We start from the raw sequence: 144,179 nt of genomic DNA, 5'->3' as shown, positions 1-144,179 counted from the left end.
ACTTTGGACTCTTCCTCTCGGGCTAAGCAACGCCATTTTCGGAACCTCATGGATACAGTTTTTTGCCTCTATGATTTTATTCCCATAAAAGAAATCCGTGTGGGTCTTTATAAGGTTGAACAGTGCAGAGACTCTACACTCTCCTTTGGATTCATATCAAAAAGTATGCATGTGAAGAAGCCTCTAATACAGAGGGTCCTAATTCCAAATAATATATTTGGTTAACGTATAATGACATCATGTTCCTCTGGGGGAAAAAAACAACTTGAGATGCACATATCTCGACATGTCCAGTCGTGTTTGTACAAATATATATGGAATATATTGAGTTATCTCCCAAACAAGGTCAGAGTGTGGAGAAAGTCCTTCTATAACATAGTGAAGGAGAATGACAGCACTGGACTGAACACAACAAGTTATATATATATATACAGAGTTATGCTGTTCTTCTTCCTCAATTGAACCTGCCAATGTTGTATATTGGTACCCTGTGCAACACAAGGCTGACAATGGTAAAAAAAAGTGAGGACTCTACTTTGGTAAACATCAAATAGTCCAGTACCTACATTGACAGAATTATCTGATGTATTACCAAAAAATAAACAATAGGGCAATCTACATCCACATCAACAATTAAACTGCCCTACAATGGCAAAATCAGCACTAAAACGGGGATATGCACAAATACACAGTAATTTATTCATTATTATTCCATTGTATCTTTTTTGACTATAACAATAAGATAAAAGCACAGGAAATCAGAACACATATTGCTTGATGACATACAATTTAGCTAACTGAAGGATGAAACAGAGAAGCTAGTAAATTCGTTTACAGCCTATACTTCTTATGTGTACAGAGTAGCTGCCAACAGTTAACTCTTAACTCTGTGATTTGTAATGAATTGCTATAAATGGTCCAATGAAGTTGAAGTTTAGGATTACAGCATGTAATTGTTAAGAGACCCTCAATGGTATTAGTGGGGATAGAGTTAATAAATACAGATTGCAGGATTTCTATAGATCTTTAATCCCAAGAATAAATTATCTTATACTCTAGTAACTAAAAATATGGCCGTATTTGTTCTTGATATAGTAATTGCAATAGCAGTAATGTTCCTGTTATGGGTAATAGTGAATGTTTAGGATACACTCACCCACCCTCGTCTTGTTGGATGGTAAGTTTACTGACCACACAGGGCGAAGATGCATCTTAACTTTATTGGGCCATCTATAAGAGAAGTTCAATAATAATAATCCACAATATTGTTTAAGTTGGGAGTTAATCTTCAAACTGGCGCTCTATACAGGGTAGCAAATAGTTAATTTTCAGATAAAAAAACAATTCCAATGTGAGGATCATCAATTGTATCAAGTATCAAGATAGAAACTAAGTCATCATTCAGACATCAATGCAATACAATAGACCTCTCATTCCTTCACACTTTATTAGATTGTCGGTGTGTTCATTACTAGAAGAGATAATACAAGCACAATGTGTAGCCTGTAACAAAAAATCATCTTCATTGTAGTTTTCTTACAATTTCCATAGTTAAAATTTGCATATAACAAAATCCTTTAAGCAGCATGCTAACCACACATCTGACCCTGGGATTTGCTCACGTAGCTTCTTTCGGGGATTCTTGGACACCGCTTTTCTGACATTTTAATCTATAATCCTTGATTTTTTTTTGTGGTTATAAAAATAGGGAAACATCAATATTAAAAGTAAAAGTAGGTACCCCTTCCTTCAAATTACTTGTCCCTAAAACCAGGTGAGGATGTTTAGGCCATAAAACCAGTATCCAAAGGAACCAGATCCTATCATAAAACTTAATGGCCTGATATGGGGGATGCTAGGAAATTATATTTTTGAGCTCAGTGAAAGGCTATGCCCTGGGTAATGGAGGCCAACTGTAGACCCCCCCCCCCCATCTTGCTATACACATCAAAGAAATACATGGAATAATTCATATTTCAGCCATATGTTTTCCCTAATTACTCCCTCCCAGTCTATGCTGTTACTGTGTCAAAGCCCACTGAATGGAACCCAAGCAACAGTGAGACATTTAATAATTACCAAAATAATCATGATTAGTATGTATGTGTGTGGGACATTATCAGGTAAAAGATGTAAGTAAGTTTCTAGAATCCCCAGATGGCAACATATCATCAAATAAGGATTTTGAGGCATAAAAAAAACACTGCTTCATAAAATTCCATTAGCATACTCAAAGGGTTCCTCATGTCATCACAGGTAGAACTTTTGTCACATATGCCTCATATGCCACATTTGGAATGCTTTTTTACTGTACAGTATGTTTTGGAAAATACCCTTAATACATGAGCAGACACATTATAACTACAAATGAGTGGGTTGGTCGATATTTGAGTTCAACAGGTTTGTTCAAATTTCAGGACAAAATTGGGTTCAGGACCTGGACTTTGGGCTGATCTTTGATTTAATCATGAAACCCCATTGAAGTCAATTAAACACCCAAAAATGGCTGTAAAATGAGGTTAGTACCTGCTAAAGAGCTGCAAAATGGTGGGAATAAAAGGGCTATTGCCCTGCCTACAATGGGATCTGGAAAGTACTTAAAATAGTAACATAAAATATAAATAAACAAATAGAAAATTATAAAAAAAAATGATGTCACATTGCTTAAAGATAGTCTCTTAGCAGTAAAAGAACCAAATGGTAAATCCACAAACCCTTTCTCTCAGTGCAGACAAAAGCGGTCTGTGTATTTAGACCCAGTTATTTATATAAAAGATTACAATTTTAGAGATGTGACACTGGTTTTATACTGCAGACTACAGAGGACATGCCTTTTGTTGCTAAGGGGCTGTAAACTGCTTGATTGGCTGCATCAGCAGTCAGTCAAGCAGTTTGGTGCTTTTTCCCAAACAAGGACCCAGATGGCAAACAATCCCACTTGTTCGGTGTCTGGCAGCACCCATGAACCAAATTTCAGCACTGGATTCAAGTAGCTTCTCTGTAAATTGTCCCCACTGAGCAATATGTAATTTATGTTAAAAAGTTTTAATAAGCCATTTTGTAATTTGAGTCATCCTTACAAATGAAATATATTCCACCAGGGCTCAGAAATAGACATAAAGCATTCAGTACTACACTCTTTCATGGTAATTGCTTTCAAAAACTTTTTTTGGGACAAGATAAAAGAAAGATTATAAAGAAATGAAAAAACATAATGGGCTTTACAGTTTTAATATTTTAACATTAATAGACTTTAAATATCTTTATGTAGATGGCATTTGTAACACTTTTCATAGGTTAATTATTTTCCTAATCCAATTGCCTAATATATGACACGTTATCATAAAATAGTTTCCAGGCATTTCACTAAATTACTTCTTTTATAGGTTTCATAATGTAATTGGTCTTTTATATCACTCTATATCTATGTAGCTGCACAGATATACAAATACCTAACCCTTCATAATTGCCATTTCCTTTGTATGAAGCATTCGGTGAATCGTCTTTATTACATTTTATCTACTTCATGGCATTTTCAAAGTTACAGGTCTAATTCAATGGAAATTGCTGATGTTTTTCCTCCTGTGATATTCACTAATATAGTTAATTTGAAACATTTATAAAAATGTATATTAGCAAAGCAATTAACTTAATGTCACTACGATTTATTAGAATTAAAGGACACCTGTCATCAGGTCTGTGTCACTATTTCTGTCACCTCTATCTGTTGGAGCGGCTCACAAAGATTCCATCACAACCTTTATCTAGTCAATTCATACATTAATCATTGCAAAATCATCATTTCTTTATTATGCAAATGAGGTGGATTACATGGTCAGAGGCAGTGATGTCACACCTGTTACCCCTCTCCTCCCCTGTTCGTGTCTGTGTGTAATGTATAGTAAAGCATTGCTAGTGTGTGTGCTGCATCTGCTGACTTGCTGCATCCTCCTAATACACAGAGACATCTTCTGCTTTAACATGGCTGCCTGGAGCTGCAGGGGGTGTGGCCGGCAGCACCAGGAAGCACATCATTATACAGCCACACATCGTTATACAGGCTGTAAGTCAAGCACTGGGGGTGTGGCTGTGCCTCCCACTCATGAATAAACTGGACAGCTTGAATATGCTAATGACTCATTGGACATTTCACAAGTCATTTGCATACAGCTTTACGACCTCATCGTTCAGGTTTACAGGCATGTAGAGGAACAATGAAGGAATAGAGGCAATGCTTTCTAATGACAGTTTATGAAAATATATTTAGTTTTGGGGGGCTATTTTGCCTGACGGGTTCTCTTTAAGCAACAAACAGTTACCTTCTTGTTTATACACAGTATATATGTTTGTATAATATTGTTAATGTGGAATAGTAAAAGGGCCTTAAAAACCCATTCATTTAGACAAGCCTATCACACCCGCTATCTGCATGCAACTTTAAATCTTTATTAACCAATTCCCGGTTACGTTAGAGAGACCATAAAGTTTTTTGAATTATAAAATCAAACTATTTAAGCTCCATTTTGTGACTAATGACATTAAGTTGTGTTATATTCATTTCTTTATTGCATTATGTGTTTTTGTATCAGACAGTTATATTCCTGGAATACCCCTTTAATGTTTTTGCTCCCACATTCACAAAGCGGCTTTCAGCTGTTTATTATCTTTCCTCTTTTGCCTGTTTATCAGACATTCAGAATCGTCTCTGCTTTTCCTGACCTATTACCTGGATTTTAATGACCACAAACTCTACTATAGAGTTTCCACTTACCATGCTCTTGCCTTATCCTCAGTTTCACCATTGCAATGACTAAGAGACCACATGCAAAATTTTACACAATCAACAATTAACATCCCTTTAATATCATAGGTGCAAGGGAAATTAAGAGACATGAGATTAAGCAGTTTAAAAGGCAAGATACCAAGCATAACCAGGAGATGGTTGATAAAATCTTCTTTTATAAGTGCAAGTCATCCCGGCTGTATTCCTATCTGCTTACCTTTTTAATATTCATATAATGCAGGCTTTGGGAACAAACAGGTGACAGTGGGCCCTGAAAACTGATCTACCTTCCCAGTTTTCCTTACCTGATTGCCTCCACTTACCCTAGATGGTAAGGTTCAACTGGTTGATATTTCCTTCCTGTGCCAAAGTGCCAAACACAGATGAAGATAAGACAATATAAACATGAAACAGTAGTCTCCATAGCCTGTTTCAAACAAATGCAGAAATAGTCAAAAGTCAAAATACAGGAAGAAAGTCTAGTCAATATTTATATGCAGTACTGAACTAATTGTGAGAAGATGATTTATGTGAAGCCAGATACCCATCCCCAGGAATGATTGGAGCAGAGCTTTGGAGCAGTCACAGTGGGTTGACTTTTGATAAACCAAAGCAGAGCTGCAGGTGGATATCATTACACTGATATATACATTTTTCAGTTAACTATTTATTTTCTGTTCTGTCATAGATATGTACAGTACAGGCGGTCCCCTACTTAAGGACAACCGACTTAAGGACGACCCATAGTTACAGACGGACCCCTCTGCCCACTGTATCCTCTGGTGAAGCTCTCTGCATGCGTTACTATTGTCCCAGACTGCAATAATTAGCTTAAAAGTGTCTGTAATGAAGCCTTGGTCCCATTACAGCAAAAAAATTTTAAACTTCAATTGTCACTTGGTCAAAAGAAAATGTTGTCTGGAACTACATTTTTAAAATATACAGTTTCGACTTGCATACAAATTCAACTTAAGAACAAACCTATGGACCCCATCTTGTACCTGGGTACTGCCTGTATATTAATATGTATTGAATGTAAAATTACGTTCAATTACCTTTACTACAGCAGATCATACCCATTTTACATTATTGATCCCAATCACAAACAATAAAAAAGTATAAATAATATCATCAATATTTAGACAAAAATATAGGAACTAAAAAAAACTTGTTTGGTTGCTTCAATGAAATCATGTATTGAAATGAGCTGTGCAATGCCCTATATGTAACGTATAATTTTCAAATGTGTCGACTACACACAGAGCATCAGACTAAAGAATTTTCTTTAGGTGTTAAGAATCATGGGAAGTGACAGTAATGGTGCTGCACTGTGATAATTAAAAAAGATTGGTCTCTGAAATTCTTGTTATAAAGATAATTTTCACATTAAGTATGTAAATATGAACATATTGTAGGTGGCAGTTTCATTCTGCTATTACAAGATCCCTTTACTTTTTATGACATACAAAGAAAGTTTAGACTGTTATATCACTTATTCTCTTACTGATCCATATTATGTGATCATATGCCTTCCATATAGCACCACACAGCTCTGGAGGAAATATTTGTTATAGAACATTAATAGAATATGCATAAAAGGTATAGTTCATATTAGATTGTTGGCATTCCCTGAAATGGACGAACATAGGAAGTCACGATTCATTCATCCGTTTCAGAGATTGCAAACAATCTGTTGCGAATAGAGATGAGCGAGTATACTCGTCCGAGCTTGATGCTCGCTTAAGTAGTAGAGTACTCGAAACGGCTCGTTGCCCGGACGAGAAAAGACAGTGAAGAACAGTAAAGAATACAATTAAAACAGTGAACACAGTAACACAGGATCATTTAAGTGAAGAACACAGTGAAGAACAGATTGCAGATGTTCCGAACATCTGCTAACTTAGCTGAAGACACGAGCGCCGATGCTGGATCAGGCATTCAGGAGGGAGGCTGAAGTGGAGCGGGGCTGGAGCGGGCATGGAGGAGCGGAGCAGGGCTAGAGCGGGCATGGAGGAGGGGAGCGGGCATCACGGAGCGGACATGGAGGATCAGATCGGGCATCACAGAGCGGGTATGGAGGAGCGTAGCGGGGGCTGGAGCGGGCATAGAGGATCGGAGCAGGGTTGAGCGGGCATGGAGGATCGGAGCAGGCACAGAGGAGTGGGCACCACAGAGCGGAGCGGAGACTGGAGCGGGCATGGAGGAGCGGAGCGGGGCTGGAGCGGGCATGGAGGAACGGAGCGGGCATGGAGGAGTGGGGTATCACGGAGGGAACGGGGCTGGAGAGGGCATGGAAGATCAGAGCGGGCATGGAGGAGCGGGCATGGAGGATCGGAGCGGGGCTGGAGCCGGCATGGAGGATTGGAGCGGCACTAGAGCGAGCATGGAGGATCGGAGCGGGGCTTGAGCGGGCATGGAGGAGCAGAGCGAGGCTGGAGCGGGCATGGAGGAGTGGGCATCACGGAGTGGAGCGGCGGCTGGAGTGGGCATGGAGGAGTGGAGCGGAGCTGGAGCAGGCATGGAGGATCGGAGCGGGGGCTGAAGTGAAGGCTGGAGCGGAGCGGGCTGGAGCAGGACCAACAGCACAGAAAGAACAAAGTGAAGATCACATTGCAGATGTTACGAACATCTGCTAACTTATCGGAATACACGTGCGCCGAACGGTGTTCTTCACAATAGTATGTGAAGAACATTATGTTCTGCATATTGTTCTTCATATACTATTGTGAAGAACATCGTTCTGCACTCGTGTCTTCCGATAAGTTAGCAGATGTACGGAACATCTGCAATGTGATCTTCACTGTGTTCTTTCAGTGAAAACATCTGCAAACATCTGCAATGTGTTCTTCTTCACTGTTCTTTTAATGTGTTCTTTCAATGAAAAATGCTCGAGTCTCCCATGGACTTCATTGGGGCTCATTATTCGAGACGAGCACTCAAGCATCGGGAAAAGTTTGTCTCAAATAACGAGCACTCGAGCATTTTAGTGCTCGCTCATCTCTAGTTGTGAAAGGTCCGTCAGATGATCCACATGAGCTATGACAAGGCGACCAGACAGTGATCTTAAAATGCTTGGAGAGTTGCGCCTCTACATTGCACAACTCCATAAGCTTTGATTTTTTATGAACCCTCAGTGAGTGAAAGATAATACACAAAGGTACGCTCTTTGTTTTTTTTCTTTACTTCCAATAGACTTCATATTGTAGCACTACAACCTGTTTAGTACTGGTAATTTAGGAATTTTGCCAAATGAAAGAAAAGAAGAAATGGTAGAAAATGGTCTCAAAGACAATATATTGCTATGTTAATCTTAAAAAGAGCATACACAGCCTACAGCTTTATGGGATAACAGTATGTGTTTTTGTTAATTATATATATATATATATATATACACAAATATATATACCCATATATACTTAATTATAAGCCACCAAAAATTGGGAAAACTTATTGACTCGATTATAAGTCAAGGGTTGGAAATGCATTGGTCACAGCCTCCCAGTATATAGCCAGCAAGCCCCCAGTAGTATACAGCAAGTCTGTCCCCTTTAGTATACAGCTATCCGCCTGTAGTATAGACCCAGACAGCCCCTTTTACTAGCCAGAGACCCCTTTAGTAACAAGCCAGTCAGAACTCTTTAGTATACAACCAGCCCCCTGTTTCCCAGCACGGCTCCTCAATTCTCCTCTTCTGTACTATTCTGCTGTAACAGCCAGCAGGCATGCGGCCATGCGCTCTGCTGTCAGAGGCAGCAGCTCTTCCGGCTGTTACAGCAGACAGAAGAGGAGCTGCGAGGACCAGAGCATCGTGGAGAAGACAGAAGAGGAGCGTGCAAGCATTGGGGCACCGGACGGTGAGTATGTGATTTTTTTTTTAAATTGACTTGTGTAAAAGCTGAGGTGCTGATAAACTCTGGTTATACATAAGTATATATTATATATTTATACATGAGTATATACAGTTGTAAAAAATGTTCACACTTAGTAAGTCATAAGTGTCTTTTTTCTTGTCCTGTGACAATTCATTTGATCTTTAATGCAGGATATGTTCTATAGCTAAAATGTGTCAGAAGCTTCCTTTTAATGGGCAGGTTATTTTTTGTGCAAATATCATCCCATCTGCAATTACTTGTAATTGGAAGGAAGAGCTAGCAGAGCAGAGAGAAGATAATGATGATGATGACACCAGGTATGTCTCTGTGACTCAATGCAGTTTGCTGAGAGGGATTTCAATATTTTTATCAACTTTTAAAAGTGAGTGGAACTTAATTATAAAAGCAGAATGGGAACATTAGGTGAAAATGAATGATGCTGAGGACAGGTTCTCTTAAACTTTTAAATTTCTAAGTAAATATTTTGTTCATAAGAAAATCCCTTATACTTTCTCACTTTTCTGTTCAGCCTCTGTAAGTATATAAGATTACCATTATCATTTAAAATCATTATTATCTTTTGGTCTTATCAGTTTGTACTCTTTTGGACAGAATTTTCTAAATTAAAATAAAGCTGAGAAAGTGAGAAACCTATTACAAGAACACAAACTACATAATCATGCAAAGCAAATTAAATGGATGATTACCCATTTACTTGTAACTCTCAGTGGACCTCTAACGCTAAAGATGTTCTGGTGTGTGAGTATGTTCTGAACATTGTCATCAAACATGAGAAAAATGTTAAATTAAGGAAGTAACCCAAACATGAAGCACAACGCATATTTATAAAGCGACACAACGATATTTGGAAATGAAGATGCAAGAAGGTACTACAACAACAAGGAAAACACAACAGCTGCAGATGATGTAATTATGTTTCTGTATGCAAATGTGCAGGCATCTCAAAAATGTTGTAGCATCATTTCCATTGCTAATTAACTGCCTTTTATTACCTCTGCATAATTTGTACATGTGGTTTTGTGCCAGATGTCATTGTAACTTGTACTACCTTTATTGTTAGGTTAGTTGAGGTAAAATACATTAAGACCTCTAATAAAAACTTTATCTCTAATTAAATTTCCTTCAGCACTTTTATAGTTTCTAACTGTCCTCCTGTCCGCAGTAATTAAAAACGGATATCAGCAATTATTATTATTACGATTAAAGTTAAAGGAGGACAAAATGCCATAATCTCTGTATTAAATTAGGCATACCAGGTACATATAAACTCAACCAATGTTTTCTTCATTTCTTTTCTTCTCTTATGCACCTAAACAAAAAGGGAAGTCATTTTTTGACTAGACTCACTGATGATGTATTGTAGGATTCTTTTTCTTCTGCTATTAAAGACTTTCTTGTATATACTTTTTTCCCTCCCTACTTCTTATATTTGGCAAATTATCAACAAATTGAGTACAGATATGTGGATCTGCAAAGAGATTGTAGACAGAAAATGATAGATTCCTGCTAATGTAGGCTATTTGTAAAGTTGTTTTATATTTTACTTCAGTTGCATCGAAACTTTAAAAGAGGGCAAAAAAACTTTTAAAAAGTTGTACAAATAAGTTAAACATCAAATAAGCCCTTTATAATACATAATTGATAACCACAGAAGCCTTTCACTGACTGATGTCAATTCTCCTGCTCTGAAAGCCACCATCAGTTATAATGCTGAATGTAGAGGTTATCTAAGGAGTTTATAAAGGATGGAGCTTTTTTTGCTTCCTCGTGGATACCTGGCACTGTGTTTAAGTAGCACAGCATCTCAAATCACTCAATTTATCAAAATGTAAAAATGATTATTCCAGGGGGTGAACCCCATAAGGAGGAGGGGGACGGGGAATATCCAAATTGCCTGTTTTTAACTTGTTGCTAAATATAAACATGTTTATTAAAAAAAATGATCAAAAGTTCATAAAGTCCTTAAAATTTCTTGGGGGCACACATTTTACTTCCATTCTACCCTTTCCCTCTTTGTCTTGAAATGTCCCATTAAAATAGTAATCCGCAAATCTTCCATAGTGTGGTCCTCCTTGGAGAAATGTGCAGCTACTGGGAGATCTTTACTTTCATTTTTAATATAAGATTGGTGCGAGTTCATGTGCTGATGGAGTTTCTGGCTTGTTTCCCCTGTGGTTGGACATTGTTCACACATAATAAGGTAGACCACATTAGAAGACCTACAGGAAACATCCCCTTGATCTTATTATGTACCTGCTGTGTTTGAGGTACATGCAAATGTGCATGCAAATGTGCTGACATGTTTTACACCTGGTTTGCAGGCCAGGTGAAGTACCATTTTCCGATAGAGGTCTCAGGGCACTCCGGACAACAAGTTGTTTCAGGTTTTGTGATTGCCGGAAGAACAGGAGAGGAGGGACTGGGAATATTTTTTAGTCTTGTATCTTTTTGCTGAATCGGTTGGAGTCCTTTGGCAATGCAACTTAGGATCTCCAGTAATGGGCTGCAAGTGACTACTAGGGATACTCTGGCCTCCTGTAGGGTCTCCTTATAAGTGAGTAAATGGTCTTTTGATGGCTGCTGCTTTACTTATTTGGTTGTCAGTCACTTTTGGTCAATCGTCCAACTGTAGATATTCAGACCTTAGCTCCAGGAGGTGTTTTTCCAGGTCTGTCTTGTCTTAACAGATAAAGTCGTAGCATATAGCCTGGCAAAGTAAGAAAAAACTAATGCAGTGGATTTAACAAATGTGGGCCATTGTGGAAAAATCTGCAGTGTAAATGCCATTTTATGGGTTTTGCAAGCATTCAAAAGAAGAGTTATAGAGACCTGGTCAGGTGACCTCTCTTTAAGGCTTTGTATATTGAATCATACTGCATGCTGCGGAAGTTTGCAGCACATTTATCCTGTGCACATTATATAATTACACTAATAAAACTTAAAACACATAGCGATTGTGGATCAGAGCATTTGTTTTCTCTTTCAGTATGATACACAGAACAAACTAGTTGTAGTATTAATGTTATATATCAAAAATGACAATTTGATTATCATTCCAATATATTTCATTAACTAATTTTATTTTGTTAACTAATTTTAGGATTGCACCAGAAGAAATATGAGTTGCAATCTTCAAGAAAATTACATGTCTAGGCCTATTGCAAATAATAATCTTGCCTTCAGAGACATAATGTACTATAAAAATACAATATCTAAAAGCTAATTTACCCTTAATGGATTTAGTAATATGCACTCTCAAATAGAAAACCTTCCAACAGTCTTTTTAAACCCTGGTGTTATTTACTAGACATATTTGAACAATTTATTTAATGATTATTTAATGATTACCGGCGATCGGAAGTAAATCTAATGTAATGGGATGTAAATTATATAAACTCACCAAGGAAAAAAAGAATACAACACTTCAGGAAAAATATTTTAATATATTTGACCTTACACCGTGGGTGCTAAATATTTGTCTTGTCGAGGGCTCTGAGGTGAGTCAAAAATGCAAATTTGAACATAAAACATGATATAGAGCTATAAATATCAGCATTGCAGAGAGGGCTCCTTCATAGCGATGTAATATTTAAAATGTAAAAAAGTAAAATATTAATGCAAAAATTATATTACAAAATGGAATACCCGTCGATGTTAATAAAGAGACTAAATTACCTACGTCTCAAACTATAACCATATAATATATACTGTATATTACACAGAGATAAGTGTCAGTGCACTGGTGTTTTTTATCCTTCCTGTAAAAATTGTGTGTTTATGCATAAAGCTCTTTTATTCTTTGCAACTACTGATGTGCAGTATCTGAGCTGTAGTGTTTATAATGCAGTACTTGTCCCATTTCCATCAAAACATCATAATATATACCTCAACTGCAGCAGAACAGCGTTCAATCTACCAATCAATGTTCTCAGGTGTCATCATAGGGAGAGTGGACAAAGGGCAACAAGCCAAAGGAGAAGAGGACATTACCAAAAGATGTGTAAGAGGTCAAAATCAGAGAATCAAAGTAAAGTCTTAATCTAAAGGAAAAGTCTAGATGAGAATCGGGGTCAAAACAGAGGTTAACTGGCTAAGATAAAATGTTCCTTGATTCAGAGGCAAAAAAAAGCACAGCCAAATCACATTTTAAAACTTCTGCCTTGCCTGACCTCATGAGAATGGTCATTGGAGGCCTGAAGAAGGCAACAATGACAAACAAAGTTACCAAAGGAAACAAAAGCATTGCTTAAGAATGCAACCGTTAAATTAGACTTATACTAGGATATATTCATTAATATTTTCTAGATTAGCCAAAACATAACCTTTTATTACCTTCATCAACTCAAATTATTTCCATCCTTAAGTAAGGTCTGCTCCTGAACACAAGCTTCATTAAAGGAAACCTACCACTTGTAGTGGCAGGTTTCCGATGGAAATACCGGGCACCAGCTCAGGGTGAGCTGGTGTCGGAAACCTGCCACTACAAGTGGTAGGTTTCCTTTAAAGTCAATAGGGACCAGAATTTTAACACTCCAAAATGGCTGTAAAATAGGGCTAGTAAGGAAAAAATTGTGGAAATAAATGGAAGTTACCCTCCCACAATGGGCCAGAGAAACTACGATATTTTCTGGACTATAAGACACACTTTTTAGCAAGAAAAAATCTTCCTAAAAAGTCCCTGCGTCTTATAGAATGGAGGTCAGGAGGATCCAGCACTGCCAGACCCTCCTGAATGCTGTAATGGAGATCGGGTGATGCCCTGTCACAGAGCTGCACCCAATCTCCCAGAGAGGAGCCTCCGTACTGCTCTCCCCGATGTCCTACAGGACCTGCGGTGATGTCAGAATCATGTGACCGATCACATGCTTCTTCCATCACCACAGGTCTGATACTGCCATGCTGCCCTGGGACAGGGTAAGAAGAAGGGGAATAGGGGAAGTGTGTGTGTGTGTGTGTGTGGTTCTGTGTGTGTGTATAGGTGAGCTGAGTATGTATAGCTAAGATGAGTGTGTACAGCTGAGCTAAGTGTGTATAGCTGAGCTGAGTGTGTATGTGGATGGATGATGCTGAGTGTGTAAATGTATGTGTATGTGTGCTGTGCTTTAGTGCGACCAACAGGGATATTTTAATTGGTGTAAATTATATATTTTTCCTTTTTTTGGAAGCCTAAATCTGGGGTGCGTCCTATAGTAAGAAGCGTCTTATAGTCCGAAAAATACGGTACTTAAAATAATAACAAAATATAAAATGAAGGAAAAATCATTTAAAAAATTATAGGATTAACCTCCTAACAATGGCTCACAGGCCTTTTGAAGATTACATAAAATGCATTCATTTTTGTCAATTTTAAACCTATACATTTTGGCGTATGTCAGACGGATGCAAAAAAATGTGCTTTGAACCAAGACATCTGCTCAGAAGCAGAATCCTGTCATGGCTACCTTCCTCAAAGAATTTTTGGCAATCAATGCTCTTTACATAAGGCTAATGCCAGAAGCCGCTCAACTCTAGCTTAATCCATGAACAGTGAATCAGGGTATAAATAGTATTCCACTATGACATAAATAAAGTTATATAAGAATGTATTCTATTGCAATTATTTGATTATTTTCAGTTCATTATCAGTCATATGTTCCCCTGTATGTATGTCTTTGTTTCTTCTAGCCTTCCCAGGGCTACTCTTGGAGCAGATAGTAATGGCCACACTCCCAAGTTTTATTTGGTGTTTTTGGCTATATAAATTGACAATGACTTGGGATAGACAGTAAGCAGTTCACTTCTGTCCCTGAGCATTTTTCTTATTTTTATTATTTGCCTCATAGCCAACCAGCTGAGATAAGTAAATGAGATGTACATACAATTTCCAGGCACACTTTTATTCTTTGAAATGACATCTGGATTCTTTGCTCCTCTGTTTCTGAAACATTAAATTAAGTTTAACATTCAAGCAGCTTACTAATAAAATACTATATTTATTTAGAATGGTAGAAATGTTGGGCATAGTAGCGATGTAGCATTTTTTCTATTAGCAAACGATATCCAGTTTTACTGAAACTATAACAATTGCCATGCAAAAAAACAGAAGTCATAAATGAAAATATATCGGAAATCCACCTAAACTTTTGTTACATTTTGTTCCTAGATTATTTCTGACAAATCGTGTCTGCAAAATTTTACTTTGCCCCATTCTTTTAGAATCTTTCATTAGATTCACTGTATCTGAGTTTCTGTCAAACTTCTGACACTAACTGCGAATGCTATAAAATGACTTTTCGCATGGACTTGAAATGTAATTTTAATTCTGTGGCAAAGATGGGGAGAGAATACAGAGGTTTGTGCTTTTAACATTTTTCAGGACAATTCTAACGACAGTCAATTTCTAGACTTTAATTCAATTCTAAAACACAATTATTTCCCAAGGCTCCCCATGAATCAGAGGAATGATGAGAAATGTTAAAGTAGCACATTGTTTAACGTAATGATACACAAGTGAGTGTCAGCAGTGAAGAAATATATAAGCAAAGCAAAATACACAGTAAAAGATTATTATAAATCTCCTACAACTTCAATAGAGTCTGTTGAGACTCCACAGAGCTATAAAAATAATGCTGCAGTTTCTGTTCCCTCTGAAGGATAAATTCCCTTTAGTACCTTGGTGTTTTAGAGCTTCTATAACAATTCTACAAATAGACAGAACAAAATACTTTATTATTGGCTATTTGTCACACAAGTCTCAGTGGGAGAGTGACTCAAATTTGAATTCAGTTATACAGAGTTTTCAGTCGTGGCCAAACTTTTGCAGCAGTGATGAATGATTTCTCTTTCAGTATGTTATACTACTTTACAGTTTCACAATGTAAAAGGGTATAACAGTATTTAATAAAATGGGAAGACACATTATAATATAGATTCTGTGGTTCTCAGCCGATATATAATACCGTATATACTCGAGTATAAGCTGACCCGAGTATAAGCCGAGACCCCTAATTTTACCATCAAAAACTGGGAAAACCTATTGACTCGAGTATAAGCCGAGGTAGAGAAATGCATTGGTCACAGACCCCCCCAGTATGTAGCCAGCCTGCCCCCAGTAGTACACAGCACTGCCTCCAGTAGTATACAGCACAGCCCCCAGTAGTATACAGCACAGCCCCCAGTAGTATACAGCACTGCCCCCAGTAGTATACAGCACAGCCCCCAGTAGTATACAGCACAGCCCCCAGTAGTATACAGCACTGCCCCCAGTAGTATACAGCACAGCCCCCAGTAGTATACAGCACAGCCCCCAGTAGTATACAGCACTGCCCCAGTAGTATACAGCACAGCCCCCAGTAGTATACAGCACAGCCCAGCCTGCCCCCAGTAGTATACAGCTTGCCTACACTAGTATACAGCCTGCCAAGCGTTAAAAAAAAAAAAATAAACGTATATACTCACCCTCCGGTGGCCCCGACGTGCAGCGCTGCTCCCCCGATGTCCGCGCGGGTCCTCTTCTTGCTTTCGCGCCCATCTTCTAGTAGTTTGTTCAGCATCTTCTTGCTTCTCTAACTTCGTGCTGGGCGCCGCGATTGTTCTCCCCCGGACGCCGCCTAGTATGACGCGCCGCTGCTGACGTCATACTAGGCGCCGGCTTGAAAGAAAAACATGGCGGCCCTGGCACAAAGTTAGAGAAGCAAGAAGACAGGCGCGGAAGCCAGAAGAGGACCCGCGCGGACATCCGGGGAGCAGCGCTGCACGTCGGGGCCACCGGAGGGTGAGTATATAAGTTTATTATTTTTTAAATATTTTTTAGGTATATATATTAAGTATTGACTTGTGTATAAGCCGAGGGGACGTTTCTCAGCACATTTTTTGTGCTGAAAAACTCGGCTTATACACAAGTATATACAGTAACTTAATAAATATAATTTACTTGCACTCAATCTTGCATCTATTTGCTGACATGTCTTTTTCAGGGGATAAAAAAGCATGTGACCTGATTAGAGGTGAGTAACACATTATTTTAGTTTACTTTTATTATACAGGTCCAAGTTTACTGTTCCAACACAATATCTGCTTATTGCTCAGAAAACATAAATGGATTTTTAACCTTCCATCAAATTTTTTATACATTTCAGTTTAGTGTTTTAGTATTAGTACATGAAAAAAATACTAGCATATCACTTTTGTTTGGCATTATTTAGCAGATTTTTAGCTCCTTCATGTATACCTCCCTCAGGAATTCTCTTCAACGAGACACATACAGCCAGCATCTCTCCTAGACAGGAGTTTAACATCTGTAATTATGAGTGAAATTGGTTTTCTTGAATCTACCTTCAATGGATTTTTGAAGATTAGGATGACTGTATCTTCCAACATTGATTTTGGTAACCTACCTAATATACCCTATCTACTACTTCCAACAACTTAAGTAATGGAGAACTTGAAGCTTTTCAATATAATTCAAAAGTAACCAAAAAAACTTGAAAAATACATTTTTGGCTCTAAAAACTGGCAGATGGACGGATCTTAGACAAATGTTTTGACAGTCCTGAATATTTTCTTTCAACTTTTCTTCCTTATTCCTAAAATCCTTCTTGGCTCTATCAATTTTTTGAAAGATGATTCCACAAATAAAAGCCTTAAGCATATCCCAAACATATTCTAATTGTATCATGTGAATGTTTAACTCCCAAAAAGTATAAATCTTGTCAGGATCAGGGGTAGTGGATCCTCTGGACCACAGTGGACGATGACGTAAGATGTTAACTGGGACCGGAGTCTAAGTGCCACCAGGTTTTTACTAGAGCCTGATGCAAAGCAGGTTGGACTTGCTGTGGCGTGGTAGCACCAGGTTGTTCCACAGGTGCAATTTTGGCCACGGTGCTGCCCAAGGCAGAGTACAGAATTGTTAGGCAGAAGCATGATTGGGCACAGGCAGGAAGTCGAGACAGGCAGCACAGGATCAGAGTTGGGGACGTAGAGGAAGGTCAGGACAGGAAGCACAGGAGCGAGGTCAGGAATGGAATCGAGGTCACAACGGGAATTCAGAATAATCGCACAGGGCATCAGGAACAAATCTTTCTCTAAGGCTGTGAGGCACAAAGATCCGGCAGGGAACATAGGAAGTGGCTGACTATTTAACAGAATTGGCAGCTCGCCAGTGCTAATTATCAGCACGCTGAACCTTTAAATTTTACAGACCCGGCACGCGCATGCCCTTGGAGATGGGGACTGTGGAGCGCGGGCATCGCGAGGACCACAGCTGGAACCGGAAAGGTAAGTTCCGCACTGAAACACACGGAGGTACACGGGTGCGTCTGCAACCCGTGACAATTCTAAGCTCTGGTCAAAACTAGCATCCAGTGTGGGTTCAAGCGAAACAGAGGTCTTGCTACTATTTCATTACCACCAATCTCCATTTCATAGATTTAATCTTACCCAAAATGAGATCATTCTCCAAAGTCAGATCGATTCTAGAGATACATTTATATGAACTATAACAAGAAAAGACTATCTTCTGCTGATATTTAACTCTCCAAATATTGATTAAATGTCCCTTTTGGCAAAATTTCAGAAGGGGAGATGTACCAGAGGGTTTTTTTTGGAGTAGATCTAACCATGTCATGGTTAGCTTCATTAGACAGTTTAAGTGCCCCGCTACTAGGATAGGACATTTAAGCAGGCCCTCCAAAAAAAGTAACAGCGGGCTTAATATAGGTACTGAAAGGAAGAGGAATATACATTGCAGCCCAAAATACATTTATGGCCCTCATCAATTTGAAATCATTCCTGGAAGAGGCATATAAAAAAGCATGACATTTATCCATCATCCATCCGGCTTTCTGTCAAGCCAGTCGTTTCCATCATGAGATGTGTCTTGATTAACTCAAAAATAGCAGGGAAATAAAAAGAAATTACACAAATGTGACCTCAAGGCTTCAGCTCTGTTGAGTGGGTAACATCACCAGCAGGAGGGGCAAAAGTCGACAACGCTCCTCACACGTGGCATCTCCACCCCTCTGTCGCTGTGGCCTATCTTTACTTATACCATTGTATTTTAAACTTGTTTGTTCTATGTTTTATTGAAAAAATATTTAAAAAAGCCTTTGACTGATTAACACAAATTGTTAATGCTTATGCTTAATGCTTGCAATTTTACTCTGTTTCAGCTCCTAGCTCTCCCTCGGCTGCTCAATACAAAAAGTTTTGTGGGGTGGCGATGGGGTTAGATTATCAGGGTACAAGGTGTATATGCACTTTCATCTGACATTTTACTAACACACTGACACATAGAAAGAGAGATGAGATAGATCAGAGATGCATGAGATGATTACACAGAGGCTGTTAGACTATTACACTGTTACACTGTGAGCTCAGCTACATCTCACAGACATGCACCTGCCTCGCCTTCTTCCGGATCACTTATCTCCTTGTAGCTTCTAGTTTGCAGCTTCTCTCTCTGCTCACCATGTGCTGACAGGATGTAATCAGTGAGTGTCTGTGAGCTCCATGCAGGGGGCGTGGCTACAGCCACACAGCTGAGACAGACAAAAATCTCATCTGCACAATCTCTTCCAAGATGGTTCTCAACCCTAAGTCAGAAGTAACAGGGTCATGTCTAGGGGCAACTGAAATTGTGTACACCAGGACTGATAGAGACAGGTTGGAATTCTATCTGTGAAATGCTGCATTTTTGTTAATAACGGTGAATTAGTTATTTTGTTATGTGGGAATTCCCCTATAATATTTTAAAACTGCTACTAAACGTTGCACTCTTCTAACTAGAAGATGTTATTTGCAGTATAACCCTTCTCCTCCATTTCTATTCATTAAAACAACAAAGCAGGCTTCATCCTAACAGTGTTCTGCCACAATAAATGTTTCCACTTTCTTAAATTACTGTTGTGTCATGTTAAATCTGGCATGTCGATAGATCTGAAATCTTGGTTGAAGGTTACTCTGAATTAATTCACATAGCTTTTATCTTCTGTCCCCAAGGAACAGACACACATGACGCCATCTGCCTTCAATCCAAGAGTTTGCAAAAGGGAATAGGTTTGATCTATTTATGACTTTTAGACTTAAACCTGCTGGAAGCCCATATTGCATCTGATCTATTTAGGTCAATCACCAGAGATTTCAATGTTAAACTGCTCTGGGGTTTGGATGTAAAATTCTACTGGCACAGTGCCAATAGGAACACGTTCCGTTGCGTCCTTTGACCATTCTGTCACAGAGAGAGTTGGAGTTTATCATTATTTAAATTTTACGAATTATTTGATCTAATTATTTTATTGAAAAATTTAAAACATAATGACACAAATTGTGATTAGTTGAAGTTTGTAAGCCTCTTGTCACCACCAATTCCCCTTTTCAGTATTTGTCTGTTCCTAAATACATTATAGATTAAAGAGGATACTACTGTATATACTTGAGTATAAGCCTGGGCACCTAATTTTACAATTAAAAACTGGGAAAACCTATTGACTTGAGTACAAAATGCATTGGTTACAGCCTTCCAGTATATAGCCAGCAAGCCTCCAGTAGTATATAGCCAGTAAACACCCATTTGTATAAAGCCAGCAAGCGCCAGTGCTATATAGCCAGCCAGCACCCAGTAGTATATAGCCAACCAGCCCCCAGTAGTAAATAGCCAGCCAGCCCCTTAGTGGTATATAGCCATCCCCTAGTAGTATATAGCTAGCCCCTTAGTAGTAGGTAGCCAGCCAGCCCCTAGTAGTAAATAGCCAGCCAGCGAGCCCCCAGTAGTATATAGCCAGCCAGAGAGCTCCCATTAGTATATAGCCAGCCAGCCCCTAGTACTAAATAGCTAGCCCACTGCAGTATATAGACAGCCCCATGTAGTATTTAGCCAACCTCCTGTACTATATAGCGAGCTCCCTGTAATATAGCTATCCAGGCAGTCCCCTTTAGTATATAGCCAACCCCCTTTATATATAGCCAGCCCCTTGTAGTATATAGCCAGTCCCTTGTAGTATACAGCCAGCCCCCCGCAGAATAAAGCCAGCCAGCCCCCAGTATACCCAGCAGATTAAAAGAAAATAAGTACTGAGTACTCACCATTCCGACACCCTGCACAGGTCCTCTTCTTTCTTCATGTGCCCCATGGCAGCGGCTGACATCACAGTTTGTGCACTGACCAGGCCGTGCACGCGGACCTGTCACTGACCTGGAGCTGGCACCAGCACACATTACGTAAGAAGAGGACCTGTCTGGGGCATAGGATAGGTAAGTACTCAGTTTATTTTCTTTTATATACCGAGTATAAGTATAAGCCATGTGGGGAAACTCGGCTTATACTCAAGTAAATACACTATATACATTTTTGCTTGCAATTTAGGTTATAGTGTGAACTTACAAGAAATTTTGGGATACAAGGAATGTTATAATAGATTTCAAAGGCTTCCACAAGCTACCAGACAGCATTCTGCTAACATGTTGCAGATGTAGAAGTGTAGAAGTAACATATATATATATAAAGAGGAAATTAAAGTAAAATAGAATTGAAACAGTCTATTAATTGAGGTAAACTGTGAGAGTTTTATGTACTCAATAGTGAAGAGTTCATAACCAAATCTAATAAGCTACAATGAAGAGAGGAACTTTATTAAACACTAATATGTCTCCAGGTTATAGAAGGGCACACAGTTTACTTCAAGAAACAAATGTAAATTGTAATAGTCGTTTACCAGAAAGCAGAAATTCTGCATATACCTCACCAGTAACATACTGAAAACATAAAATATAGAAACACGTTTTCTCAAAAATGTACTACTGTGAGTAGTTGATGTGCTGTAAATGCCCATTTAAAAATATCCCTTAAATTTAGAAGGAATACAAATTGTGTTTCTTATACTATGTAACATATCAGACACTACTATTTTCCATGGTGAAAATCTTATAGTATGGTCCCTAGTTAACTATAAACTACATGTCTCGGCCTACACAACCATATGTGTTCTACATGTTTTTATAATGTTTTTCAAGTAAAGAATAAGTGAACTTTATCTTGGAGGTGCCACAGCAACATTTTCTTTCTAATATGGATTTATCTGAACAGATGCCAGTGTGCACTCCATCATTATGGACTACGCTGGTTTCCATTGCTGGTATGGTAAAATTTTTTGGGGTACATTTACTTAGAAAGTCAGAAACACTAAAACACTAAAAGTGCTATTTCCGTGTATAATGATGGATGCAGCGATTCACTAAGATCCTGCGCCAGAAATCATGAATCTGTAGCTTCCCCGCACTGGCCTGGCAGAGTTCACCATCCTGTGGTGTGCTTTTAACATAAAGCGTACAACACAATTTGCAAGTTAAATATGGTGCTTGGTCCAAATCAGCCGGACCGACTGATGGCACGTCCCCTAATCTTTAGACCAGTGATTTTCAACCTTTTTTGAACCGCGGCACACTTTTTATACTTAGAAAATCCTGGGGCACACCACCAACCAAAATAGCACAAAATGACACTAAAACAGTCATATTATACATATAGTTAATAATATAGATTCTAAATTAATTTTACTCACTCAGTGAGTGAGTGTGAAACCTCTTCCTCAACAGTTCTCAGTTTCTCCCTGTTTTTAGTATATGGTGCTGATTATTATTATTACTATGAGAAGTACTATGGCCATGAGGCCAGAGTACAAGTGCCAGCTCATATACTCAGCATATGAGCTGGTACTTGTAGTACTTCAGCCTCATGACTATAGTATTTCATTTTACATCGCTGCGCATTGCCGGGAAACAAAACACAGGGGGCACCATAGTTTGGGGAACTTTCCCCGCGGCACACCCGACCATGTGTCGCGGCACACTGATTGAAAATCACTGCTTTAGACGTTGATGCAGTTTTCTATTACTCCCCTTGATAAAGCGCTCATAGCGAAACACGTGTCGGGGTATCTCTCCATGTGTGATTTGTTTTGGTATGGTATTTACTTCTTATTTTCTCTCAGTCATTTCTCTTACAGGATTAGGCTCTGTATTTATTTAACCCTACTGTTCTATGCATGTATACTTAGGGCTATGCTATATGACTGTTTTTACCAACCTAATTGCTTAGATAAAACCATTCATTGTACCACACATGGTTTTTAACCCATTGTAGTTCATCTATTGTTTGTCTTGATTATATATATGTTATCAATAAAGATCGTAATTTTTTACATTTACTTATTGTGGGTGTTATATCACTTTTGATCAAATTGTTGGTTTTAGTTTTCTATTAGTCTTGCGCTAGCCGCGGGAGCAGGACCGGGTCTCTGGGTGTCAGAGACACCTGCAGACCCTAAGGAGAAGGGAGATGTGGTTTGTTACCCTTTCTCCCTTCTCCACTCCTCACAGCATTGCGCTGAAGGAGTGCAATGCACGGAGAGGCGGAGCCGGTTCTTTAGACTCGGCGGTCAGATAACCCCCTGATCTAAAGGGGTTAACCAGAGCTACTAGTTCTAATTAGACCAGAATCCCCAGTGGCAGGTGTTACTTTTCTTCTGTAACTGACGCTTCTAGATGCCCCAGTTATGGGGGAAAAATTGTAAAAGAAAAAAATTAAGTAAAATTAAAAAGTGAAAATGTGCTCCATGGGTCTTTTATGACCTCATGGGGGATATAAAAAGTAAAAACACATGCACAAAATATAACCAAATATTCATAAAAATACATTTGCATTTCCTCATATTATAAAAAAATCCCACGCTATGCTACAAAAAACCCGACCATAGTTGCCCCGTTTGCCAGAGACTATGTATATTATATGTCAAACGACCGAAACAAAATAGAGAGTTAATTAATAATGTTCATTTGATTAGAAAACTATGAAAAAGAATGTTTAAACTTTTATTCATTTTTAACTAGCTGTATGTGTCTCAAAAAAACACTGGCAAAAAAAGGTTGCATGCTAAAAAAAAAGTTATGTCACTTAAACTGGAAATAAAAATGCCTGGTCACTAGAGCCAATCTAGGACTAGGTATGGCGGGCACTAGGTCCTGCCTCAAACCAGAGACCAAGATCTACGATAAAGGACTCAATCAACAAGTGAGATAATCCAAGTCGGAGAGACAAGTTATGAAAGATCTAATATTATGACCTTCAGTTGGCTATTCAATTTACAGTGGTTACAGTGGCTGCACCTATAGTTCCCAATCGGGGCTCATCCTTGAAGCCAGGTGCCGCCAATGGGTAAAAATCTACTGTGGCCCAACTTTATCCCTATGGTCCCTGATTGTAGTGCTCCTCCTAAAAGCGACTAAGGGCGTACTAGATGCAACAAGTGCTAGGTCCTGGTCCTGTCCTTTTTCTTTGGATGGCTGAGCGTATCACGCTCTCACAAGGCTGAACTCAAAGAAGAAGGCGAACCTGATATTCTTGATCTCAACACTATCACCCTCAATCTTTTTATTTCTTTTCTTTAGTAATTCCTTACATGATATATTCATAGCCTTCCTCCCCCCTTCCTCCCCCCTTCCTGTGCATTATCAAGTAACCCAGGTGGATAGCACCGATCTAGCAGTCTACTCCTTAGCTCATCAGCCTGTATCAAGAACTGCTCCTCATTATTGTTAATCCTCCTCAACCATAAAAATTGGCTTTAAGGAACTCTGCTTTTGGTGTTTTCTGGGTGTAAGCTACTATAATTCAGGATTTTGTTGGTAGCTGTGGGTTTGTGAAAGGTTGTGGTAGATAGATTGCCCCCTGACTCTATCACCCACACATACTGGAATTGTAGGATGCAGGATGGAGTTGGTAGCTGTGGGTTTGCAGGATGGAGTTGGTAGCTGTGGGTTTCTGAAAGGTTGTGGTAGATAGATTGCCCCCTAACTTACCTGTTTGCATGTATCGATTGGCCGCTACATCATTGTACATGGTTAAGCCTGTATTCTGAAGTTTTGAAGTTCCGCAGGCTAAATGATACATTGTGAGAAGTCCAGGTGGCGCTGCCCACTGCTCGTCACGTGTACATATACGTGGTGTCATCAGTAAGCGGCGTCATTGGCTTGACAAAACGCTACTAAGCCCGAAACGGCCCCGTTGCCAAGGTCTGCTCCCCCTCCATGTTTTCTGTTTGAAATATAGGACGCTTCAGTTTTTCTGATTACATGGTTGAGTGCCGTCGCTTTCTTCTACACTTCTGACCTGGTCACTAGAGCCTTTTCAGGCCGCATCACTAAGGGGTTAAAGATTGATATATCAACCCCTTCTAAAGTTTTTCCTATGCCTGATTGGGACTGGAGTTGATTTGCAATTTTTTAACCACAATATGCAGCAAAATTGCAACTTTTTTCACATCTGGATTTTTAAAATATATCAGGCAAAACGCTGAAAAAATCTTGTGTGGCTAACTTTGCTAAAGTTGTTAATTTAGGCACATATGTACAAATGTCACAAATATGATAGAGAAAATTAGAAAATCCTAACATAAATGACCACTATTTTTTTTTTTTTGCTTTATGTTCTATACTAAATTACCCAGACTCAGATTGATTATCAGTGTTGAACAGAATGGGGCTCATTTACTAAGGGTCCGAACGCCACGCCTTCGTCGGGTTTCCCGAATATTTACGTTTTGCGCAGAATCGCCCCGGGATTTCGGCACGCGACAGAAATCGGGGGGCATGGCCGTCGGACAACCCGACGGATTCGGACAAACTACAGAATTTAAAAAAGGATTTGTGTCGCAAGATCAAGCACTTACATGCACCGGGAAGAAGCAGGTGAACTCCGGCGGACCTCGGTGTAGCAGCGACACATGCAGGAAATCGGACGCACAATGTTAGTGAATCGCGCCGGACCCGAATCCTCGCCGGACAATGCACCGCAGGATTGTGACGGGACCGGGTAAGTAAATCTGCTCCAATATTTCCCTTATTTGCCTGTTTTTATCTGGCTCCGAGGCCAATAGGCCCTCAGAGTCTAAATAAGGCGCCAACACTAATCAAAGAAGTGTTCTTTGAACACTGCAAACTTATTGCTTTAGGAAGCAGTGTAGTAGAATACATCAGTCTTATATATTAAGCTCATTTATAATGTGTGTTTACAAATATTGCGAAACTCTGCTCTACATTAAAATCTGTGAGGATACCTAAAAAATGATTCCATAAACTTCATTTTCTTCCCCTGCATTCCTTTAGGGACTACTTAAATAGATGTGGTTAATTATATAATGCTTTAGGAAGCAGCTTGCATTTAAATGGCAAACTAATCACAGTTATGTGATTAGATGAAAAGTGCTTAATTTAACCAAAAAATATGCCTGAATATATAACTTCAACTTGTACTAGAGAATGACAAAAATGCAGAACTATTTAAGCTATTGGTACCAAAAAATATTATAACATTTTACATGAATGTTCATTCTAGAAATCCTTAACAAATACTTTCAAGTAATAGAAATGTTGAATTACTTAAAGGGAACCTGTCACCAGGGACCTCATTTTCACTAAAGACAGGTTGCAAAAGCTTATTACACTTGCAGTGCAAAAATGCCTCTCTACCTTTTCTAAGCATTTGCATTACAGTATAATTGTGTGTTATAACTTACCTTGCACCCTGACAAAATCCTGGGGTAGTCACACGGGCTGGACTTTGGTTTGGATGCATTCCAAATAACAACATGTGACTTGTCTGTGTTACTCACTGCTCAGCCACACACATATTCATGGTGTTGTAATGGCTGTAAGCAAAGGGCTTGCCAGCTGTGCTCTCTCCCTTTCAGAGTAGGTGTCAGCAGTATAGCGAAATTATATTGCCATTAACTGATCTAAACACCTATCACATTAGTTAACCTAGACAGTGTTGGTGTGTAATATCATTGGAGGGCTTTGATCAGTTGTCATCACAGTCAGGGGGTTTCTTAGGGACTCAAAAGCCTAGCATTCATCCTGATTTGGGGTCGGGAGTAAGAGATCATCTTATGGAATCTATGCCAATTGTGGCCGCCTTGTAACCATTGATTCTCCACTAGGGTATTCTGAGAAATATGCAAATTAGAGATGAGCGAGCACTAAAATGCTCGGGTGTTTGTTATTCGAGACGAACTTTTCCTGATGCTGGAGTGCTCGTCTCGAATAACGAGCCCCATTGAAGTCAATGGGAGACCCGAGCATTTTTCAAAGGGACCATGGTTCAGGAATAAAATGTGTTATTTAATTGAAAAAGAATCTCTTCTGATAAGTTAGCAGATGTATGCAAACATCTGCAATCTATTCTTCACTGTTCTGCGCTTATATTATCTCCCGACAAGTTAGCAGATGTGAAGAACAGTGAAGAATAGAATAAAAACAGTGAACACAGTGAACACAGGATCATTTAAGTGAAAAACGCAGTGAAAAACACAGTGAAGAATAGATTGCAGATGTTCGGCACATCTGCTTACTTGTCGGGAGATACGCTGTCCCGGGATCCACTCCTCTGCTTCCACTGAAGTCTCCCCGATCTCTCTGCCCTTCCCGATGTCTCTGTGCCCGCCGCTGCCCCGGTGTCTCCGTGCCTGCCGCTCCCCCGCTGTCTCCGTGCCCGCCGCTCCCCCGCTGTCTCCGTGCCTGCCGCTGCCCCGGTGTCTCCGTGCCTGCCGCTGCCCCGGTGTCTCCGTGCCTGCCGCTGCCCCGCTGTCTCCGTGTCTGCCGCTGCCCCTCTGTCTCCGTGCCTGCCGCTGCCTGTGCTGCTCCCCGGTGTCTCTGTGCTGCTCCCTGGTGTCTCTGTCCTGCTCACCGTGTTCTTCAATGTGTTCTTCACATACTATTTTGTTCGCACCGTTCCGCCGTATCTTCTGACAAGTAAGCAGATGTGCCGAACATCTGTAATCTATTCTTCACTGTGTTTTTCACTGTGTTTTTCACTTAAATGATCCTGTGTTCACTGTTTTTATTCTATTCTTCATTGTTCTTCACAGTTTTTTCTTAATTAAATGCTCGATCTCAAGCAGGGGAAATACTCGTCCGAGCAACGGGCCGTTTCGAGTACCTTAATACTCGAACGAGCATCAAGGAAGGACGAGTATACTCACTCATCTCTAATGCAAATACATTTTCCAGATTGGGACAGGGAAAACAATGCCTCATTTTGCTACATTAAAAAGCTGCCCTCCTAACATCAAGCATGATTTTGACATGATGCTGAATTACAGACAAACCATTATATCTATTCCAGAAGGAACAGATTCCCAACTGTAGACATCACTGGTTTAATGTGGTTGTGTCTCTTCAGTGCAGTGTAGGGAACTGGTTTGGCTAAGTGAGAGGCTTTTCACTAGGGTTGGGAAGTAAGACTCACAGTTCTGTCTACACTTGGTAATCTGTTCCTTTTGGAATAGATATACTGGTTTAGCTTTGAACCCACATCATGCCACTAGGCTTCCTGAAAGCCATGCTTAATGTTAAGGGGGCTGCAAAAAGAGGCATTGTTTTCCTTGTTCCAATAATTGGAAATGTCTCATTATGGAGAAATCTTATTTCTCAATTTTAGTCAAAAGCATCTCATTCAGATAAACCAGTTCCCTACACTCTGCTTCTGCGGCAGAGGTGCAAACATGTTGAAACAGGACTGTCTATAGTTTGGAATCTATTCCTTCTGGATTAGATATACTAGCTTGGCTTTAATCACAAATATCATTAGGCTTCCTGAAAGTCTTGCTTGATGGTAAGGGGGCTGCCTTAAATGGTAGCAAAAAGAGACATTGTTTTCTTTTTTCCCCATCCTGGAAAACGTGTTTGCATATTTCTCAGCCTGATCTGTAACAGTCTGCTGGAGGCAGACTGATACAGATCAGCAATATATATGAAATATACTGCTATACAACAGTTACAAAAAGTTTTTTTTATACACTCTGCATTTTGACAGAAAAAACAGGAAAGTAGATATATTCTGCCACCACCATGTGTCACTGTTGGGAATGTATCTGGCAGGTGATGAGCAGTGCCTGGTTTTCTCCAAACATACTGCTTAGAATTAACACCAAAAAGTTCAATCTTTATTTTATCAGACCAGATAATCTTATTTCTCATAGTCTGTGAGTCCTTTGTGTGTTTTTTTGCAAACTGTATGCAGGCTTTCATATGTCTTGCACTGAGGAGAGGCTTCCATTAGCATATGCAGCCATAAAGCCCTGACTGGTGGAGGCTGCAGTGATATTTGACTTTGTGGAACTTTCTCCCATCTCCCTACTGCATCTCTGGACCTTAACCACAGTGATTTTTGTGTTCTTCTTTGCCTCTCTTACAAAGGCTCTTCTGCCACAATTGCTTAGTTTGGATGCATGGCCAGTCGAGGAAGTTGTTGTCATCCCAAACTTCAGATTTTTAAGGATTATGGAGGACACTGTGCTCTTAGGAACCTTAAGTGCTGCAGAAGTTTGTAACCTTGCCATTATTCTACCACAATTCTGTGTGTGCCATTCCTAATAAAGTCCAATCCATTTAATTAAATACAACTGGACTCCAATGAAGGAGTAAAACCTTCTCAGGGAGGATCAGAAGGAAATAGAAAGCATGTGAGTTAAATATGAATGTCACAGCAAAGGGTATGAATACTTTTGATTATGTAACATTTCAGTTTTTCTTGTTTAACCCCTGTTTAACTCCTGTACCCTGATGTAACTCTACGTCATAAGGTAGGGGTAGTTAGCACACCATGATGTACAGTGACGTCATGGTGATCGCCTGGGCAGATCCCGGCAGTAGCAGAAAGGATCAGGATAATGGGGAAGATTTACTTACCTGGTCCGTTCGCAATCCAGCCGGGTGTTCTCTGCGGTGGATTCGGGTCCGGCCGGGATTCGTTTAAGTAGTTCCTCCGACATCCACTAGGTGGCGCTGCTGTGCTGAAGAGCATCGGAACGCACTCAAATACACCGGCCTATCCTGGATGAAGGTAAGTGCAAGCTCTGCGACACTTTCGGTTTTTTAAATGCGGCGGTTTTTCCCGAATCCGTCGGGTTTTCATTCGGCCACTCCCCCCGATTTCCGTTGCGTGCATGCCAGCGCCGATGCGCCAAAATCCGATCGCGTGCGCCAAAAACCCGGGCAAAACAGGGAAAATCAGCGCAAATCGGAAATATCCGGGTAACACGTCGGGAAAACGCAAATCGGGCCCTTAGTAAATGACCTCCTGTGTGTTTAACCATATTGATGCTAAGGTAATCATGACAATCACATCTATAGGGCATTATTGGAAGTGCTGATTGTTGCTATGGAAGCCCTAAAGTCCGATGAGGGACCCCAGGGCTGCCATCAGTAGAAACCTGTTAGATTGTGCTTTGAGAATGCATAGACTGACTATGGAATATGCTGCAATACATTAGTATTGCAGTATATTACACTGAACAAGTGATTAAATGATCACTTGTTCCCCCTTGGACAAAATCAAAGTAAAAAAAATGCAAATAAAAAATTATTTTAAAAAAGAATTAAAGTCCCCTGCTGCCCCTTCCCAAATAAAAATCAATTAGAGCATAAAAAAGTAAAAATCACAAAAAAGCACTACATATTAGGTGATGTTAGTGAATTGTAATTGTCACTGAACCTACACTTAACACTGTAAAAAAGTAAAGAAAATTCAAAAAATCATATTCAAAAGTGATCAAAAAGTAACATTTACCCCAACATGATACCAATAAAAATGCCATGTATGGTTTGCATAATCAAATGAATTTCTCACAAAATGAGTTCTATAATCTTCAAAACAAGTCAACCATGAAACCTGTATAAATTGGGTATCACCATAATAGTAGTGACCAAAAGAATAAAGATAACATATTATTTTTATGGTACGGTGAACGGCCTGAAAAAAAAAGCTAAAAACTCTAAACCAGAATGATTTTTTTTTTAACTACCACCAAGAATGAGTTAATAAAATCTCACTACAGGTAGTCCCCGGGTTACATACAAGATTCTCTAGGTTTGCTCTTAAGTTGAGTTTATATGTAAGTCGGAACCTTATACTTTATTATTGTAACCCAAGTCAAAATTTTGGTCAATTGGATTTTAAAAATGTTGGATTGTCATAAGAACCAGGATAAACAATAAATCTTAATTACAGGCACCATTGATAACTGTTATAGCTGTTTATTGTAGCCTAGGACTAAAGTACAGTAAATTACCAAAATCCAGAGGTCCGTTCTTAACTAGGGGTCGTATGTAAGTCAGGTGTTCTTAAGTAGGGGACTGCCTGTATTAGTTATTGAATCCCCCTAAAAAATGTACCTGAAAAGTGGATCCCATCCCACAAAAAGTAATCCCCCATTTGTCAAAATTTAAAAAAATAAACATTTTATACCCTGTTAAATGTGACAATGCAAATCTGCACTCAATGGCGCTCCTTCTGTTCTATGCCTGGCCATGTGCCCATACAGCAGTTTACCAACACATATGTGGTATCGGCATTCTCAGGAGATATTTGATATCAAACTTTGCAACTGAGTTTTTTGTCATTTAATACATCGTGACTGCGTATTTTTTGGCCAAAATTAATACAATGTCTAAATAATGTTACACCTTCATTTTGTTTTGGGTTAACAAACTTCTTAAAGTTGATTTTTTCATTTATTGAGGGGTGTAGCTTTACTTACTGTTATTTAGGTCTCTCAAATGAAAATGAAGAATTTTTAGAAACACAAAAGATATCATCCAAATTTTTCTACTAATTTAAAATACAATGTGTGATGAAAGAGCAATCTCAAAATACTTGTATGGTAAAACTTCACAAAGATATAGCCTCTTAAAATGACACAGGGTCAATTTAGTCCTAAAGCCAAAGGGCTTAGTCCTTAAAGGGTTAATAAACTAGCAAACAATATATTCTTTTTTTTCTGTCATGATGGCGTGCAGTGTGTACATTAATGAGAAAAAAATAACTTTTTTGATCTTACAAATGAAACAAAGAGTGAAAAATGTAAAGGGGTCTGGTTACTTCTCGCACCGACTGTATAATATGAATAATCCCTTATACTGAAAAAATAAACAAAAAAATTCAAATATCCACCTTTATCTAGAACTCATATAAATATAAATAAATCATAAACATGCTAGGCATCCTCTAATCGCAAAATTCCATAATAGTCGAAATGTTCTAATTTCCACTTCATTGCCATTGATCAAAAGTCACAAAATTGTATCAACCAAAACGTCAGCTACTCTCTTAAAGGGGCTGTCCACTGTAAGCAAATATTTGTATATATGATTTGTGTAAGGAAAAGTTCTACATTTTTTCAATATATTTCTGTATCAATTCCTCATAGTTTTCTAGATCTCTGCTTTCTGTCCTGCTAAAGAAAGATTCTAGGTTACTTCCAGTGCATAGAGATCTGTCCCTGGTCATGTGTATCACACCATATGGACAGATTTTTATCCACTGGAAGTGAACAGAGAAGCTTTCTATAGAATGACAGCAAACAGAGATCTAGAAAACTGTGAGGAATTGATACCGAAAGTATTTTGGAAGATTGTATAACTTTTCCTTACACAAACCAGATCAAATATCTGCTGAAAGTGGACAACCCCTTTAATAAATTACATTTAAAAAAATGGCAATACAGGGAAAAAAATTTTGCAAAGCTTTTACAAATTTTTTCAAGTGCAATTTGCAATTTTGTTTTAATGTATTTAGTTTTCTAGCTTCCGAGTATATTGCATGGAATATTAAATATAACCTCTAAAATCTAAAATTTATCCAACAGTTTGGTAGTTTAGTGGAGTAAAATCTGGTTACAATGTCTCTTAAAGGTAGCACCGGAGGCTGGATTTCACTGGATTTCCAATTCTTGAAAACATATTTGCATATTCCTTCCCCATTTAAATCACTATATCTGTTTGTTATTGCTGCATTTTACCGACCTATAAAATAAATTTAAATTGTTATTTTTATTGTAGATTAAACATTTGAAAAATGTGTTCAATATAATGGCAAATATAAAATATATAATATTACAACATATAATGGAGATGGTAATGTTTTCATCTTACCACCAAGACATTTATAAAAGCATATAAATAAATTATAGTTGCATTGGAAAATTTACTCATCCTGCAAAACAAATAATGCAGGTATGTTGATGATATAAGATCATTATGTCTGTTGCAATTTAACCCCATTCCCACATTTAGATGTGCATGTAAGCAGGAACAAAGCCTGTGAAATCCATGAAGAATTGCTTAGGGCCATGTCTTAGTATGGCAGTGTATTAGTTTGTATTATCAGTGTATGAAGTTTCCCACAGTGGGACAAAAAAAAACAGTGAAAAAATAAGTGTACAGTAAAAATTAAATCATTAAAATATAATAAAAGTCCAGTAGATGCCCCAGTCTAATTAAAAATACCATCTAACATAAAAGGTGAAAATCATTACATAAACCCCACATACTTGGTATAGCAACATCCATAACAACCCTACAATAAAATTAAATCAGAACTGAGCCAGCATAGTGAAAACTGCAAAAAATGAAAAATAACCGCCAAATATTATGCTTTTTTTAATATCACAAAAAACAGCATTAACAGAGATCAAAATGTCACTAAAACAGCTCTGTAAGCAAAAAAAAAATACTATGCCCTAGGCCTCTTGCGCATGACAGCACACTTAACAAGGCAATAACCCCAGCATAGCACATAACCAAGTGCAGAAAAAGAGGGTTGTGTGATCCTTACCCTCCCCTCTCCATAGAAAGTAAAGCTTTCAGCTGCCCGGCTGAATCACAAATCAAACTGTGGGGCTCATTTACTAAGGGTCCGCGAAGTGCATTTTTGTTGGGTTTCCTGACGATTGCAGATTAGCACTGCATTTAACAAGGGTTCTTGACACACGCGATTTGGCGCATCGGCGCTGGCTTTCATGTAACACAAATCGGAGGGAGGGCTGTCAGACGATCTGATGGATTCGGACAACGCGCAGATTTTAACATCTTAAATTGTGTCGCAAAACATGCACTTACATACACCAGGAAGAAGAAGGTGAACTCTGGCGGACCTCAGCGGGGGAAGCGACAGATGCAGGATCTCGGGCACACGATGTTGGTGAATCACGCCGGACTTCATCTTCGTCGGACTGTCCGGATCGGGGATCACGACAGGATCGGGCAAGTAAATGTGCCCCACAGAGTGCACACCATACCGGGCATTGATCTGGCCACAAATTGGTCATGTGCATGTCCTTGGAAGATGGTGATGTAAAAACAAGTAATTAAACATAAAAAGCTCTGAGAAATCACAATTGTACTGACCACAGAAAAAAGAAAACTATTTTATCTCTGCTATACATTGAAAAGCTAAAAAATAGTTAAAAATCAATTTGAGAAATAATTTTTTGCATCTCAACCAATATGGGGTTAATATGATGTCAGTTTGTTACAATCAATGTTGTATTACTACCCCAAAAAGGTCCAAATCACTGTAATGTTCATCTCATCCCGAAAAAAAAAAAAAAAGCGTATTTATTAATATTTACTATTTTTTAAAAAATATTAATTAAAAAAATAGCTTGTAAAATGCGCCTTTGAAAATCCCCAAATATTGTAACATCCTTTTGGTCAAAACTGTCTGCAGTGGGGAGAGTCATGTATAGATTGTGTGGGAATATATTGCAAGTTTAGCATTTAAGGAAAAAATAAGACAAGATTTGACCTTCCAAGAAAGCACCTCCTGCCAACCTACAGATAAGTAGAGAGAAATCCGGTATTTGGTGCATCCAATGTACTCCACACCGTTTATAGCATCTCTTTTCACCATTTTCATCTGTGGACAATGAATGAATGCAACATTTGCAGACTAATATTCTCCCTATACCTCTTGATAAAATTCTCAAGGGGTTAAATTTACAAATTAGGATCACAAATTGGGGGATTCTACTGTTCCGGTATCTCAGAAGCTCAGAAAATTTGTCCTACAAATATTTTGCGGCAAAGGCAATGTTTTATGGAAAAAATAAAGTTTTTTACATGCAACTTCAAAGTTAATTAAGTTCTGCGAAACACATTTGGTGTTAAAATGGTCTCTGTGCAATCTCCTTGATAGATTCTGTGAGGGGTATAGTTTCAATAATGTGGTCATATATTGGGGTTTTCCACTGTCCTGATATCTCAATAACCTTAGTGTTCAGCTCAAGTCCCCCTCCCCTGCCGGTAATGCCAGGATTGGTCTTGGCATTCATGGGCATTAATACTTTAAAGTCCTCAAGGTGAAACTGAGCTTGATTCTTAAAATCCTTAATAAGTACGTATATAAATGTAGTATAAAGTGTAGATAAGTGCAGCTCTTTTATTTATTTGAGAACAAACTCAACAGTGATTGATTGGGAATGACTATGGCCTTAAAAAACTATTTGACTTTCTGTAGTTAGTGAAGTTTTAGTAATAGAGGTCTTTCAAAAGAAGCCAAATTGTTTTTCATTCCTCTGAGTAAAGAATTTCTTTTTACTGTCAGACTCTATGCTTCCATAGCAGAAACTGAATATTTTAATCTTTGTATGTCATATTAATCTAAAAAGGATAATTTAAATACTTGGTAAAAATCTTGCTTTATCTGTAAAGTCAAGTCAAATTCATAATGCCTTTATTGAATTCAAATTTTAGAATTTTTTTACGTTCTAAAAAATGTTAAAAAATAAAGACTTGTTTTATGCTTTTTGATGTCTTCTATATATCAATAATTGAAAAGTAGATTACAGGCTTTTAAAAAAAATCAATTTAGGAAGCTTTTGTAAGACTCAACTCTTGTATTTTATTCAATAACAAACCAAATTTGCTCTTTTTTTCAACATTTAATAATATTGAAAGTAAACCAAATTTTCTTAAAAGGTGCATAAAATACACTTAGAAATATAAGCAAGCACAACAACAGTTGACATTGTCATTGCTCCATTTATCAAAACAAATTAAGGTTGCATAGAAAGTGTGATGATATATTCCCAAAATATTCACAATGGCATATATTTACCTTGTAGATCTAGATGTCCATGGATTCACTCTTTAATTTAAAATCCTAATCTAGAAGCCTTGAATCACATCATGAGAATGGAGGAGATGAGAGCTGTAGAAGGACTAGCGGAATCACAGATGGACAGGTACACCAAAATTTGGTCCCCGTGGATCGATTTCCGTAGCTCGGCGGAATTTGCTGCCTGGATCAGGTAACGGGGCAATTCGTGGATCCCCTATCATGTATTGATCATTTGCAATAAGTAGTGGATGTCTTGGAACGAGCTTGGGGTTTTTCATACTCTTTCCCCCTCTTTCCTTATGTGCTCCCTCCCGCCCCCTTTTCTTCCTATCCCTCTGTATCCCCGTTTGTGTTTCCCTTCGTCATTCCGTGTTGTATATGTCTAATGGGATTAATATTATTAGTCTTTTCTAATAGTGATATAGACTTCTCAAATCATATCCATGTATTCCACAAGGAGGTAGATTGCACATTGGCATTGATATTGTCTCAAACATAATGTGGATAGCTATGCGTATTCCAAAAGTGATCTTGACACGTTACATTTGCATCCGAATGTTCTAAAGTTTGTATACTTTTTTATATTGACTCACTGACAATGGCTTGAATATTGTTACTTATTGGATTCAATAAAGTTTATTGAACAGAAAATCCTAATCTACTGTACATACAATAAGAAAGAAAAGGAGCTTGAGGTGGTTAGGTTGAGGCCTAACACTATGCCTCCCAAACTCTCCCAGCCTACTTGACAACCATTATAAATGACAATAGGATAGGCAAAAGGTAAGAAAAAAAAACGTCAGCTTAAGTGGTATAACTAGAGTCCTTCTGACTTCTCAGGGCCCCCTTCTCGTTATACCCAAAAAAGCATTGATCCACATTCCCATTCCCCCTTTTCAGTGTTTTGTATTTTAATACTTTATAGGAGCCAGAGGTTGTTCTTTTTTTGCTTTTTTTGCGTAATATGAACACTTACTATAAAATATGGTGACAGCTGACGTCTGAATAAAGAATTTGAAATTTCTTCTTCTACCTGGCCATCATGTCAGCTTCTTCCAGCTATGACTCATCCCCACAGATTTCACAACTTCATAATACAAACTCAAAACTTACTATTCTGCTTACAATAGCCAATATAGTAACATGGACCTCACAGTAGCCAATATAGTTACAGTGCTCCCTCAGTAGACAATATAGTAAATGTGCATCCACATTTGCAATATATTCAAAGTGTACCCACAATAGCCATTGTGCCCCCCACATTAGCAAAACCACAGTGCCCCCCACAGTAGCAAAGCCACAGTAGCAAAGTCACAGTGCAACTCACAGTAGCAAAGCCACAGTTCTCCCCACAGTAGCAAAGCCACAGTGCCACTCACAGTAGCAAAGCCACAGTGCCACTCACAGTAGCAAAGCTACAGTGTCCCTCACAGTCGCAAAGCTACAGTGTCCCTCACAGTAGCAGAGCCACAGTACCACTCACAGTAGCAAAGTCACAGTGCATGGGATGCTTTATAGGAAAATCTGCCCCAGTGAATGGTATAGAGAGAGAACATATAAATAACAGAAGGCCTAAATTTGAGCAGGTCTCCATGTGACCTTTTCAAATATAGCGACGCCCCCTGCTCCTCTACAGCCAATCCCGAGTGTTGGGAATTCATATATTTGAAAAGGTCAGATGTTTCCCAAGGGTGGGGGGAAACTGCTCCTTTCCAGCCCCTCCTAATTGGCAACTGCCTAGTCACACATCAGATGCTAATGAAAGGTACAATATAACATATCTTTTTTTTCTGTAAAACCAATTTTTTATACAAAAACACTTTGGCAGTGTATGTACTATGCTCTGTGGGGACCGGGGGAGTGCTAAAAATGGGTCTCCTGGTGACAGGTTCCCTTTAATTACTATGAAATTTTATGCTATTTTATACCTTAGTTCATGTACTTATTTATTGGAAATAATGAGGAATCCTGATGGTTTCATTATTTATGCTCACTATTTAAGCTCTTTTAATTGACATGTCTTATAAGCATTTATTACCTATAGATTTATTATTTTTATTGTTTGTAAAAACTTTTTTAGAAATTCATCTTTGACCTGATGAAGGGAACAGTTTGTTCCCAAAACGTGTTGTCCAGTCACCTCTTGTATCTTGAATAAAATCGTTGTATCCAAAGAGCAGCGCGACACAGACCTGTTTTTTTCCTCTGCATCTCTTTCTGACACAGTCATCCGCTCTGTACCAGTTCTGGGTATCAGGTCGTCTGCAGAAGCCTATAGTCAACGCATATTCTCTTTAAACCGGATGTACCAAACAGATCAGTTTATTCTTGAAGTTTATTATTGATGTTTATTCACTGCCTGCGCTGTGTTATATCTTTTTTGAATATAGAGTCCAGGGGCGTAACTAGGTGAGGCTGGGCCCCATAGCAGATTTCTGCATGGGGCCCCCCTTCCCCTTAAAATATATATATATGGCAGGCACACGTCGGGTGCGCTGGAGAGGAGGAGAGGTGATCGCAGCTCACCCCTCCCCTCTCCATAGAGAATAGAGCTGCATGGCCGTTCTTACGGCCATAGATAGAGCAGGCTCTATCTCTTTTGCTCAAAACAGTGAGTACTCGTTGTGCTCACCGTACCGAGCCCATGCGTATAAAAGCTTAAAGGGGAAGTATATCCGGCAGCAAATTTGCGGCCAGATATACGTCCCCCATATGTTCTTGGGAAGGTACCCCTATACAGACATGTTTATACAATTACACACATTTATACAATGATATATACACACCTTTATATACACACATAAAGTTCTACACTCGTATACTCACACCCTTATACATACAAGCATACACTTATACACACACATTTATGCACTCATATACTTTTATACACTAATACACAGAGTATATACAAACTCATACAGTATACACATTATATACATATAATACATTTACAATACACACATATATATATATATATATATATATATACACTCACCGGTCACTTTATTAGGTACACCTGTCCAACTGCTCGTTAACACTTAATTTCTAATCAGCCAATCACATGGCGGCAACTCAGTGCATTTAGGCATGTAGACATGGTCAAGACAATCTCCTGCAGTTCAAACCGAGCATCAGTATGGGGAAGAAAGGTGATTTGAGTGCCTTTGAACGGTTGGTTGTTGGTGCCAGAAGGGCTGGTCTGAGTATTTCAGAAACTGCTGATCTACTGGGATTTTCACGCACAACCATCTCTAGGGTTTACAGAGAATGGTCCGAAAAAGAAAAAACATCGAGTGAGCGGCAGTTCTGTGGGCGGAAATGCCTTGTTGATGCCAGAGATCAGAGGAGAATGGGCAGACTGGTTCGAGCTGATAAAAAGGCAACAGTGACTCAAATCGCCACCCGTTACAACCAAGGTAGGCAGAAGAGCATCTCTGAACGCACAGTACGTTGAACTTTGAGGCAGATGGGCTACAGCAGCAGAAGACCACACCGGGTGCCACTCCTTTCAGCTAAGAACAGGAAACTGAGGCTACAATTTGCACAAACTCATCGAAATTGGACAGTAGAAGATTGGAAAAACGTTGCCTGGTCTGATGAGTCTCGATTTCTGCTGTGACATTCGGATGGTAGGGTCAGAATTTGGCGTCAACAACATGAAAGCATGGATCCATCCTGCCTTGTATCAACGGTTCAGGCTGGTGGTGGTGGTGTCATGGTGTGGGGAATATTTTCTTGGCAATCTTTGGGCCCATTGGTACCAATTGAGCATCGTTGCAATGCCACAGCCTACCTGAGTATTGTTGCTGACCATGTCCATCCCTTTATGACCACAATGTACCCAACATCTGATGGCTACTTTCAGCAGGATAATGTGCCATGTCATGAAGCTGGAATCATCTCAGACTGGTTTCTTGAACATGACAATGAGTTCACTGTACTCAAATGGCCTCCACAGTCACCAGATCTCAATCCAATAGAGCATCTTTGGGATGTGGTGGAACGGGAGATTCGCATCATGGATGTGCAGCCGACAAATCTGCGGCAACTGTGTGATGCCATCATGTCAATATGGACCAAAATCTCTGAGGCATGCTTCCAGCATCTTGTTGAATCTATGCCACAAAGAATTGAGGCAGTTCTGAAGGCAAAAGGGGGTCCAACCCGTTACTAGCATGGTGTACCTAATAAAGTGGCCAGTGAGTGTACATATATATATATATATATATATATATATATATATATATATATATATATATACACATACACACATACAGTATACACTGACCATATATACACATACATGCAGGATAAAAACACCATATACAGGCATGCTGCATATACATACAGAATATACACACATACAGCAAATACAGACACATTCAGTATATACAGCATACATACTTACCACATACAAAAACACACATCATATATATATATATATATATATATATATATGCACATATATTTAAATGTGCACATATATATGCTAATATAAATATATGCATGTAAAAATACAGTATTTGCTTTAATGCATTTATACACAGTATGTTCATGTATACATAGTAGATGCATATATACACATATACATAGGATTTACACACACACATATATATATATATATATATATATATATATATATATACAGAATATGCATATATAAACAGTATATATACATATATATACACAGATACACAGTATATATACAATATATACACATATACACAGTATATATACAATATATACATATATACACAGTACATACATCTATACACAGTATATACATATATACACATATACACAGTATATGCACATATACACAGTATATATACAATACATACACATATACACAGTATATATACAATATATACACATATACACAGTATATACATCTATACACAGTATATACATATATACACATATACACAGTATATGCACATATACACATATACACAGCGGGGGGGGGCAGCGGGGGGCGGAGCGAGCGAGGGAGGGGGGGGCGAGCGGGGGAGGGGGGAGGCAGAGTGTCAACTGTGCCGCCCTGCAGGGTGATGAGCGGGCAGGTCAGAGAGGTGGCTGGGGGGCGGGTCAGAGAGGTGGCTTGGGGGCGGGTCAAGGAGATGAGCAGGCAGGCGATCCCGGAAAGAGGTGGATGGGTAGGTGGGCTCAAGAGAGATGTGTAGATGCACAGAGAGGGAGGGGCCCGGGGACACGATCCGGCAGCACTGCAGGGAGCGTGCATCCCCGGGCCCCTGAACCTCACGGGCCCCGTAGCAACCGCTTGTGGTTATTCCAGTTGGGTAAGATTCTTATAGATTATGTATTACCTGCATCAGTTTTTTGCTGCCACAATGCCTCCGCTGTGCCTTGGCACCACTGCAGACCCAGGAGGCTGTGTACTCATACTCTCCTTCCTATTTCTGCGTTTTGATAGACTACATGTGTGTTGGAGCGTGCTGGAGCATACAGCTGAATTCCTCCGGGTCCTAGTGCAGATGTAATTTTTTGTGGGACAAACTGACGTTTTCATTTATATTTTGGGGACGATATGGCTTTTTGATCACTTTTTATTTACAATTTTATGTGTAACAAAATGGCCAAAAAGTGACAATCTAAGCATTTGGGCACCATTTCCCTTAAGGGGTTCATCATCGGGAATAACAGTTATATATTATGATAGATTGGACATTTTGGAATGTGGGGTACCTTACATGTTTATGATTTTACTTATTTATTTATTTTTATATGTGTTCTAGGGAAGGGGGGTGATTTTTATTTTTATATTTTTTAATATTGCTAAATTTAAAAAAAAAATGTTTACATTTTTTTACTATTATTTCAGACCTCCAAGGGTAATTTAATTTACTGTGTCTGATCACTCACACAGTATGCTGCAATACAAATGTGTCTCTAACATACTGTAATACAGATTGATGATTTACAGCTATGTCTACTTTATGTCTCCATGGAACTGTAGGTGCGATTTCTCAAATTTTCATAAAAAACACAAAATCAGGCTTTTGCGGGACCTGCTACAGGTTCAAGTCACTTTGAGAGACCTATATAAAAGTAAAACCCCAAATTACCCCATTATAGAAACTACACCCCTTAATGTATGTAAAACAACTTTCATGAAGTTTGTCAACCCTTTAATTGTTTTACAGGGGATTAAAGGGGTTGTGTCACCATAGCAAATGGCTGTAATTGGGTCCAATGCATTGTGACAAGTACTTTCACCATTTACACTTATTACAAAATATGCAGGCTTACTGAGATAACTCCTTTTGTCCTGGTTGCTGGCGCCCTCTAGTGGTAGCTGTGTCCCGTCCTGAGCAACAGCTGATCTGGCCGAGTCTGCCCACAAACATTCCACCAGCTGCTCTGCACTACAGATCACTCCACACTGAGAGATCACCTGACACACTGCAGCCAAAAGGAAGTGAGACATGGGGGCAGAGAGCTCAGCCGTCTACACCAGTGAATGAGGTGATTTCCACTGCTCCACAGTTGCTTCCAGCTGCAGATACAAGGTAACTGCAGATATACATGACTATCTGCTGCCCAGAGGAGTCCTCCCCTAACATGGATCATAGCAATGCAGCAGCCCTCTCCTCCCTCCACCATTAGTCAGGTCACACAGGAGGCTGCAGCAGCAGATACAAGGTAACTGCAGATATACATGACTATCTGCTGCCCAGAGGAGTCCCCCATAACATGGATCATAGCAATGTAGCAGCCCTCTCCTCCCTCCACCATTAGTCAGGTCACACAGGAGGCTGCAGCAGCAGATACAAGGTAACTGCAGACATACATGACATCTGCTGCACAGAGGAGTCCTCCCCTAACATGTATCATAGCAATGTAGCAGCCCTCTCCTCCCTCCACCATTAGTCAGGTCACACAGGAGCCTACAGCAGCAGATACAAGGTAACTGCAGACATACATGACTATCTGCTGCACAGAGGAGTCCCCCATAACATGGATCATAGCAATGTAGCAGCCCTCTCCTCCCTCCACCATTAGTCAGGTCACACAGGAGCCTACAGCAACAGATACAAGGTAACTGCAGCCAGACATGACTATCTGCTGCACAGAGGAGTCCCCCATAACATGGATCATAGCAATGTAGCAGCCCTCTCCTCCCTCCACCATTAGTCAGGTCACACAGGAGGCTGCAGAGATAACACAAGTAACAGGCTGAGCTCTGATCTCTCCTGATGCATCTCCTGTACTCTCCACCATTCACTGTCCCTCCATGTTACACTGCTCTCTTCCAGTCCTCCTCCTGTACTCTCCTCCATTCACTGTCCCTCCATGTTACACTGCTGTCCTGCAGTCCTCCTACTGTACTTTCCTCCATTCACTGTCCCTCCATGTTACACTGCTCTCCTGTCCCTGACTAGCAGGGAAGTAGCTAAAGATCAGTAACATGTGAGAAGCTGTCACCTATTTATCTATGCATCCATGCATGTCAGCCTGACCGACCCTGATGCTGTGAGAATACATAGTACATGTGTACTATATGCAGTGTCTTGTGTAGTGTGCAGTGGGCGCCAGATTCAGGATTTCTGGCGCATGTTCTTCATGAATCTGGTGCCCCCTGCACTGCTTTGACAGACTGCACCAACTTTTTTTTGGTGCACTTTTAACATGGGGCGTATGACACATTTCAATTGGACTTCTATTGGATCAGTAATGCAGGGACTATTTGAGCACAGCAGGTGGAAGGAGACTCTGAAGGCTGAGCGCTCTGTAGCGCTGAGGTGAGGCCAGTGAGTTGCCTCTGTCAGTGCTGAGCATGTGCCTGGCCCCTCCCACATCTGCTTCTGTGTGGAGCAGAATAGAGGCTGAACAAACATCATAATAACAAATAGAAAGGTACTTTTACTTCCAGGTGACCTTTACAAATAGATTTTTGAAATATTTTAACCTCTTTGACAGCTTTTTGCAGTCAATTGTTTCGTGGCATAACCCCTTTAAATAAAATTGGATGCAATTTTGAAATTTACATTTTTTTTGCCTAAATGAATGTGTTTTTCAAAACAAGTACAAATTTTCAGTGGATAAAATACCAAAACGCTCCACAAAGTTTGATACCCAATTTCACCTGAGTGTAACAATCCCCCATATGTGGTGGTAACCTGCTGATTGGGCACACGCCAGGGCATTGAAGGGAAGCTGCACCATTCAGATCAGATTATGCATTGTCACTTTTTATTGGCTATACAATCTTTATTTTTTTGAGAAATTTGGACATATAAGGGCTTATTTTTTGTGATATTAGATGCACTTTACAAATACTTCATTTCAGTGGGTCATTAGCTCATTGATGAGATGTTATTAACTCTTTAATGTATGTAGGAAAAAAAATCTTAAATTTTGGTCTCCTTTCTTCTTGTATTTTTTTGGGGCTGTACACCGCACCATAAAAATTATTTTTATATATTTTTACAATTTTACTGAAGAAAAACGAATACAGAGAAAATCTCATTTATTTTCATATCGCCATCTTTTCGGAGACATAATTTTAATATATTTTGGTTGACAGAGCTTGTTTCTGGCTTATTTGTAATAAGGTTCTTCTAATCGTATGAAGAAATATGTTATAAGCTCAGTTTATTTCATATCCAGAAAAATATCTTTGGTGCAGATGCTCTTTGAGGGCTTTAGCACCTTTCTCAAAATTTTCAAGGGTTGAATAGTTGTTTTGCAGACTTAAAAATTCCTCTTTGGGGATTCCATTAATGGTTCTGAGTAAATGGGCACTTTTTGCATTTAGCTGTGTTTATTTTTGTGATTGTTTTATTTTTGTTGCTGAAGTCTTGCGTTGCATATCCATATGTATTTCATCATTGTCATGTGTCTCAATTCTAAAGGCAAAACGGGAATCCCCAGGAGTAGGGTATATATTGTTGTCATATCTCCTCCAGGAACAGCTTCAACGCCCTACATTTTAGCAAGGTCAGCCTTGATAGGTCAGGTAAAAGTTGAATGCGAGACCTTTGGAACGTGATGTCCCCTATTGATCTAGGGGACATGATGTCCCCTATTGGACATGATTGCCTCTTTAAGTAGATAACGGTATTCCCTGCAGATAACATGTGGGCGCTATTTTCCATTATAGTGTTATATTTTGATAGAATGACATTTTGGGAAATGGCGATACATGTTCATGACATTTATTGCTTGTTTATTTTAATATGGGTTCTAGAAAAAAGGGTTGATTTAAGCTTTTACTTCTTTATATTTTTACAAATATAAAAAATTAATTCTACTATTATTTCAGCCCCAGGCTATTAGAATCCATGGCATGGCAACTGATCGGCACCTTTCGATGAAGTTACATGGGGCATCAAAGTTTTTTATTGTAAACTATGACAGAATTCTGTCATAGACAGGTTAATAAATCTCCCCCATTGCGTTTATGTCACATTAACACTGCTTTGAATTAAACTGCGTTTATGTAAATGAAACATGAAATCAATGTTTACACCAGATTTACGTAAACTGTCATATCCAGGGACAAGTATTTTGTTTTAACCCCTTCACGGCGGCGCAAAGTGACCGTATTACTAAGGCGCGCGGCAGGTGCCGGCACCGTACAGAACCGGTGTCAGTTGCATATTGCAGCCGACACCCGTCTGTACCCGTCTGTAAGGGGCTTTTGACGTGGATCGAACCCCACGCAGCACTTATCGGGAGGGTCCGATCCTCTGCTGGCTGCCCCGGCGACTGCCAGTGGCCCGGAGCCACGCGATCCATCCCGGGAGTCGGGTCCTGCTTAGCATTCTCAGTGTCTTACATTACACAGTGCAATACATCTGTATTGCATTGTGTAAGCTGTATAAGAGCTTGAAAAAGTGATCAGGAGATCCCTTGTTCAAGTTTACATGTCAGTAAAAGAATAAAAGAGTTGAAACAATATATAAAGTTTTTCTTAATAAAATTAAATAATAAAAGAAAGTGAAAGTCCCCCCAAGCACCACAATTTCCTATACACAAGTAATAAAGTACAAAAAACACTAAATCACAAAAAAACACACTTATTTGGTATCGCTGCATCCGTAACAATCTGTACAATAAATCATACTCATAATTGGACCCGCTTAGTGAATGCTGAAAAAAAAGAAAGCTGAAAAACTTACCAAAAATGTAATTTTTTAAAATCAAATTGCTGTACAAAAATGTTCTAAAACGTGATCCAAAAAAGTTACAAGCACCACTGAAAAGAACAACTTGTTACACAAAAAATAAGCCCACAACTAAAAAAATACTAAGGTTATGAATATGCCACTGTAAAAATGGCAAAACTAAAACAAATGCTATTTTTTCTGTTCTTAGTTTAGTTTTAGTTTTTCTTCAATAAAATTGGACAGATATAAATAAAAGTATATAAATGAGGCATCACCGTAATCGTAGTGATCCATAGAATAAAGATAATATATTATTTTTATGCTACAGTGAATGCCCCCCCCCCATAAAAATGCTAAAAATTAGAAACAAGAATTTGATGATTTTATTTTCCTCCATGTGTAAAGAGTTAATAAAATTGCATCAATAAGCCAAAGACCCACTAAAATGACCTTTTTTTACAGTGCATCTCGTCTTGCAAAAAACATGCCCTTTTTTGTCCAAATTGCCAAAAAATTAAATAAAGATTGTATGGCCTATAAACCCCTTCCTGGCCCGCGCTGTAATATAACGGTGCGGCGGGAAGTTACTCGCCAACACAGTTCAGACACAGTAATCGGGAGAAGATGGCGGCTGTTCCTGTCAGCCATCCATACTGCCCCATGGACCAGAGGGGTTTTGTGGCCCCCCAGTTCATGATCAGACCAGTCAATAGGATCGATTTTACTTACAACATCAGTAATACCGATCACCAGACACGGTGATCGGGCAAGGTGGCGGCTGTTTCTGACAGCCACCAATTTTGCCTTGCGGTCCAGAGGGCTCTCGCTGCCCCCCTCTGTTCATGTTCGCTGCTATTGGCTGGTCGTTCTGGATCAGCCAGTAGCAGCAATATTCGTCACAATGGGCATCGCTGGGGTGAATAAGAGCAACACTCGCAGATAATTGTTTCTGTCTAGGACAGCACCAATCATCAGTGGTAGGGGCAGGGCCGGATCATAGGGGGGGCGCACGGGGCGCGAGCCCCGGGGCACCCACCACTTTGCCCTTAAAGGGGCCTCCACCAAATGTGGGCGATTCGAGCGGTCGCATGACCGCCCGATTCGCCCACTGTGTATTTGGGTCCGGGCTTACTACCGCACTGCCGGGGCATACTAACGCTTAATGCTATGGCAGAGCAGGGAACAATAAGTTCCCTGCTCTGCCATTCGACGATCCGTGTAAAACCAAGATGGTGGCACCCTGTGTTCACGGCGCCGACGCCGTGTGTGACGTCACGGCGCCGGCGCCGAGTGTGACGTCACTGCGCCGGCTGCTAGCAGGGCGCCGCCATCTAGGTACACCTCCGAAGATAACCGCGATGGAAGAAGACGAGGACGGCGCGCATCGGGGGAATGGAGGTGAAGGTGATGTACAATTTTATTTATAAAATAAACTGTATATAACTGTATATAGTTATCATTGGTGGGGTATATAGTTAGTTATTATAAAATGTGTTATGTATATAGTTATTATTGGGGGGTATATAGTTAGTTATTATAGGAGGTGTATATAGTTATTATAGGGTGGTGTATATAGTTATTATAGGGGGTGTATATAGTTATTATAGGAAGTAGATAGTTATTATAGGAGGTGTTGTGTATATAGTTATAATAGGGGAACTGTATATAGTTAGTTATTATAGGGTGGTGTATATAGTTAGTTATTATAGGGGGTGTATATATAGTTATTATAGGAGGTGTTGTGTATATAGTTATAATAGGGGAACTGTATATAGTTAGTTATTATAGGGTGGTGTATATAGTTAGTTATTATAGGGGGTGTATATATAGTTATTATAGGGAGTAGATAGTTATTATAGGAGGTGTTGTGTATATAGTTATTATAGGGGGTATATAGTTAGTTATTATAGAGTGGTGTATATAGTTATTATAGGAGGTGTTGTGTATATAGTTATTATAGGGGGTATATAGTTAGTTATTATAGGGTGTGTATATAGTTATTATAGGGGGTATATAGTTATTATAGGGGGGTGCATATAGTTATTATGGGGTATATTGTTATATGAGGTGTTGTGTATATAGTTATAATAGGGGAACTGTATATAGTTAGTTATTATAGAGTGGTGTATATAGTTATAATAGGGGAACTGTATATAGTTAGTTATTATAGAGTGGTGTATATAGTTATAATAGGGGAACTGTATATAGTTAGTTATTATAGGGGGGTGTATATAGTGATTATGGGGGGTATATAGTTATAATAGGGAATTGTATATAGTTAGTTATTATAGGAGGTGTTTATAGTTATTATGGGGTCTGTATATAGTTGTTATAGGGGTGACTTTATATAGTTAATGCTGGGGGTGCATGTAGTGATTACTAGGGGCTGTGTATAGTTATTGTTAGGGGGTTGTATATAGTGATTGTTAGGGGGTTGTATATAGTGGTTGCTGAGGGAGCTGTATACAGTGATTGCCGGGAGATGTATACAGTGGTTGCTGGGGGAGCTGTATATAGTGATTGCTGGGGGAGCTGTATATAGTGATTGCTGGGGGAGCTGTATACAGTGGTTGCTGGGGGAGCTGTATACAGTGGTTGCTGGGGGAGCAGTATACAGTGGTTGCTGGGGGAGCTGTATACAGTGGTTGCTGGGGGAGCTGTATATAGTGGTTGCTGGGGGAGCTGTATATAGTGGTTGCTGGGGGAGCTGTATATAGTGATTGCTGGGGGAGCTGTATACAGTGATTGCTGGAGGAGCTGTATATAGTGATTGCTGGGGGAGCTGTATATAGTGATTGCTGGGGGAGCTGTATACAGTGATTGCTGGGGGAGCTGTATACAGTGATTGCTGGGGGAGCTGTATACAGTGATTGCTGGGGGAGCTGTATACAGTGATTGCTGGGGGAGCTGTATACAGTGATTGCTGGGGGAGCTGTATACAGTGATTGCTGGGGGAGCTGTATACAGTGATTGCTGGGGGAGCTGTATATAGTGATTGCTGGAGGAGCTGTATATAGTGATTGCTGGGGAGCTGTATATAGTGATTGCTGGGGAGCTGTATATAGTGATTGCTGGGGAGCTGTATACAGTGATTGCTGGGGGAGCTGTGTACAGTGATTGCTGGAGGGGCTGTATGTATTGATGGCTGGGGGAGCTGTATATAGTGATTGCTGGGGGAGCTGTATACAGTGATTGCTGGGGGAGCTGTATACAGTGGTTGCTGGGGGAGCTGTATATAGTGATTGCTGGGGAGCTGTATATAGTGATTGCTGGGGGAGCTATATATAGTGATTGCTGGGGAGCTGTATACAGTGATTGCTGGGGAGCTGTATACAGTGATTGCTGGGGGAGCTGTATACAGTGATTGCTGGAGGGGCTGTATATAATGATTGCTGGGGGAGCTGTATATAGTGATTGCTGGAGGAGCTGTATATAGTGATTGCTGGGGAGCTGTATATAGTGATTGCTGGGGAGCTGTATATAGTGATTGCTGGGGGGCTGTATACAGTGATTGCTGGGGAGCTGTATATAGTGATTGCTGGGGAGCTGTATATAGTGATTGCTGGGGGGCTGTATACAGTGATTACTGGGAGATATATATATATAGTTATAGGGTGCTGTATATAGTTATTGCGGGGGGCCTTTGTATAGCGATTTCTGTTCCCTGTCTGGACTACATTTAATGGGGGGCCCCCACCAGATTTTGCGCCCAGGGGCCCCCACCAACCTTAATCCGGCCCTGGGTAGGGGCCATGTCTTTTGGCATCATGCCATCTCTCAGAGAGCTCCAATTGACCAATCTGTTCACCCACTGCTGGATAAGGGTTGCCATTTGTATGTAGATAACTTTTATCCCAGTGTTCCCGATCCTGACACCGTACAGCACCCTATGGAAAATGAAGATATGGTACAAAAGCGTTGGCCGTGTACATTGTACAGATGATGCTGTACAACTCTTACGATCTGTTCCAATGTGCAGGTCCTGCCGTATCATTTTTCCATTTTCAAGAGGCGGATATTTGGGAACTAATATTTTGACAAGAAGCACCCCAGTGCCTCGGGTTTAGATGTCTCCTTGTTTTGTCAGGACAGCATTTTCCTGGTGAATTCCGCTGCTTCTAAAGGAAGGACTCAGAAAAGAGTCTGTTCCAAAAGAGCAGTTAGGAGGGCACTATATACTACTAAGAGACCTGCGACAACTCCAGAGTGACAAAATTTTAGTTGGTTCCTTGGTATATTCCTCCTCTTTATAATTGCTGTGAATTCATTTCGATAAAAGGAATTATTGTAACAACTGTTGGGTCAAATTTTCAACAATTAGGGTCAGTTTTCGGGTTCCCCTCTGTTTTGGTACCACTAGGGCTCTCCAAATGAATCCTGACACATGTGAAGGATTTCTGTCAAATTTGGCTTCTAAAAGACAAACATCCCTCTTTCCTCCTACTGTGCACCCATACAACATATATTTCGGGAGAAATAGTTTTACACATTTTCCAGGGTAATTTCATATTTTATTCCTTGTGGCTTACAAAAATTAGGGGTAAATGGGACCTCTATAGGACAATTTTCACCTTTTTCATTTTTAGGACCTAATTGGATCATTCACCTGTAGGGTCAAATACACATATTACACATTGCTAAATTCTCTAAGGGGTGTGCATTCAAAAAGTAGGGTGACTTTTTGGGTTGTTCTCTGTTTTATACCACTAGGATTCTCCAAATGCATGTAAAATTTGGCTTCTAAAAGGCAAACATCACTCTTTCCCTCTACTGTGCGCCCATACAACATTTTATGTACACATGTGGGGTACTTCTATACTCAGAAAAAATAAGTTTACACATTTTTGGGGGTTATTACATTTTTTATTCCCTGTAGCTATAAAAATTAGGGGTAAAAATGATCTTTATAGGAACATTTTCAGCTTTTTCCTTTTTAGGGCCTAATTAAATCAAACACCTTTACTGGCAAATACACGTTTTACATCTTTCTAAACTTTCCTAAATGGTGTCACTTGTTGGGGTTCTCCTCTGTTTTGTACCACTAGGGATCTACAAATGCATGTAAAGGATGTGTGTCAAATTTGGCTTCTAAAATGCAAATGTCCCTCTTTCCCTCCTGAGCCCTACTGTGCACCCATACAACATTTTATTTGCACGTGTGGGGTAATTTTATACTCAGGAGAAATAGTAGTAAACACTTTTGGGGGGTGTTTCATCTTTAATCCCCTAAAGCTTAAAAAAATCTTTTTCCTTTTAGGGGCCTAATTGATTCAAACACCTGTAGGGCAAAATACACATATATCACCTAAATTCTCCAAGGGGTGTACTTTCCAAAATGGTGACACTTGTTGGGGTTCCCCTCTGTTTTGGTACCACTAGGTCTCTTTAAATGCATCCTGACAAATGTAAAGGATTTCTGTCAAATTTGGCTACTAAAAGGCCAACACCCCTCTTTCCCTTCTGAGCCGTACTGTGTACCCATGCAAGATTTTATATGCACATGTGGGGTAATTGTACGGTTAAGAGAAATCGTTTTACACATTTCTGGGGGTTGTTTCATCTTTTTTCCCTTGGGGTTTACAAAAATTTGGGGTAAAAGTAACTTTTTTGATTTTTTCCTTTTTGGGGCCTAATTGAATCAAACACCTATTGGGGCAAATACACAAATTACACCTTGCTAAATTCTCCAAAGGCTCCAAATATTTTGAGGGGTGCAGCTACTAAAACAGTGTCATTTGGGGGGTTTTCTGTCATGTAGGCCTTGAAGGTTTTGATGAGTTTCGTGAAAATCGGAAAAAATCACATCTAAAGTTATAAGCCCTCTTACATCCTAAAAAAAGGAAAGGATGTTTGAAAAATGATGCCAAGTTGACATATGGGAAATGTTAGTTATCAAGTTATTTTGGTGATATGACTAACTTTCCAAAAAGTAGAAAATTTAGAATTTGGAAAACATAGTTTTTTTCAAAATTTTCACCAAATTTCAGTTTATTTCATAAATAAATACTAAACATATTGCTTAAATTTCTCAGCCAACATGACGTACAATGTGTCATGAAAAAAAATCTGAAAATCAACTGAATATGTTAAAGCATTTCAAAGTTAAGACCACATGTCAGATTTAAAAAAAAGGGCTGTGTCAGGAAGGTGCAAAAGTCAATAAGGGGTTAAATGTCAAATTTATGGGAAATTATCTTCAAACAGTGACATTGTTTAAAATATTTTCTCACTCAATACGATCCACACCGGCATTATAAAACCTCAATATAGGAATGCAGCAATAGATCTGTATATGATATTATAAGATTTCAGTCAGTTTGTGTTTTCACTTAACTTATCAGAGATGAATTTCCATTAAAATGTTTAATAATTATTGTGTATAGCACAATGTTACTGATGGGTAGTAAAAAATGGTTAAAATATACCGCAAAATTTAATCTAGCCCAGGCCACTTTTTCGGCAGACATAGTCTGGACTGGGGGCATACTCTGGCCTGTTACAGCAGGAAAAGGCCAGTATGCTTTTGTAGAGCTAAAAAATTTAAAGAACCCCGTTGAAATTTTTAACCACCGTTTAAAGCCAAAAAATTAAAAAAAAACAATAAAATCCTATGATAAATGCCCTCTGTTAACTTCTACTCTGCAAGGTTCGGTCCTTGCACCGTGCCTCACCTCGCCATGGACATACAATACACGATACGATAAAACTTCACTGATCCCTGAGGGCAAATAAATTATTTTGTATAGTAATTACACAATTAGAGACTAAGAAAGGCACATTCTTACATACTGCTAGTTTCTTAGTTGTATACACACATAGTTACAGGACATTGCAATAAAGCACAATACAGGTTACATGAGCACATTACATTACATATGGGGAAGCAATTACGGTATGAAATATACCAGTCACAATAACAAATAGACACAGCTTAGAAAGACATGTATAGGGGATAAAACAGTAGGGGTGCTGGTGCCGCACCAAACAGTATGTTGCTGCTGGTTTGTCAGAAGAGACACTGCTTACAGCTCCAGTTTTGCCAAGTACAAGTGCTTAAGATGCCTGGTTCTGGCTGCTACCGGAGCCTTGTTGCAGCGTTCCTCCTGGCTTGCAGTAAGGCTCTGGTTGTGATCACTTACATTTCAGGTGCTCCAATGAAGCCATTACTGGAACTATTGGCTGCCAGGATCTGGTTCTGGTGCTCTGTTGCAACCAGGGGTGACAGGGTGAGCAAGCCTAGTTGGTGCCTCAAGGCGCGGGGGGGCTAGGGGTGTCAAAAGCTGGAGCCAATGCACCTGAAGCCACCTACAGCGGTGCTGTCTTGACAAGCAGGTCATAATTCTGCCCAGATTTGTGGTATAACTGGCCTTTTTCAATTGACATCGACAGTGAGAGTGGGACCAGCTGATGTCCAACAAGCTATAAGCAACAGCACATGACTCGTTGCCTACAGCGAAAAATTGTAAACATTTATGTGCATGAAGCCTAAGTAAGACAATGGTGCAACTTCTTCTAGCGACATGGTACTTTCTCCCCTAAACCATATATTTTTGACTGGAGGGAAGGTGCATGAATATATTCTTTAGAGGTCAAGTTTAGTAGGTTAAAAAACATATAAAATCTTGTGTTTTGGTATGCTAATAGTTAACCTTTGAGTTACCACTAAATCACTACAAATCCAAGATGCTTACTAAGCTTTCCAAACAGAGACTACAAGAAAGAACAGAGAGAATATTTTGATCTTAGGACGTGAACCGATCTATTTTTTTGTGACAGAGGAAGCAATCTCATGTCTATTTTAAACCAAAAAGTCATAAGGTCTCACAGTAAAGAAGCCAAACTTCCTGAAAATGTATTTAAAGTTAAGTGGATAAGAATTACATTCTACCATATAAAAATAACCATGAACACTTTTAATAATGGTGTAGTCCATATCCCTCAATCAATGCCCGGGAAATTATACTTTTCTAGTCAGTAAATTTAACAGCTCAATCTTAGGCTTGCTTCATTTTCTCTCTTCCAAAGTAATTCAGAAACAGAAGTCAGTGTCTAGCTCACCTTTTACCCTATATTCTGTTCAAGATATAGAGAATATATTCCCTGTTAAAGGACACTTTCATCTAAGACTGTGATTTCTACTAGAGACATTTGCTCCAATCGTAGGGTCATTCTTATTTATTTTTATGACTGATTCCTCTTAAACTGGTTTTTATATTTTGGTTAGAATGTCACAATCCAAGATAGTACTGGGACACTAATACACTCGAGAGAACAGACCTAATTTCACAATATTACTTTTTAACAGTTAGTAGTTTATTATTATAGCAGCTCTATCACTGTTGTTCCATTTGTAGCACAGGTGCACCTATAAGGTCCCATTTAAAGTGAACCTGTCATCAGAAATTTGATTTTTAGCTGGTGACAAGTTCCAATAGCCTATGCTATGCTGATTGTAACAATGCCTTTGTCATGCTTTTGAATCATTTCAGTACCTTACAAGAATTTATTTTATATAACTTGGCTCCCTGCCAGCAGCATGTGGTGAGTCTCGGTGGGGGGGCTGAGGGGAGGGCTGGATCGGGATCCTGCAGTCTGTGTGTGCCTGTGTCTCCACTTCCACACCATGTACCTCCCTGCCTGCTAAATGCACATGACAGGAAGTGGGGAAAGGCAGAGATTGCTGGATGTGTGTGGAGCAGAAGAGACTGGAAGAAGCTCACACAGTACTAGCTAGAACTAATTTTTTCTTGCATTTGGTTAGACGATGCAACAGTTTATGGTGTTGCCATTTTCTGTAGAGAGGAGGCCTCTATTTTGATTAGGCATATCAAGTCACCAGAATTGGTTCACATTTATACGAGAATGAAGTAGAAAGTATTTGGTGACTCTCTGTTGACATTATGTAACCCATTTCTTTACTGGTATACAAATGACTATTCAGTTCACTGATCATTAATTTTAATAATATGCTATGAATTACAGTATATGAAATATGTATTTTTTTTTATTAAACATGCCTTTATATTGTAGCCTTGGTTTGCAAACAGTGATTAAGAGTAACAGGAGATGTGATATTTTTATTCTCAATAAATACATGGAGGTGTAGAGGATGCCCCTATCTGTGGTGATGGACAAACCACCTCTTCTCTAGGTGTAGAGGATGCCTCATGTCTATGGTGATGGACAAACAGCCTCTCCCCTAGGTGTGGAGGATGTCCCCTGTCTATGGTGATGGTAGAACCACCCCTCTTCTAGGTGTAGAGGATGCCCCCTTTCTATGGTGATGGTAGAACCACCCCTCTTCTAGGTGTAGAGGATTCCCCCTTTCTATGGTGATGGCAGAACCGCCTCTCTTCTTGGTGTAGAGGATGCCCCCTTTCTATGGTGATGGTAGAACCACCCCTCTTCTAGGTGTAGAGGATTCCCCCTTTCTATGGTGATGGTAGAACCGCCTCTCTTCTTGGTGTAGAGGATGCTCCTGTCTATGGTGATGGACAAACCGCCTCTTCTCTAGGTGTAGAGGATGCCTCATGTCTATGGCGATGGACAAACCGCCTCTCCTCTAGGTGCAGAGGATGCTCCCTTGTCTATGGTGATGGTAGAACCGCCTCTCCTCTAGGCATAGAGGATGCCCCCTGTCTATGGTGATGGAGGAACTGCCTCTCCTCTAGGTGTAGAGGATGCCCTCTGTCTATGGTGATGGAAGAACTGCCTCTCCTTTAGGTGTAGAGGATACCTCCTGTATATGGTGATGGTAGAACCACCTCTCCTCTAGGCTTAGGGGATGCCCTCTGTCTATGGTGATGGTAGAACTGCCTCTCCCCTAGGTGTAGAGGATACCTCCTGTCTAAGGTGATGGTAGAACTGCCTCTCTTCTGGGTCTATAGGATGCCCCTGTCTATGGTGATGGTAGAGCCTCCTCTCCTCTAGGTGTATAGGATGCCCTATGTCTATGGTGATGGTAGAACCATCTCTCCTAAAGGTGTAGAGGATGTCCCCTGTCTATGGTGATGGTAGAACCACCTCTCCTCTAGGTGTAGAGGTTGCCACTTGTATATAGACCTAGGTAAAAAAGATCATTGGACAGATCCTTGTAGATATTTGTGCATTGTAATGAAGTCTCCCACAATTCATCTTTTTTCTAATCTGAATAACCCCAAGTTTAGTAAATTGTCATTGTTTTCTAGTCCCACCATTCCCCTTATGCTTTTCTCTGCATCAGTTTCAGTTCTACTATGTCCTTCTGATACACTTGTGCCTAAAACTGGACACAATATTCCATGTGGGGTCTAATCAGTGATTTGTATAAGGGCAAAACTATGTCCTTATCATGTGAATCTGGTTATTTCTTTGAACTTCCCATAGCAGAAATGTACATATTCCTTTCTGTTATGTCATCTTTTATTTAATTTAAATTGGTTATCTACAGTACAGTATGTTACTTCACTTTAATTAAATAAATTAGAAGATAACATTTATTCTATGCATTAAAAATAAGAGATCAGGGAAATCATTGAAAATAAGAATTTCTCAATTTATTTAGCCACTTTGACAAAAAATGTTAAAATATATCCAAATAGTGCAGTATGAATGAGAGGCATCTGTTTGTTGATACTTTCTACTTCACATTTACTTTGCTGGTCACATCCTTGGGCTTTTTATTTTTTGTTTATCTAACAACTTATTCTTAACCTTTATCTTCTGCTATATTGTTTTTTCTCATGAAGTAAAATAAACAAAACTGACATAGACCACTTTTTGGACAAAATAGTGTCAGAAAAAGAATTGCAAAACAAAAACAGATTTGAAAATAGCAGAAAGCATGCAAAGTGACATTGTTTAATCATATGCATATACCGTATATACTCGTGTATAAGCCGAGATTTTCAGCACAAAAAATGTGCTGAAAAACCTCACCTCGGCTTATACACGAGTCAACTAAAAAAAAAAAACGAGTCAAAAAAAATAATACTCACCCTCCGGTGTCCGGATCCTCGGCGGCAGCTCCCGATTCTCGGCAGCGGCTCCGCTCCTCTCTTCTTTCTTCACTGGCGGCTCCCGGGCTCTTCGCTTACTTCGCTAGCCGGCAGTCGGGCGCACACTAAGATGCGGCGCTGTCGCCACTGATGATGTCATCGGCGGCGACACTGCCGCATCATAGTGTGCGCCCGCCCGCAGATCGCATGGACGCGACTGCCGGCTAGCGAAGTGACCGGGAGCCGCCAGTGAAGAAAGAAGAGAGGAGCTGCCACTGAGGTTCGGAAGCCGTCGCCAGGACCGGGAGCCACCGCCGAGGACCGGGAGCCGTGCCGAGCATCAAAGGTGAGTATCGTCGGAGGGTGAGTATTAAGTTTGTTTTTTTTATTCACTTGGCATACTGGGGGCAGGCTGTATACTACTATTGGGGCAGGCTGTATACTACTATTGGGGCAGGCTGTATACTACTATTGGGGCAGGCTGTATACTACTATTGGGGCAGGCTGTATACTACTATTGGGGCAGGCTGTATACTACTACTGGGGCAGGCTGTATACTACTATTGGGGCAGGCTGTATAATACTATTGGGGCAGGCTGTATACTGCTATTGGGGCAGGCTGTATACTACTATTGGGGCAGGCTGTATACTACTTGGGGGCAGGCTGTATGCTACAGGGGGCAGGCTGTATGCTACAGGGGGCAGGCTGTATGCTACAGGGGGCAGGCTGTATGCTACAGGGGGCAGGCTGGCTGTATACTACAGGGGGCAGGCTGGCTGTATACTACACCCTCGGCTTATACTTGAGTCAATAGGTTTTTCCAGTTTTTGGTGGTAAAATTAGGGGTCTCGGCTTATACTCGGGTCGGCTTATACTCGAGTATATACGGTATATATGAAGTGTGTATTAGGTGTGTGTCAATATGCAGGTAAAATCCTAATAGCATTAATATAATGTTCCAGATTAAATAGTTTTGAGAATAATGCCTATGATTAGGTTCCAAAAAAATCCTGGACACGCCAGTGGAATGCAATGTACCCATTTATAGTAAGATAACTGAAAGAGCTACTTATTGTATGATCTTCATAGGCTGGGTTGGGCAACTTCCACTAAACACTACATAAAAAATGTCAATAGCTGTATTTACCTTACATGATTTGATGGAAATCTAGTGCACACACAAACCAGGTAAAAACTTTCAGAAGACTAATGATGAGCATACCCTTTGAATTTTAAAAAAACTGTTGAACCTGAACCCCCAACAGTGACACCCAAGATCAGTGCTGGCTGTAATATGATGTATTTGGGGAGTGATGATCCTCCCCAAACTGATGGCATCCTAGTGGCATATTAGTGCCACCATTAATTGCCAAATCCTGGCCTGGCTAGTACGTTCGTTTAGAAGACGGTGAGCTGAACTGGGGTCTAGTAGATGACTGGTCTGATATCTCCTACACCATTTACTCTACACTTGTCTTGAAAGAGTGAACTCTGGTTGCCTGTAATCACTTGCTCTTTTTACCTGCGGCCTAGCCTCCCTATAAGTATTCAGCACAGGCTACACCCTTTCTTGGTAAACTTCTGTCAAATCAATTCACATTTCTCTGTCCATGCCTGTCTCTTATCCTTCATCTCGGTCTGTATTTCTCATTCCTTCTTTTGAATGGTGATTCTGTCATAGTTTGCTTTTATAGTTGCTGACCCAGTTTGTCCACTATGCCTTGTTGTGTATTTGTCTTTCTGTTACCCAGTTATTGGCCAAAGTTTAGTGTGGACCCAATAAGCAGGCAGGTGACAGATGGGGGGGATCATTACTAGGGCTCACTATCCTTGTTTATGTCCTGTCATTACAACATCTTAAAAAAGCGTGTCAGACATTGGTTTCTTGGGCCCACCTTATTCCTTGTTTTACCACAAAAAATGTCAGTATCTTACTAGTTTCAGTTTTAACAATGCAGAGTGCTTATATTTCTTACATCATAATATGTTTAAAAGTATTACTATTGATCACCACATTCTAACATACCTAATATTTTTTTAATATTTTGCTTTATGGAGCTGTAAAGTATAGAATTTTTTTGGACTTGCCTTTATTTCCATTTTCCAACTCTTGCTTTTCCATTTTTTACTCCACTCCTTCCATGAGCCACATCATTTTTATTTTTCCCTTTACAGAGACATATGAGAGCTTGTCATCTGCGGGTGAAATGTATTTTCTAGTGGCACCATTTTATGATTTGTTCAGTGTACAGGGAATCTGAAAACAATTCCAAATGTAGTACTATTATCAAAAAAAACATTTGTGCCATTTTCCAACAGATCCCATTTTTTCATTAGGTTAGTATGTTCATAGAGATAATGTTGTTTTTTTCTCATTCAAAGCTTTATTGAATAAATTGAAACTTGTACAGTATAACAGAAGGTTATGCAATAATTGCCTTTGGGGCATGCATAAATAACATATAAACAAACATTTAGATTTGAAAGCAACGGAAATGATAGGAGACATAGGAACCGTCATGGATAGCGCGATGAACATTCAGCACAGGTGTGGTGAGGCATTTGTATTAGACACTAATAAGCGTAAAGCTGTCGTTGAAATATGGAGTATGTAAAATAGAGGTAGTGGTTGGGGGGGGGATGTAGGGGCGAAAAGAATAGAGAGAAGGGAGGATTCTTAGGTAAGCCTGGGTGGGGAAATAGGAAGTGCGGGACTAGGGGTTCAGGTGGAGGTGTGAGGGAGGGGTAGCATTTCCCAGTTGCATCACTTCCACAGAGAGTTTAGTCTTGTAATGTGCGATAGAGCGATGAGCTCACAAACTGCTGCCACTGGTACCAGGTTTTTGAGAATCGTGTGCGGTCCTTTGGTGATTGGGCAATAAGTTCTTCCATTCTGTGCGTCAAGGCTATTTCCCCAAACCACTCACTTATTGTAGGAGGGGATTCAGATTTCCATTTCCTTGGGAGTATTGTTTTGGCTTGGGAGATTTTTTATATGCTGAAATTGGAATGTCAAACATGTATAGCAGGTCTGCTTCTGGGGTGTTGGGGATTTTAATTCCTGTGATCTCCTCAATTACCTGGAGAACACCAGACCAAAAGTTTTGTAAACGAGGGCATTGCCACCATATGTGTGTCATATTGCCTCCCGTAGCTCCACAACCAGCAGTTGTCTGGTATTGATGGGAACCATTTGTGTAGGAGCGAGGGCACTCTGTACCACCTAGTCAGTATCTTATAGCTAGTTTCCTGGTGTTTGGAGGCCATAACTGCTTTGTGCGCTAGGGAGAAACATTGTGACCATTGTCCCTCGGAGAATGTTTTCCCCAGTTCCGTTTCCAATGCTTTGAAGAACGGTGGTGTAGGTATGTGGTCGGGAATTGTTAGCAGTTTGCATACCACTGATAGAGCATGGGGTGTATGTTCGCGTGCTGTACACATTTGTTCAAATTGCGTCAGAGTGCGGGTGTGTTAGTTGGGTGTGTGGTCTGAGGGAGTTGTAAAAGTGTTGGAGTTGTGCATATTGGAGATGTTGGGTGGCTGGTGTGCTGCCTGGGAGAAGAGCAGATAGTGGTTGGAGGGTGTTACCCACTAGCACCTGTGTAAATCGGAGGGGTTTATGATGAGTACCTGAGAGGAAATCCCCTTTAGAGAGACCGTGTGGGAATAGCGGGTTGTCCATGATGGCTGTGAGGGGTCCCTGTTTGTCCAATAGGGAACGTCGTGGGCCCAGATTTTTCAGAATGCATAGTGTGTGTTCCGTGGAAAAGGAGAGGGGGGTATATTCTTTAGGGTTGGGGGACCAGGTCCAAGGGAGAGTGGAAATCTCCCTTGGACAGATATTCTGCGCCAGTGACACCCACGCTTTGGAGCGCATGTGGTGGAAGAAATCCAACAATCTGGCATGTGTTGCTGCCAGGTAGTAGAGGCGACAATCCGGAAGTCCGACGCCTCCCCTATCTTTTGGTAGTATCAGTATGTCTTTTTTGACTCTGGGGCGGCCTGGGGACCAAATGAAATTAGAAAAGCATTGGCTAGTCCTATCCCAGAAGGATCCGGGTATGGCAATAAGGATGGTTTGTAGGAGGTAAAGAAGTTGAGGGAGGAGGGTCATTTTTAGGATTTTTAACCTGCCAAACCAGAAGAAATCTTTTTTCCGCCAGGTGTCCAGGTCCGAGATGAATTTCGCTAGTAGTGGGGAGAAGTTATTACTAAACAATTTGGACAGGTCCTTAGAGATTTTAATACCCAGGTAGGTGATACCTCTCGAAGGCCAAGTAAAGGGGAGGCTGGATTTAAGGGATTCTACTTCTGGGAGCGGTAGGGAAACATTAAGGGCCTCATATTTTGTCATGTTGACTTTAAAATTGGACCACTTCCCGAAGGCCTCCAGGGTAGACATCAGGGCTGGCAGGGAGTGGGCTGGGTTGGTGATATACACTAGGAGGTCAACCGCAAAGGCCGAGCATTTGTATTCAGCTCCCGCTATGGAGATACCTTGGATATTGGGGATAGCGCGAATAGCACCTAGCAAGTGTTCTATGACCAGGACATAGAGGAGCGGGGAGAGGGGGCATCCCTGACGTGTTCCATTGTAGATGGAGAAGGGGGCTGAGAAGGAACCATTTATTTTCAACCTGGCTGAAGGGTTGGTGTATAGGGATAATATTTTGGTGGTAAAAACTGGGCCGAATACTATGTTACGCAGGGTGTCTGCTAATGAAGACCATGAGATTCTATCGAAATCCTTCTCGGCGTCCAGAGATAGTATCATCATACGAGTGTGGTGGGATTGGGCATAGTGTATGATGTCAAGGATTTTAATGGTATTGTCGCGTGCCTCCCTTCCAGGCACGAACCCTACTTGGTCCCTGTGGACGAGGTCTGGCAGAAGGGGATTCAAGTGGTTGGCTATGAGCTTGGCGTAAATTTTTACGTCGATATTAAGGAGAGAAATAGGTCTGGCACAGGATTGGAAACTGGCACAGGATTGGGGGTCCTCGCCTGGCTTCGGGATTACCGCGACATGTGCGATGGTGGCTTGTGGGGGAAAGGGTGTTTCCGGGAATACGGTATTGAATGCTTTCAATAGAATGGGGCTTAGTATTGATAAGAATTGTTTGTAAAATTTCCCTGTGTAACCGTCGGGACCTGAACTTTTCCCGCCAGGTAGGGCTTTGATCACTGTTTCTAACTCTGTGTGTGAGAAAGGTGCTTCTAGCGCGGAGATGGTGTCCGATGCAGGTGAGTTGAATGGAGAGAAGGGGGGGGGGGGTTGAGATCTCGAGTGGCTGGGGGGGCACTTGGTAAGTTATATAAGTCAGCGTAGAATGAGTGGAAGGCTTCGCAGATGTCCGAGGTGGAATGGGCTACTTTGTTCGGGGCAGTTTTGATGCTTGAAATGAAGGATTGGGCTGCCCGATTCATCAGGGCTCTCGCTAGCATATGGCCACATTTGTTGCCATACTCATAGAATCTGCTTCGGCAAATTTGCAACATTCCACCATGGGCAAGGTCGAGTAGGCGTTTGACTTCCAACCTGGCCGCCTGTAGCTCACGTAGTGTGGGGGTTGATAGGGCTTGTTTATGTTGCATTTCAAGGCAGGAGACCTTTTGTAGGGCTGCCTGCAAGTTGTGAGCCTTTTCCCTTTTAAGATGGGCCCCATGTCTAACAAATATGCCCCGAATAAGCCATTTGAGGGTGTCCCATTGGGTCAATAGGGGGGTCGGGTCATTCTGTCGTTCCCGGATGTAATTTTTGACTGTTTGTGTTATTTCGGCTGTGCATAGGGGATCTAGTAGTAATGACTCATTAAGCCTCCACGACCACTCTCATTTGGACAGGGAGGGTAGTTTAAAAGAGGTGTATATTAGGGCATGGTCCGAGAGAAGAATGTTGCCAATTGAGGTGGAGGTCAACCAGGGAAGCGTGTTATGTTGAGTCAGGATGTAAACCAATCTGCTATAGACACTATGTGGAGAAGAATAAAAGCTATAGTCTCCGTATCCTCTGTAGCTATATGCTGCATCACACAGTTGAAATTGCCGGAAGGCACGTTTTACTTTTTTAAGAGCTGAGTATGCGATACCAGATTTACCCGATGAATTGTCAAGGGTAGGGTCCAGAGTCAGATTTAAGTCTCCACATAGTATAGCAGAGCCTCAAATCAAAGGGAGTATGTCATCCAGTAATTTAAGTAGGTAGGCAACCTGAGCGTGGTTAGGAACATAAACGTCTACAGAGCAGTCCAAAACCGTGTGGGGTAGGGATTTGTGTATGGCTATGGCCACACCACAAGATCTTGATTGCGGATTATTGGCAAGGTGCCAGGAGGTGTAGTGTTTGTGTCTCAGTGAGGGGGAGTGACCAGTCTTAAAGTGTGTCTCCTGCAGGCATAAAATTTGCACCTTGTTTCTGTGGAAGTGATGCAGTACCTGGGCTCTCTTAGAAGGAGAATTCAGTCCTTGGGCATTGAAGGTGGCGATCTTAAGGTCCGCCATTGCACAGGTGGTTTGCTGGATCTTCTCTCCTTTAGGTATCAAGGAAGAAAATGGTTAAATGTGAGATGTATAACAGAGAGATATAGTTTCCCTTTTTCGGGGGGGTTAGGTTGTGAGGGAAAGAGGGGGGAGGGGACACAGGGGTGGGTAAAGAGAGAGAGGGGTAAACAGTAGAGAGAGAGATAGAAAGTGGAGGGGGCAAGACTAGAGCAGCACCAAAAGTAAAAGGGGCTGCAGCAGTATCTAACAACAAATGTTATAGAGGGTTTCGGGCTAACAACCAGTGCCGACCAAAATCCTCAGACTATTGGGGTGGGAGATTCCAGCCAGATGAGCCTTGGCTGGCATCCCTATTATAGTAACGTGTTAAATATGTCATCAGGCAAAAACACTTTGTCATATATTGTAAAAGGGGAAACTATTACGAACCACAAAAAAAGAGGGCATATTAGGGGGGGTGAAAAATCAGAGCATGGCAGCTTCATCTAGGTGACACTCAAGGTCAGTCATTGGAGAGAGCACCACTATGCTGTCGGGGTGGTGGTGTCGGATCATGACCGTTGGTACGGTGAGGTCGTTTCCGGGGGCTCCTCTTTGGTAGGCCTAGAGGTGTTCGATTATCAGACAATGGGTTAATTCCTCCTTTTGGTGGTGTAGAGAAGGAGGGCCAGGCAGAGAGATGTACTGTGGGTAAGTGCATATCACGTAGGAAACATGGCAGATCATCTGCCGAGCGTAGGTCATCTACCTTGGCGGGCATATAAAGCAAAAGGAAAGCCCCATCTATAAGGTATATCACGTTCACGCAGTAAGTCCAGGAGGGCCGAAGAGACGCACGTTGTGCTAGTGTATAGCGGGATAAGTCCGGCATGATTTTAATGGTATGTCCTTGGTATGTTATCTGCTTTTGGGAGCGGATTTTGGAGAGAAGCTGTTCTTTCAGTGCATAAAAGTGGATCCGGCAGGTGACATCTCTAGGGGTTTGAGAGTTCGGATCGGGGGGTCTTAGGGCCCGATGAGCTCTGTCAATTTCAATATATGTATTTGTTGGGTGCCCTAAAAGACCATTGAAAATAGTGATCACTGTTGAGAGAAGAGTAGCTTGTGAGACGCTTTCTGGCAGGCCTTTGATACGTAAGTTGTTGCGCCTACTTCTATTTTCGATAACATCTATATGTTGTTGTATAGCAAATAGCTGTGATTTTTGGCATTGGACTGTGTCTTGTAAGGTCTCAAGGGACTTTTCCACTGAAGATTTGGCCTGATCCAGGACATCAATTCTGCCTGACAGCGTTGAAATCTCAGAGTGAAGCTTAGCAATTTCTTGCTTGCAATCGGCAGTAATCTGCACTGCAAAGTTAGACATGTCCGCCTTTGTGGGTAAGGAGGAGAATAAGGCATGAAGGTCAGATAAGGTGGGCATTCTCTCATTCGTAAAGTCTGGCTGTGGCAGGGAAGGATCCTGTATCAGACCCCTAGGAGGAGTAGATGGTCCCGGATATGGATTAGACTCTGTATGGGCAGGTGTGGGCATTTTCCCATCATGTGTCTCCCACGGCATGAGGGAAGTTAAGGGGATTCCATCCCCGTACTCACAGGAAGGCCTCTGGACAGATCTGTAAGGGCTGGAGAGCCCTGGGTCATCATTCTCCCCACTGTGCCGGCTTCCAGCTGGGGATCTGGGCGGACTTCCAGTCCATGCCTCGGCCTGGTCTGGGGTCATCCTTCCTCTGGGTGGCTCCTCTTCATCCCTCTCCTGCAGAGGGATATCGCCTGCAGTGTTGGTGGCAGGTATTATGGGCGCAGGACCTGCGGAGGTGATAGCGGGTCCGGCAGCTGCAGGCGTTTCTGCCTGGCCACACTGTAGCAGCTGCATCAGGGAAGTGGAGGTGGAGGGGTGATCGGGGGCAGCGCGCGCTGGGTCTCCCGAGGCTGTGTGCAGCATCACACTAGCCTCTGTGCAGTCTGCCAGCATAACAGACGCGGTGCCCGGGGTGGGTGCAGAGCGGTCGGGGCTGGTATATGATGAGCCCGTTTCTGCTGCTGATGTCGGCTGGGAGCCTGTTACCGCTCAGGGCGGGGATGGATGGCGGCGGCCATCTTGGCTCCACGTGGTGGAGGGAGCTATGTCCATTTTCTCCGGAGTCGCAGGGAAGAAGTGGCTAATTCCCTTCTTGGCTGCGGCAGATAGGTGAGGGGTCTTGGTTATCCCTTTCCTGGCGGTTTTCCCCATGTTCTGGTGCCTGATGGCGCTGGATAAGGAGGGATGCACAACGGAGCTCAGGGTCCATGCGTCCTCACTCTTCCATGGCTGGCCACGCCCCCCATAGAGATAATGTTTTAATACTAAAACAAAATGTAAAACTTTTGTATAAAATTTTTTTTTGACCCAAATATCTTTTTCATACTTCAATGTACAGAGCTGTGTAAGGTGTCTTTTTTATTTATACCATATTGGTTCCTGTACAAGCTTTCAATCACTTTTTATTTAATTTTTTATGTGCTGCGAAATGGTTAAAAACTGGCGATTCGAAAATTTTGGTGCTATTTTCCATTATGGGGTTCACCACTGGGAATAATAGTTTTTTATATTTTAAAATATCTGACATTTAGGGCCATGGACACATCTAATATGTATATTATTTTACTTGTTTGTCTTTGTTTTAAGACATATATAGTTGTACAGAAGTCAGGAATTGGTTAAGTATATATTTTTTTACTATTTTTTCAGGCTGTCTATGATGTGTTAACTCTAGGGTTATGTGTTAACTCTAGGGTCTGGTCCCTCTTACAATATACTGTACCTCAACTGTAGCACAATACATTGTTAACTTACTGCTTCTTTATTACATTTATGTAAAAGAGAATGTTACATGATAACCCTATTTGGACTGATCAGCCCCCATCCATTGCCTCTATTAAGGTGCCACAGTCTGGTTTGTGAAAGTAAACCAATGGAGAGTGCTCAGCGCTTGTACAATAGATGACATACCAATTGGAGGTTACAACGAAAGGTGCTTTAGGGATTTTCTATAATTTTTCTTTTGACACAGAAAATATGTGACATTGCTAGCATGCAAAAATCATTGTACAGTGAAGGAAGTCCATAAAAAGTTAGTGAAATACTATGATTATAAATTAAATTGGATTTCACAGAACTGTGACCAATAAAGGCCTTACTATGACACGGGTCTTTTCCCTCAATAAAAGCCCAGCAACTGCTACGGAAATATTGGGATATCTTAAGAGTAAGTGAAAACTTTTTTTTTGTAAGGATTCATAATATAATTTTTATTAATGATAATATAGCTAATAATAAGCATAACTGTTATTGATATATGACCTACTAATAGAAAAAGGGGGTTCTGTTAGGATCTCACACAGCTGTCTAGATATCTTTTTATCTAACTTACTTATAGCTAGTGCTGCAATTACACTAAATACCCACCCGCTGTAATGAAGTAAAGCTGTTACAATGTGTTCCTGAGATGGATATGTTTGTTGGAGTTACAACTAGGACTCAATAATAGCCAGTACCTTGTCCAGCTTAAGCTATTTATTTCTATCCAATGATTTATAAGGTGCTAAAAGACTGTAAGCTGTAAAGGGTACTTTAGATTGTTAAAAATGTTGCGTTTTATGGTCATTTGTTCTGTATTGTACAGGCATTTCATTAATCAAATGCTTATTCTGTAAGAAACACTAAATCTTCAACAGTTGGAACAACTAAGTTTACTACCCAGGAAATACTCAATTTAACACCCATAATAACTCGGGCAAGGGATCATTATTTATTAAATATTGGTATACTGCTCCATCATAATGGCCCTGATTTAAAGAATTGAGTTAAATGCACATTTTGTATGTGTTCATTTTGGAAAGTGTGTATAAAGCAACACATTCCTACATTTCTGTATATTGGAAGTTTTCCAACTACTCTATGAATAAATTCTTTCATGTTGCATCATAATAATGTTGCCTGTATTTTGCCACTGCAATAAACATTGTAACAATAAATTGATACGTTTTAGTGTCCTACAAAAAAATGTGGCATTTAGATTTTAGAGGCCATTAAAAGCTGATGTTCTTACAATAAAATTGCCTGCAAACTACTGACTATTTGCAAAATCTATAGGATCTTCAGATCAGATGAAAATAAAAAGCGGAAAAGAAATCTCATTAAAATAGCCATTTCTGAAGAATTTGGTCAGGTGGAAAATGCTTTAATAAACTGCAAATGCTAATCCATGTACAAAGTGCCAATGTTTATCTGGAGAAACAACAGCAGACTAGGAACACAAGGACAGAAAAATCTATTTGAACATATTATGGGTCGGGTTTACTACAGTGTATTGATGCTCACTAATTGTAAAAGTTCTCCTGAGTTTACAGCCCATAAATGTATTATCCCTCTGAATATCTATGTAATTTTTCTTGGAATGAAACATGGACCAATTTGACCATTAGAACTAGGTATACAGCATAGGCCAGGAGTCAAAGATTCATATTATAACAGTGTAATGCAGGTTTCAAGCACATTTCAACAAAGAAAAAAGGGAGGGGGAAAATGTAGAAGGAAAGTTGTGAGTGTGATAAAATTTCACTTTTATTAATTTATTTAAAATCTGGAGTATATTCTCACACTGTAGAATCAAGTGTTAATTAAGCAACTAGTATGGCATTATTATACTCTGCCATACTATGTCCTTGCCACATAAGTAAGAATCTTGTACTTAGGGATATAAGTTCAGGTGGGAGTCCCCTTATATTTTATTTAAACCCTCCTGTAAGTATAACTGATGCCCACCACTAATTCCTTGTGGGGATCAGGGACTGTGTGGGTTAATGATGATCTGTTGTTGAGATCGCAGGGAGCAGGTGTGTGCCTGTCTTTTGACAGGACACGGCACTGTGCTGCTGTCAGCTATTGTTATGCAGGGAGATCGCAATGATAAAAATCTGTAAGCCGCGATCTCCTCTTACTGCGGTGATGTGAGTGACTAAGTCTCTTGGAGCATACAGCTTGCTACTGAGATCACAGTCACTATTCTTGCCAGTATGATCCACTCTGCGATCATCTATGGATGTGTACCGCAATTAACACTGTCCCTTATGAGTTTTCTGTCCCTGAGTTGTGGCTGCAGACATAGAAAGAGAAGTCCCGACACGTGTTTCGCCGGGTCTCCCCGGCTTCTTCTAGGGGTGGGGGCGGCCGGGTTCGGGCGCCTTTTATTTGAATAGGTAAGAATGGCAGCTGAATTAGCCAATGAGATTCCACTGTTATTTCTGTGGAATGTAACATTGTTATTAGTTATGAGAGTGTCTAATATGCTGTAATAATGTTATTAATGTGTGCTCATTGTGAAAAGAATGCCACACATTCAATATAATTAAATGTCATTAGATGATGAAGTATTGTATCCTTCACCAATATTGAAACAGCAGATATGGCTATTTAAACCAAAATGTGACATTGTCATGTCTGAAGTCTAGTGAGCCTGACCTTTTATGATTAATTTTTCATAATTAATTATTTTTTGCACAAAACGATGTAAAAAGATGATGACAAGTTTTATGGTAATAAGTGGTCAGATATAACACGTCACTATTATGATTGACAGAGTGAAGAAAAATGATGTAATTTTCTCTGAAGGAGACTTATCCATCCCCATTTTGAAAACGGGATATGGATCAATTCATGAAAAATAAGTGCGCTTTAGTGTCGTGTAATAGGTTTTAGAGAAAACATCCAAAGCCAAAGTTATCATTCAGGCCTCTGGGTTTGAGGCTTCCCATCCTATATATCCACCGGCTCTCCGTCTGGAGAAGCAGTGTGTCCAAGTCTCCACCTCTGATCCCCAATGTTATTTGGGTGATCGCCCAGCCCTTAAGGCCTTTTGGGTTGCAATTATGGAATTTCTTGAAATGCTCCGCAATTGGTGTGGGCTGGAATGGCTTGTTCTGTCTGAGAGCCTCTCTCTGTGCTTTATCATAGTTTTTAATTGAATAGAGGTGTTCTCTGATTCTTATTCTCATTTCCCGGATGGTTTTCCCTATATACACCAGGTTGCAGGGACATTGGAGAGCATAAATGACTCCGGATGAAGAACAGGTAATATGTTCCTTAATGACATATTTACGGCCGTCCTTGTCGTCAAATGCTATTTTCTTGACTAGGATTTGGCATGCATTGCATAGTCCACATGGATAGAAGCCTGCATATTTATGGCACTGTTCTTTTTTAGCTTTGCAAAAGTGACTCTGTACTAACATGTTCCCTATGGAGGAACCCTTCCTATATCCGCATGAGATTCTATTGCCTATAATTTGGGCCAAATCTGGATCCAAGGTGAGAATCTCCCAATGGCGGTTCAGTATCTTATTCATTTCTCCCCATTTATCATGTAGAGTTGTGATGAACCTGATCTCAGAGTCTGCGGTTTTAGTTTTTACTTGTAGTAAAGAAGATCTGTCCGTATGGAGTGCAGCATTGTAGGCCTTTTTTATGGAATGACCAGAGTATTGTCTCTGTCGTAGACGTGTTTTAAGAGCTGCTGCTCCCTCTTTGAATCTCTCAAGAGTGGAGCAGTTTCTTCTCAGTCTGAGGAATTCTCCTTTCGGGATTCCTTTGATCGTGCGTGGTAAATGGGCACTCTCGGCATGCAGGAGGCTGTTAGTAGCGGTTTCCTTTCGGTATATTCTGGTTTGGACCGAACCATCTTCCTCTACCTCAATCTTAATGTCGAGGAAGGGAATCGAGACCTTACTGTGCGTGAGGGTGAGTCTGATGTTACAATCATTCTCATTGAGACGTGAAATAAAGTTTTTCATGATATTTTCTGGTCCTTTCCAAATGAATACCACATCATCGATGTATCTTTTCCAGAGTACAACGTGATGTGTGAGGTTCTCCAATTCGTCACAGAATACCCGCTCCTCCTCCCACCACCCAAGGAACAAATTGGCGAAGGTGGGCGCACATGCGGCGCCCATCGCCGTTCCCTGGGTCTGGAGGTAGAAGCGGGCATCAAAAATAAAATAGTTATGACGGAGAACAAAGAGTAATGCCTCCAAAATGAACGCCTGTCGCACGGGGCTTTTGTCATTGTAGCGTTCCAGAAAGTATTTGACAGCATTACAGCCCACCTGGTGTCCTATACTAGTATATAGACTTTCAACGTCCACTGTGACGAGGATCTCGTCCTGCTCCAGGCGCACCCCTTCAAGATCTTTGAGGATCCTCAAAGATCTTGAAGGGGTGCGCCTGGAGCAGGACGAGATCCTCGTCACAGTGGACGTTGAAAGTCTATATACTAGTATAGGACACCAGGTGGGCTGTAATGCTGTCAAATACTTTCTGGAACGCTACAATGACAAAAGCCCCGTGCGACAGGCGTTCATTTTGGAGGCATTACTCTTTGTTCTCCGTCATAACTATTTTATTTTTGATGCCCGCTTCTACCTCCAGACCCAGGGAACGGCGATGGGCGCCGCATGTGCGCCCACCTTCGCCAATTTGTTCCTTGGGTGGTGGGAGGAGGAGCGGGTATTCTGTGACGAATTGGAGAACCTCACACATCACGTTGTACTCTGGAAAAGATACATCGATGATGTGGTATTCATTTGGAAAGGACCAGAAAATATCATGAAAAACTTTATTTCACGTCTCAATGAGAATGATTGTAACATCAGACTCACCCTCACGCACAGTAAGGTCTCGATTCCCTTCCTCGACATTAAGATTGAGGTAGAGGAAGATGGTTCGGTCCAAACCAGAATATACCGAAAGGAAACCGCTACTAACAGCCTCCTGCATGCCGAGAGTGCCCATTTACCACGCACGATCAAAGGAATCCCGAAAGGAGAATTCCTCAGACTGAGAAGAAACTGCTCCACTCTTGAGAGATTCAAAGAGGGAGCAGCAGCTCTTAAAACACGTCTACGACAGAGACAATACTCTGGTCATTCCATAAAAAAGGCCTACAATGCTGCACTCCATACGGACAGATCTTCTTTACTACAAGTAAAAACTAAAACCGCAGACTCTGAGATCAGGTTCATCACAACTCTACATGATAAATGGGGAGAAATGAATAAGATACTGAACCGCCATTGGGAGATTCTCACCTTGGATCCAGATTTGGCCCAAATTATAGGCAATAGAATCTCATGCGGATATAGGAAGGGTTCCTCCATAGGGAACATGTTAGTACAGAGTCACTTTTGCAAAGCTAAAAAAGAACAGTGCCATAAATATGCAGGCTTCTATCCATGTGGACTATGCAATGCATGCCAAATCCTAGTCAAGAAAATAGCATTTGACGACAAGGACGGCCGTAAATATGTCATTAAGGAACATATTACCTGTTCTTCATCCGGAGTCATTTATGCTCTCCAATGTCCCTGCAACCTGGTGTATATAGGGAAAACCATCCGGGAAATGAGAATAAGAATCAGAGAACACCTCTATTCAATTAAAAACTATGATAAAGCACAGAGAGAGGCTCTCAGACAGAACAAGCCATTCCAGCCCACACCAATTGCGGAGCATTTCAAGAAATTCCATAATTGCAACCCAAAAGGCCTTAAGGGCTGGGCGATCACCCAAATAACATTGGGGATCAGAGGTGGAGACTTGGACACACTGCTTCTCCAGACGGAGAGCCGGTGGATATATAGGATGGGAAGCCTCAAACCCAGAGGCCTGAATGATAACTTTGGCTTTGGATGTTTTCTCTAAAACCTATTACACGACACTAAAGCGCACTTATTTTTCATGAATTGATCCATATCCCGTTTTCAAAATGGGGATGGATAAGTCTCCTTCAGAGAAAATTACATCATTTTTCTTCACTCTGTCAATCATAATAGTGACGTGTTATATCTGACCACTTATTACCATAAAACTTGTCATCATCTTTTTACATCGTTTTGTGCAAAAAATAATTAATTATGAAAAATTAATCATAAAAGGTCAGGCTCACTAGACTTCAGACATGACAATGTCACATTTTGGTTTAAATAGCCATATCTGCTGTTTCAATATTGGTGAAGGATACAATACTTCATCATCTAATGACATTTAATTATATTGAATGTGTGGCATTCTTTTCACAATGAGCACACATTAATAACATTATTACAGCATATTAGACACTCTCATAACTAATAACAATGTTACATTCCACAGAAATAACAGTGGAATCTCATTGGCTAATTCAGCTGCCATTCTTACCTATTCAAATAAAAGGCGCCCGAACCCGGCCGCCCCCACCCCTAGAAGAAGCCGGGGAGACCCGGCGAAACACGTGTCGGGACTTCTCTTTCTATGTCTGCAGCCACAACTCAGGGACAGAAAACTCATAAGGGACAGTGTTAATTGCGGTACACATCCATAGATGATCGCAGAGTGGATCATACTGGCAAGAATAGTGACTGTGATCTCAGTAGCAAGCTGTATGCTCCAAGAGACTTAGTCACTCACATCACCGCAGTAAGAGGAGATCGCGGCTTACAGATTTTTATCATTGCGATCTCCCTGCATAACAATAGCTGACAGCAGCACAGTGCCGTGTCCTGTCAAAAGACAGGCACACACCTGCTCCCTGCGATCTCAACAACAGATCATCATTAACCCACACAGTCCCTGATCCCCACAAGGAATTAGTGGTGGGCATCAGTTATACTTACAGGAGGGTTTAAATAAAATATAAGGGGACTCCCACCTGAACTTATATCCCTAAGTACAAGATTCTTACTTATGTGGCAAGGACATAGTATGGCAGAGTATAATAATGCCATACTAGTTGCTTAATTAACACTTGATTCTACAGTGTGAGAATATACTCCAGATTTTAAATAAATTAATAAAAGTGAAATTTTATCACACTCACAACTTTCCTTCTACATTTTCCCCCTCCCTTTTTTCTTTGTTGAAATATGTTACAATAGGTGGTGCACACCGTGAGTGTTTTTCCAAATGTGAACACGTTTTGCGTTTTCAGGTTTCAAGCACATACTGCAATCTGATTGATCATAGGTAATGATTAATTGGGCCACATTGCCTTCAGCCTAGGGGAAATTGATTGTAAAAGTGTTCAACCAGGCTATAAATATTGAAAGCCTATCCTATTGATGAGTTTTGAACATCAGATTGGTGGGGGTCAAACACTAGGTACCACCCCAGCTTTTCTGTTCTCGACAGGTCACAAGTAGTGATGGGGAGAGACCATGAAGGGGTGAATGGAACGGAGCTAGCTGGATGACAATCTTTCAGGAAAGGTGTCTACACTTCATAAATATTATATGAAATGTTGTGTTCTGTACATAGACAGTTTCTGACTGTTGAGCATCTCTTTTTGGATATTTAATGAAAGTCTTGAACCAAGTTTTTTATAAGGTAAACCCCTACCCTAATAGGAATCAATAGAGGTCTCCATCATTTGATTGGGATTTATCAACAGTCTGATCTCGCTTTTGTATTATTTAATACTAGATAAATAGTGGTGAGCAGACCCACTTGGGTTTGGGTTTGCAGAGTTTGGCTGAACCTTCAACAAATGCTTGGTACCTGAATACCCCTAGAATTGTCATATTTACCTGAGATTAGCCACATTTAAAGGGTTAACACCCATGACCAGCGCACTTATTGCAGGTGTTACCACGTATTCGCAGAGGGGTGCGGCCAAACACCAAATCCGAACCCAGTTCAGGTCTGCTCATCTCTAGCGATAAACAAAGAATGGACAAGAAAAGGTACCCCCAAAACAATAAGAACAAAGATGCATTAAATTGACCTGACCACTACACTACAAAAGAGCTGTCTACTTTTTGTTCCATTTTCTGATTATCAGCTGCTTAGAACAGATGTGTGGATGTTTTTTGACCCCTACCAATTTGATATATACTTTGGATAGGTTATCAATATTTTTAGATCAGAAAACCCTAGTTACGAATAAGATAACACATGATTGTTGGAGGAAAGAATCCTTTAAAACATTTAAGCTGATTTTCATACATAAATGAGAAGTAGAAGTTCCCTCAGTATGGTTACTGAAGGGCAGTGATGGCGAACCTTTTAGAGGCCGAGTGCCCAAACGACATCGAATACCCACTTCTTTTTTGCAAAAGTTCCAACATGGCAATTTCAGCAGTAACTTATAGCTCCCTGCTCTGTCAGAGCTTTCAACTGTATCAGTGTCCTGATGACACTGATACAGTAGAAAGAAATTCTGTGTTTCGTTTTAGCTTTCCTCCGGGGTCCCCTGATCAATAAGAAACACAGGGCCTGGATCTGTAGCTCTAATGGTCACCCAGCTGTTTCCACACCTTCTCTATCCTCCAGTTGTCTCAGGTCCAGGATGTATTTGAAAATAGAACAGAGCATGGAATGTTCTGGATTTCCTTGGACTGCAGGAGGATGCCTCGAGTCCTGTTTGGCAAACTCTGGTCTAGGGTGACAGCCTGGGTGCCCACAGAGATTGCTCGGAGTGCCACCTCTGGCACCCGTCGGAGAAATAGATAGTATACATTTATATAAACAGACAATCAATAATTAGAATAATCTATGATTAAGCTGCAAAACGTCAGATTATTTTAATAATGATTCGGATATTATGTATTCTGGGGATGGTTACACGAAATGGAATAAAACTATCTGTTAGGGTGAAAAAGTGGAATGTTAACAGCCGCAGAAAACAAATTTAGACAGATTATAAATGTTTTGCGCTGATAATGTATTACATCATCAAAAGAATCTGCTTAAATCTGGTGAACCAGTCTCTTGCTTCACCTTTGTGCGAAAAAGAACTGAACTTACTTCAGTGAAGATAGGAAATTTATTAGGTTTCTATTTATTTTACAAAGTCTTTTTGATTTGTATTAATTTTATGGATAGGGCATATCCTGGGAGCAATTTTCCATCACCTAACAATGTGCAGCAGATTTGACATGCAAACATTCATTACTTATAAATTCATTTTTAATCAGTAGTTAGGATACTGTACCAACATAAGCCTCCTAGGGTCAGACTTCAGAGGAGAGAGAACAAACAGCAAACATGCCCTGTGTGGAGTGATGGTGCATAAGAAAACACAAGATCAATCATTGTTCTAACTACAAAGGCTTGATAAATAGCAGAGGCTTTGTAAATGAGGGTCAAGGGCTTTTCTTTTAATTTACCAAGCAGATCAAACATAGCACAGATGAAAACAAAGATCTTGAGAACATAGATGTGCGAGTATACAGTGATGACTAGCCAGCATCCATGGAAGGTATGAAATGTTGGTATATATTCTGCTTCCATATATTGACTATTGTTTAATGAGCTCTATAGTAAGAGAACACAATGGGTGGCTGTAACCTCTGTTCTGTATATATTACAAATATCTTGTTATTAGTTCACTAGTAGAATATATATTTATATGCATCCCTCAGCTTACATCCGCATCATAAAATGGATACATTTATGGGGCTAAATAATATTCTGATCATGATGATCATGTCTAGCAAGTAGTTGGGCTGTATGTACCTTTGCATATAATAAGAGGAAGAAGGAGTAGGCAGCTGCCTGAAGTATCAATATAATGGGGGGGGGGGGGGGTAGTAAGAATTGAAGTACACAACCTTTGATACTGTATATAAATGTTAAATCAACATATATAACTGAGGATATAAGCAGCAGAAGCAGAGGCACATAATTAAGGGATGATAGCTGTTGGATAACTCATTGTCTGCCCAGCAGTTATCATGTTTAAAGGAAATCTACAATCAAAATCAGGCATAATAAACCATGGACACTTACTCACACATCCGCAGCCAGTGATTGGGGTAATCTATTTATATTTCTTATCCATGGCTGCCTTCCTTCTAAAATCAACTTTTCATATTATGCTATTGATATTGAATGGCTCTGGGGGGCGTTACCTGAGCCTTTTTTGCACTGCAGATTCTCAGTGTGCAATGAGCACTTCTCCCTCCCACTGTGTGTTGAAACAGGGGAGAAACAGTGAAAAAGCCTACAAAGCAGAGATCTAGAAAACAAAGAGTAATTGAAACAGAAAGTACATTAGAACATTGAATAAAAAGTTTTATACAAACAGTAACATTTATTTGCGGACACTGGACAACTCCTGTTACATCTGTGCTTGCATAACCCTCTGTTTATAGAGTATGGCTGAGGCCTCACACACACAACTTTATATAGCTCTAAAAAAAAGCTGCTAGCCCACGGCCACCATGGAGGTCTATTGTGCACGGTCACAGCACAGTGAGCACACTGGGTCCAGTCGCGATCCAGCAGCGTGTTCTCCGACGAGGATTTGGGTTCGCTGCTGTGCCGAGGGCCGCTGAAGTTCACCTGCTTATTCCTGGTGTATGTGAGTGCTTGATCATGCGACACTTTCGTTTTTTAAATTTCGCGTTTTTTCCGAATCCGTCGGGTTGTCCGACAGCCACGCCCCCTTATTTTTTGTCGCATGAAATCCGATCGCATGCACCAAAATCCTGGTGGAATTCGGTGCAAAATGTAAAAATTTGGGAAACCTGACGAAAGTGAGGCCACGGAGCCCTTAGTAAATGAGCCCTCTTAACCCATTACAGACGTGCGGCGTACTACAGGTGCAGGTACATGGAGAGGGCTCTGTATGATTTTTATTGATTTTAAAATTTGCAACAACTAAAAATATAAGGTTTTAAGGACACTGGATATCTTCTAATTGGTCGGATGATCTGGGCGCCCACGGACATATAAAGCATGAAACTATCTACATGAGAGGTAAGCAAGCTTTCCCTGTCAATATATATTTAATAAAACACTTCATTCAAAAATTAATAATTTTACCTTTAATATTCTAATAATAGCATAATAATTAAAAAAAAAATCACAATTTGGCCATTAATAGTCTAATAATAGACTCTTTTATTATGTGGGGGTGTTCTCTGCAGTAGTAAGAGGTCATCAGTATCAGATCAGTGGTGGAAATCCCTGCCTATAAATTGTTCTCGCACTTACAATTGATATTTTAAGTATTTTAAATACTTTGCAAACACACTTGAGTAGATATTCAGCTAATTATAAATTCCAGGTTTCTGTTTGTCTGCACATTCACTATGCTCAAAATAGGTGAACATTAGTTTCATGTAAAATACCACAGAGGGGGATTTGCCCCTTTTTTTGCAACTTTTTCATCCACCAAATTTAATTTCCCGTGACCAAGTTTTGCAGTGCACCTGATTTATCCTTGGAATCCGGATGTTGATGTTTCAAAAACTCAGATCCAGATGTCCTACCTACATCATACTAAAAAATGTCAGGACTTCTTTGCCCTCACTTTACATCCATGTGCAACTCTATCTTAGAAGGAGCTTGCTTCCTCCTCAATATTTTCATAATGTCTAGAGAAAACTAGTTATTGTCAGGAAAGAAGGTATAGATTTTGTATTTACAAGTGTGTGTGGGCAGGGGGTTGCAGGTGCAAGTGACCAGGGAGTATTTCACCATTTGGCTTAGCTACCTAGGGCAGAAAATATCTTGTCCCACCACTGTCCAAGACCTATACGTTTTATGGTCATGGGGTCATCGAAGTAAATCTACCATCTATTCATTAATATTTTATTGTGAGGGGAAAAAAGGAAATAAATAGAAAAAAAGTGAAATTTCAAGGAGCAAACATAAACTCAAATAACACTAAACGTTGAAGGGTTTATGCTTGTGAATCATGTCTCATAAATCATGAAACACATTAAAGAGTTGAATAGTTCAAGTTTCTTGCCTTGAAGCAGACATTCCAACGAAAGTAGGCAATAGTGAATGACTATTTGTACTCTCTGAGAATATTGTAATTATCATTAACATAGTGCCACGTAATTAGGAGCCATTCTTTTCTCTTGATATTTAGAGTTATATCTAAAGTAACTAGCTTTGGTCTGATTTTCCATGATTAATTTTAATAATTTCAGCATTTATAAGTTTGGATTATGATTAGGTATATAACATACTTTTTAGCCAGTAATTGTTCAAAAATAGCCAGTAAATAAGCCTATAAAAGGGAAACTACTACAGAAACTATCTTTGAAATATATAATATTGTACCCATTCAAACCTGTTTACATTCTGGTGCATATGTGTATATGATGTAGAAGAGGGGAAGAGACGAGCAACTAAGAAAATTAAAAGAATGACTGCATTAAATCACAAAGACTAATAGTTAACTTGGGGTTATTTAGTTTAGAAAAAAGATGGGTAATTATAAAGTTCAAAATATCTCAATTGGCAGTATAGAGATCATGGTGGTCTTGATGTTCTCTAAGGAAGGATGTGAAGATTTATATAGTAAATAATTTACAGAAAAAAACTTTTCTAAACTTCAACTTTGAAGTAAAATGTCAAAAACTCTCGTCTTTGCTTTTATAGGGGTATTCCCATGAAGAAAAAATTATTAAACACACACCGGATGACGACATACACATTCACTAAATCAAAACTATTAACAAAAATACAGCATTTCACAGATATAATTCTTACCTGTATCAGTCGTGCTATTGTGTGCTTTGTTTGGCACTGGATATGACCATAAAATCAGTCCTGACTATGGTCGGGCAGGTCTTCCTCTCTGGTCAGATTCCTCTTACTTGAGCACTGTACTGCAGGAGCAGGGGGAGGAGACAGAGATCACTACAGCCAGAGGCTCTTCCTGTCCATTAGCGTGAAAGGAGAGCAGCCCAACAAACAAAACATAGCAGTCCTGAGTGTGTGTTTAATTCATTCAAGTGAGGTAGCAGAGCTGATATTAATAGCATCTTCAGAAGTCAAATAAAAGTTTAGCTAGTCCTTGTACCGGGATAATCTAAGCACATTGTCAGCACACAATGACAGGACACAGGAGTAAAGGAGGACGTGCACAAAAATAGCACAAAGGAATCAGGAAGTGTCTGCTCAGCTAGAGCCCCCCACAGTGCTGAATTCTACATTCCGGAGCTAATAAGTGAGTAAAATTGCTAAGTGAGGGTTTAAAAGATATCTTTTTCATGTTCTTGTCACTAATGGATCAAGATTTAAGAACTTTTTTTCATGGGCTAACCCATTTAAAAGTGGAACTACTTAAAGGTAAATTGCCTCAGTTATCCCATCTACCACCCTCAAATTATAGAAGATGAAGACCTCTGGGAAATTTACCCCAAATGATTGCCAGCCTCACTTGTATGTGAAAGTATATAGAAATAACTGCCAATCACATAAAAAAGTCCTGACTGAATTGTTAACTTACAATAGGATATACTAAATATTTTTCGGCAAAACAATACAAATCTCATCAGCAAACTCTGCTCTATGCTATGATGAGACATAGGTCTAAATACACAATGTGGCAGATTACCTTTAATAAAACAAATTCTATATTTTCTTCTACAAGAAGTGGCCTTTCTGCTGACCTTTCACTGCTTTCTACAACATCATTCCTTTAATCTGACCTCCAACATCAAATCAATTGGTTTGACATCCCTTAGAAAGTCAAAAGTTGAAATATAATTTAAAAAAATGTGAACATGATGAGATTTAGGGGTTCAAATTTTATTTTCTAGCATAAAAAATTAGGAAATATTGCTCCACTGAAATTGTATACATTAGATAGGGATGTTCTAAATTACCCGTATAAAGGTCATGAGTTCTGTGGATAGACATGTGTTATAAAATTTATTTAAAAAAAGATAATCACCTAAGAAAATTAAAATTACCAATGTAATTGGGAGCAATTTTGAGACAAGACTGTATCCATAAATCCAAGACAGATATGTGCTGTTAATTAGAAAATCTTACCATAAAGTCAGGTGTTCAGAGCATAATCAGAGCATGGGATTTGCTGTAGTAGGATCGGTCATCAGGTAAAAAGATCTTACCCTGGTTCTAAACTAACCCTCACAGCCATCTTAACTCCTGCTCTGACAAGGGCAGTACCCAGAATGCCCCTATCACAGATCATGCTCCCTGCCCCTTCCCTACGCGTTTCCTCACCATTTACGGTAATTCATCAGGGGAATATATGTATTAAGGGAATAATATCAACCCTATAGGACAATAATAAAGTGGTGATTGAAGTTGCTCAGGGGGTAATCCATGGAACCTTGGAGGAAGATAACACAAAGGCACAAACACATTACAGTGTAGTTTGCATCTAGGCTACAAAGGGTTAGTTTAGAACTAAGGAACTTAGTTATTTCTGCCCGAGGACCAGTCCTACCAGCCTACAGCGAATCACACCCCCTGACCCAACACCTAACTGTACGGCTGGATCTACAATTATAAAATATACAGTTTCGACTTACATACATATTCAACTTAAGAACAAACCTATGGAACCTATATGGTATGTAACCTGTGGACTGCCTGTATGTATTTTATTTTGGCTATATGGAGATAGTCGTGCCCTTAAATTAGTTCTATTTACATTGGTGGGAAATTTATATTCTATTTAAATTTGTTTTAACCCCTTAACGCTCTGTGTCGTAGCTCTACGGCGCAGAGGTACAGGGAATGTATGAAGAGGGCTCACGGGCTGATTGCAGCAAACCCCCACCGCTAATAACCGCGGTCAGTGCTTGCACCAATCGCGGCTATTAACTCTTTGATTGCTGCCGGCAAAGTCGCCGGCGGCATTTAAAAGATGACGCCATCTTTATTCCGATCGCTGCGCCCCCGAACGTCATCGGGGGGGCAGCGATCAGTTGCCATGGTTGCCAAATGAAGACCCGAGGCTTAATGGCGTCTGCAGATTCGTTACAATGAGCGAGTGGCTCATTGTAAAGAATGAGCTGCAACAATGCCATATACTGCAATACAGAAGTATTGCAGTATATGGTAGGAGCGATCTGACAATCTAAGGTTAATGTACCCTAGATGGTCTAAGAATTAGTGAAAAAAAAAGTTTAAAAAAAGTTTAAAAAATAAAAAAAATTAATAAAATATTAAAAATTCAAATCACCCCCCTTTCGCTAGAACTGATATAAAACATAATAAGCAGTAAAAATCACAGACAAATTAGGTATCGCCGTGTCCCAAAATGCCTGATCTATCAAAATATAAAAACGGTTATGGCCGGCGGTGACTTCCGAGACAGGAAATGGCGCCCAAATGTCTGAAATGCGACTTTTACACCTTTGTACATCACATAAAAAATGGAATAAAAAATGATCAAAATGTCGCACAGACCTCAAAATGGTAGCAATGCAAATGTTGGCTCATTTTGCAATAAATGACACCTCACACAGCTTCGTGCGCGAAAGTATGAAAAAGTTATTTGCTTCAGAAGATAGCAAAAAATTTTTTTTCTTTTTTGTACACATTCGTTTAATTTTTGAAAATGTATTAAAACACAATAAAACCTATATAAATTTGGTATAACCGTGATCGCACTGAACCAAAGAATAAATCTGAGGTGTTATTTTGAGTGCACATTCAAAATCGTAAAAACTGCGCCCACAAGAACGTGACGTGCGTTTTTTTTTTCAATTTTTCCACATTTGGAATTTTTTTTCAGCTTCACAGTACACGGCATGTTAAAATAAATAACATTATGGGAAAGTAAAATTTGTTACGCACAAAATAAGCCCTCACACAGGTCTGTGCTTATAAAAATGAAAAAGATATGGATTTTTGAAGGTGGAGAGCGAGAAATGAGCGAAAAAACCCTTCGTCCTTAAGGGGTTAAATAGACCTTCAGTGTGTCAAAGCAAGAAATATGTATCATCAATACCCCATTGCTCTCAGTCTGATGCTTACCAAGTCCCTGTCGATTTATATTCCTAGTTCCATCTCAATAAACATGGGGAATTTGATAGGCCTGATGGACAAGGAATGTAAAAGTTCCATTTCCGTCATTTGTCAGCGAATAGGGGCTTGAATGCCATGGTCCACCATATTTACTATAGCCTCTGCAGACTATAGCTGAAATCTCCAGGTCTGACTTGGTGGAGATTGCTTTCCAGCACTCATGTTCAGCATCAGATTTACTGAGAGGCCAGTGCACTAAGCGCCAGTCTTAATACCTTCTCCCCATAAGATACTGGGGGAGACATTCTTCTGTACATAACATGCAGCCTAGATGTTACATTTAGAGTTACACTTAGAAACATTGAAAGGTCTACAGCTACATGGTTATGTTATAGACAATACACTACAATATTAAATGGACAATAATGGATTACTTTGCTTGCTTGTGGGTTGCGTGTTACAAATTAATGACTAACATACAGGGTTATATACACATAACATAATTACAGGTTACACACGGGGTACAGTTAACACACAGACAAAGGTTACATAGATTATGCCGGTTACCTACTTATGGATTAATCGATAGAACGGGGGAGTCAATTTTAGCTTTGATCGGGTAGACCCGGAATGCAGCTCTGGTGACATCATTGGTCAGCACTATTAGCAGCATAATACAGGCAGTCCCCGGGTTACATACAAGATAGGGTCTGGAGGTTTGTTCTTAAGTTGAATTTGTATGTAAGTCGAAACTGTATATTTTATAATGGAAGTTCTAGACAATTTTTTTTCTTTTGCCCCAGTGACAATTGGAGTTTCAAAATTTTTGGTGTAATTGGACCAAGAATTATCAATAAAGCTTCATTACAGACATCTTACAGCTGATCATTGCAGTCTGGGACTATAGTAAAGCATCCAGAGAGCTTCACCAGAGGTCACAGTGGGCAGAGGGGTCCGTCTGTAACTATGGGTTGTCTGTAAGTCGGGTGTCCTTAAGTAGGGGACCGCCTGTACCTACAACCACCAGGGCTGCCTGCTGCAGCATTTCACCTGGTCAGAGCTCACATTCGGTAACTACCCTGTGGTCGGTTCATCTACACCTCAGTGCCCAGTATCGCCTGGGATTGGCACTCTTGACAGGCTGTATGTCATGCAATTGATTGGCCAAACAGGTTCCCACTAAGTAGTAAAAAAAGGAACCATTTAAGTCTCCAAATTGGAGCAGCAGGGATTTGTAGTGTGAGTGTTGTTATATTTATTTTTATCCAATTATGCTTGAAAAAAATGTTTTCCGCCATACAATCCCTTTAAGGTTTTCATGTGTTTGTATTCATATAATAGGAGCCCCATTCCCTAGACTGAAGTCTTACTCCACATGACATTTGTGTATGACTAATAGAATTGCACAATGTAATAATTTTTTCTTCTATTAAAAATCTGTCTACAAATACATTAAGTAACGTTTACTGTAAAACTTCCTTTGAATTAGTAATGGGACTTTTCGCTATATTTGACTGTATGCATTTTCCCATTTGCTGATGTGAACAATTGCAGTATTATGTTGAGTTTAGACTAATAATGATGGCTGTAAAAATGTAAATAGATTGAACATGATTTAATGAGTCATGCTACCGGCTTCTGACTTTTTTCAAACTACACCACATTTTGCCTTAGTAGTTAATGAAGTACAAGAAAACTGACAGTTTTGCTTCATACCAATCATTTCACTCAATGGTACAATTTTCTGCTCAGTGGTTCTCCTGTTCATGCATAGCTCCCTTCTTCAGAACTTATTCCCACAGGCAGACACAGCAAACACGGCCGATGGATTTAATTTTTATGACTGCAATGAAACACTGCTGCGTTGGAACAGATTTTCTTATGGAAGCGTCTGTAACTTATGAAATTTTCGTCTTTTCATGAGATTGTGTTTATCTCTCTAGGTTTTGATGGAGCCTAATAAACTAATTTTAGAAAATGTTCTCCATAATTAACGATACCAGATGTGTGATGGTAATACATAAAATGGTATACACTATGCATCCAGAACAAATGATAGGATATCTAATTGGTCTCAAATCAGGCTCCTAATAATCCAACTAGTAATTAGCTAAATGTAAAGTCTTAGTTTCCAGCTTTATCTATTTATTTACGACAAAGATTTGTGTCTTCTTTCAATTTTAAGAAAATTTTAAGGCACAAGTATATTTTAAACTTGTATATACAAGCTTGCAGGCATACATACGTCCCCCATAGGCCGGCAATGGGTGCACAGGGCGGTACGGAGCGGAATGGTGCAGCACACGTGTCCTATCATGTCCTATCTTTCAATGTGTTACGGCGCCATGCACCTCCTCCCCTCCATGGTGCTGGACGTATATCCCACCGGCTACGGCTCCGCGGACATACGCTCGTGTAAATGCTGCCTAACTTAAATAGAGTATATACAGTAGATGTATCTGATTCCAACATTCCTTCATGTAATAAGGAAAAATAATTTTTACCTTATATATTCGAAGGGACTAGACTTGAAAGAGGATGAATGTGATGGACACTCTTAAACCCTTGTAACTATTTAGCTATACGCAAGCATGCTTTTAGGTACAGGTACATAATGCTACCTCAGGAGTTTGCTTTCATTTCTGAAGCACTTCTGGAACTAGCACTAGTTGAAGTTCATGATGATTAACAATATTATCTGCAAATTTTCTGTACGATAAAAACGAACCTTGTTTAGTCTATGAGAGAAAAGAATGATATTAATGTAAAATTAGAGTATGTTGCATCTACACTATCTATGTTACAAGAAGTGTTGTAATGCATATCATTTCATTGTTTTATGTGAGTCCAGTATTTGATTCTTACTAAGGCTATTCAAAGGCTTAAATCCCTTTATGACCCAAAATGTGTTTTAAACGTTTTCCTTACTTTGGCTCCTGAAGTTATCGGTCCAGATTTATTGGGGCTTAATCGCCTTAAATCTGGCTTACAAGCCCTAAAATAGGTGCAATTTTTGGCATACGGCAAGGGAATGTATCTATTCGCTCCCTTACATCAACTCTACCTTACATGGGCATGTCCAGCATCCACCCCAAAACATGTATTGGTAACAGACCTTTTCAAGGTGTGGCACTAGGCAGAATGAACTGCCCTATTTAAATCAACAAGAAAATAGCATTAATAGCTGCTTCATTGGGCCACTTACTTAATCCTGATGGTCTTATGTAGTATATCTATTACATTTATACACAGTCCGTATTACACGTGTTTTGTGCCATTTTTGAATTCTTCACTTGTTATATTAGGTACAAAGCATTGTGCATATACTGATTAGCACTTGTATATGTTTGATGTTTTTAATAGCATTTTTACATCAAATTGTAATTGGTTCACTTTGTGCTCCATTTGGTAATTGTACACATTTATTATTAGTACTATATTTGAGATATTGGGCCACATTTATGGAAACTAGTGCAGTTTGCCTGTGGAGTGTGCAGGGTGCGCCAGATTCACGGTCTTCATTGATGTGGCGCCCCTTGCACTGCTAGGTAAGTGTGCACCATTTTTTTTGGTTCACTTTGTTCATGCAGCAGAATTGTGGCAGTGACAGAATTGTGGCGCACGTCAGAAATAAATTTGGTGCAAACTCGGACTACGCAGTAACATGCCAATTTAGGTGCACATTTTAGGCAGGCACAGGGCAGTCGCGACACAAAACTGGCGCAGACACCTTACAAATACATGTGCAGGCAGTTTGCACTTTCTTTGTAGCGCAAAGTGAAACAGAAAACTGGCGCAAACACTTTAATGAATGTGGGTCCTTGTCTTGCCCTGCAGTCCTTTAGTTGTGGTATTCACCTCAATTTTTCATCAAAAAACTTTTTACCATTAGTTTTGTTGTGTTTTTATTAATGTGTAATAAAATTATATGATCTTATTTTGTTTTTTTTCTCTCTATGTCCTATTTTGGTAGTTATTCTAACAATTGAAATTGTTTTTTTCTGTTGCTGCATTTTTATAGTTTTTGATGCTGAAAGCGGTGACAGATCTGTTTAAATTATTTATTATTTTGAATATATTGTCAAATTCAGGAAATTCAAAAAACATTTTTTTCACACGTTACAAGTGTTACAGATTCTACATACACACCAGTGAAGATATGTATATGTTATCCACTTTGCATTACTCCTACACTAAATCTAAGATCATTGCCCATGGTTTTAGTAGGAAACTTTTACCATCAAAAGTTTATTGATTGGAACATCTTTGAATTGAGGGAAGCAGTTAACATTTAATAACTGTTCAAATCCAGTCAGTATATTCCAGCTTTATAGCCAGTGTCATGAGGAGATTTTAACGTCTGCTATGAGTAAGTATCTCTTCGGTTTTACATAACTTACAGTTGTTTGTACCCCAAGTATTCTGTCTTCTGTGCCAATATAATGACTATTTTGTTGGATCTAGAAAATATTCTGTGTATTCTATTATATTGTAATATCATTTATTCATTTTAATTTGCTCACAATGATTATTTTCTTTTGTAAAAGAGAAGTTTAGAATACAGTGGAGGCTCAAATAGACAAAAAATGTCCTCACAATACTCCATGAAAGGAAAATTGAAAGTTATGGCGGTGAGAATATGGCAGCGTACAAAAACAAGACAATTTTAAAGTTTTTTTTTCATTCTAGATGAAAATATTTTAAAGGACATTTACCACCAGGATGGAGGATTGTAAGCCAAGCACACTGACATACTGGTGGATCCACTCTTCTTTAAGCTTCTTATGCTCTTGTTTTTAATAAAAAAAGGTTTAAAAACCATTCAACTGTACCTGAGGGGCTCCAGGCTCCAATAACACCCAATGCTAAAAGTATTATTTTGTAAAAACCGAGGCATAAGAAGCTTAAGGAAGATCAGAACTTGCCAGGGGGGTATACACCAGTATGTCAGTGTGCTTGGTGCGTCTGGTGGTAAATGTCATCTAAAACTCCACATCTCGGCATCCTCTACAACCTTTAACGTGAGACTACCACAATTTTATTGATAACCATCTTAACATAAATTTGAGTGGCAACTTGAAGCAGATTTTTAGTTATATACTTGTCATGTTATTGAATTGTTACTGTTTTGTTTCTTGTGATGGAGCAATCTTTTTCTTATTATTTATTAGGTTTTATTCCCAATCCAAAAGTCAATGGTTTCATTCAAGGAGCAGCCATGAAGAAGATACCTCAAGAAAAGAGAAGCATCATCATCAAGCTCATCGATAATTGTTCCTTGGCTAAGAAAATCATTGGAGTGCCATGACAGTTGCAAAAATACGAAAACCATCCATTCCAAAGCCAACCGTCCATATTTATCAATAGTGAGGTAAACATAGAATGGCAGAATGTCTGTGAATCGGGCCCTGATTGGTGTAAATGGTTTGGCAGAATAAAGGGAAAAGGTGGTATAATTGTTTAATTGAAGTAACAGTTAAGTTTAGTTGCGGAAACATGATGATATGGGGTTGTTTCATAGTCTTCTGATATTTGGCCATGATTAATAGTGGTCTCAATGATCATTGATATAAAGATGAGTTATTTTATACACTTGGGTAAAAAAAGGATGACAAAGTGCTCCTGCAGGACATTTACCGAAGGCATATGGCAAGTTTGGCACTTGTGACTTGAGTTGAACAAAAAATTCTATTTGTGCGCAGATGTGTAAATTAGTATGCACCAACATTGGGAATGTGTAAAATAGACTGGGATCAAATTTAGCAGAGACATGTTTGAATCTGATCAAAAGCATACGCAATAGGATTTAGGCAAAATATTTAAAAATACAAAAGCATTAATAATTTAAATATAGATTTATTTTAGGAAAAAACAGAACAATGCAGTTTCATGATGAGAATCAATAACTAAGCATATGTCTTATAGTAACAAGGCAAATTACTGTATATGGTAGCCAAGATAATTGTTCAAAGCTGTAGTGGAGCCTAAAGTAAAAAGTGCAAAACATTGTTCGCCGGCGTGCTGCTTTCTCCATAGGAAATAACACTGCACGGCTGTAAGCACAGGGAAAGACTATGCTCTATCTTTTCCCTATGTATGAAACTGTACAGTGCCAATTGGGTGGCACCGTATCGCTGCTGGGGCGCCAGTCTATGGGGACGTATATCTAGCTGAAAACTTATCCTGCTGCAGTGGATACAGCTAATTTTGCTAAAACCTGCATTAGGAACAGTTACAGGCTAGAACTATTGCACTATCGTAGTGCAGGACTATCCCCCAGTGTTTACTTGGGAAAATAGTCGCAATTCCTGGCTGTTCACCAGGAAGAGCCACTTTTTCAAATCATGTACACCTTGAATCCCGCTTGCACCCTTTTATACATCAGTGTAAATTTAGTATTCCCATTTAAGAACTGACCCATAAAATAAAGATAAAAATAAAGTTGTGGTTCAATCCTGTTCATCCATCAATGAATGGTATTAAAAGTGTTATTACAAGTTATTAAAAGGTATTTAATAAAGGTTTTTAATATTGAGGGACTATTCGTAGCATTCTGGACAGCTGATAGCAAGAGTCTGCCAGACACTAAAGCTAGTAAAATTTACAAAGTTATCACTGTCTGTGCCAGGTTACTGCATCTTGGATCTCATTTACCTGGCTCCTGTACCACTTCTGGTTTTAAATGAAAAAAAACTTTATGCAAAATTTTGAAAGTGTGCAAACCCTGAAAGGCTGCCTCCTTTCTGGATACTATATGCTGTGTTCTATCCAGTCCTGAGCCTATTTTTAATTTTCACCAGACACTTATTCACTAATCACATCAACTATGGAAAAATAAGCATTCGAGATTATGAGGGAGCTATATGTATAATTATGTATAAATTATGTTAGTGATCTCTTAAATATATGGTTATACAAGTCTGAAGTTCTCAGCTCTCTGTAAGTAATTGTGATTACTAAGCATGCTTCTAATTCTAATTGTTGAATTAAATGTGCCTTAAAATTGGAGGTTTAGATTTTCAATCAAGCCAAAAGCCCCAAATACAATTTACCACTAAATCAGAGGTTAAGCCAAATGACCTAATATAAAGCAGGCGGTCAAAGAGCTTCCTTATTACATAAAGCACCAAAGTTGAAGTTTAAGCACATCCTTTCTGCAAGCTTGTTGACTTTTAGAGAATAGATTTCCCCAGAAAGATTAAATTGTTACAGTTTTCATTCACATCCTTATAAACTAAAAGTTAAAAATTATTTAGCATTTCCTGAATAAGTAACACTGTTTTGATTTGTATAACAGATAAGCATAAAATACAGTAGTGTTTTATAGTCCATTATGTAAATAGTAACACAGTTCTAACCATTGTGTTTGTATATATAAGATTAAATTCTCTCAGAACATTTTAAGGTTCTAAATAGTCAATTACAAAAGGTTTCCTTTTAATTAAATTATAGAGATCATGATCAAAAGGAACTGAGAATAAAAAGGATGCCAATATTTAAAGGGGTGACGTTTATCTGTATTACTTGACTGTGTTAAAGTTGTTAAAATAGATCAATTCTTTTGGGAGTGTGATGACTCCATCACATTTGCAATTGGAGAGGAGCTCTATGTGTGTGTATGTATGTATGTCCGCTAAAGGAACCTGCACCGTCGCGTTTGCAATCACCCAAATTTTGCACAGCCACTCTCTGTGACTCAGGGATGTCACAGTCTAGGTTTTGAACTGAAATTTTTACTCCATGCTTTCCAAAATTAACTTATTAATCACCATATACAAGATCCATTGTCAGGTCGCTACTGTGGCAGTTAGAAGCTGAGCCGTGACTTTGCCACAGGTCATTAATATGAGCACTGAGCTTTTATTGGTTACTATAGGCAATAAGGATAAGACAGCTTATGTTTCAGGTAATATGGATAGGGGCAGGGAGAAAGAGAGAGATATACAAAGACAGAGTCCAGAGACAGACAGACAGAAAACTGTTGTTTTTATATCTGTAGGAACACTGTCCAAGATGGCAAAAAAATTACTATATACTTACTGTACCAATAAATGCATCCATTGAGCTTAGTCATATTAAATTCCCTCACTCCCACAACTTGTGGGGAGATTTAGTAAAGTCGAGGAAGTGAACTTAAGCTTCATAGTACATTAGCTGAGTGAACATTGGTGTTGACAGTGGGTATTTTGAGAGCCTGTTAAAGATGCCTATATTGAACAATGTTTAACAGAGAGAAAAGACATGGAGGTCTATCAATATTGTCTTTTGCCAGGAACAACATTGGACCCCAACCGGTCTGATATTGACTACGTCTTCTGTGGATAGGTTATCAATATCTTCAACTAAGGAAACCCCTTTAAGATACAGTGGGTAGACCACTTTAAAATTTTCAACCTTTGTTTCATTGCAGCCAATTGGTAAGATCATTGGTTTTGCTCATTAACGTGCAGAGTGCACCCCATCTTGACAAGAAAAAACTGATATTTTTGCTACTTTATGCTTACATGCAAAATTTTAACCTTTGTGAGTATACCAATAAATGGTTTTTATTCCCTTACCTTGGTGATCTACATGAGACTACTGAGGAATCTTTCATTTTTGATCTTAAGTTCTTTGGAACAGTATTTAATGTTTCTGGAATTTAGTGGACTTTTTGCTGTTGTGGGAGCATGCCTGGTCAGTGGCTCCTCCACTTAACCCTTACCTCCTAGGAATCTACTTTGTTGATAGTACAGCATTGAGTCTTCTTGGGAATGAAGCAAGAAGTTGCTTACACCTGGATTTGGGGATCCCCAGTCATTCTTCCTTGCAGATCCTCTCCAGTTCCCACAGGTTGAATGGTAAACGTTAGTGGACGGTCATTTTCAAATCTGTCCAGAGATGCTCAAATGGGTTTAAGTCAGGGCGCTGGCTGGGCCAGTCAAGTATGGTTACAGAGTTGTTCTGAAGCCACTGCTTTGTGATTTTATCCAGGATATTTCTCTACTTGGCCACATCTTTCCTTCAATTGCAACCAATCATCCTGAAAAACATCCCCATAGAATAATGCTGCCACCACCATGTGTCACTGTTGGGATTGTATATGGCAGGTGATAAGCAGTGCCTGGTTTTCTCTGCACTAGGTGCTTAGAATTAAGACCAAAAAGTTCAATATTTGTCTCATCATTTCAGAGTATCTTATTTATCAAAGTTTGGGAGTCCTTTGTGTGCTTTTTGCAAACTGTATGCGGCTTTCATATGTCTTGCACAGAGGAGAGGTTTGCATCAGCACACTCTGCCATTAAGCCCCAACTGGTAGAGGGCTGCATTAATAGTTGACTTAATAGTTGCTAAACTTTCTGCCATCTCCCTACTGCAGCTCAGCCACAGAGATCTTGGGGTTTTTCTTTACCTCTCTCACCAATGCTCTTCCCCCGTTATTGCTTAGTTTGGCTGGATGGCCAGGCCCAGCAAGAATTGTGGTCATCACAAACTTCTTCTATTTAAAGGGGAATTGCGGGAATATTAACGTCTGATACAAAAAACACATGATTATATAAATTAATGAATATAACAAAACTCAATGTCATTAGTTACAAAATGGAGCTTAAAAAGTTTGATTTTGTGATTTATAAAATTTATGGACTCTCTAAATTAGGCAGAGTTATCATAAAGATGTCCGCCACCGGAAACTACAAATTTCATGATCCTTTAGTTCTTAGTAACTCTCTCATGCTCTGCTCCCAGTGATGATGTGACAGACTGTCCTGCTCTGTTACCATAGTAATGATGTGTAACTGTCATCACTGCACATTGCATCACTAAGATGGCATTTCACCACAACACTGGCCATTCTGGATGCACTGCAACCATCTGACTATAGCCAAACATAGTGATGATCACATGACCTGCCCAGGCAGGGGCAGGATATGTGATGTAGATATGTGGAGATCAACAGACTGATTAAAGGGCCAGTAGCATTTTAATTCTCCATTATAGTGTGTGTCCACAGCATTTTCTAGTAAAGGGGAGCAAAATTTTAAAAAACAACTAATTACAAATTAGCTTATATTTTGAGTACCCATTTGTATATGAATTATACTGATTCCTGTAATACCCGTTTAAGGATTATGGAGGCCACTGTCCCCTTGGGAATCTTGAGTGCTGCATAAATTCTTTTGTATCCTTTCCCAGAAATGTGCCTTGCCACAATTCTATCTCTGAGCTCCTTGGTCAGTTCCTTAGACCTCATGATTCTCATTGCTTTGACATGCACTGTGAGCTGCCAGGTCTTATATAGGCAGGTGTGTACCTTTCCTAATCAGTCCAATCAGCCTAATTAAACACAGCTATATTCCAATGAAGGAGAAGAACCATCTCAAGGAGAATCAAAAGGAAACGGACAGCATGTGAGTAAAATTTAAAGGGTCTGAATACTTTTTATACCCCATGTTACTCAAATTCTTGCAGGCAGGAATAAAAGCGGATACATATTGTTTTAATAATAGCTTGTTCTAAATGACTGAGCTCTACTTCACCAAATTGTATATTATAAGTACATTTTGCATAGCTATTTTTATTTCCTAATGTAAATGTGAGCAGATATACAGAGCATAGATTCTTTGTCTTGTCAAAATTCATTTCTCTTCTCAAGAAATAACCAATATATTAAAAAATATTAAAGAGTATTGCCTGAATCTCTAGTCAGACAAGATGAAGTTGCTACATAATTGATTTTTGAAAATGTTTTCATTCTAATCGGTCTAACACAGGTATTAAGCTATTGAAACAACACTGTAACCTTACCATTTTTAAGAATGTGTGCAGAGATGGAAAAGTTTATAGCTTGACTTTTTTTTTAACTAAAATAATAAAAGAATAAAAGTATGATTTATGGAAAGGTTGTAGTCTGTGGAGTTTTCATTGCTTTGCTTTGTTTCCCCTTCTTTGTAGGTCCTGTCAGCCTCTCAGAAATGTTATTCCCCACCAGAAGCAAATCCTGAAAAATAGAACAAGATCAATCAGCAATTCCACATTACCTGTTCTCAAGGAAAGTATACTACTCTATATTCAGACAAAGACCTTCACTTGCACAGATCATTTGATGAGGAAGAAAATACATTTATCTCAAACATCTGATGCCTTCTCATGACTGTCGAGGGACAGTTGAGAAGTACATGTTTTCTCTACTAGTAAAAAAAAAAACATTCTCGTAGTGTTATAACATCATCAATTACATTAATTACTTTATGATCATGAGTACAGGATCCTATTTTCATACTCTTATTGTGGCCATAAGTCAAAATTATGATTGTCAGCTCTATTTTATAGTCATTACTATACACTAAAGATTTCTCACCCTGCAAAATGTTTTATTAATTCAAGCTAAAATCAAATATTGTTTTAACATTTAAACATTTACAGCAAAGATGGTTTATTCATTGTTTATTTCTCAGACATTATTAATTAATTTAATTGAGATTTATACATTCAACAAACAAATGGGAATTAGATTACTTTTCATCCATAACGCAATTTTGTGACTTTCCCACAAGACAGCTAGTTAAAATGAATTTCAGATTATGACTCACCTAACCCCTTAAAGAGGACCTGTCACCAGATTTTGACCACCCTGATTAACAATGTCTGCTGATAAAGGGTTACAAGACCTCCCCATAGCACCTAAAATTAGCTGCCAATGTGGCACTGTACCTTAATTATAGACATTTTTTCTGATATACAAATTAGCTTTCCTGAATAATCTCTGATATCTGATTTATCTCTCTCTCTCAGGCTGGTAGTGAACCACGCCCCCTTATTGTGATTGACAGCTCTGTGTCTCTTCAAATCCCTGCTCTGCATCCTTGTACTTGGGGACTGTTTGCTAATATTCAACTATAGCCATATATAGGTCTATGTACAGAAAGGAAATATTGTGTCAAGTTTTTTACATGGTGCCTTGTGTTATATTCATGGCATGACATGTGACCAGTGACATCATCACAGGTCTTTCAGCCTTCTAAGATTATCAAACCTTACAACATGTATGTCATAACATGAAATCACAGAAACCTTAAGACACAAAGACAAACAGACAAAAGGGTTTTTCAAGAAGTGGAAAACGTTTATTGTTACACACATGGATAGAGCCGAAATAGTGGAGCTGGTTTCACCATTCCGCTTGACACAATGGTATAATACAGAACAACTAAGAGGCTCCCTGGGAGCCCTGCAGGTGTAACCTAGCAGGAGGTAGAAACCATGGTATGAAGACACCCTCCTCCCAGGAAACAAGTAGTGGGTCCAATCACGATACTAAAGTCGTCTCCCCCTGGGGCAACACCTACTAAAGACTAGAAGTCAACTTACATGAGAATACTAACACAGTGATTCATAACAGCTGGAATGTTGGAATTTGTTTCTATTTCTTGTTGTTTTCTTGCATTCAAAATATGTATATCTATGTATACCATACTGATGATACAATATGTGATTAATGTGTATTTAAAACCGAATAAAATGTGTTTTAAAAAAAATTTAAAAAAAACATGAAATCACAGCAGCTTCATGGAGGATGGAAAGGAGTAGAAGTCCATGGAGGCTGCTGTGACTTCATGTGGTCAGTTACATGCATGGGTACATTTATTATTAAGAGGCTAAAGTACCTGAGATGATGTCAGTCTGGTCACATGACACAAACTGTGACCAGTAAGGAGGCATTAGGTATGGGGAGGATTAGATTGGAGACGCCGGCCAAGCTGGACAAGTCCCCTTCCGATACCAGGTAATATATGATAAAAGGTGATTTATGTGGATGTAAACAATTTTTCGATAAAAGAAGGCTGTCAGTCAGTTAATAGAGCTCTATAGGAACCTGTCACTGGCTGCATATGTGCGAATTTGGTAAAAGATTCCCTTTAAAGGTTTGGTCAAAACTTAGGTATTTATTATATATTCATATTATATATATGAAATACCTGATAGGTTGGGGACCACCTATTGAACTCGCTTTCTTCTTGAATTGATTGGTGGTCCTCAGATGGGATCCACATTGTCACGGGTGCTCTTGCGACCCACATGCCCCTCTCTCAGTGGCGCCCGCCCGACACATGCGTACCCGTGGTGTTTGTAAATTTGAAGGGGCCAGTGCACTGCTGAAATGCCGGCCTCTCCCAGCATTCCACACCAGATCTTTGCGCTTTTTGCCTAAGAGAAAGCTTGTTCCCTTGGTATATTCCTGTGTATTGACCTCCCATTGTAACCCCGGACCTGTTCCTGTTTACGCTCCTCCATTTCTAGCCCTGACCTTCTGCTCTGACCCTGAACCTTTGCTGCCAGCCCTGACCTCTTGCGTGTCCCTGACCACGAACTTGCCTTCTGGCGCTGCACCTCACCTTGGCTGCCACCGCGGACAAAGTCGCACCTGTGGAATGACCTGGTGGTACCATGCCGCAGTAAGTCCAAACCGCTTTGTGGTGGGCTCTAGTGAAAACCAGGTGCCACTTAAATTCCGGTCCCAGATGTCGACATGTGTCATCGTCCGCAGTGGTCCAGGGGCTCCTCTACCCCTAAAGCCTGACAATAAGATCCGGCCATGGACCCTGCCTAGGTTACGCTACCAAAACTGGCTGATCTTACCACCCTTGCGGTCCAGCAGTCCCAGCAGATTTCTACGCTAGGTGAACAGCTTGGACAAGTCATGCTGCAGCAGTTGAATGTCACACAGCTGAACTTAGGATGAGACTCTCCTTGCCTACAAAGTATGATAGGGCCCTCAAGTTGTGCAGGGGGTTTATCACTCAGTGCTCCCTGTTCAATGAACTTATGCCATCTCAATTTGTCACAGAAAGGTCTAAGGTGGCATTTGTCATCAGCCTCCTCTCCAGGAAGGCCCTGGCCTGGGCTAATCCTCTCTGGGACAGAGACAATCCAATCATGGCTACCCTCACAGATTTCTGGTACATTTTTGAGGAACTTGCATGGGAGTCTCCAGCTGAGACTGTGCTGCTGAACCTGCGTCAAGGGGTCTCATCCGTTGATGACTATGCAGTCCAGTTCCATACCCTGGCCTCTGAACTTCCATACCCTGGCCTCTGAACCTGGAATGATGCAGCCCTGACTATGACCTTTAAAAAGGGACTTTCAGGTCAAGTTAATGACGTACTGGCTGCACAAGACCTGCCGTCTACTCTGAGTGAACTCACCTCGCTGGCCTCTCAGATTGATATTCAGTTTAAGGATCCTTCTCCGTCTCAGAGGCCGCAAGTGTGCCGGCACTCGTAAATTTAAAGGGCCAGTGCACTGCTGATTGGCATTGGCCATTTCCCGGTTTTTGATAAAAGCTGGCCTCTTTCAGCATTCCCCACCAGATCTTTGTGCTATATCCCTAAGAGAAAGATTGTTCCCTCGCTATATTCCTGTACATTGACCAAGAAATGGAGCGAAAGGAGTGACGACAATACAAGCAAAGGGCGTGCATAATTATGCTAATGCTGGATTACGATGCGTGCTGTGTGGCGGACACAGAGGCGCCAAAGGCTAATCAGCATAAGCTAATATAAGAAGATAAGCATAATACAAGAATCGAGATGAAAAGAGGGGTTTCTGGGACTATTCAAGCAATCTTCCTGCATCAGCTCAACCTGATCTGTGTAAAGGTATTTGTGGGTTAGAATGTGCATTTTTAAATGGTAGGTTTCCTTTAACTAGGCCTCAAGGTGTACAGGCCCGGTGTAAGGGGGAATGAGTCATAATGTAGCTGGAGCTCTCACCAGATTGCCCCAGTAGTCCTAGAGTGGAGCGGGGGCTGCACAGCCGGCTTTGAAGAAGCCAAATGGAGGTTTCAGTCTAGAAGTGCTCCATCCAAGCAGAGGAGGTGCATCCGTGGGGAGGAGAAAATTACTTGATGCCCGGCTTCACATGCAGTAGGCAGCAGTGGGCCAGAGCTCAGAAGAGGCCTAGAAAACCCCAAGGAAGAGCCCCAACTGGTAGAGGGTGATTCTACGGGGACCATGAGGAATTTTTATTAGCTTAGTAGCCGATATGCATGCTGCTTGCTCCTCAGCTAACCACACCCCATAGATTGCTAGATTTTTGTAACCTTGTCTTCAGCTACACATATGAACAAATGATTTACAGCAATTGCACACAATTTATCCACATCTGAATTGTAAAGATATATTAGGTGCAACACAAAAGGAAGGTTGGAGAAAACTTTGATGAGTGGGTCAAAAAGTTGTAAATTTTTCTACAAAATAATAGAAAAAAAAATCAGTTTTATCAGTTTGACTCTATATCCATTTGAGAACAAAAGAAGCCTGCATGTTGAGCTTTTGGTAAGGCTCTGAAATAATAGGGAATTCTAGCTTATTGCCACCTGTGATTATTTTCCCCTTTCTGCCACCTCCACGCCAAGGGGGTGGTGATGCGGCCTAAAGGGGGCATTAAGGGGGCACGGCCAGTCAAAGGGTGTGTGTGGCAGGCTAAGAGTGGGTTGGCGGAAGGCGTTCTTGTCCCCCCCCCAGCACACTTGCTGCAGAAGGCGTATTTTCACGTATGAAAATTTATTTCTACGCCAGACAGAGCCTGAAGTAGATGCTGCGTTGGCCCCCGAAATATACATCAAGAGGCATATATAACCCCTATGAGTAACCCAGCATAAATAACCACCATAAAGTTCCTCCATATGGCAGAGACTCTAGTCTATATGAAGCCTCAATAGACTTCTGCACAGGTTCTGTCAGACTTTTCTCCCCTGGAAACTATGGTTATAGGTGGTAATACTGGTACATATGGTGAAACCTCTACTAGATGACCATCAAGAACTGGAATCCAACATATGGCTCTGTAAATAGCAAAAAGAAAAGTTTGGGAAGGTAAGGAGTAAAAATTGAAAATCCAAAAATAGAAAAGGGGTATTTCCATCTCAGGGATTTATGGCATATTTGAATATGTCAATAGAATCTCATAGATGTGTGTCAGGCTTCAGGGGTAGTATTCCCCCTGGACCACAGCAGACAATGACACAAGCTGACACCTGGGACCGGAATCTAAGTGGCACCCAGTTTTCCCCAGAGCCCGCCGCAAATTGGGTTGGACTTGCTGCAGCGTAGTACCACCAAGTCGTTACACAGGTGCGACTTTGTCCGCGGTGGCAGCCAAGGCAAGGTACAGAGTCAGAAGGCAAGTTCGTGGTCGGGGACACGCAGGAGGTCAGGGCTGACAGCGGAGGAGCATAAACAGGAAAATCAAAATATATAACAGTATATAACAGTGCACATCTTCCACAGTACACAGCATGAATCAGCAGTTCAGATAAGAAATGTCAGGGAGAGGAAGGGGACAGCAGAACGACAGGAATAGGAATATCTCTGCCATGTATTTCCCCCCATGTGGTCAGCAGTTACTAGGACAGGTCTGTGTAAGTGTATAAATATAAATATATATCAGTGTATAAATATTTGTATAAATGCATGAGTAGTTATGCCTCTCCTAGTTACGCCACTGAATCTAGCAAACTCAAATGCATAATATTCAGGCCCAAACTCAAAAGAAAAAAAAATGTCCCAGACTAAAAATAAGTCTGAGACTAAAAACCCTTGAAAAAAAAAGAAATTTCTCTATACAATTGGGGGAAAATTGAGCCAACTAAGAAACATCCTGGTTGATTTAGATGATAGCAATAAGAAAAGAATTCAGTTTTCATTTTTAGCCTTTTTCTAATGTCCAATTTTCTATCGATAAGGACACTCAAATCCATCCATTTTTCCTAACAAGGACCTCAAGTCTATGAGACCAAGATATTTTGAGACTATTGCATTTTACACTCAATCCATATTCTTCCTAATGTGGTATGTGACAATCTGTAGTGCATTACAGTGAAAACTTTCTTCATATATCACACTACAGAGAGAAATGAAATGTCACAATATTGTTCTGAAGAAAATAAATCATCATTTACCAGTTCATAACAGACAGAGATGGAGTATCTCTACTACTTACCTATAGCTATTTGTTGAGAGAAAATGTACAAAAACATGCTTTGACAACTCACCCTCCACATCAAATACATTGAAAGATTTATTTTCATGTGTGTGTATGTACAGGAAGTAACTATTGATCATGCATGCACAGGTGGGTGAAATAAACCCATCAGGGGAAATCCTGGTGTTCTGACTGCCCTGGAGCTGGTGTGGGGCTGGTCTGAGACTGGTGGGGCCGGTCTGAAAATAATAAACCATGTACTCACCTTTCCGATGCTCCCCCGCAGATGTCGGCAAGTGGTTGATGTCATAGTCTTGGCACTCGCCGGCATGCACAGACCTGTCACTGACAGTCGGACTGCCTAGAGGACTGGCAGGGGATCATTGGAAATGTGAGTACATGGTTTATTATTTTTATCTTCTGGGCAGGGGACTGGCTGAGGGGAGGGGGGGCAGGATATCTGTATACTGGGGGGGGGGACTGGCTGTATACTGGGGGGCAGGCTGGCTGTACACTGGGGGGGTGGCTAAATACTGGAGGGTCTGGCTGGCTGTATTGGGGGGTCTGGCTGGTTGTATACTGAGGGAGGACAGGCTGGCTGTATACTTGGGGGTTTGGCTGGCTGTATAAAGAGGGGGTTGGCTGGCTGTATACTGGGGGGACTGGCTGGCTTTATATTGAGTGGGCAAGCTTTCTGTATACTGGGAGGGCTGGCTGTATACTGGGCAGGGCCGGATTAAGGTTGGTGGGGGCCCCTGGGCAAAAAATCTGGTGGAGGCCCCCACTAAGTGTAGTGTACACACACGTCCTCCTGCTTCCTTTCCACTATCCCAGCAGTAACACCGCTACATACAGCCGCCTCACCCCCAGTAACACCGCTACATACAGCCTCCTCGCCCCCAGTAACACAGCTATATACAGCCACCTCATCCCCAGTAACACAGCAACATACAGCCGCCTCATCCCCAGTAACACAGCTACATACAGCCGCCTCACCCCCAGTAACACAGCTACATACAAGCGCCTCACCCCCAGTAACATAGCTACATATAGCCGCCTCACCCCCAGTAACACAGCTACATACAGCCGCCTCATCCCCAGTCACACATCTTTACATCCTTCACCTGTACCAGATACCACTCCCATGTAATATACACCTCAGCCACACCAGCCATGCAGTCCCATGTAACATACACCTCAGCCTGCACAGCCATGCAGTCCCATACAATGGTGTAACTAGGAGAGATTGGGCCCCATAGCAGATTTCTGCATGGGGCCCCCCTTCCCCTTAAAAAAATATAAACATATGTCGGTTTCATTCACATAAACTTGTGGTGACCAGACTATTGCCTGGCAGGCACATGTATGGAGTGCTGGAGAGGAAAAGAGGTGATCGCGGCTCACCCCTCCCCTCTCCATGGAGAATAGAGCTGCATGGTCGTTCTTATAGCCATAGATACGCTCTATCTTTTTTGGGCCACAGCACAAAACAGTGAGTACTCGTTGTGCTCACTGTACCGAGCCTAGGCGGCCAGATATGCATCCCCCATACATTCTTGTGAATGTACCCTTACACAGACATGTTTATACAATTACACACATTTATACACTGATACATACACACCTTTACATACACACACATAAAGTTCTACACTCGTATACTTGCACCATATATTATCACAAGGATACACTTATGCACACACATTTATGCACTCATATACATTTATATACTAATACACAGAGTATATATAAACTCATAAAGTATATACACACATACAGCAAATACACACACATTCAGTATATACAGCATATACACACACATACCGGAAATACACACCCACATTCAGTATATAAAGCGTATACATACAGTACATACCATATACATAGCATATACAAAAACCACATCATTCACATATATATAAATGTACACACATATATGCTTATATAAATATATGCGTGTATAAATACAGTATATGCATCTAAACACAGTATATACACATATACACAGTATATACACAGTAGATGTATATATACACAGTAGATGCATATATGCACAGTATATACATATATACAAAGTATATACATATATACACAGTATATACACAGTAGATGCATATGTACACAGTATATACATATATACAGAGGAGATGCATATGTACACAGTATATACATATATAAACAGTAGATGCATATATACACATATGCACAGTATATACACATATACACAGTATATACATATACATGCAGTATATACACAGGAGATGCATATGTACACAGTATATACATATATACACAGTAGATGCATATATACACAGTATATACATAGATACACAGTATATGCATATATACACAGTATAAACATATATACACATATACACACAGTATATACATATACACGCAGTATATACACATATACGCAGTATATATACATATACACGCAGTATATATACATATACATGCAGTATATAAACATATACACTGTATATACATATATATATACATATATATACACTCTATAATCATATATACACACTGATAAATACATATGTATATACTTACCTTTTAAGGTGACCGGGTGCCTGTTCGGGCGGCTGGGTGGTCTTGCCAGTGCTTGTTCGCCTTGGGGAGGGGGAGTTGGTCGGTTACTTGTTCGGCCGGGAAGGGGGAGGGGGCGGCGGGTGCTTGTTCGAGCAGGGGGGGGGGGGGGCAGGTGGGGGATTTAGCGGGGAGCAGGGCGTGGTGTCGAGCGGGGTCGAGTGGTGTCACTTGCTTGTGCGGGCCGGCTCGGCCATGCATGGCGGCGGGATAGGCGGGCCGGGAAGCGGTCACCTGTGCTGGAGGGGGGAAGGCGGGCGCAGAGACGGAGTCACCTGTGCCGAAGTGCGGGTGGCTCGCCATGCAGCAGGATGGGTGGGGAGTCCATGCAGCATGCGGCTCATGAGGGGGGTAGCGGGAGGTGCGATCTGGTGGCGGGCCCTAGGGGGGGGGCAAGATGGTGGTTGCCCCGGGACTCGAGCCCGGGGAGCCCTGTCTATAATCCGGCCTTGATACTGGGGGCAGGCTGGCTGTACACTGGTGTTACTGGCTGCTGTATATTGGGGGGTAAGGTTTCTGTATACTGGGACTGGCGATATACTAAGGGGACATCCCGGCTATATAAGGTGTGGGGGCTGGTTGTATACTGGGTGGGGTGGCTGGCTGTATACTGGCAGGACTGGCTTACTATATACTGGGAAACTAGCAGGCTGTACACTGGGGGGCTGGTAGACTGTATACTGGGGAAACTGGCTGGCTGTATACTGGGGGGCAGGCTGGCTGTACACTGGGGGGACTGGCTGGCTGTGCATTGGGGGGACTGGCTGGCTGTACATTGGGGGGACTGGCTGGCTGTACATTGCAGGGGCTGGCTGGCCATATACTGGCAAGACTGTCTGACTATATACTAAGGGGGGCTGGCTGGCTATATGTTGGGGGGCTGGCTGACTATATACTGGGGGACTGGCTGGCTATATGCTTGGGAGACTGGCTGGCTATATACAGGTGGCTGGTTATATACAGGGGCTGACTGGCTTTAAACAGGGGCTAACTGGCTATAAACAGGGGCAATCTGTCTGTATACTGGGGGACTGGCTGGCTGTATATTGGGGGGACTTGCTGGATATACACAGTGGCTAGCTGTACCTGTAACTATACTTGGGGGGCCGGGCCTGTAACTATACTTGGGGGGCCGGGCCTGTAACTATACTGGGGGGGCCGGGCCTGTGACTATACTGGGGGGCCCTTTGACATTATTGGGTATGGGGGGAGGCCCTGTGACTATACTGGGAGCCCTATGACAATATTGGGGAGGGGGGAGGCCCTGTGACTATACTGGGGGCCCTATGACAATATTGGGGAGGGGGGAGGCCCTGTGACTATACTGGGGGGCCCTATGACAATATTGGGGAGGGGGGGCCCTGTGACTATACTGGGGGGGCTGTCGCTTGACTGCCACAGGTTCGCCATCACTGGAAGAATTCCCCCTCCCCCTCACTTATCTTAGTTCATTGCACCCCACACAAGTTAAATAACAGCAAGACCAACAAAAGAAATCAACTGACAGATTAACAAAGAAGTCACTAAGCAGGTAAGTTAAATAATTATACATATTTGTTATTTAAACTCTAAATATCACAAAATTAGGGTTTTTTTCTAAAGGTGACACACCACCCGAGTTATGCTTGTTTTTTTGGCGAATTTTGACACACCAAGCTCAAAAGGTTGCCCATCACTGGTTTAGCACTTCATGTATCATTAGCACTTCATGCATGAATAATTTGCAACCAAAAAAGTGCAAGTACACTCCAATCCCTGACAGTTGCAATAAATAGTTTGATATAAGTTGATCCAGAAATTTTGCCTATTACAGAAATTGCAGTGTGATTTATCCTATGGAAAGAAGCCCAAAGATAAAAAGCAAAATGCAAGACTCATAATACATCTGCTCCCTAATTTGAGCTTGGAAAGTCAGACTACTACCTTTGACAAATCAAAACTTTTAATTTGAAGATCGGACTCTAAAGGGGTTATTTATCTAATTTTTTTTCTATTGTTTTCGTGCTTTTTTTCTGGCAAATTGAAATTTGAAAATTTGTGCAAAAATTGGAAAACAGACAGCAAACTTTTCAGGAATTATTTTTTTAGTTTTACACCTAATACCGTATAAGCCAAGGCCCCGAGGATGAAAAATGAATTTGTAACAGCCTCCCAGTATATAGTCAGCAAGCCCCCATTAGTATACAGCCAGCCAGTCCCCTTTAGTACATAGCCAGCCAGCCCCCTTTAGTATACAGCCACCCACTTTAGTATATAGCTAGCCAGCTTTTGTATACAGCCAGCCAGCCCCCTTTTGTATAAAGACTGCCAGTCCCCTTTTGTATACAGCCTGCCAGCCCCCTTTAGTATACAGCCAGCCAGCTCCCAGCAATAAACTTACATACTCACCTTCTGGCTGTCCCTGATGCTCGATGTGGCTTCACGATGCTCCCATCACCACAGCTCCTCTACTTTCTTGTCTCTGCTTTAACAGCCAGCAGAGATGCGTGCATGCACTTTGCCGGCCAGCACACACTATGACATCATCAGCAGCGACACCGTCGCATTATAGTGTGCACCAGCCAGCAGAGCACATGGCCGCTCCTCTGCAGGCTAATACAGCAAGGAGAAGAAAGAAGAGGAGAAGCAGGGAACCACGCTGAGCATCAGAGAACTGCACGGAGCATGGGGGAGCCTGAAGGTGAGTTAGTAAAATTATTTTTTTATTAACTCGTGTATAAGCCGAGGTGTCGTTTTTCAGCACACTTTTTGTGTATATATGGTATATATTTAAAATCCGAATGTGGAAGTTGCACATTTTTGCACTGTTAAAAGTCACACAATTTTTGGGCACATAATCTCCAGTCCCAGCAGACATATGCAATAAAATGGTATGGGTAGCTCAAGCCTTTGCAAAAAAAAAAAAACAACAAATTCAAATGCCAAATGTATTCCCTTCTAAGCTTCCTATATGGAATTTATTATAATGTCAATTCTTTGGCATAAAAAGTTACAACCACAAAACATGAGTTTTCTCAATGAAAAGAGGAAGTATCAAGAATGGTACTATTTCTGTTTGCCAAATTAAATAACAACTACAATTTGGCATAGACTTAATTAAAATTGGACTGCTGGGGTCACATGCTTCACAAATTAAAATTCATAGAAGTTTTATTGACATGACCACATACAAGGTAGCATTGCCAAGGAATTAAAACATTTTGAGATTGTGGAAAATGGGGTGAGGGATAGGGGTGATGGGGACAAAGGATGTGGGGGGTTATAGTAGTTCATGGTATCACACGTCTTGCAGTCTTTACCACTCATGATAAAACATTTGCCAAGTAATAAATTAGGCACATGGCTCCACGAGTACAGGAAATTTCAAGATTAATGTTTCTCAACGTTTTTATTTTTAAAAATGCAATGCGTTTTATGTTGATTTTAATAAACATTTTGGTGAACTTCCATACTTTGTTGTAGTGCTTTTCGTGTGGTCTTTCTTAAATCTGGGTACAATATGTTACGGTTTTCTCTGGCATTATCCTGTGAGAATCTTTATAAAATTCATAATGTTCTATAAAACAGATCTAAAGAATTGAAAAATACAACCCCCTTTCCCCCAAAAAACTGTAGCAAAAGACATAATACTAGATCAATTGTTTGAATATTTTGAACCTTAAACTTCTAAAATGTAGTCACAGATGTGTGCACTTGCATATTTATTGCTTCTTGCTTGGAAGTGCTGACAAATTGTCTTTTTTTGCATGATTGATTTTCTGTCAAGAACATACATATACACATGTAATGGTATGCAAATACAAGATGGATAGAAATAATTCACTATGACTAGTTGAAGTAATATTTATTTGGAATCAACAAATATTTGTTCATAAAAAGATACAGTGATTAATTTAATGTAGTTACTGTATATTCCAGGAACCTGTTGTGGGCCCTGAGAATAAACCTCCTTCTCAGCTATCCCTGCCTACTTGCCCGGCTTAATGTAGGAGATAGGAAGACAACAAGTCGGCATTAATAAAAATAATAATTCTTTTATTTATGCAGCGCTACACAGAACTTGCCAAATCAGTCCCTGTCCCCATGGGGCTCACAATCTAAGCAACCTACAAGTATGTTTTGGCGTATGGGAGGAAATTGGAGGACCACAAGGAAACCCACACAAACACGGAGAGAACATACAAACTCTTTGCACATGTTGACCTGGATGGAACTTGAACCCAGGACCCAAGCGCTGCACGGCTGTAGTGCTAACTGAGACACCGTTCCCTACCTTCACAAAGGTGCGAACAAAGAGAGAAAAACAAGACAGTATAAATATTGCGGTAGAGAGAATGGCAAGAGAGGCCAGGGAGGAAGCGCTAATAGTGTGACATCTTGGGTGGTAGGGTTAGACGTAAAGGTGTAGATTGTGCTCACTGTTTTTGGTTGTGCTATAGATAGCACTGCAAGCCTACCAAGTACAAGAATATAGCAGGCCAAGAGTACTGATCCAAAAGACCTTAAACGAGAATCCATAGCGCCTGGTCTGGGAGGTTATTGGATCCCAATCTGACATCAGACAGGATAACTATTAGTTTAACAGAGCAGGAGACTGCAGGAGACGTGTAGGTGTGTGATGACTGGGGTCACAGATGTAACACTATCTAGGAAAAGCAAATAGACCATTATTTTATTAAGATTTAATCATCCCCTTGTTCTTTAATATGGGGCGACTCAATGATACATCATCAAAACTATGACACATATTTATAAAAAGTCTTACAGAACTCTGTCTAATGATCTAAGAAAAGGGGGCATGGCTTTGTGCCAAAAAGTCACTGCACCAAAAATGATGCTAAGGCACTACAATTTTAAACTAAACCAACAAATAGGAGGTGCAAAGTAAGACAAAAAGACAGATGTATCATCTAGCAGCCAACACTTTTGACAAATCGGAAGCAGTATAAGCCTTTCCAAATGTAACTCTGCACTGTCTTACCTTATGATGCTTTTGATTAATCTACCCAAATGACTGTACAGTAAATATAATAAATATTGACCATGAGCAAAGCAAATCTTGGATAACTTGAAGTCATAAATCCATAAAGTTGTGTAATTAGTATTATTATGTTACAGAAATGTTCAGCATTTAATTGAGTCGTTTGTATTTTCTTTTGTGCTACTAGAAAACTTCAATGCTTCAAACTCTAAGTAGTTTTGTATCGACTGGTAGCAGATAATAGAACATATGTTTCTGCTAACACCTAAATGATGCTGGAGGAGGAGAACGAAAGGTGTCGTTATATAACAAGGTATTTTGCAAAAGAAAAAAATGGCTACATTTTACTATCAGGAATAAAATAGAGGAAACAGTTACACAGGTCTCTTTATTGTCAGGATTACAACGTTACCAATCACTTCCCTTGATAAAGGTAAAACACGTACAGATGAAGAGGTAGTCAGAAACAGGGTGATAATGCATGTACTTTAATAAGGCATTGTTTAGTGATGACCCCTATATACCTGAGAAGATATTTCTTCAAAGACTCCTTCACAATTACACTATGTTCTAGAGACAAATTACAAGACAGAGAATAAAAGGAAAGTGAACATAATTATCATTCAATGCAAACCACTGACCTCAGGCCTGTGTGGCAGGTCCGGAAATGTTCTGATTGGATCATTTCAAGACTGTATCTTCTGAATGTGATTAAACTATTTTAATTTATTGTAAGATGATGGGATGAGTAACAATGTATGGTCTTTACATCATCAAAAAGATGGTGTTATTACAAAGCTAATAACACAAGTATGAGATCAGTGCATTGGGATCATGCTTTGATAAATTATTATTATTCTTCCACAATAGTCGTATTCATCATTCTAAGCTATTTTCTAGAGGGTGAGAGTTTTGTGTAGGGGATAATTAGAATCCTTACAGTTATTAGGATTGATAGACTAGGAGGACGGGTGTTGATATAAACTAATCTGCTGTTCATAATGGTCCTATTCATTACCATAAGAGTTACTGAATAGTGAAATCTTCCCTCTTTTCAGTAGAGCTTTTTGCACTTATTGCATTTGGGCAGGAAAAGCTCTTGGTTCTCTGAAGCATTTTTTCAAAAATTGATAGATTAACCAGGAGTGTAACTAAGAGATGCAGGGCCCCATCACAGACTTCTGAATGGGGCCCACCTACCCCTTCAGAAAATATACATTGTATACTCACACATTTACAGTATATAGTCTTACACACACTTATGCAGTATTTAACAAACATTTACGCACTGATATATACATTTATACACTTCAATTGTCCCAGTAGCTGATGACCACATGGAAGTACATGGCAGGAATTAGAGATTCCTTGTTCTGATGCCCTTCCTCGGACATTTCTTATCTAAGCTGCCGATGCATGAAGTGGACTGCTTTATATATATATATATATATATATATATTTATATACACTCACCGGCCACTTTATTAGGTACAACTGTCCAACTGCTCGTTAATTTCTAATCAGCCAATCACATGGCGGCAACATTTAGGCATGTAGACATGGTCAAGACAATCTCCTGCAGTTCAAACCGAGCATCAGTATGGGGAAGAAAGGTGATTTGAGTGCCTTTGAACGTGGCATGGTTGTTGGTGCCAGAAGGGCTGGTCTGAGTATTTCAGAAACTGCTGATCTACTGGGATTTTCACGCACAACCATCTCTAGGGTTTACAGAGAATGGTCCGAAAAAGAAAAAACATCCAGTGAGCGGCAGTTCTGTGGGCAGAAATGCCTTGTTGATGCCAGTGGTCAGAGGAGAATGGGCAGACTGGTTCGAGCTGATAGAAAGGCAACAGTGACTCAAATCGCCACCCATTACAACCAAGGTAGGCAGAAGAGCATCTCTGAACGCACAGTACATCGAACTTTGAGGCAGATGGGCTACAGCAGCAGAAGACCACACCGGGTGCCACTCCTTTCAGCTAAGAACAGGAAACTGAGGCTACAATTTGCACAAGCTCATCGAAATTGGACAGTAGAAGATTGGAAAAACGTTGCCTGGTCTGATGAGTCTCGATTTCTGCTGCGACATTCGGATGGTAGGGTCAGAATTTGGCATCAACAACATGAAAGCATGGCTCCATCCTGCCTTGTATCAACGGTTCAGGCTGGTGGTGGTGGTGTCATGGTGTGGGGAATGTTTTCTTGGCACTCTTTGGGCCCCTTGGTACCAATTGAGCATCGTTGCAACGCCACAGCCTACCTGAGTATTGTTGCTGACCATGTCCATCCCTTTATGACCACAATGTACCCAACATCTGATGGCTACTTTCAGCAGGATAATGCGCCATGTCATAAAGCTGGAATCATCTCAGACTGGTTTCTTGAACATGACAATGAGTTCACTGTACTCAAATGGCCTTCACAGTCACCAGATCTCAATCCAATAGAGCATCTATGGAATGTGGTGGAACGGGATGGATGTGCAGCCGACAAATCTGCGGCAACTGTGTGATGCCATCATGTCAATATGGACCAAAATTTCTGAGGAATGATTCCAGCACCTTGTTAAATCTATGCCACGAAAAAGTGAGGCAGTTCCACGAAAAATTGAGGCGGGTCCAACCCGTTACTAGCATGGTGTACCTAATAAAGTGGCCGGTAAGTGTATATATATATATATATTTGTCAGACCAGATTTCTGGGCCCCCTGAGACTGCAGGCCCCAAAACACCTTTTCTGACTGTTACTGCTGTAGTTATGCCCCTGAGACTAACCTATTCTATGCAGAAACCTGTAGTAAAATTGAATACACCACATACTTTACATTCTGGAAAACTCAATGGGGGTTCATCGCATCACACTCGCAAGTGTGGAACCGGCCTTAGGCTTCCAGGCTATGATAAGTGAGCGCTTCAGCCTGCCTAGTGATAAATAACCTCCATAGAACTTGTCCAAGTATCCTGCCCAAACGCTGCACATCGAGACTGAACTGACATGCTGAATTCACTCCCGGTGTGCAGCGTTCGGGTCGTGCGATCCAAGCAGCATGCGTTGTGAGTATGATGCGAGTTCATTGCATCACACTCGCAAGTGTGGAACCGCCTAAGTGCAAAAGCCAGATCTCCAGCCTCCTGATATATCCCTGGTGTCCACAATTCGCTACACTGCTGGGACACTTTTATTCTGACCTTATGCAGAATTGCACTATAGCTTGGCCTGAATGGGTTCCGACTATAGTCAGTGCACAGGCGCAGGGCAGGAACACTCCTCACTGGCTCACTGTACTTCCCCTTCCCCACCTAACGGGCATATAGGGCTGAGAAGTTGTAATTTCCAGCTCCACTTCAGGAACTGTGACTAAATCACTGCTTGCATGCCTGTTTTTAGGAATAAAAGCTGCAATAAATATGATCCCATGTCTATCTTTGGAGCCCTGCTTCCCATCAGATTTATTAAAGTGTTGTTGGCCCTTTAATAAATCTCTCAGCATTGTTTTTTTTTTAAAATACAGTAATCACAAAATAATTGCAAGGCGAGTAAAATAATCGCAAGCACATACACCAGGAATGGAGTGAAGCGACCTTGCAATGCTTTCGCCATTATTTTGAAAACATTGCAAGTCATAAATCTGGCTTTACACTGTGTTGCGCTAGCTCTATCTGAGTTTCGGCCCTAGTAGTTTTTTTTACATTAAAAATATTGCAAAAAAAAAATCCATTGCATTTTTTCCCCACTTCTTTTACGCCAAAAAGTCAATAAAATCCTACGATAACTGTCCCCCTATGTCTTTGTTAAAGTAGTTCTGACCCGTTAATAAATTTGTTTTCAGTGTTCTTATTCACTGACGGCTTTAGTTTGTCAAAAACTAACATAAAAAGTTGCATAAGGGATCAAAAATCTCATGTACTTCACAATGCACCAGGGGCTGGAGCAACTTTGCAACTTTTTAAAAGGTCACAACCTTGCACAACCTTGCACTAGCTGACAGATTGATAAATCTGATGGTTTTGTGCTTCTATGTTTCTGGAGAATTGCCCTGTGCGAATGTAAGATGTAACTTTTTTGCACTTTTCTGGCACAGCTTTAGTATTATCACATTATTACTTGCAAATTATGAAAGATCACAAGTGAAAAATATATATGAAAAACTGCATGTTGAATACCGGCATGCAAAAATGCATCAAAAATGTACCACTACGTACTAATATAACACAAATACACCAGTCTTACTAAATTCCCCCTTTTTTGCTTTTGAAATTAATGGAAGTTCATTGATGACTGCGGATGTGGATCCAATAAAAAATAGTCTTTAAGTGCATTTGGAAATTGCCCATCTTATTCAGGCATATGCATAGTTCAAGTGCCTTACGCAAAGAGTTTAAGCAATTTTATAGTTTATAGTTCATTAAAAAATATATGATTTTGTATGCAGTTTTTGTAACTGGTACTCAAAATGTCAAATTAATCTCCTTACAAATTATTTTGATGTAAGAGTCATGTACTGTATTTTTTGCTGAAATTACAATACAATTTTGTAGTCGATATTGTAGTGATTAGATCAAAAATATTTAGCAGATTCCGATTTTACTCTTTTGTAATGGACACCTGTAATGTGTCTCGCCCTGTACCAGCGGTTACATAATGGATTGGCTAGCTGCTTTTAGGTAGTGCTTGAATAATGTAATTAGGCAATATGTTCTGCCAGAAACATTATCACCTCATAATATCTGCTATCCCATGTTGATACTTAATTAGTTTGGAAATGAGCTGCCACAGTATTCTAAATGAAATGATGTGTTGTGCAGTATTATAAATGAGCCCATATGAAATGAATGGGATGCCACATGATTGCATACAATTGGGGTGGTTTTCACAGTGGACGAAAATGATTTATTAGGTCAAATATGAGGTTGCACATTAAGAAAAAATTGAAAAATAAAGTATAAAAAGTATTACAATATTGTACAGGTTTGTGATCATATGATACATAAATAGTAGATCTTCATTACAAATGAATGTGTGTACAAGTATTTACCTCAAGCAATACATAAAGACCATCCGGCTTTAATTGTAGGCCAGAAATAATCCTATAATGAAATACTATGTTACATGTTGGGTTCTTTTTTACCCTTCCTCTTGATTAAACTCACCCCACATTAAGAGAGGAGGGAATCAATTTGTTGACTTGTAGATTTGATGCGGATCTGTCGATTTTAGGGCAAGGAATCGAAATCCAAATTTTACCAATTCGCATTGGAAAAATCAATGTTTTCTCGCGTTTTCCTGAAAAAAAAGTGATAAATAATAGAGTTTAGTCTTTTAAAACAGTTTTTATTTAAAAAAAATCTCATTGCTTTCATTTCACACAATTTTTTTACTAGGATTATGGTTAGGGGATAATATAAAAAACAAAACAAGATAGGACCTTTTATAAAAACTGAAGCGGGTTATTTACCAATAAGATAATTAAGATAAGCGGGGGTTAATAAAACCGCAGAGTACCCCAGCTTATCTTAATTGAGTCTCACCATCTGTACTAATTATCTTAGTGTTACATCCCTCAAATGTTGTGTTTTTCAGGGGCCTGTGTGCATTGAAAGCTTGCACCAAATATAATTTTTTTGTTTAGCCAATAAAGGTATCATTCCTTAATCACTTTTGCAGTTTTTACACAAAAGTATTTACATCAGATTTGTGAGGGTCAGTACATGCCAGAGCATCTGTTCTCTAAGAAAATTTCATATAACAAAGACTTTAAAGAGACCCTTCCCTTGAGAAATTCTTGCACAAGTAGTCACACAGATTTTCTTTACATTTCTTGCTATTTGAGCCAGTTTGACTACCACCAACTAACCATGTCTGTTGCTTATCCTGATCTACAGTTACGCCTGACATCTTGATATCGACTTGTGAGCCATCGTATATAAGCTAGACTTTTACTGACATCTATATGTCTGATCAAGTCAACAGCTTATGTCAACTTATTCTTCCATTCCAGAAAAACTGATTTTGGTGGTCCACCTTACATATAAATATAACCTGTTGTGAAGATGAAATGTCAGTAGTAACCTGCTGCCTACTCTGACTGTTTCTTTTGCAGCCTTCTGACTGGTACTTGACTTGGTGCTGGGTCTCTCCCAGATCTGCGACTTAGATACAAATATAGAAGCCTTTGGTTTTATCAAAAAATAAAGGTATGGGGAGAGAAGATGCTGTTTGGCACACATCTAAACCTAGATAATCATGGTAGTCACTCAGTTAATGTATAAAATTGTAAATGCAGCTGTTTCTTAAATAATATAGTTTTTAAAAAAAAAATTTAGACCCTGAATTCTCTAAGATCCATATTGGTGCCCCTTTGTGTTTAGTTTTTTAGTGCTGTTAGTGTGGATTTATTACTATATTATTATGATTACCCATGGCTGAATATAAGAAGAACTTATGGGTAATTTATTGGTTGACTATGGTAAATTTGTTTTTAATGTGAGGTGTATTTAAAGATATTGGCCCACATTTATTAAATCATTTGCACCAATTTTCTGTCTGAATTTGCACTAGAAAGATCGTACAAATTGCTTGAACATGTATTTATAAAGTGTCTGCACCAGTGTTATGTCGCGGCTGCGCTGTGTCCAACAAGACAGAAAAAATTAGCACCAAAAAAGGTTTTCCAAATTGTGCACCACAATTCGGTCCACTGTGCATCACAATTCTGTCTGCGCCACAATTCTAAATCAAAAAGTAAGTGCACCAGAAAAAAATGGTGCATTCTGCAGCAGCAGTGCAGGGGGGCGCAAGATTCATGAAGAGGGGTTGACATGTTTCATGAATCTGTCGCACATTGCACCCACTAGGGGCAAACTGCAAATAGTGCAGTTTGCACTAGTTTTGTTAAATCTGGGCCATTGTATTAATCTCTTGCCTGAAAATGTTATTATCAAAGCTGAACACCTACCAACATGGTTATAACCTACCTCTTAATTTTGGGCCATTGTATTAGTGTAAATTATTTAATATAACTAAAAATGTATTATTATATTATTGAATAAATATAACCTTTTACTATTAGTAATTTACTGTGAGATCTGTGATAAGATCATTTTAAATGGTGCACTGAACCCTACTCTGTAGTTATAAAACAGAACAAATAAACAAATATTCTTTACATTTTTTAAGTTAAGTGCATCTTATTAAATATTCCAGCCTTTTAATTACAGATGCAGCTAATGGTTTGTGAATGTATTCTCATTTATCCCAGGTGTCTATTTTAAATGTTACATATTGAATATTTAGCATTAGTGCTGACTCTTCACTTATATTCTGTAATATGAAATCAATTAGGATGTGCAGATAATGAGAAGTGTGTGAGAGTTATGTAGATGCTATACAGAGGCACCAATAGAAAACAATTAAACTGAAATAACTGTAGAACAATTAACATGTTGTATAGTGAAATATATTTTCTTCCAAGCATTTAAAATCCTCAAGGTTTGCTTTATCAGAAAAATATCTCTTTATCGCCATCTATAGATTAATGACTGATGTGCAGTTTGACCATGTAAAGCAGTGGAAATTAGGTAGCAGCCCTGGAGACCTGCATAACCATATCTTTGTCAGGGACATAACTATCAGCATAGCAGCCAAAGTGGTGGCTACAGGGTTGTGGGGGCAGGGGAGCACCAAGGCATGCAAGCACACAACAACCTGATTCCACTTAGTAGCAGGAGGTTGTGAGCTGCTATGTGGAAGGAAATCCTGGAATCAAGCCCAGTAGCATGATCCCCAGTCATAAAGGGGCCCTTTGTCGGTGAACTCCCATGAAGAGAAGTTGCTACTACTGACTTACGTCTGAATAAGACTTACCAGTTCCAGTTCCCAGTTTCTTCGCTTGTTTGGATTCTGCCTGCTCTATACCCCACTGTCTACTCCTCCTGCACCTCCAGCCACCTCTATCTCCTTCCCCCCTTCCATATATCTTCAGGTGAAAAGTGCTGGTGGACTTCCTTCAAGCAGCTTTAAAACATGACCTGACTATTCCCATCATAGCTTTTCATGAGTACAGTTCAAATACCAAATCTGTTTGTGATGGCCAGAAGTGACTGAAACTGTCAAATTACATTAACCCCTTTGGGCACCACAACATTGTGGTACTGCAGGGATTGCATGGAGAGAAGTCATGGGCTGAGCTCTCTCCATGAGCATCAGGTGTCAGCTATATAACACAGATGATACCTGTCCATAACTGCTACGGTCAGTGCGGGCACCGATCATAGCAGTTAACCTGTTAGGTTAACTGCCACAGCACCTAAAGGTGCTGCTGGTGGGTGTTACCATCTTTAATCTCATTGGAGGCTGCTGATTGGTTGCCAAGGCAGCTTACAGTCTCATAAAGACTCAAAGGCCTGCCATAGATACTGATCTCTAATAGCCTGCAATACAGTAGAATTGCAGTGTATTATGTGAGTGATTTAGACCACTTAGGGTTAAAGTAACCTAGGTGTCTGAAATAATAGTAAAAAGGAAATAAAACAAATTTAAAAAAGTAAAAGTTTAAATCGCCACCCTTTCCCTACAACACATATAAAAATAAATAAAGAGTAAAAATCATAAACATGTTAGGTATTGCCACATCCCAAAATGCCTGTTCTATCAAATTATAAAAATGGTTATTCCCAGCTATGAACAACTAAATGTCCGAGTCCCCATTAGTTTAATTCCTAGCAGAGTGCCTCCATAACTATAATGCCCAGCAAAGTACCCCATAACAAATAAAGTTAGTGCTAAGAGTCAGTGTCGGAAGGTAAGTAGTAACTTTATTTTTTATATACTCTTTAATAATAATTTATTGCTTGAAATAATTTGATCTCCTACCAATGAGCAATAATTCTGGCTTTGATATTGCTGTTAGTTTTTCTTGGAGAAGCTCCTCCTAAACTGCACTCATGACCTACATTAATTGTATCTGTTTGAACTTGTTTTAGTTTATAAAAGACACCTGTCCACACACATTCCAACTTCTCCACCGTGGGGAAGACCAAAGAGCTAAGGACCCCGGGGGCAAATTTGTAGGCGAGTGCAAGGCTTGAATGGGCTCCTGGAGCAGCTCCATATAAAGAATTTCAAGGTACTGGAGTGGTCTAGCCAGACCTGAACCCAACCAGTAGTCTTTGGAGGGAGCTGAAACTCTATGTTGCAGCATTGAAACCAGAAAGATCTAGAGATGATCTGTATGGAGAACCCGGCCAAAATCCCTGCTGCAGTGGATAATAGGTAATTGAAATCAGAAGTAAAACAATTAAATGAAGTGTATAGTCTGTGCTGTGTAAACACTAAGGGTTAATAACTTGTTTGCACTATGTACACTGTGCTGGGTACAAATCGGGGGAGGGAGTGTAGCATGAGGTAAATAGAGAGACAGAGAAAGTTCTATAGAATCACAGACTAGGATGGAGGGACTGATAGGGAACAGCGGAGATCTTGTAGCTCACTAAACTGTGTAAGAGACCTCTATATGCACAGTACTGAACACATTTAGCTCTGCTATACACACAGAGAGCACTATGACATGACCTCCCCCTCCTTTCTTTTCTGTGAGCAGGGAACAGCAGCCCCTCCCCTCTGCATTTTTTTTTTTTTACAAATGTACAGTTAAAAAGGATAACAGGAATTTCCAGGAGGGGTTCTCAAATTAATTAATGCTTAGTTTACGTTCTGCTGAATGAAATGTATCTGCCTGAACATTTTAAATTTCAGTCATTTAAAATCTGGCCATTCTCAGACAAATCAGACTTTCAGCATACACTATGGAGATAGGACCTAAATAGATACAAATTCTAACCTCTATGAGATACGGTGAGAGCTGGAGTCAGTTTTACAATCACCACCATTTTCTTATTTAATGTATAATGCTGAACTGTTAGAGTCCATGCAGTGTTAGGGTAAAGTTTCTCTCACCCCTTATATTATAATGTGCCAATGCGGTATCCAATATGTTACCGCATTACATATAGGAAATTTTGAGTACACGTTAGGAAGCATTACACTCACCGGCCACTTTATTAGGTACACCTGTCCAACTGCTCGTTAACACTTAATTTCTAATCAGCCAATCACATGGCGGCAACTCAGTGCATTTAGGCATGTAGACATGGTCAAGACAATCTCCTGCAGTTCAAACCGAGCATCAGTATGGGAAAGAAAGGTGATTTGAGTGCCTTTGAACGTGGCATGGTTGTTGGGGCCAGAAAGGCTGGTCTGAGTATTTTCATGGGATTTTCACGCACAACCATCTCTAAGGTTACAGAGAATTGTCCGAAAAAGAAAAAACATCCAGTGAGCGGCAGTTCTGTGGGCGGAAATGCCTTGTTGATGCCAGAGGTCAGAGGAGAATGGGCAGACTGGATCGAGCTGATAGAAAGGCAACAGTGACTCAAATCGCCACCCGTTACAACCAAGGTAGGCAGAAGAGCATCTCTGAACGCACAGTACGTCGAACTTTGAGGCAGATGGGCTACAGCAGCAGAAGACCACACGGGTGCCACTCCTTTCAGCTAAGAACAGGAAACTGAGGCTACAATTTGCACAAGCTCATCGAAATTGGACGGTAGAAGATTGGAAAAACGTTGCCTGGTCTGAGGATTCTCGATTTCTGCTGCGACATTTGGATGGTAGGGTCAGAATTTCTCTGAGGAATGCTTCCAGCACCTTGTTGAATCTATGCCAGAAGAATTGAGGGAGTTCTGAAGGCAAAAGGGGGTCCAACCCGTTACTAGCATGGTGTACCTAATAAAGTGGCCGGTGAGTGTATATTATAATACATTATATCAAGGGGCAAATTCATAATATTCAGGAGGGGATCTAGTGCAATAACCAGGCTAAACTAATGAGCATAGCAAAGAAACTTCTGGATATAGATAACAAAGATAATAGAAAAAGTTGTTCTACATAGCAAGAGCTATCGATTTGTGGAAAAACAATGTTACAGTTGTGCTTTAAGAATATTTGGCGAGGGCTCATGGTTTGTTGTGTTATAGAAAATATGGCACAAATTGACACTTGTATGAAGCTTTTAATAGATTTTCGTAGATTTGGCCCATTTTACCCTGATGCACTTCAGTGTAGGATATTCTTGTTACATGCTCCCCTCAGTACATAGGACTCAATACTACTTGAACTTCATTTATGTTAACATTTTGAGCCCCTTCAGTTCTCAACAAGGGCTACTGTGAATGAGAGTAAAATTCTTCAATTTATAAGTAAAGTATTAGATGCACTTTAGTCAGATAATATATAACAATGATTTGATAAAACCCAACGCTGAAAATGCAACCATTTGATTTATCGCCGATACAGAGAAAAGAACAGAGGCCTCTACCACATTTCAATTAAAATAATTCCAAATCAATGTGACAGGATGTTCCTGCCTCTCTGAAAGAACTGTATGCAAATCAAAAACTTCTTTATATAATAGAAAACTTTACAAAAGGACAATTAAAATGTACAAAATCAGTTTATTATCCTATACTGTGAAAGAGGTGTGAAAATGTAGAACCAAGAGCCTGAAAGCAATGAATTAGCATTCCAATTAGTGCAGAGTTCTACACTTCTAGAATTCTAGCAATTAATCCAGCAATGCATATTATACACTGATATATGCCTTTAACATTAAAGGCATAGTTACCGCCTGACATAGAAGGGGAGCATTTTTGTGAGCCTGTGTACCATAAATCTCAGTGCAAAGAGAAATAAGGAAGTATTGAAAATACTTAAACCTACAGAACCTCTATTAATAAACAACCTCTATTAATAAACAGCCTATGAGTGGAGTGTCCCTCCCAAACAACATATAAACCTACTGTAATGAGACCAGAAAGACAAACAAGACAGTGAGCCCTACGCTTGCCCCATCAAAGCTGTCACCTGCCTATTGCCTTGGCCAGTCCTAGTGACCCAGGGCAACTAAAAGGTAATCCCTCCATAGGTCTCTGTGCAGACATGGAACAAGACAAACAATCCAAAAGCACAATAAAGTCGAGTGGACAAACCAGGTCAGCAACTGCAGGAGCAAATGACAAAATCAAGATCCAAAGGGTAGTATAGAGCCAAAAGTCAGAGGCCACAAGAGAATCAGAATAAGCAAACAATGTAGTGTGAATTAAGCCAGGCAGAAATTTGACCAGCAACTTGTAGGGTGCTGAATACTCATAGAGTGGATTGACCCTGCCCAAGGGGAACATAGGAGGCAATCACAGACACAAAGAGTTAAATCTTGCTAGAGAAAGGCAGAGTACAGAGAGAGAGAGTGTGTGGCAGATATCCGGTCAGTCATCCACTAGAGCCCAGTTCACACTGCCGGACAAGTGAATAACAGAAAAACTCAACGTCTCCTCAACCTACTAGTGCGGATCGAGAAAGACATTGGTGCAGACTTGACAACTACATAAAAGAACAACCTCTCCAAAATAAAATACAATACAGTTCCTTAGGTCAATTTAAACACAAAAAATATATATGAAGGCATAAAGTATATAAGAAAAAACTATGAAGCACCACAAACACGGAAACAACACTGCCCTCAGTAGCCGATAACATTAACTGAGGTAAAAAAAAAATTTAAGTTCCGAGAATACCACAGACACTGCAGCTTTCCTCTTATGCCAATAGGTAAAATAATAATTATTCCTATAATCCAGCAGTTTTAGAGAATGCTATACCTGTGGACCTTAGGGTGGATAGAGGCAACAACAGAAGACATCACAACGGATGTTCTGTTCGCTCCTCGTACTGTACAAACAAGTCACCTTTCCTTCAAAGAATGGGGAACAATTACACACAAATCGATTGCTATAATTTTTACAAACAAGACAGACACCAAAGCATTGCTGTGCTGTTTATACATCTGGTTTACAATTATGTCAAACAAGCTGTAATAGACCATTCTTTTCTTAACCGGGAACTTGTCTGGGATTTGTCAAATAATGTATAGTACAATACATTCCAATCAATACTCGCTTTTCCCTAAAGAATCTTTTCTCTTTGTTCCTGTGAGTAGTAAGTGTTTGAGGATGTGAGATTAGGTGAGAACTGCACTTACATACTAAGTGGTACCTACTGTATGTTATGACCATTGCACAGCAGGAATATAAATGTCATTCCTGCAGGTGCAGTCAATAAAACAAATGGCAAGACCGTACAACTGCAGAATGCCCTATGTCTTAGTTTGGATAAACAATAAAACAAGTAGGATTATAATTTTTGAGCATTTATTGTTGTGTATTGTATGTTTTTTATCTGTCTCTGAAAGTTCACAAAATACCAACAGGGGCTTTAGAACTTCTTTTTAGAATTTTTTTTACAACATGCTGCACATTTCCATTGCAATTGAGACTGTTTTAATAGTGATTGCAAAGGCTTAGAAGACATGTCACATTACTATATGTCATATGGAGGTACTATATAAATACAAGCAACCCCTATTCACTGCCTGATTGTTGGAGATCCAACCACAAGGATAGGTTTGCCACTGTTTTTGGAATAGTGGGGTCATGATGTTCTAAGTCTAAACAACTCCTTTAAAGGAAACCTACAATGAGAAATCAGAAGTAGATCTGATGGTAGATTCTTCCTGCCTGCCTCTGCCCTAATCTGTAATTTAACAATCCTGGAACCTAACCTAACTTGTTAAAAACTTTATTTTAGTAATATGTAAATGAACTGAAGAGGCTACTGGGGCGTGGAGTAGCTCCCAGTGCCAGGCCTGGCTAGTACACGTCCCAGTAGCCTCTGCAGTTAATTTACATATTACAAAAATAAAGTTTTTAACAAGTTAGGTTCCAGGATTATTAAATTACTGATTAAGGAAGAGGCAGGCAGAAGGAATTTACCATCAGATTTACTTCTGATGGTAGATTCCTTATGGTAGGTTTCCTTTAATTCACAACACTGGGTGACATGTATTATTGTTGCGGATCATTTATAAAGAGTTTGCACCAGAAATAACAGATGTTTCCGACTATCCTGACTCCTCTGTCTTTTTTTGGCTCAAGTTGGCCTAACTTTTCCACATTATCTGTCACATTTATGTGTATTTTGTCAGCATTTTTAGGCACACTTTTTGGCGCACAATAGAAAAGGAAAAAATTGGTCAGAGAGCAAAATGAAGACGCAGTCCATGTTAGATTTTGGCGCACATCTCATTGATGTCAGCATTTTTATGGAGCACAACTGATTATTACCGTCTACCCATTATTTACTTACAGCCGTGCACCACTTTAAAACATTGGGCTGTGCTTTCTGGATACTGATCTCCGATGTCGACAGTCGTGCTTGCGCCAGAATTAGTAAATCCCCCCCACTGTTTTGTCGGAGTTTAGTAAGTTTGTAAGTGGAGGGTTTTTATAGAAAGCAGAAAAAAAGTTGTGGAATGAAGCCTTGGCTGATATCTTTAGCATTTAAGTCTCTGATGAACTTTAACCCCTTAATGACCGCCCTATCGGGTTTTTACGGCGGTCATTAAGGGTACTTCTTCTGATGCGACGCCTTTCTACGGCGGCGCATCAGAAGAAGTTTTCGGGACACCGGGTCTCGCTGGTGCTGGTGTCGGGCTGTGATATCACAGCCCAGACCCGGCACTAACACCCGGGATCGGAAAAACTCCGATCCCGGGTGTTTAACCCCTTGCACGCCGCGGTCAAGCATGACCGCGGAGTGCAAGTGTGTCCCCCGTGGATCGGACCCCCCCCGGCTTACCGGGGGATCCGATCCCTCCTGCCGCTGCCCCGGGTTCCGACGAGTGACCCGGGGCTGTCGGCTCCTCTTCTCACCGGGTCCTGCCTTCCTGACAGGACCCGGCTGTATGTAACTGAGCATGCTCAGCATGCTCAGTTACTTTCACTATACACTGCAATACAAGTGTATTGCAGTGTAAAGGCTTGAATAAGCGATCGGATAATTGCTTATTCAAGCCAAGAAGTAGAAAATGTAAAAAAGTTTTTAAAAAAAATTAAATCTTTTTATAATATAATTAAATAAATAAATAAAATAAAAGTCCCATAATCTCCCCAGTAACACATAAAATGCAAATAAAGTAAATAAAACACAAAAACACGTACATATTTGGTATCACCGCGACCGTATTAATCTGTACAATAAATCTAAATCAATATTGAACCCGCTCGGTGAACCAGGTAAAAAAAAAACTTGAAAAACTTCCCATAATATACAATTTTTCATCAAACACCATCACAAAAAATGTTCTAAAAAGTGATCAAAAAAAGTTACGTTCCCTAATATGATACGACTGAAAAGAACAACTGTTTTCGCAAAAAATAAGCCCTCAACCAGATCTGACAACAGAAAAATACAGAAGTTATGGCCCTGAAAATTTGTCAATAGTAAAAACAATGCGATTTTCTCCAATATTGGTTTTGCTCAGGAAAATTGAGCAAAAATAAGAAAAACTATATAAATGAGGAATCACCGCAATCGTAGTGAACCAGAGAATAAAGATAAAATATTATTTTTACGTTACGGTGAGCGGGGGGAAAAAAATGCTAAAAATCCAAAATAAAAATTGATGATTTTGTTTGTGTTCCCCTTGAAATAGTTAATAAAATCTCATGAATAAGCTTTAAACTCCCAAAATAAATTATTTATACATTGTATCTCATCCCATAAAAAATAAGCCCTCATATGATCGCATTACCAAAAAAAATAAAAATGTATAAGTAGTACAATGTGACAATACAAATCTGCAGTGAATGGCGCCTCCATTCATTCTATACTCGGCCGTGCGCCCGTACAGCAGTTTACCACCACATATGGGGTATCAGTAAACTCGGGAGGAATTGGGCATCAAGCGTTGCAGTGCGTTTCATCATTTAATTTATTCTGAAAATGTCAGTTTTGGCCTAAATGAATGTATTTCCAAAAAAATTCTAGTTTCTAAATCGCAGGTCCATATTTTTTAACCCATGTGAAACACTTAAAGGGTTAATGGACTTAATAGAAGTTGTTTTACATATGTTGAGGGGTGAACTTTCTATAGTGGGGTAATTTATGGGGTTTTACTATTATTTAGGCCTCTCAAAGTCACTTGAAAGCTGAGTTGTCCCTCAAAATGTGAGTTTTGGCAATTTTCATGAAAATAAGAAAAATCGCACCTAAAGTTCTGCGCCTCATAACATCCTAGAAAAATGACCGGAAGCATAAAATATCATCCCAACATAAAGCAGATATTCTGTAAATGTTAATTATCAAACTTTTTGGGTAGTTTTACTTCCTGTCTGGAAACCAGAACATTTCAAACTTGGAAAATGAAGAATTTTTACAAACTTTTGCCAAATTTTCACTTTTTTTCAGAACGAAACGCAAAACTTATCACTTAAATTTTATAACTAACATGAAGTACAATGGATCACGAGAAAACATTCTCAAAATCACCCGGATATGTTAAAGCGTTCCGAAGTTATAACCAATTATCGTGAGACATGTCAGATTTGAAAAATCGAGTCTGGTCATTGAGCTGAAAACTAGTGTCGGTGATAAGGGGTTAAGGAACTTTCATTTAAAACATTGAAATGAGTCTCCTAGCTATAAGATAACTACAGAGCCGCATGGTGCTAATTTTATAATCCTGCATCTAATGAGATATTTAATATTGACCAAATGCTGTATCCACTAAAATAAAGCGATTAAACATTTGCAGTGTAATCTAGATACTAGACAATAGATTATTAAAGTTTTTAAAAGCAATTCAATTACTGGATGCAATTTTACTTGTTGACAATTGTAATACTACCATATACACTTGTCTCATCAACAGATTATATTTAGTAGATTATGTCGGGTGCTTTCTCTACAAAATTAGATGTTTTATAGCCTAATTACATGTCCACAGTGTAAAAATGTTATGTTTTTGTGGAAAGATTATTTTTAAATCCTTCAAATAATTCTATTTTGCTATAGCAAAATAAATGTAATTATATGTTTGGAGACCATTCATTTATTTTCTTGTACAGTACACATTAGGTTGATCATGATGGTTTATTTAGACTAGGCGTTTTTAAAATTATTATGCAGCTTTATTTTTATAATTTTGTGGCAAAAAACAAATGGCATGTAAATATTAATTGTATATTTCTATAAAATAGTTCATGTTGTAATTCTAAAGGAAAAATATTTATTTTAAATACAATATATGATTAGTGTCAATATAAGGTTATTGATTTATTATTATTTTCAGTTTAATTGTAAGTGAGAGTTATAGTAGCTAAAAGAGTTAAAGGGGTTTTTTGTATTATAATTATTTTGTATTAAAGGTGCTGCATAATGGAGTTTTCTGAAGGCCAAATTGTATCATTTCATGGATTAGTTAGCATTAGTTATAGGACTCATTTTAGGATTACTCAGGCTCTGTTTTCCTAACCATTATGAATTTCATTAATATGTATTATACATATAATTGCTATTCATAATTGGTATACATTGGTATTCAGTGTTTTTAGATGGCAAGAATAATGCAGTGGACTAGGATATTTGTACTATAAAAATCAGTTACTTCTTCCAGAGCAACCACTGTAGATTTATGGTGGGAAATCCCAGTCAGGGCCCCTGTGTATTTACAAGGCAGGCATTAGGTGGCTCCCCAAGTGAGTGGGAAGCCTAGTGTTTGGTCCCCTTCTGCAGACAGCTAAAGTAGACCCTGGAGAAAAGACAGAAGCAGCATTTACTGTCTTCTCCTTTTCTCATGCAGAGCTATCGAGTGAATAGTAGATCTGCTGCTTCCATTCATCCTGATGGTCATGTGATGGCTTGGATGCTGGTATAAGGAGGCTGCTTACACCACAAAAATGTTTTTTTTTTCCCCCGGCAGTCACTGAGGTCACCCTATACGGCACCCAGTTACCCTAAAAAAGACATCCAAAAATTTGGATGCCCTTACATTGTAGGCTTAGTCTGGTTTTAAGCTAATATTCTGCTTAAAAGTAAAAATTCTGACCAAAATAAACAATAAAATAAGAATTTAAAAAAACTCAGCAAAAATCATGGTTCTAACTAAAAGAACACAAAAGAACAAAAACCTGAATTTTGTGTCTGGTCCTAGAAACACAAATTATCCTGCTCCTGAAACGGTTAATACAAAGTCTCAGAATATATGTAACCTACCAGCTTTTAAAGGGGTTATCAGAAACTTATTAAAAAAATACAAAAGGTGGTCGGGAGGGGGCTGCTTAAAAAAATAAAAATGTACTTACCTCCCGGGTGCCCTCCAGGTGTCCCACGCTGCTGTTGCTCCGGACTGCGTGCCATGTAAACAAACATGGCTGCAGGTGCAGTGCTGGACTCAGCTTCCGGCCGGCTGAGGCCAGCCACGCCCGCCCGTCCTTATTCACAGCATTGTATATGCAGGACAGATGGTTGTCGGGTCAGGCCACAAGCTGAATCCAGCACTGCTCCCGTTGCCATGTTTGTTTACATGGCGAGGGGACCAAAGTGACAGCAGCACGGAACACCTAGAGGGCGCTGGGAGGTAAGTACATCTTTATTTTTTTAAGCAGCCCCCCCCCCCCGGCCACCTTTTAATTTTTTAAATAAGCTTTGGACAACTCCTTTAATAGTATATTAACTGTATTGTTCATAAACACTTACCTATTGTTATGACAATGAGATGGCTCACAATTTACTTTATATACCAAATAATAGGATTTAGAACTAAAAGCAGGGTGTCTGGCAGTATCAGTATTCCAAATTTAATATTTTTAGGTTTTATTAAAAAAAGTTTGATAAAAGTAAGTTAATAAATACTAAATGAAGTATTCTTTTTTAAATACAACATAACTGCAGTATTTGAAAGACAATTCTATATTAATATTGATGCTAACATAGATGACATAGATGACCTTGGTATGCTTCAGTGACTTGATAGTAGTGGATCATTACAATGTGTAAAAATAAACATGCTGGCACACATTATCTTTTTATTTGCGTTTTTTCTTTCCTTTTTGTGTTTTTTTTTTTTTTTGCCTTTGCATGCTTTTTTTCTACTTATGTGAAGCTCGTAGCATACTGTTTTTTTTTCCAAATTCATCTTTGAACTGCGCCTGCTGGAAGATGTTGGTGCATGATTTATCACTGAGTTGCTCCTAAAAGGTTGCTAAAGTGCAGAATTTCAGGAATTGCACAAAAAATTGTGCAAAAAAGCACATGGCTTACATTACATTCTCCCTGTAATCAATAAAAAGATGTAAACATAAATGAACATAAAGTACATAGAAAAACGTAAAAGTATCAAAATTAGACAGATTAGACTTGCAAGAGTTCATTAGGGGGTTATCTATATTACTAGTACCCCCAGAGATTTTAGATTGTATATGGCCGCTCTAACCTCCTATGGTTACTGCCAATAGTTGTTATTATAAAAGAACAGTTGCTTTGTACCTTGTGCAGTACAGAATACATGTAAGACAGTACCCTACATGATTAGTTTCCATCAGAGGGGTTACCTCTCTCTTCACTCCAAAAGCTCGTTGGACACCGCACTGTGACAGGCATTTATTAATTTGGGTGCAGGGTGGCACAGGAAGCGTGCTATAATTTTCAGTGGGATGTAAGTTTATGGCACAAGGGACTAATGAATTGGCGCACAAACAAAAAGATTAAGAACGGTCTCCCAATTTATGTAGGAGAACTCCATATACTTTTAGATGGTCTAACTGTGAGCCAAAAATTGTGCCACAAAACAAAAATTTCATGTGCCTTAAAAGTATCAGATTCTAATGAAGCACCACAATTATGTGCCCAAAAAAAGAACAAGTCCTGAGTGTCATAAAAGGACCATTTTTGTGGTTCCAACACTTCATAACAGGCGCAGAAAGGGGGGAAGAAATTTTTTTTTCGCTTGTTCTCTATTTGAAAGTTGATAATAAATAAATGCCCCCTGTTTGTTTTTGCTGAAGGGTGGTTGGCATTGTTTCAATGGGCTTATTTCCACAGGCTCATGCACATGCCACAGTTACCAGGGATTTGTTCGGAAGGTCTAAGGCTCAAAACTCAAAGCTCAGCAGGTCTACTTTCTCCACAATTTTGCAGGCTGTCCTTTCCATGTGAAAGTACCTCACAGGTTGCAAACAAAAGAGCATGCGAGCCGAAAACATTTGAAAAACGTCCAAATTTCACCATTATGTAATACAGAAATAATAGACTCTTGATTTATTTTTGCATCTCTAACCTGAGACAACAATTATCCTACAAAAGGTACAACTATAAGCACTTGAGCATTGAAATTGGCATAATGAAAAAATTGAGTATTTTAGAATCCATAACTTTCTAATCAGTTTTTTTCCCATTTATTTCTGTTTGTTCTCTTCTGCTTCATAAGATTCTACAGACAGATGAATAGTATTTAAATTTTAATAAAACTAAGAGATTGAAAAACTGTTCTCTAATGCTCATTAGTTTCAGATAAACCAAAAATTAATTCATGAGAAACCATGACGATTTCATAACTGAAAGTGGATTAGAGGCTTTCTATTAAAAGTTTATGTAACCTCGGGTACCTATTTTGTAACAACAGAAAAATATTGAATAGAAATAAAGCATTTTAATGCTTTTGTATCTGGATAACTTAATGGGGCCCATTTACTAAAAAACAAAAAAAAAGTTGGTTAACTCTGTTAGCAGTGCAGAGGGCGCCAGATTCATGATCTGTGGCACATGTTTTTCAAGAATCTGACGCCCTCTGAACTGCTAACAGAGTTAACTGACTTTTTTTGGTGCACCTTTAACATGCGTTGTGCGACACACTTCTGTTGGACTTTGCATGTTAAATGTGACGCACATATGTGGCGCAGACACTTCTTAAATACATGTGCAAGCAGTTGCACTCAAAAAAATGTGCAAAGTCAGACAGAAAACTTGGACAGGGGCTTTAGTAAATCTGGGCCAATGTCATGATGTCACCAGACAGATTGCCCTCACCAGACAGATTAAGCAGCATGAGTTCCAGGACATGAAGCAGTGGAATGACGTTATTCGTCCTGTAGTCCTGGCGACTGACAAATAACATGGCCTTTGCAAAGGGCCAGAGCAAAAGGCAGGTTTCACGCATGAGCTGCCAGTGGCTGACATCAAAGTTACACAGGTGAGTACTACGGTCCCCTTGCATCATCAAAAAATCATTAATGGCTTTTCTCTTTTTTCATACAGGCGGTCTAACCTATGGAGGCTGGAATTCCAAGTGGAAATATCGCATATCAGCCTATGTTGGGGGAGGCCATTCTGCCACTACAACTCAAGGAGGGTGTGCTTGGCTTTGTAAGAATGGATGAAGTGCATGCAGTTTCCTGGCCATTTGTAGAATGTCTTGCAGATGGGTGGAAGACTTCAGGAACCTTTTGACAACCAGATTGAACACGTGAGCCATGCAGGGCGCATGGAACATTTCTCCTCAGTGCAGCACAGACACCATGTTCCTCTCATTGTCTGTCACCATGGTTCTGATTTGCAGCTGTCACAGAGAAAGTCACATATTGATTTCTTCTTGCATGACGCGGAGTAGTTCTTCCATTGTGTGACTTCATTCGCCCAGGCAAACCAGGTGTAGAACTGTGTGACACCGCTGTGCCCTGCACATGTGGTATGATGGAACAGCCCTAAGACTTGTGGAGACGGAGAAGGAGGAAGAGGTGGACATTGGTGCAGGAGCAGCAGTTTGACAATGTGGAGGAGAAAGCGGCGTCAAGTTGTTGGTGTTGTGTAGCGAGGAGCAGGAGCATCTGGACCGGGAGATGATGTCAAAGACAAACAGCTCCCTTCGGTAGAGGTGCCTGAGCCTTGACTGGCTGAAATGGCATGTGTGCCACTAGGTGTTGCTGCTGCGGCTGTGGACCACCACATCTGAGCCACGTTTCTCCCAGGCCATTGGATGGTGACGATGCATGTGTTGACGCAGGGCCGTGGTGCCAACTTTAGCTCAAAGGCCACGCTTCACTTCCTGCCCGCAGATTCTAAGTATACGCATGCTCAGCTCCTCTGGTGTCTTCACACAAAACTGCCACAACGCCGAGTGGGTGATTTTACCGCCAACACTCTGCACTGAGTGACTACTAACACTGCTGCCTCGCTGAGCCCCTGTGCCACTGCTTACTTGGACCTGCAAAGTGGGTTTTGTACCCCGCAACTGTTTGGCTCCTGTCCTCGCACTGCTGCCACCCTGCTTACTCACAGTAGCGACTTGCTGCCTGCTTCGCTGCCTGACATGCAAGCTGACACCCTCTTCTCCTGACAATGATGATGAAGCCCTTGCTGCACCCGGCTCCCAAGTTTGATCGGCTACGTCATCATCGATTTGTGTTTCCCTGTCACTGCTATTCTCCTCAACAGTCTCAGTATGCACAGCCTGACTACTTGCAAGTGCGACATAACCTCCCTTGCCACTCTCCACATCTCTACTTTCCTGCCTACTGCACAAAGCAGCAGATGTCTGCCCCACCTCTTCACTGCCAAGCAGCTGCTGACTGTCCTCAAAGACTTCATCCTTGCTGTATAGTGGCACTGAGTCCAGACCAACTAGTAGATCTCTAGCTGAGGGAAATGAACAGGACAGAGGCTGGTTGAGGACAGGTTAGGGCCGCTAACCTGCTCCTGGGCTATGCCATCTAAGGGTTGTATCTGACGAACTCACGGACTCTTGGCTGGGGTTGTCAGATGTCATTTGGGAGGAAGTCAACCAATCGAGAACCTTTGGATTATTCATCAACACAATGCCGCTAGATGACACCAGCAGTTCTGGCCTCACAGAGTCAACCCTGCCTTGAGTCCCCTTACTGTGCTGCGACCTATGCCTGCTCCACCTGCCACCTCTTTGTCTGACATATTGGTTAATCAACTATGTGGATTTGACATGGATTTCTTGATATCTACTTTATCAACAAAAAACTCTTGAAATTTGGGGAATACCGAACCCAAAAAACTGATACCCTGGACTTTGAGAAAAAATTACTCCACCAACTATGTGGATTTGAAACAGATTTCTTGATATGTACTTTATCAACAAAAAACAATTGGAATTTGGGGGAATACAGAACCCCAAAAACAGATACCCTGGACTTTGAGATTGCAAATGGCCTTCTGTTTTACTGGTTGCTGTTTGGCTTACACGTCAGCGCATGTGATCGAGGGTGTTCCTTTCTTCTTCCCAGAGTTCTCTGCCCCATGTAACGCTTTGTGCTTGCAGGAACTTTGCTAATAAAGGTGAAAAAAAAAGTTTGTTCCCTCTATTGACATTAATTCTTCTTGTAACCATTATGTGCAAATTAAGAAAAAAAAGAAGTAAAAAGATACAGTATGCTCACTTTTTTTGTATATGGGCTACCAGAAGTGAGATATTGCATTGTCACAGGACTGCTGCAGTCAGAGAAAGATTTGGAGTTTAAAATGGGGAAAAATCCAATGATTAGCCATTTTGTTGGCTACCCTAGGCTATTGTACATCAGATATTAAAGACTCCACAAGGTTTGCACACCTGGATTTAGAGCTTTGTTCCAATATTATCTGCCAATCATTTAAAGCTATGCTGGACTGAATGGGGGTTGGACAGCAGATAGCCTTGTTTATTTAGTTGTAAGCCAGGGTACTGGGTAGATCAATCAATAATATTCACAAGCCATTCTTCTGTTATCCTGGGTGTGTACTTAGGGCGATTGTTTTGTTTGAAGGGGAGCCTTCTGTCAAATCTGGATCATGTTCTCATTTAGGCTACATTCACACAATGTATGTGTGAATTACCTGGAATATGCTGGAAGATTCTTAAGAAAACAACACTTACACTCAACTCCTGTTACAAAGTATTCTATTATTATCAATATTTCATGGCAAGCTATAAAATATGTCTACTCCAATCCTTCTGCCATACAGTTGATGTCTGGAAACCTTGTTTAGCATCATCTTTCTATTCCCTCCATCTCAGCATGTTCTTTATTATAGCTATGGATTGAACGCATTTCCATGGGCTCTCTCCAGGGAAGTCGATCTGTTATTCTTTCACTGAGAAATATGCTCAATATGGAGACTGATCAGGAGCAATTAGAAAGAAGAAAATGGCAGCCTATGTATTAGCAAGGCTGAACAGAATCCCTCCAGGACAATAGCGCAACTCTTGTGTAGTTCAAAGAAAATGTGTCTGTCGGCTCATGTAAGTATATAGAAGTAATAATTATTGATGGCTTCAGTGCAGTTTAAAGAGGGCTTATCCAAAAGGCTAACTGCTTCCAAGCGAGGCCCTATGCTGTGTTAATGAGTGCAGTAAATATTAATTTTGTGTCATTTTCTACCTAATAGATGCAAGATTGAAGAAGCAATTCAGCGATAATCTTCAAGTGTTATTTTATGATGCTTTAAAAGATTTTTTCTATTAATGTAGTGTGTAACATAGTAATAAGTTATTACTGTTTAGCATTTTACAACCTTTTAATTGCAATTCTTCACATCAGATTTACCTCCGTTCTTCTAGGAATTTAGAGCTTGAAGACGGAAGCATGATAGGTTTTAACAAATACAAAAGTCCTGCTGATTTTCCCAAAAAGCCAACCTTTACCATCTCATCCTGATTGTCTCATATTGAATCTAGATATCTCCTACTGTTTTTTAGTTTTCTATGGGTGAAGAAACCGTATGCTGTAACTGTTGGAAGCGGGGCCTCACTAGAATCAAGCAGATGAGGAGGTTATATAATCTGTCAAATAAAACCCTAAGGAGTATGAAGCATGATGTGAGTCTGGAAAATATCTCATTTCAAGCAAATTCCCCACAGTAATTGTTATCTGATAGGTAGTGGTTTATTTATAGTGATATGTGCCATACTTATCATACAAATAAAAATGATTGACAAATAAGAAAGATGACATAAGACTTTAATCACTCAGACTTATACAAGACAAATATGTCGTATGCTGCTTGGTTATTAGATGATCAGTGTTCCACAATATAAGATACTTCAAGTACCAACTTAAGAGAAAATTCATTTATTAAAGGAAATCTACCATCAAAATCAAGCAGGGATAAACTAGTGACACTTATTCATCGTTCCAGGCACCGTGACTGTGGTAATCCTATTCTTGAAATGTAAAATATACTAATGAGCCAGAAGGCCTCTAGCTTTACAGGCTGGTGCACTTTTCACAGGAGCGTTCACTGGAACATCGGCATACGGCAGCGTCATTTCGGAGGCTCCACCACCTTCTTCAGGCATAAAGAAGGAGACAGAGCCACCTAAATGAAAGAGAGCAGATTCCAGAACAAAGCTAAAAAGTTGAAAACAAAAACTGAAATAGTCAAACATTAAAACCAAAGTGATCACAGCATAAAAATCATGTGACACACAAAATTATATGTCCTAATTAGAGATGAGCGAGCACTAAAATGCTCGGGTACTCGTTATTCGAGACGAACTTTTCCCGATGCTCGAGTGCTCGTCTCGAATAACGAGCCCCATTGAAGTCAATGGGAGACTCGAGCATTTTTCAAGGGGACCAAGGCTCTGCACAGGGAAGCTTGGCCAAACACCTGGGAACCTCAGAAAAGGATGGAAACACCACGGAAATGGACAGGAAACAGCAGGGGCAGCATGCATGGATGCCTCTGAGGCTGCTTAATCGCACCATTATGCCAAAATTATGGGCAACAGCATGGCCATGACAGAGTGACAGAATGAAGATAGATAGCATCTAAAACATCCAATAATTGACCCTGACACTATAGGGGACGGCATGCAGAGGCAGCGGCAGCAGCGGCAGGCTGGAGAGTGGCATGGCGACATACCCTAAATGGACTCAGGCTTCAAACCAATGGGTGGCAGAGAGGAACCAAAGGAGGTGAGTAAGAAGCGCTCAAATAATATCGGTACATGATAAAAGTTTGCCAGTATATTTTGTGGATTACACAGCAGGGTGGCGACAAAGTTAACATGGAAGCCATGAAAACAACCCAAAATTCTGCCTGACACAGCTCGTTTGATAAGGGGACCATGTATGGAGGCAGTGAACTAGTAGTAGATTAAAGGTGCTGCAGTTAAAACTATGTTAGTTGGATCTTGGCATGGAGCTGGCGCTCCGCTGCCAGGCGAGCTTTCGCCAATCCAAGCCCCTGTCTCTAGGCTACTCCCCAAACAGCACTTCTAAGAACCTTTTGTATAAGATCAAGTGTAGTAGCGTTCTTATAAGTTTAGGATATGGCGGGTGAGGGGAATGTAAACAGATGCGCAAGAAGCGCTGAAATAATATTGGTAAATGATAAAAGTTTGCCAGTATATTTTGTGGATTACACAGCAGGGTGGCGACAAAGTTAACAAGTTTGTTGTGGAAGCCATGAAAACAACCCAAAATTCTGCCTGACACAGCTCGTTTGATAAGGGGACCATGTATGCCTACAGTTCATGCCAGTCGCTGCACTGGCTGCCAGTCTCCTTTCGAATACAGTTTAAAATAATAACCCTCATCCATAAAGCTCTGTATAATGCTGCACCCCCCTACCTCTCCTCTCTTATCTCAGTCTATCGCCCAACCCGTGCTCATAGATCCGCCAGTGATCTTAGATTAACCTCTACTCTAGTGCGGACCTCCCACTCGCGTCTCCAAGACTTCTCTAGAGCTGCACCAATTCTATGGAATGCTCTGCCCCGGACTATCAGACTAATACCTAACCTCCAAAGTTTCAAACGTGCTCTTAAAACCCATTTCTTTAGGCAAGCCTATAACACTCATTAACTGCATGAAGTTTTAACTCTTCTACTAACCCGTCCTGTGTTGTCCTCCCATCTGTTATCCAGCAACCAACAGGCACCAGACTTCTCTGCAGTCCCATTCACCCTGGACCTGGTATATAAGATGACGGCTGAGTGGTTCAAGCGACAGCAATTCCATTTATTATATTTTGTTCTATTCCCTAAGAAGAATGGCTTGACCATTAAATATTCTTTTACCTCGGGTTACCCCATCATCTTCATAAACCGTAAGCTCTGGCGAGCAGGGACCTCACTCCTGTTGTTCCATACAAATGTTGTGCTCTGTTACATTACATTTATATTTGTTTCCTATGATTTGTAAAGCGCTACGGAATATGATGGCGCTATATAAATAAAGATTATTATTATTATTATTATTATTATGGAGGCAGTGAACTAGTAGTAGATTAAAGGTGCTGCAGTTAAAACTATGTTAGTTGGATCTTGGGATGGAGCTGGCGCTCCGCTTCCAGGCGAGCTTTCGCCAATCCAAGCCCCTGTCTCTAGGCTACTCCCCAAACAGCACTTCTAAGAACCTTTTGTATAAGATCAAGTGTAGTAGCGTTCTTATAAGTTTGGGATATGGCGGGTGAGGGGAATGTAAACAGATGCGCAAGAAGCGCTGAAATAATATCGGTAAATGATAAAAGTTTGCCAGTATATTTTGTGGATTACACAGCAGGGTGGCGACAAAGTTAACAAGTTTGATGTGGAATGCCCTGTAATAGCTCTTGGGCGGTGTGCCTTTTATCGCCTAGGCTCAGCAGTTTGAGCACCGCCTGCTGTCGCTTAGCGACGGCACTGCTGCTGTGCCTAGAGCTACCGACTGATGGCGCCATGGCCATGGATGGTAATTCGGAGGAGGAGGAGGTGGAGGAGGGGTGGGAGGAGGAGGAGGTATACTAGGCCTTTGAGACCTGGACCGAGGTAGGCCCTGCAATCCTCTGCGTCGGCAGTATATGACCAGCCCCAGGGTCAGACTCGGTCCCAGCCTGCACCAAGTTAAGTGTAGTAGCGTTCTTATAAGTTTGGGATATGGCGGCTGAGGGGAATGTAAACAGATGCGCAAGAAGCGCATGATGCGCATGGAGCTGGCGCTCCGCTGCCAGGCGAGCTTTCGCCAATCCAAGCCCCTGTCTCTAGGCTACTCCTCAAACAGCACTTCTAAGAGAACCTTTTGTATAAGATCAAGTGTAGTAGCGTTCTTATAAGTTTAGGATATGGCGGGTGAGGGGAATGTAAACAGATGCGCAAGAAGCGCTGAAATAATATTGGTAAATGATAAAAGTTTGCCAGTATATTTTGTGGATAACACAGCAGGGTGGCGACAAAGTTAACAACTTTGAAGTGGAATCCATGAAAACAACCCAAATTTCTGCCTGACACACCTCGTTTGATAAGGGGACGATGTATGGAGGCAGCTATATGGACGACTTTTGGAGGTAGCAATGGAGACAACGTGTGGAGGCTGCTATGGAGACAATTTAATTTGGATAGTGCCTGTATGTGGCAGTCCAAAAAAGTTTTCAAACCAGAGGAGCAGGTAGGTGGCCCTCCAGAAAAATGAAATAGATTGAGTGCCTGTATGTGGCAGTCCAAAAAAGTTTTCAAACCAGAGGAGCAGGTAGGTGGCCCTCCAGAAAAATGAAATAGATTGAGTGCCTGTATGTGGCAGTCCAAAAAAGTTTTCAAACCAGAGGAGCAGATAGGTGGCCCTCCAGAAAAATGAAATAGATTGAGTGCCTGTATGTGGCAGTCCAAAAAAGTTTTCAAACCAGAGGAGCAGGTAGGTGGTCCTCCAGAAAAATGAAATAGATTGAGTGCCTGTATGTGGCAGTCCAAAAAAGTTTTCAAACCAGAGGAGCAGGTAGGTGGCCCTCCAGAAAAATGAAATAGATTGAGTGCCTGTATGTGGCAGTCCAAAAAAGTTTTCAAACCAGAGGAGCAGGTAGGTGGCCCTCCAGAAAAATGAAATAGATTGAGTGCCTGTATGTGGCAGTCCAAAAAAGTTTTCAAACCAGAGGAGCAGGTAGGTGGCCCTCCAGAAAAATGAAATAGATTGAGTGCCTGTATGTGGCAGTCCAAAAAAGTTTTCAAACCAGAGGAGCAGGTAGGTGGCCCTCCAGAAAAATGAAATAGATTGAGTGCCTGTATGTGGCAGTCCAAAAAAGTTTTCAAACCAGAGGAGCAGGTAGGTGGCCCTCCAGAAAAATTGAATAGATTGAGTGCCTGTATGTGGCACTCCCAAAAATTGTTTAAAACAGAGGACCGGGTAGGTGGCCCTCCAGAAAAATTAAATGCATAAAGTACTATAGCTAGAGCCAGTGGGCCCTGTCAAAAAATAGCCAGTTTCCTCTGCTTTAGTGTACAAAGAGGAGGAGAAGGAGGAAAATGAGGAGGAGGAGGAGTGGATAAATTATTCAGGTTGAGCTTCCTTCACCTGGTGGAGATTGGAAATTATGAGAAATCCAGGCTTTATTCATCTTAATAAGCGTCAGCCTGTCAGCGCTGTCAGTCGACAGGCGTGTACGCTTATCGGTGATGATGCCACCAGCTGCACTGAAAACCCGCTCGGACAAGACGCTAGCGGCAGGGCAGGCAAGAACCTCCAAGGCGTACAGCGCCAGTTCGTGCCACATGTCCAGCTTTGAAACCCAGTAGTTGTAGGGAGCTGTGTGATCATTTAGGACGATGGTATGGTCAGCTACGTACTCCCTCACCATCTTTCTGTAAAGATCAGCCCTACTCTGCCGAGACTGGGGACAGGTGACAGTGTCTTGCTGGGGTGACATAAAGCTGGCAAAAGCCTTGTAAAGCGTACCCTTGCCAGTGCTGGACAAGCTGCCTGCTCGCCTACTCTCCCTCGCTACTTGTCCCGCAGAACTACGCACTCTGCCGCTAGCGCTGTCAGAAGGGAAATACTGTTTCAGCTTGTGCACCAGGGCCTGCTGGTATTCATGCATTCTCACACTCCTTTCCTCTCCAGGGATGAGAGTGGAAAGATTTTGCTTGTACCGTGGGTCCAGGAGAGTGAATACCCAGTAATCGGTGCTGGAATAAATTCTTTGAACGCGAGGGTCACGGGATAGGCAGCCTACCATGAAATCTGCCATATGCGCCAGAGTACCAACGCGTAAGAATTCACTCCCCTCACTGGCCTGACTGTCCATTTCCTCCTCCTCCAACTCCTCTTCTTCTGCCCATACACGCTGAACAGTGAAGGACTCAACAATGGTCCCCTCTTGTGTCTCGCCAACATTCTCCTCCTCTTCCTCCTCATCCTCCTCCACCTCCACCTCCTCCGATATGCGCTGAGAAACAGACCTAAGGGTGCTTTGGCTATCAACAAGGGAATCTTCTTCCCCCGTCTCTTGTGACGAGCGCAAAGCTTCCGACTTCATGCTGATCAGAGAGTTTTTCAACAGGCCAAGCAGCGGGATGGTGAGGCTGATGATGGCGGCATCGCCACTGACCATCTGTGTTGACTCCTCGAAGTTACTCAGCACCTGACAGATATCAGACATCCATGTCCACTCCTCATTGTAGACTTGAGGAAGCTGACTGACCTGACTACCAGTTCTGGTGGAAGTTGACATCTGGCAGTCTACAATCGCTCTGCGCTGCTGGTAAACTCTGGATAACATGGTTAATGTTGAATTCCACCTCGTGGGCACGTCGCACAACAGTCGGTGAGCGGGCATTTGGAGGCGGCGCTGCGCTGCCCTGAGAGTGGCAGCATCTGTGCTGGACTTCCTGAAATGCGCACAGATGCGGCGCACCTTCGTGAGCAAATCAGATAGATTGGGGTATGTCTTGAGGAAACGCTGAACTATCAGATTTAACACATGGGCCAGGCATGGCACATGTGTCAGTCTGCCGAGTTGCAGAGCCGCCACCAAGTTACGGCCGTTGTCACACACAACCATGCCTGGCTTCAGGTTCAGCGATCAGTCTGCGCCGTGATGCCCTGTAATAGCTCTTGGGCGGTGTGCCTTTTATCGCCTAGGCTCAGCAGTTTGAGCACCGCCTGCTGTCGCTTAGCGACGGCACTGCTGCTGTGCCTAGAGCTACCGACTGATGGCGGCATGCCCTCGGATGGTAGTTCGGAGGAGGAGGTGGAGGAGGGGTGGGAGGAGGAGGAGGCATAGTAGGCCTGAAAGACCTGGACCGAGGTAGGCCCCGCAATCCTCGGCGTCGGCAGTATATGACCAGCCGCAGGGTCAGACTCGGTCCCAGCCTCCACCAAGTTAACCCAATGTGCCGTCAGCGACATATAGTGGCCCTGCCCGGCAGCACTCGTCCAACTGTCCGTGGTCAGGTGGACCTTGTCAGAAACGGCGTTGGTCAGGGCACGAATGATGTTGTCTGACACGTGCTTGTGCAGGGCTGGGGCAGCACATCGGGAAAAGTAGTGGCGGCTGGGGACCGAATACCGAGGGGCGGCCGCCGCCATGAGGTTGCGAAAGGCCTCGGTCTCTACTAGCCTATAGGGCAGCATCTCCAGGCTAAGCAATCTGGAGATGTGGACATTAAGGGCTTGGGCATGCGGGTGGGTTGCACTATATTTCCGTTTCCGCTTCAGCGTCTGGGGTATGGAGAGCTGAACGCTGGTGGATGCTGTGGAGGATCGCGGAGGCGACGATGGGGTTTTTGTGGCAGGGTCCTGGGCAGGGGGCTGACTATCAGCTGAAACAGGGGAAGGAGCAGTGGTGTGCACGGCCGGAGGTGAACGGGCTTGGTGCCACTGAGTGGGGTGTTTAGCATTCATATGCCTGCGCATACTGGTGGTAGTTAAGCTAGTAGTGGTGGAACCCCTGCTGATCCTGGTTTGGCAAAGGTTGCACACCACAGTCCGTCGGTCATCCGGTGTTTCCTTAAAGAACCTCCAGACTTCTGAAAATCTAGCCCTCGCCGCGGGAGCCCTCGCCACGGGAGCTTCACTACGTGACACATTTGGCGCTGATGCACCTGCTCTGGCCCTGCCTCTCCGTCTGGCCCCACCACTGCCTCTTCCAACCTGTTCTGGTCGAGGACTCTCCTCCGTCTCAGAAGCACTGTGTTCACCCGGCCTCTCAACCCAGCTTGGGTCTGTCACCTCATCATCCTCCGATCCCTCAGCCTGCTCCCCCCTCGGACTTCCTGCCCTGACAACAACTTCACCACTGTCTGACAACCATGTCTCCTCATCGTCGGACACCTCTTTACACACTTCTTCCACTACGTCAAGAAGGTCATCATCACCCACAGACTGCGACTGGTGGAAAACCTGGGCATCGGAAAATTGCTCAGCAGCAACCGGACAAGTGGTTTGTGACTGTGGGAAGGGTCCAGAAAACAGTTCCTCAGAGTATGCCAGTTCAAATGCCAAATTTTCCTGGGAGGGGGCAGACTGGGGGGGAGGAGGCTGAGGTGCAGGAGCTGGAGGAGTGCCGATTTCGGTGACATAGGTGGACTGCGTGGAAGACTGACTGGTGGACAAATTGCTCGAAGCATTGTCGGCAATCCACAACATCACCTGTTCGCACTGTTCTGGCCTCAACAGTGCTCTACCACGAGTCCCAGTAACTTCAGACATGAACCTAGGGAGTGTAGCTCTGCGGCGTTGCCCTGCTCCCTCATCAGCAGGTGGTGTCTCACCCCGCCCAGGACCACGGCCTCTGACCCCTGCAGTAGTTGGACGCCCACGTCCCCGCCCTCGTCCTCTACCCCTAGCCCTCGGGTTAAACATTTTGAAAATGAAAGTTATAACTTTAATTTTTTTTTTACTTTTTTTTGTGTTTTTTTGTGTTTTTTAGTTTTTTTTTGTGTTTTTTAGTTTTTAAAACCAAACAATGCTATCCTATTGCTATGGCTATTTTCTAGCCAAGTATGAAAGCACACTGATGAGATGAAGCTGAGTTATGAAAAAATAAACGTAAAATAAAAAGGAAATGGCAGACTGTGCCTAATTGAAATCCAACCCCTAATAAATTTTCCCACTTCGGTCTTTGCGATGGATATGTGCGTCACTAAGCGCTAAACACAGCGGTCGCAAGTCTCACTCCAAATTCCTGACAATTGGCTAGTATATGCACTGCAGCAAGGACAGCCACCAGCAGATCAACCAGAAATAAAATATATATAACGCTATTGTAGGCGTAAGTAAGCCGTTTGGATTCTCCTTTGGCTATTTTCTAGCCAAGTATGAAAGCACACTGATGAGATGACGCTGAGTTATGAAAAAATAAACGTAAAATAAAAAGAAACTGCCAGACTGTGCCTAATTGAAATCCAACCCCTAATAAATTTTCCCACTTTGGTGTTTGAGGTGGATATGTGTGTCACTAAGAGCTAAACACAACGGTAGCAAGTCCCCCTGCAAATTCCTCACAATATGGTACTAGCTGCCAGCAAGCCCAGCCACAAGCAAACAAAAAAAAAAAAAGTATAACGTTATTGTAGCCCTAAGAAGGGCTGTTGGGTTCTTGTAGAATCACTCCTGCCTAACACTATTCTAATAGAACACCCTAACGCTTTCCCTGACCAGCAGCAGCTCTCTCCCTAGCGGCATCCAGACACAGAATGATCCGAGCAGCGCGGGCAGCGGCTAGTCTATCCCAGGGTCACCTGATCTGGCCAGCCAACCACTGCTATCGATGTGTAAGGGTACCACGTCATGCTGGGTGGAGTGCAGAGTCTCCTGGCTTGTGATTGGCTCTGTTTCTGGCCGCCAAAAAGCAAAACGGCGGGAGCTGCCATTTTCTCGAGCGGGCGAAGTATTCGTCCGATCAACGAGCAGTTTCGAGTACGCTAATGCTCGAACGAGCATCAAGCTCGGACGAGTATGTTCGCTCATCTCTAGTCCTAATCATTTTTTTCTGGATCTCTTCTGTGTTTAGTCTTTGGTGTTATTTTTCATAGATAACGGACCAGCTTTTTCTGTGTTCAATATGGTAAAAAGACTGCAACAGGTGAGATGAAAAGTACTTTGCTTTTTCCATTTTCCGCTATAATTGTGGATAACTTTGTATTACATTTTTTTAAATTCTATATTCTTCATAAATCAACAATTGCTCCTTTGAGCCATTTTTACCCAGAATATTTATTTACTTCAATAAATGGAATAACTGGTTTCAGATAACACAATCACAATGGTTTCTTTAGCAACCAATTAGCATGTCGCCATGATGAATACAAGGATGTGCTAAGAGTGGTTGCCATGAAAACACTGGAGAATTGGCTGCCAAAAATTGAGCCTTAATGTGCTATATGAATAATACATTTCTACATCAGTAATTTCAGGCAGTGATCGTCACTTTAGTATTAGTTAAATATTTCGATTTTGTACATCAATATAATGGTATCCTGCAAAAATATACATTGTCATGATACACTGTACTCATAGTCAATGTATATATATATATATATATATATATATATATATATATACACTCACCGGCCACTTTATTAGGTACACCATGCTAGTAACGGGTTGGACCCCCTTTTGCCTTCAGAACTGCCTCAATTCTTCGTGGCATATATTCAACAAGGTGCTGGAAGCTCCTCAGAGATTTTGGTCCATATTGACATGATGGCATCACACAGTTGCTGCAGATTTGTCGGCTGCACATCCATGATGCGAATCTCCCGTTCCACCACATCCCAAAGATGCTCTATTGGATTGAGATCTGGTGACTGTGGAGGCCATTTGAGTACAGTGACATGTTCAGTGACATTTGAGTACAGTGACATTTGAGTACAGTGTCATGTTCAAGAAACCAGTCTGAGATGATTCCAGCTTTATGACATGGCGCATTATCCTGCTGAAAGTAGCCATCAGATGTTGGGTACATTGTGGTACATTAAAGGGATGGACATGGTCAGCAACAATACTCAGGTAGGCTGTGGCGTTGCAACGATGCTCAATTGGTACCAAGGGGCCCAAAGAGTGCCAAGAAAATATTCCCCACACCATAACACCACCACCACCAGCCTGAACCGTTGATAGAAGGCAGGATGGATCCATGCTTTCATGTTTTTGACACCAAATTCTGACCCTACCATCCGAATGTCGCAGCAGAAATCGAGACTCATCAGACCAGGCAACGTTTTTCCAATCTTCTACTGTCCAATTTCGATGAGCTTGTGCAAATTGTAGCCTCAGTTTCCTGTTCTTAGCTAAAAGGAGTGGCACCCGGTGTGGTCTTCTGCTGCTGTAGCCCATCTGCCTCAAAGTTCGACGTACTGTGCATTCAGAGATGCTCTTCTGCCTACCTTGGTTGTAATGGGTGGCGATTTGAGTCACTGTTGCCTTTCTATCAGCTCGAACCAGTCTGCCTATTCTCCTCTGACCTCTGGCATCAACAAGGCATTTCCGCCCACAGAACTGCCGCTCACTGGATGTTTTTTCTTTTTCGGACCATTCTCTGTAAACCCTAGAGATGGTTGTGCGTGAAAATCCCAGTAGATCAGCAGTTTCTGAAATACTCAGACCAGCCCTTCTGGCACCAACAACCATGCCACGTTCAAAGGCACTCAAATCACCTTTCTTCCCCATACTGATGCTCGGTTTGAACTGCAGGAGATTGTCTTGACCATGTCTACATGCCTAAATGCACTGAGTTGCCGCCATGTGATTGGCTGAATAGAAATTAAGTGTTAACGAGCAGTTGGACAGGTGTACCTAATAAAGTGGCCAGTGTGTATATATATATATATATATATATATATATATATATATATATATATATATATATATATATATACATATATTGAAAAAGGGTTGTTGCTAAATTATTAAACCTTGTATTAAAGGTCTAAAAATATTGTAAGGATTTTTTCCCCTCAAGATTATAAAAGAGATATTTTTACAAAGAAAATGAATAATCATAACAGTTATACTGGTAGAAGCCAGCTCCAGCCTGCAGAAGTTTGCTACATATTAATTAATATTTCCTTCAAAAAGTATTTTTATTACTTGTACCGTATGTTAGTCATTTCACTGATCGTAAGATATACATACACTATCAGCCTTAACATTACAACTTTTAAAACTTTCCACATATTAAGCTACATTTCAAAAAACCCTATGGACATTACATTTTACTGTGTTGTGACTTCTAACATAGACTAACAGACATAGAATTCAGTGTTGTAGCAATTTTTTCTACAATATGTCCATCTCTGTGAGATTGGCGAAGATGGCCAAGCCATAAATACCCCATATTACTTGTCATTTCTTTAATGACCCCGTCTAGTCCATAAACCATAACAATTTGACCCTTATCAAAGTCACTAAGATCCTTACCATCTCCCTACTCTGTAATACCTGCTACTCACTGTGAGATTCCACTGCATAGAGGTAATAAATTGTAGTCAGTTATTGTTATGGCTGGTAGGTTTATAAACCTACATCCAAGACATCATTTTATATGTATCCTATATATCCAACTAGTTTATGACATCATCTCACAAACCTTGATGCAAACAATACATGGCAGCCAGTTTTCATGCTCTTGTACCCGATCAATATCTATGGGGCAGATTTACTTACCCGGCCCATTCGCGATCCAGCGGCGCGTTCTCTGCGCTGGATTCAGGTCCGGACGGGATTTATTAAGGCAGTTCCTCCGACGTCTACCAGATGTCGCTGCTGCGCTGAAGAGCATTGGAACGCACTGGAATACACCGAGCCGAGCTGAGTGAAGGTAAGTGCAATTTTCGCAACACATTTTTTTTTTAAATGCGGCGGTTTTTCCGAATCCGTGCATGCCAGCGCTGATGTGCCACAATCCGATCACGTGCACCAAAATCCCGGGGCAATTCAGGGAAAATCGGTGCAAATCGAAAATATTAGGGTAACACGTCGGGAAACCGCGAATCGGGCCCTTAGTAAATGACCCCCTATGTCTTCAGTAGGACTGTCTACTGAACTCCGAAACTCTAAATGAGGTGTAAATGAAACAAATATGACATCTACAAATACATCTCAATCTGCTCTTCTGGATCAATAACACGCAGCCTGCAGATTAGACTGCATGTTCAATGTGACATGTTCCTTTTTAATAGACCTGGCACCCGCTCACAAGGGGAGATACTTGCTAAGTGCATCCACAGTACATCAATATTAGGATTCTTCTCTGATGTGTAATTGTCTATATTACCATATACTGTTGGCTGTTATTCATTTCCTGCTTAATCTTTCTCATAAACATTTAGCAAATATTCAAGATAATATTATTAACCAAATGATGGAAACCTTGAAAGAGCCTCCATAGATCCCATTTAATATCAATTGTTTTCATAAGTAACCATGCATACGTTTGTAGAATAAATCTATCATTGCAATATGGCATTTATTGTAAACGTAAGACATAGGAAGATATTCATCGGGCCACAGCAGTGGCATAAAAGCTTTGAAATAGTAGCAAATGATATGTAGTTAGCCTGTGTAGTGTGCAGGGTGAGCCAAATTCATGAATTGTGGTGCACATTCTTAATGAATCTGGTAATTTGGCGCACTGCTACGACTATTTTTTGGTCCAAGTTTAACATACAGCATGCAACACAATTCTGTTGGATAAATGTGCAAGATATATGTGGTGCACAGTACAAATGTGTAGCGGGACACCCCTTTCAGTGCAGAATTTTGTGTCACTTCGGGTATAGTGACACAAATATAGACACTTTCTAAATACCTGTGCAAGCAGTTTGCACTGAAAAGAACGTGCAATGTCAGACACAAAACTGGCAATAAATGGGGGGCCAATATGTACAGATACACTGAACTGAACGCACACTGTTCAGACAATGGAATTGAGTGTTTGTTATCTGTAGATGCAGAATACATTAGGCAAATTGTAGTTGCTGCAAATACCAGCCAATGTCCCCGTAAATTATTTATC

Source organism: Engystomops pustulosus, chromosome 1 (genome assembly GCF_040894005.1).
Source record: "Engystomops pustulosus chromosome 1, aEngPut4.maternal, whole genome shotgun sequence".
NCBI lineage: Eukaryota > Metazoa > Chordata > Amphibia > Anura > Leptodactylidae > Engystomops > Engystomops pustulosus.
Note: the sequence above shows the minus strand (reverse complement) of the source record.